The 144,179-nt window shown below is 40.7% G+C and overlaps 1 protein-coding gene and 1 non-coding gene across 3 annotated transcripts; one reads left to right on the top strand and one right to left on the bottom strand.

Annotated features, from left to right (window-relative positions):
* Nucleotides 1–38,891: 38,891 nt before the first annotated feature.
* On the bottom strand, nucleotides 38,892–126,842 carry LOC126282030 (nuclear factor NF-kappa-B p110 subunit). 2 transcript variants are annotated; one of them, XM_049981450.1, is made up of 20 exons: nucleotides 126,759–126,842; nucleotides 126,362–126,466; nucleotides 121,014–121,174; nucleotides 114,048–114,217; nucleotides 106,335–106,476; nucleotides 99,326–99,467; nucleotides 85,138–85,242; nucleotides 84,803–85,039; nucleotides 83,595–83,825; nucleotides 83,367–83,474; nucleotides 81,323–81,390; nucleotides 72,998–73,119; nucleotides 72,093–72,207; nucleotides 69,187–69,397; nucleotides 50,362–50,528; nucleotides 41,890–42,003; nucleotides 40,863–41,096; nucleotides 40,633–40,753; nucleotides 40,364–40,524; nucleotides 38,892–39,188 (listed from the first exon to the last, which is right to left on the bottom strand). In XM_049981450.1, the coding sequence occupies exons 2-20, from the start codon at nucleotides 126,450–126,452 to the stop codon at nucleotides 39,081–39,083; spliced, it is 2,808 nt and encodes a 935-aa protein (XP_049837407.1). In that variant the 5' UTR covers nucleotides 126,453–126,466; nucleotides 126,759–126,842; the 3' UTR covers nucleotides 38,892–39,080. The 2 variants fall into 2 exon arrangements, with proteins under 2 accessions (XP_049837407.1, XP_049837398.1); XM_049981441.1 differs by having other exon boundaries at nucleotides 126,571–126,766.
* Trnat-agu (transfer RNA threonine (anticodon AGU)) lies at nucleotides 65,860–65,932 on the top strand. The gene has a single exon. It is a non-coding gene; the product is annotated as a tRNA-Thr (tRNA).
* Nucleotides 126,843–144,179: the final 17,337 nt, after the last annotated feature.

Genomic DNA, 144,179 nt, shown 5'->3' with positions numbered 1-144,179 from the left:
AAACGAATCCGTCCTGAGCAGATACAACGAACGAAAGCGACGGAAAAAATATAAAAAAAAAAGTTGCGTTAGCGTAATGGTTAAAGTATATGGCTGTTAAGCGAAAGGTTCTGAGTTCTTACCTTGTTCGGTGCTTAATATTTTCTTTATTTAAAAACAATATCGAAGTGTCTTACTTCATGAATTTTATTCGTTTGAATGTAATTTTTTAAAATTTCTAGTGACAACTAAAATCGACCTTACGGACAATATACGCTATGGACTTTTACCTCTGCAAATTCTTCAAAATTTCGTGCAATGGTTTACTACGTCTAATGTTGCACAATAACTGCTTTGAACATCAAAACAAAATTACGTAATTTATGGGGGGAATGTATCAGTCAAGAAGGTGTGTAAAAATCAAATTTTTAGGCCAAATAGTTTTTGTGTAATCGAATCATAAAGTGTGTCAAAGCAGTCGAAACACCATGTGTCTGCACAGGCGAGCAGTGCAGTGATGACAAAATCGCGCACAGCGCGGAATGCGGGGAGCACGTCTCTGTAGCAGCGAAAGGCTTAATGCGGCCATGGTGGGTTTACTTCATAAACTGCGCGCTCGCCCCTAAACGTAAGTTTGCGAACTATACCACAGTCTAATATAAGACTGTGACTATACTATGGCGCTTCTTCTCTTGGCGCGTACAAGTGGCAACGCAGCAATCTACGACGTCTGGGCGGGCAAGCGCGAACCGCCAAGATAAAAGAATTGAACTATAGCAAATGATCAGTGCCTGCTACAAAGAATGGCAACAGACCCTGAACATAATAAAATGTGCTCCAACGTTGACACATTAGCCGATTTTATACCGAACATTATTCGTGACGTACGTCATTCAGATCCGCGAATAGAAGATTCTACCGCGAGAATTATGTTAGGAGAGCTTCCAGGTAGCTTTGTTGTAGATCTCGGTTTTACGTACGTGGACTCTGTTACTGTAAACTTAACAGGAATGACGGCAAAATACTGCTGGTACTAAACAAAATGGATGCATGTGTGATTGTGCGGAAAACCGGTAAAAAGGGATTGTGCGGAAAACCGAGAAAAAGGGCTTTCCAGGACTCATAATGCATTTACCCTCTCTAGGTCACTGCGCCCTGAAGTCAGTATACATAGTGTCAACCCTTTCTGCATGTTCCGTAATAGTGACGCAAGACAATAACAATAATAATAACAGTTAGACGAAAATAGTTAACCCCCTGCACTCCAGAGCGCATGTATGCGATCGGAAGCGTACGGTCATTCGCAGACCATTCGCCATTCGCTCATATAAGTAAACGAGCTGGATGGAACGGAAGAGATAGGAAGCATAGCCGAAGAATCCTGCGTTATTGTTTTTTGGCACTAATAGTCGGCGTACCAGAAATGTTTGGTAAGTCCTGTGGGGACGTAGAACTACTGGGTCTACCTCCAGTAATATATCGCTGCCCTCTGCAGCAAGAACAACTGTAACACTGCCAGATCAGTTCTCTGAAGTATGCGCTCTGTGCTACACATAGCGTATACGTTGAGAGAATAAAAAGTATTCATAGTAAGTGGTGGTGGTGCGACTGATTATTTATCGCGGTATTTACCACGCCCGCTCCTCACTACATAAAGTCTGTTTGAAATTGCCTGAGAGTTGACGTCTGTCACTTGCTACTACACTTCCCAAACGCTGTTATAGTGCGTTTAAAATTAGTTGGGTCTTTTGACGTTTGGAGGGGGACGTGACACCGTTGCCCGGGTACACCAATGGCGAGCCGGCTTTCCCTGCCACCCCCCCAGCGGTTCGGCTGGTAAAGCGCATCTATTGCCAAACCATGAGTAAACAGTACCACGTGGTGTCATGCTGTAGAGTGTAGATGTATCAACGTTTGTCAGCTCTCGTAGGAAAGTCGTATCTTCTGGCGTTTAAGTGTTCTGTAGTCGTTAGGTACAGTGAACAAGTGTTTTGTGTTGGCGTTGCATTAATGACAACATTCCAGTACATCTGTATACGTGATTTGCAGTAAAAGTGTCGTCCAAGACGGGTTCCCTGGTTCGATTCCCGGCGGGGTCAGAGATTTTCTCTGCCTCGTGATGACTGGGTGTTGTGTGGCGTCCTTAGGTTAGTTAGGTTTAAGTAGTTCTAAGTTCTAGGGGACTGATGACCATAGATGTTAAGTCCCATAGTGCTCAGAGCCATTTGAACCATTTGTCGTCCAAGAACACGTTCATCAGCTGGGAAGGTAACATTCTGCTGCAAAACATTCCTTGTGATTCGACCTTTTGTGATGCATAAAGCTCCAACATTGCAATGGACGAAAGCGGATATTTTGCTCTGGGTACAAAGAAATGTTCCATGAGATTGAAGTTTAACCTAGAATATATAAGGCGAAGTTAGTGGAACTTGTAGTGTTGTCCAAGCCGAAATTTCACGCCAACTGGCAAACGGTAAAGGACACCAGTCTTCATCCGTATCATGCTCGTCTAAATCCGACAGAGTATATGGGCCTAGGTGAAAAGTAATGTGGCAAGAAACAGCAATACGTTTACGATCAGTGGTATTGAAATGCTGATAAAATAACCTGCTCAAATGTTACATGGGCAGGGCTGGTCAAGAGTTGCCATCCATAATACCAAGAAGGTAGTTGAGGAGACATTGATTCATGAAGGGCTGCGCTGAGTTTTGAGAAATACGTAATTTCTCCTGCTGCCACATTAAAATCTTCTCTTGTTAAAACACAACAAAGTTTAGAAATATTAATCTCACTAGCATTGTAATGCAGTTGAAATTCGACATAATCCTGAAATAGTGTATTATTAAACTAACAACTGAGTGCTAGTCATTTCAGTAGTTTATGAAACAGCAAATTCTCAGTACAAAAGTAAATGCGTCAATTAGTCATTTATGTTATTACAAAACCCACAGCAGTTCTCGTTTCACCATGGCCCTCTATAATTACATTATTTCTTTGAAAAAATCTGTAGTCGCTTGAATATTGCTGTAGATAAGGAAACTGGCATATTTATCATATGGCAAAACAGTCTCGTAATCGTTATCATTTGCCAAAATCTTGTTTCGATATCTCAAAACATTTATGAGATACGAGGAATTTATGAATATTTCATTCTAGTTTTTTTTTTTTTACTGACGCACGAGTTCCTGCCAGAGCGGTCTATTTACATTCCATTTTCTCAAGATCAGAGACAGCGATATCCTGGCAAGTTTAAAGAGTAATTCAATATATTATCTACATTTAATACACAGCAAGATGTAACCCAGCCGCAGTGGTAGCGCTGGTTCCCGTCAGTTAAACGCTGTCAAAGTGGGCTAGCACTTGGATGGGTGACCTTGCGGTCTGCCGAGCGCTGTTGGCAAGCGGGGTGCACTCAGCCCTTGTGAGGCAAACTGAGGAGCTACTTGATTGAGAAGTAGCGGCTCCGGTCTCGTAAACTGACATACGGCCGGGAGAGCAGTGTGTTGACCTCATGCCACTCCGTATTCGCATTCAGTGACGCCTGTGGGCTGAGGATGACACGGCGGCCGGTCGGTGGCGTAGGACCTTCAAGGCCTGTTCGGCAGGTGTTTAGTTTAGTTTTCAGATGTAACCTAACACGCATCAAACACAAATTCGTAGCGACAACTATTTTTCACTGCATACTAAGAATTTCTTGTAGTCATTTACCTACTAGCGAAATATCACAATAACTATGACCATTAACGAAATGACAGGTGGTTCCTCATGAAGCTGACGACTTAAACTGTAGGATGTGGGAGAATGAGAGTTTATTACCGAATAGTTTATTTAAAATCGTTTCAGAAAGACCGCAGTTCGGCCAGCTTGCTGTTAGGCAGTCAAGCGTTTCGCGTGTGGTCATCTGCTGACGCGCCCTACACACACTGGCATCTACGCTTCCCTCCATCCGCTCCACGCTGAACTGTCAAAAGTCGCTACTTACGAGGGTTGGAACTTTAATAGTGGCAACTATTTATGTACAGCTGTATAACCCGTTGCTAGCGATGGGACGGTGCCAGTCCTGTTGACAGTTCGAGCGAATTTGTAGCAGCTCTGGAGCGAATGTTGTGAAGTGTTTCCTTCAGTTTAGAAATGTAGTTGAACTTACGAGGGCTTAAGTCACGGGAGTGCAGTAGGTATTATAGCACTTAGCAGCTCCATCAGTCAAACAAATCAATAACAACTTGCACTGCACGTGCTTGAGCATTGTCCTGCAAAATGATGGTCAGGTCCTGCAGAAAGTTCTCTATGCTGTCCATTTTGGGAGCACAATCTAAGACCAGCTTAGAGGCAGAAGTGATGACACTTTCTGCAGGACCTGACCATCATTTTGCAGGACAAAGCTCCACCGCAACAAATGATGGTATATAGTATGTAGCATATGATACTACGGGAAGAATTCGACAGGGCACTGAAAGACATAACTCGAAACAAGGTCCCGAGAGTAGACAACATTCCGTTAGAACTACTGACAGCCTTTGGGGAGCCAGCCATGACAAAACTCTTCCATTTGATGAGCAAGATGTATGAGACAGGCGAAATACAATCACACTTAAAGAAGAATATAATAATACCAATTCCAAAACACTTAAGTGCTGAGCGGTGTGAAACTTATCGAACTAACAGTTTAATAAGTCACGGTTGCAAAATACTAATAAAATTGAAACTTCCTGGCAGATTAAAACTGTGTGCCCGACCGAGACTCGAACTCGGGACCTTTGCCTTTCGCGGGCAAGTGCTCTACCAACTGAGCTACCGAAGCACGACTCACGCCCGGTACTCACAGCTGTACTTCTACCAGTATCCGTCTCCTACCTTCCAAACAGTTTTAATCTGCCAGGAAGTTTCATATCAGCGCACACTCCGCTGCAGAGTGAAAATCTCATTCTGGCCTAATAAAATTCTTTACAGACGAATGGAAAAACTGGCGAAACCTACATCGGGGAAGATCAATTTGAATTACGTAGAAATTTAGGGACACATAAAGCAATAATGTCCCTACGAATTCTCATAGATGATAGGTTAAACAAAGGCAAACCTACGTCTATAGCATTTGTAGACTTAAATAAAACTTTTGACAATGCTGATTGGAACACTCTCATTCAAATTCTGAAGGTGGCAGAGATAAAATACAGGGGTCGAAAGGCTGTTTACAATTTGTACAGAAACCAGACGGCAGTTCTAAGTCAGGGGGGAGGGAGGGGGGCACAAAAGGGTTGCAGTGGTTGAGAAGGGAGTGAGACAGGGCTGTAACCTATCCCCGATGTTATTCAATATGTATGTTTAGCAAGCAGTAAAGCAAACAAAACAAAAATTTGGAGTAGGAATTAAAATCTAGGGAGAAGAAATAAAAACCTTGAGGTTCGTCGATGGCATTGTAATTCTGTCAGAGACAGCAACGGGGTTGGAAGAACAGTTGAACGGAATGGACAGTGTCTTGAAATCAGCATATAAGATGAACATCAACAAAATCAAAACGAGGGTAATGGAATGTAATGGAATTAAATCAGGTGATGCTGAGGGGATTAGATTAGGAGATGAGACGCTTAAAGTAGTAGAGGAGATTTGCTATTTGCGCAGTAAAATAACAGATGATGGTCGAAGTAGAGAGGATATAAAATTTAGACTGGCTGTGGCAAGGAAAGCGCTTCTGAAGATGGCTCTGAGCACTATGGGACTAAACAGCTGAGGTCATCAGTCCCCTAGAACTTAGAACTACTTAAACCTAACTAACCTAAGGACATCACACACATCCATGCCCGAGGCAGGATTCGAACCTGCGACCGTTTGGGGTCATGAATTACAGCAAATGGTCTCCAAGTAGCCGAGCATAACCATTTCCAGTCAGTGATGGGTTCAGTTGGATCAGAGGACCCAGTCGATTCCATGTAAACACAGCCCACACCATTATGGAGCCGCTACCAGCTTGCACAGTGCTTTCTGACAGTTCCGGTCCGTGGCCTCGTCGCCACGCTTGAAGCCTACCATCAGCTCTTACCAACTGAAATCGGAATTCATCTGATCGGGCCAATTTTTCCAGTCGTATAGGGTCGAACCGACATGGTCACGAGCGCAACGAGAGGCGTTGCCAGCGATGACGTGCTTCAGCAAAGGTACCCGAGTCGGTCGTCTGCTGCCATTCCCCATTAACGCCAAATTTAGCCGCACTGTCCTAACGGATACTTTCATCGTACGTCTCACATTGAATTATGCGCTTATTTCACGCAATATTGCGTGTCTGTTAGCAGTGACAACTCTATGGAAACGCCACTGCTCTCTGTCGTTAAGTGAAGGTCGTCGGCCACTGCTTTGTCCGTGCTGAGAGGTAACGCCTGAAATTTGGTGTTTTGCACACGCTCGTGAATTATCTAAGCATTTCCGAAATGGAATGTCCCATGCGTGTAGCTCCAGCTACCATTCCGTGTTCAAAATTTCCAGGATGAGATTTTCACTCTGCAGCGGAGGATGCGCTGATATGAAACTTCATGGCAGATTAAAACTGTGTGCCGGAACGAGACTCGAACTCGGGTACTTTGCCTTTGGCTGGCAAGTGCTCTACCATCTGAGCTACCCAAGCACGACTCACGCCCCGTCCTCACAGCTTTACTTCCGCCAGTACCTCGTCTCCTACTTTCCAAACTTCACAGGAGCTTGGAAAGAAGGTTTGCAGTGACCTGTGAAATTTCGAAAGTAGGAGACGAGGTACTGGCGGAGGTAAAGCTGTGAGGACGGGGCGTGAGTCGTGCTTGGGTAGCTCAGATGGTAGAGCAGTTGCCCGCCAAAGGCAAAGGTCTCGAGTTCCAGTCTCGGTCTGGCACACAGTTTTAATCTGGCAGGAAGTTCAAAATTTGTTAATTTCCGTCAAGAGACCATAATCACGCCGGACACATTTTCTCATACATCACCTGAGAACAAATGAACGTACCGCTCTATTATTCGGTGTGGCCGGCCGCGGTGGTCTAGCGGTTCTAGGTGCTCAGTCCGGAACCGCGCAACTGCTACGGTCGCAGGTTCGAATCCTGCCTCGGACATGGATGTGTGTGATGTCCTTAGGTTAGTTAGGTTTAAGTAGATCTAAGTTCTAGGGGACTGATGACCACAGATGTTAAGTCGCGTAGTGCTCAGAGCCATTTGAACCATTTTATTATTCGGTGTGTACGTGATACTACCGCCATCTGTATATGTGCATATCGCTACCCCATTACTTTTGTCTCCCCAGTGTGCTACGGTAGGCTGTAATATTTACGACTTGGTGACACAGTCGCAGTAATGAATTGCAGCTTTCAAAAATCTGCCTTCACGTAATACCGTGCGAAGCTTACCGAATATAAGCCGCTGTCACTGATTATAATAACTGTATAAAAGACGCTAAATCTCGTCTTGCGCGGAAGGCTCTTCAGCATCGTATTGTGTGTGTTGTTTTTGGTGTGGTCATCATGTGTGATGAAATACGAATTAAAGGGGGCACACACTGGATTCGAGACCCGAACACATCAAGAAATGCCGACTGCGAACGGTTCGGGCGTGACGTTGAACGCTCGGATTGGACGCTGATGTGACCGCTGTGATTAGAGGAAACCAGGTCTAATGCATGAAGTGTAAACTATAAAGTAGTTTTAATTGGACTGTAAGCGATCCATCCGGAATCGAGTACCAATTGCGGGTTGACTATCTAACGGCATCCGGGGGCAACAATAATCTGAATTTCAATATTCGCGCAATTATCGACCGAATTAAAAATGCCATAGCATTAGGGCGCTGCTCTCCACAGACTGTGTTGTCTGTTCAAAAAAAAATGGCTCTGAGCGCTATGGGACTTAACATCTATGGTCATCAGTCCCCTAGAACTTAGAACTACTTAAACCTAACTAACCTAAGGACAGCACACAACACCCAGTCATCACGAGGCAGAGAAAATCCCTGACCCCGCCGGGAATCGAACCCGGGAACTCGGGCGTGGGAAGCGAGAACGCTACCGCACGACCACGAGCTGCGGACTGTTGTCTGTTAATCATCATAATCTACTCGTTGATGAGTATAGCTCTCCGTCTTCAGGCCACAAATGGCCCATCGGGACCATCCGACCGCCGTGTCATCCTCAATGAGGATGGGGGTAGGTGGTGCGCACAAATTCCCTTTGTCTACTCATCCAGTATTTCAGAATGAGAGTAGTTACCAGCTTCCAACAAACTTTACGCGGATTATCAGTCTCCTAGAAAGTTTCTCGCGCTGACACAACCCCACAAACTCATGAGAGGAAAAAAGTTTTTCGCTCACTATATTTCCTATGATTGTGCACTTGAGCTTGAGCATCGGGCATAACGTTTTAGTTTCTTACATCTTCACCACCGACTCAATTCGCTACACAGTTTGTAGGCAGTATCCACGCAGAACACAGAATGTAGTCGCAAAATTAAACTGCCGTATCACACATAGTTCAGTAGTTCAGCAGATATAACGTCATAAACGTTGACATAGTGGAGACAATGAAATCCACATTGTCGAATACATATTGACAGCATGTTACTCGGAATAACTGAGCTCAGTCAAATTATTTTGCCTACGCACAAACGATTCCAAGAGGAAGGTAATCACAGCTTTCTACAACTGCCTGCCTTGAGGAAATTTAGTTTCATTGTCAATTAACTTCTTACGGAGCAATCAGTTCTTGAGCACAGATCAATCTGGCGATTACCTGTTTGCTCCAGCGTCAATGAAGAGTCTGTGGTAGGAATCACACATCGCCAGCAACGGTATCAAGATAATGTTTTTGTTGTACGAGGGGCCTTTGAAAAGTCCCTGCAAAGTCCGAGAGTTGGCACCATCGGCGCGTATTGAGGTCATTTTTAGTTAATAGCATCTTTGGAAAGAACGCACACCAAGTTTCCGCCATATTGGTCTATTTCTTTGTGTTTGGCATTCGTGTGAATCAAGGAAGTCAAGTGATTGTCAAAAAATGTACGAAGAAGAATTTCGTATGGTGATTAAACATTACTTTAAGAAAGGCAAATCGCCTCAGGAGACTAAAGAGAAGCTTGATAAACAGTACTGTGACTCTGCACCTTCGATTAGAAAAGTTTATAAGTGGTTTCAAAATTTTCGGAGTGGGTTCCGCGATTGCTCACGCTTGACCAAAAACGGAATCGTGTGAAGTGTTGCAGCGATGGTTTGCAGCTGTTCAGGAAGAATCCGCAGGACTATAAGTGTCGTTTCGTCACCGTGGATGAAACATTGATACATTACTGTACTCTTAAGACCAAACAACAATCTAAACAAAGGGTTACCAAGGGAGAATTTGCACCAAAAAAGGCGAAGACCAGTCCTTCGGCCGGAAAGGTTGTGGCACCTGTCTTTTGAGATTCGCAAGGGATAATCCTCATCGACTATCTGGAAAAGGGTAAAACTATTTCAGGTGCATATCATTCATCGTTATTGGACCGTTTGAAATCAATATGCAAGAAAAACGCCGGCAATTGGACCGCAAAATGTCTTTTTCCATCACGACAGTGCACCAGCACACATCTCAACACTTGTGGTCGCAAAATTAATGGAAATAGGATTCCAACTCGTTTCGTATCGCCCCTCTTTCTCCAGACTTGGCTCCCTCAGACTACTATTTGTTCCTCAATTTGAAGAAATGGCTGGCAGGTCAAAGATTTTATTCAAACGAGGAGGTGATTTCAGCAACTAATAGCTATTTTGCAGACTTGAACAATTCCTTTTATTCGGAAGGGGTCAACAAATTAGAACAGCGTTGGACGGAGTTTATAAGCCTAAAATGAGACTATGTCGAAACAGAAAAAAGGTTTACCACAAACTCGTAAGTAGGGTTTTTTTTTTTTTTTTTTTTTTTTTTTTTTTTTTTTTTTTTTTTTTTGGGCGAGGACTTTTCAAACTCCTCTCTTTGTAAAGGGACCCACACTGTCAGCTACTGTGATAACACGTATAGTTTACCGTTTGTAACCAGCATACAATTGGATAAATTGGCTGCCCGTTTAGAAAACCTGTAACTGAGCATCCTTCGACAGTTAGTGGCACCCAAGATTTGCTTTGAAATTACTTCTGTTCGATTTTCTTCTTTGGTAAGAGTAGTGAAAGAGAGGCATTTGCTCATCACGCTCCATGACTAACCGAAACACGGCGGCGCGGCATATCAAAGGGACATCAAAGGAGCCGCTTGTATTTCCAGGAGCGACGCTGCGTGGGAAGGCTCCAGTGCTGTGCGGAGAAGCGCTTATCGGTGGTTAGTGTGAACCGGATCTTGGCGTTCTATGGCTCTAATAATGGGCCCACAGCATCTAAGCAACTATCGCAAGCCAACACCAACTGTTAGGTTGCCTACCTAACGCCACCCAAGAACAACAAAAAATTCTTTTTTCAGTATTTCGCGCAGTTATTGACCGATTGCAAAAATATAAAATGCCGTCGTAATCTACTCATTGAGAGGTACAATCTTAGCGTAAAAGTGTAACATTACAAAACAAGTATTACAGTTAGCGAGTACTCGGCTTACCTAGCTTGCATTTGTCGCGAATCTCTCTCCCTGCGCAAAGACCAAAGCTGCTGGAAAAAAGCGCAGGGGACTCCTGTATACAAGAAAGGCCAAAGAGCGGATCTGCAAAATTACAGACCAATATCCCTAACATGGATTTGCTGCTTGAATCCTTGAACCCATTCTCAGTTCGAATATAATAAATTTTCTTGAGACCGCGAATCTTATGTCCACGAATCACCATGGTTTTATACTGCAGCGCCAAAGAAAGTGGTATAGGCATGCGTATTCAAATACAGAGACATGTAAGGAGACAATACGGCGTTGCGGTCGGCAACGCCTGTATAAGACAAGTGTCTGTCGCAGTTGTTAGATCGGTTACTGCTGCTACAATGGTAGGTTATCAAGATGTGAGTGAGTTTGAACGTGGTGTTATAGTCGGCGCACGAGTGATGGGATACACCATTTCCGAGGTACCGACTAAGTGGGTATTTTCCCGTATGACCATTTCACGAGTGTACAGTCAATATCAGGAATCAGGTAAAACATAAAATCTCCGACATCGATGCGGCCGGAAAAAGATCCTGCAATAACGCGACAAACGACGGCTGAAGAGAATCGTTCAACCTGACACAAGTGCAAACTTGCCGCAAATTGCTGCAGATTTCAATTCTGGACCACCAACAAGTGTCAGCGTGTGAACCATTCAACGGAACGTCATCGATATGGATTTTCGGAGCCCACTCCTGCACCTGTGATGACTGCACGACGCAAAGCTTTACGTCTCGCCTGGGCCCGTCAACACCGACGTTGGGCTGTTGTTGCCTGGTCGGACGAGTCTCGTTTAAATTTGGATGAATCCATGGAGCTTGCATGTGAGCAGGGAACTGTTATAGCTGGTGGAGACCCTGTAATGGTGTGCGGCGTGAGCAATTGGAGTCGTATGGGACTCCTGATACGTCTAGATACGACTCTTGAGTGGTGACACATACGTAAGCATCCTGTCTGATCACCTACACCTATTCATGTCCATTGTGTATTCCGACAGACTTGGACAGTGTCAGCAGGACAATGCGACACACCACATGTCCAGAATTGCTACAGAATGTCTCCAGGAACACTCTTCTGGGTTTAAACACTTCCGCTGGCCACCAAACTCCCCAGACATAAACATTGTTGAGCATATCTGGAATGTCTTGTAACGCGCTATTCAAAAGAGATCTCCACTCTCTAGTACTCTTACGGATTTAGGGACAGCCGTGCAGGATTCACGGTGTCAGTTCGCTCCAGCACTACGTGAAACATTAGTCCGTGCAACGTCGTATTGCAGCACGCAGGAGTTCCTACACTGGTGTGCCAGTTTCTTTGGCTCTTCAGTGTAGAAAGCATCGCTCGTGCGAAACTCTGATTACTCTTTTTTATGTGATATACTGCGAGCTATAGATGAAGGGCAACAGACATATTCCATACTTCTAGATTTCCGGCAAGCATTTGACACGGTGCCCAATTACAGGCTGTTACAGAAAGTACGAGCATAAGGAATAGGTTCACAGGTATATGACTGACTCGAAGACTGCTTAAGTGCCAGAACCCAGTATGCTGTCCTCGACGGCGAGTACTCATCAGAGACAAGGGTATCGTCAGCAGTGCCCCAGGGCAGTGTGACAAGACCGCTATTATTCACTGTGTACATAAATGATTTGGCGGGGCAGCAATCGGCGGTTGTTTGCTGATGATGCTGTGGTCTACGGTAAGGTGTCGAAGACGATACAAAGTGATTATCTACTTGGTGTGACGAATGGCAGCTGTCTGTAAAAGTAGAAAAATGTAAGTTAACGCATATGAGTAGGAAAAAGAAACTCGTAATGTTGGGATACAGCATTATTAGTGTCCTGTTTGTCAGAGTCACGTCGTTTAAATATCTGGGCGTAACGTTGCAAAGCTACATGAAATGGAACGAGCATTTGAGTATTGTGGTAGGTAATCCGAATGGTCGATTTCGGATTATTGAGAGAATTTTAGGAAAGAATGGTTCACCTGTAAAGGAGATCGCATGTAGGACGCTAGTGCGACCTGTTCTTCAGTTCTGCTCGAGTGTTTGGATCCGTACCAGGTCAGATTAGAGAACATCGAAGCAATTCAGAGGAGGGCTGCTACATGTGTTACTGGTAGGTTCAGATGACACGCAAGTGTGGTGGGCTGCTAGATTTGTTACTAGTAGGTTCGAACAAAGTGCAAGTGTTATGGACATGTTTCAGGAATTCAGATGGGAATCCCTGGAGAGAAGGTGACAATCTTTTCGAGGATTACTGTTGAGAAAATTTAGATAAAGAGCATTTGAAGCTGACTGCAGAACAATTCTACTGCCTCCAACATACGAGGGTCACTCCAAAAGAAATGCACACAATTTTTGTAAAAATACAGTTTTCATTCAGCATGTGTGAAAGTTTTACAGTGTGTAGATACATCGTTCCCGCTTGTTTTCAAACAGTTCAACCTGTTCCCGTGAGTGGCGCCGTCACAGCATGTCTTCAAGATGGCTGCTACACTTGACGTTCGTCAGAAGCAACGTGCTGTCATAGAATTCTTGTGCTGCGAAACCGAGACAGTGGGAAACATCCACAAGAGGTGTATGGGGATGCTGCTGTCGATCGCAGTACAGTTAGTCGTCAGGCAAGCAGGTTACGTGATGAAAGCAGGCACGGTAATATTGTGGATTGTCCTCACAGCAGCAGGCCTCGTACTGCACACACTTCAGACAATGTGCAGAGAGTTAAAGAATTGATAACTGCTGACAGACGCATCACAGTGAACGAATTGTCACGCTACGTTGGGATAGGAGAAGGAAGTGTTTGCAGAATACTGAAAGTGTTGGCGTTAAAAAACGTTTGTGCCAGGTGGGTTCTCAGGATGTTGACAGTGCCTCACAAAGAAACAAGAAAAACGGCATGCAGTGAACTTTTTGAACAGTACGAGAAAGGTGGAGATGAATTTCTTGGAAGAATTGTGACAGGTGATGAAACATGGCTCCATCATTTTTCACCAGAGACGAAGAGGCAATCAATGAAGTGGCATCATGCATGTTCACCCAAGAAAAAAATTCAAAACCACACCTTCTGCTGGAAAAGTTATGTCTACGGTGTTTTCCGATTCCGAAGGACTCTTGCTTGTGGACTTCATGCCAAGTAGAGCCACCATAAATTCTGATGCATGTGTGACGACACTGAAGAAACTCCAAGCTCGATTGAGTCGTGTTCGACCACATAGGCAAAAGCAGGATGTTTTACTGTTGCACGGCCACATGTCAGTGAAAAAACCATGGAAGCGATCACAAAACTCGGATGGACAGCACTGAAACACCCGCCTTACAGTCCTGACCTGGCTCCATGTGACTATCATCTCTTTGGGAAATTGAAAGACTCTCTTCGTGGAACAAGGTTTGAAGATGATGACTCCCTTGTGCACCCTGCTAAACAGTGGCTCCAACAGGTTGGTCCAGAACTTTACCGTGCGTGTATACAGGCGCCGGTTCCAAGATGGCGTAAGGCAGTTGAGAGAGATGGACATTATGTAGAAATGAAAATACTGTTCCTAAAGGATGTATCTACACACTGTAAAACTTTCAAACATGTAGAATAAAAGACGGATTTTAAAAAAATAGTGTGCATTTCTTTTGGAGTGACCCTCGTACATTGCGTATGGGGACCGCGAAGATAAAAAAATTGAAACTAGGCCTCATACGGTAGACTGTTTGTTTTCCTGTTTTCCACGTTCTCATGGTATGGGATATTTGTGTAGATGTAGATATTTTGTCTTAAGGCAGTCTATCTGATGGTGCGCAGAGCACGTAGCGGCTTCACACATAATTTCAAACCTTTACGATACTCCTTCCCGCTGACAGCCCCCCCCCCCCCCCCAAAGTGATGAAACGAAAACAGTTTATTGCTGGCTATAGCTTCGCCTCTTCGTGCAAACTTTTTGACGTCACGAACATTGAGATGCGCTAAGGACTTGCATTTGCTTGAAATGGAACGGAAATCACCAAAGACTATATCCCTCCACGGTTTACAATGAGAGCACTTACCGACTTCCAGGTAACTTTAAGCATAATTTCAAAGCTTCTCTAACTTTTTCTCGTTTACGAGCTTAACGCCATATGTTTTAACACATTAGCTCATTTGTAAACAGACGTTCAGCACTCTATTGTTAGAGCTACAATGTAAAACTTCTATAAACAGATAGATTTATTTTATTTGGCAAGCGCACTGTTTTTGACGAAGTAAGCAAAATGGCGCAGGAAGGGAAGAATTAACGTGTCTCAGTTTGCTAAATGCCGGCTCCAGCTTTTATTAGTATCAGTCCATAATTCTGCACATATGTCGGTTTACACAATTCGCTAGCTTCTCATTACAAGTGAAGAGGAAATTTAAAAGCAGATCCCTAATTACCGACGACCAACAGAACTTGAAGACTTGTTCACATTGCAGTAGCTGTTATGTTTCAGTTAGTTCCTAATGTCACCAGTGACACGTACGAAGCCCTTCAATGATTTTACTAATGTGCGTATAAGGAAGATAATGTCAAAAAATGTGGTCAATGAAATGTGAAATACACGAACGACCTGTCACATTGGGCACTTGTTCTTATGTTCTACATAATAGCGTGATCTCAGGTAAACCATATTAATTTATAAAAATAAGTCTAACGTAACAATGATGCATCAGCCATGTAATTATAGATGTTGTTGTTGTTACGGTCTTCAGTCCTGAGACTCGTTTGATGCAGCTCTCCATGCTACCCTATCCCGTGCAAGCTTCTTCATCTCCCAGTACCTACTGCAACCTACATCCTTCTGAATCTGTTTAGTGTAGTCATCTCTTGGTCCTTAAACACTAACCTCCTCCTCCACCTCATCTCTTGGTCTCCCTCTACGATTTTATCCTCCACGCTGCCCTCCAATACTAAATTGGTGATCCCTTGATGCCTCAGAACATGTCCTACCAAACAACCCTTTCTTCTAGTCAAGCTGTGCCACAAATTTCTCTTCTCCCTAATTCTGTTCAATACTTCCTCATTAATTATATAATCTCCCCATCTAATCATCAACATTCTTCTGAAGCAACACATTTCGAAAGCTTCTATTCTCTTCTTGTCTAAACTATTTCTCGTCCACGTTTCACTTCCATATACGGCTACATTCCATACAAATACTTTCAGAAACGACATCCTGACACTTAAATCTATACTCAATGTCAACAAATTTCTCTTCTTCAGAAACGCTTTCCTTGTCATTGCTAGTCTACATCTTATATCATCTCTACTTCGACCAGAATCAGTTATTTTGCTCCCCAAATAGTAAAACTCATTTACTACTTTAAGCGACTCATCACCCGATTTAATCCGACTACATTCCATTCTCCTTGTTTTGATTTTGTTGATGTTCATCTTATATCCTCCTTTCAAGACACTGTCCATTCCGTTCAACTGCTTTTCCAGGTCCATTGCTGCCTCTGGCAGATTTAATGTCATCGATAAACCTCAAAGTTTTTATTTCTTCTCCATGGATTTTAATTCCTACTCCGAATTTTTCTTTTGTTTCCTTCACTGCTTGCTCAATATGCAGATTGAATAACATCGGGGAAAGGGTACAACCCTGTCTCACTCCCTTCCCAACCACTGCTTTCCTTTCATGCTCCTCGACTCTTATAACTGCCATCTGGTTTCTGTACAAATTGTAAATAGCCTTTCGCTCCCTGTATTTTACCCCTGCCACCTACAGAATTTGAAAGAGAGCATTGCATTCAACATTGTCAAAAGCTTTATCTAAGTCTACAATTGCTAGAGACGTTGGTTTGCCTTTCCTTAATGTATTATCTGAGATAAGTCGTAGGGTCAGTATTGCCTCACGTGTTCCAATATTTCTACGGAATCCAAACTGATCTTCCCTGAGGTCGGCTTCTACCAGTTTTTCCATTCGTCTGTAAAGAATTCGTGCTAGTATTTTGCAGCCGTGGCTTATTAAACTGATAGTTCGGTAATTTTCACATCTGTCAACCTGCTTTCTTTGGAGTTGGAGTTATTATATTCCTCTTGAAGTCTGAGGGTATTTCGCCTGTCTCATACATCTTGCTCACCAGATGGTAGAGTTTTGTCAGGGCTAGCTCTCAAAAGGCTATCAATAGTTCTAATGGAATGTTGTCTACTCCCAGGGCCTTGTTTCGACTTTATGTCTTTCAGTGCGCTGTCACTCTTCATGCAGTATCATATCTCCCATTTCATCTTCATCTACCTCCTCTTCTGTCGCCCTTGTATGGTCCCTCTATATACTCCTTCCACCTTTCTGCTTTCCCTTCTTTGCTTAGAACTGGGTTTCCATCTGAGCTCTTGATATTCATGCAAGTGGTTCTCTTTTCTCCAAAGGTCTCTTTAATTTTCCTGTAGGCAGTATGTAGCTATCCCTGCTTAGTCATTTTGCACTTCCTGTCGATCTCGTTTTTGAGACGTTTGTATTCCAGTTTGCCTGCTTCATTCACTGCATTTTTGTATTTTCTCGTTTCATCAATTAAATTCAATATCTCTTCTGTTACCCAAGGATTTCTACTAGCCCTCGACTTTTTACCTACTTGATCCTATGCTGCTTTCACTATTTCATCTCTCAAAGCAACCTATTTTTCTTCTTCTGTATTTCTTTCCCCCATTCTTGTCAGTCGTTCCCTAATGCTCTCCCTGAAACTCTCTACGGCCTCAGGTTCTTTCAGTTTATCCACGTCCCATCTCCTTAAATCCCACCTTTTGCATTTTCTTCAGTTTTAATCTACAGTTATAACCTATAGATTGTGGTCAGAGTCCACATGTGCCTCTGAAAATGTCTTACAATTTAAAACCTAGTTCCTAAATCTCTGTCTTACCATAACACACTGAGACCTTCCAGTATCTCCAGACTTCTTCCATGTATACAACCTTCTTTCATGATTCTTGAACCAAGTGTTAACTATGAGTAAGTTATGCTCTGTGCAAAATTCTACCAGGCGGCTTCCTCTTTCATTCCTTTCCCCAATTCCATATTCACCGACTACGTTTCCTCCTCTTCCTCGAATTCCAGTCACCCATTACTATTAAGTTTTCGTCTCCCTTCACTATATCAATAATTTCTTTTATCTCATCATATATTTCCATCAGTCTCTTCGCCATCTGTGGAGCTAGTTGGCTTATAAACTTGTACTACTGTGGTAGGCATGGGCTTCATATCTATCTTGGCTACAATAATGCGTTCACTATGCTGTTTGTAGTAGCTTACCCACATTCCTATTTTTTATTCATTATTAAGCCTACTCCTGTATTACCCCTATCTGATTTTGTATTTATAACCCTGTATTCACCTGACCAAAAGTCTTATTCCTCCTGCCACCGAACTTCACTGATTCCCACTATATCCAACTTTAACCTATCAATGTCCCTTTGTAAATTTTCTAACCTACGTGCTCGATTAAGGGATCTGACATTACACGCTCCGATCCGTAGAACGCCAGTTTTCATTCTCCTGATAACGACATCCTCCTGTGTAGTCCTCGCCCGGAGATCCGAATTGGGGACTATTTTACCTCCGGAATATTTTACCCAAGAGGACGCCTTCATCATTTAACCATACAGTAAAGCCGCATGCCCTCATCCAGACTGTTCCCCTGCAAATGCTCAAAAGGCTGCTGCCCCTCTTCAGGAACCACATGTTTGTCTGGCCTCCCAACAGATACCCCTCCGTTGTCGTTGCACCTACAGTACGGCTGTCTGTACCGCTGAAGCACGCAAGCCTCCCCACCAACGGCAAGGTCCATGCATGGTTCCTGGGGGGGAGGGGTAATTTAGATGCCATGAACATAAGCAACGAGAATTATCGGATCTTTTGCATATTTTTAATTTTCAGCAGTAACAGATAAAACGTCAACTAGGGCATATACTGTGTCAGAATTGTCTGTAACGAAGAATTATAGAGGGGAAATGGGAGGAATGAGAGGTAGAGGCAGAAAGAGAATTGGAATGATGGATGACTTTAGAGGAGGACTAGCGTACAAATAGATGAAAGAAGATGCTCAAAACAGAACACGATTGAGAACCTCCAGTTCAAACCTATCCTAAGACACATACACATTACGAAATTTATTATACTTTTCGTATTTAATTTCAATAATTACATAGCTTGTGCGCATTCACTCCGCTCTCGCCTGATGCAACCATCAAATGACTTGATGTCTTTGTCACGTCCTCGCTAGGATCTTTGAGTGCTTCAGAAACTTTCTGCCTACCATACTTATTTTTTTCAGTATTTGTGCTGTTGATCTCTTGGATCCCAGAAGCACATGTTGTTGTTGTTGGGGTCTTCAGTCCCGAGACTGGTTTGATGCAGCTCTCCATGCTACTCTATCCTGTGCAAGCTTCTTCATCTCCCAGTACCTACTGCAACCTACATACTTCTGAATCTGCTTAATGTATTCATCTCTTGGTCTCCCTCTACGATTTTTACCCTCCACGCTGCCCTTGATATCTAAATTCTATCACCAACAGTACACTCTCTTCGGACCACTCCGTCGCTGATGCAATTCATGATAACAACAACAGAAGTAGAGAAGATAGCAAACGAAATCTTTGTATAGTGATACCGCATGAGTGAAGTGGACGCGAACTTCCTTCGATGGTTTGCTACAAGAACGACAACAAGCGTACAAGAGCGAACACAAGCGAATGCGCACTGAACACGACCAAATGCCGTTTTTCTGATGCGCACCTGGAATTTACAGCAGAGAGTGGTTGCTGATACCGTCGCCGACATCCGCATCAGTGCAGACGCTTAGCGGATATCTGCATCCTCGCAGACCACCTACATCTGCACTCGGGGAGGATGGGTTTTAGTTAGACTCAGATGTACGGTGATGGCGCTAACGTCGTTCTCAAGCGAAACATGTTCCTCATCATTAAGCACAACAGACGCGGTCTCAAAACAAAGTTTCGTCATGGAAACTGTTCTAAGCATCTCGATAGATGTTGAGCTATCAGTCCTGTCGACTATGCGGCAAATGGTCAGGTCTGCTTTCATCTTGCAAGAAAAACTGGCAGCCTTTATCACTTCCGTTAGCCGCTCGAAACCAGAGAGAATCTCTTCTGATTCAAAGTGACACACATCATTGGTACCGACGTGAGCAACTACCTGTAGTTGGCTGCACCCTGTGCTCTTCATGGCATCCGGGAGGACCCTTTCCACATCTGGATGACTCCACCTGGTATGCACATGGAATGCCCATTGGTTTTCTTACCCATCTTGTCAGCCAAGTCCCTAAGGGGACTACCAATAATACCACCCTGTGTGTTTGCCCACATATTGCAGGCTGAGTGGTTTGCTCTGAAACAGGGCAGACGACAGTATCTGGCTCAGCGACAGTGTCAGCCCCAGACAGCACCTGGAACCTGTTTGTCAGACAAACAGGGGAGGCCTTGCGTGCGGCCGCCTGGGAAGTCTTTCGCCGCCCGCTTTGCTCGGGGGCGACCTCCCACTCGACCACAGGTGAGGAGTCAGCCTCAGTGCGAGCAGTAACTGTGTTGGCCACCAGTGAGGACCGATCGGAGGAATCGAACGTGCTGGACGTCCGTTGGATCTCCACGGCCGGCCCACAACAGTGGTGTCCGTCCAGTCCAGCCTCAAGCGGTGCAACCGAAGCCATCACAGCCTGAAGCTGAGAGCAAAGTGTCACCAACTCGGCTCAGGCGTGCACACAACAATCGCAGTCCCTGTCCATACTAAAGACCATAGAAAACTAAACTAGGCAGATAAATGGACTATTGGCATGTACTGCACAACTCTGCTGAAGACCCTGACGAAAGCACAGGAACTGTGTTCAAAAAGTGGTTCAAATGCCTCTGAGCACTATGGGACTCAACATCTGAGTTCATCAGTCCCCTAGAAGTTAGAACTACTTAAAACCTAACTAATACCATATATAACTCTCAACCTCTCGTTCTTCCTGGGTGAGTAATTCTGGTCATCTTTATTCACCTGTTCATTGCCATTTACGCCAGAACTCAGAATATGCACAATTGCCCAATGTCGTTTGTCATGGGATAGGATAAATTCCTTCTTGCAATGGGGAAATATTAATACTATGCTAGTTGTCGATGCCTCTGTCAACTTCTCAAATGCAGTCTGACACTCCAATGACCTGAAAACTGAACACCTCCTTTTAACAAATGAGTTAACAGTCTAGGAGTTTCAGCAAACCCTTTGATAAATATCCTATAATAACTACATACTCCTAAAAATGATTGAAGTTCTTTTGTTCTTTGTGGGCATAAGAAATCAAGACAGCACATATCAACCCTGGGTCAGTCTTCATACCATCATGGCTAATCCCATGACCTAAATAGTTCACCTCTGTCGATGCCAAGTCACACCTTTCAATACTTAATATTAAATGTGCAGACCGCAACCTCTTAGACAATTCCTCCAGTAATTCTGCATCCTCCTCTAGATCGTTAGGAACACGGTAATATTATCTAAATAGACCATACACAGCTATGATTTTAATCCCATTGACACTCCATCCAATAACCTCTGGAATGTGACTGGCATATCTTAAGCCCAAATGGCATCCGTTGATGTCGATAGTGATCCCACAGAATGATAAACTTGGACTTCATCCAGTTTTCTGGAACTATTGCCAATTTGTGGTATCCACTCTTCAAATCCATCGAGGAGAAATATTTACATTCACCTAGGTTGCCCAAACTCTCTTGTGTTTAAGTATCGGTAATTACAAACAAGACCTACATTTCTTTGTTCCATCTGAGGGTTTCTGTGGACCAATGATGATGGCTGCTCCCCATGGACTATGGCTTTCCTCTGTAATGCCACCAGCTAACTGCTGATAGATGAATTCTTCCATTTGCAAGTGCCTGGGTATTCTGTAGCTCTTTCTGTTTATTCCCTGTTGGGACTCTGTGGTGAGTCACAGGTGTCACTGGTAATAATCAGCTTGGATTGAACAAATCTGTTAATCAGATTAATGAAGTTTCCATACCTGACTTATTTTTCACTTCTGAATGCTTCACCTTCTAGCAAAATGCAGATGCAGTTGCAGTTTGCTTGTGGCACAGGTCTCCATTCAGCCTGTGCAGATGCTCTTTTCTAGGACATCCTAGTTGGCAATCGATAATCTTTTAATCATTTTGCAAATCTAGTACATCATAGTAAAAATAATCTACACTCACTGGAACTAAGTAACTTCCTTCTATTTTCTGCGCATGTGCCACTCTTCTATGCACAAAACAACACAAAGTATCCAGTTTGTCAGTGTGTTCCAACGGCACCATAACACTAAACATCATTCGGTAGGTCAGTACCCACACTTAGCCAGAGTAATTTTCCTGTGTCCTTTTTTATCATGCAAATTGAGCTTTAATGAATGTGCAAGCAGTTTATGCAGTTCCACTTTCACAATTGGGAATCTTCACAACAATGTATCACTTACAGCTGTCATGTCTGCCAGAAACAATGTCCCACTGAGTGGAATAGTGTGCTGCAAAACATCAATTTTTGCATGATGTTCATTCCGAAAATCCAGCTCTAGAATAGTGCAGCACCCTCGGCTGACATGGAGCAACACCTCCATATACTCCTGGAAATCCCATACTCCAGTAAAATAACTAGCAATGCTGACACCAATAATGCCATATCATTGCCCTTACTCTATGTAACCCATATTGTGGGACTTTTAATCTCCTCGTATCGAGGAGATCCAGACTAGGTAGTGGCACATAAGTGCATGTATCCCCTAAGAAGCTAAGTCCTGTTCCGTTTACCATGTCTGCCAAGCAGCACTCCGCTTTTTCGTGCACATTAGCAGCTTGCTGTTTTACTCGGAATGGCATTCAGCAGTTGAGGAATGAACTCTTGTCTTGGTGCTGCTCGCTTTGCTTTCTATCTCGATGGTCTCACTTCCAAAGCCCCACCACCTCGGATTCATAACACTGCAGTTGGCAGCACTGTTTCTGAATGTGGCTCGTAAGTCCACACCTTTAGCATTTTAGATCTGAAATAAAAATACTCTGCTTGTCCTGCATCCAAACTGCAACAATCTCCTCCTCAAACTGTGCAGCAACCTTGATGACATTTGCCAAATCCTTTGGATTTTTCCATCCATACACTCCTCTACATATTGAGTCCCCTCAAAAACACATCTAGCTCTCTGTGTTCTACCTCTTGCAGATAATTTTATTCGCCTCTTTATTCTGTGTCAACTCAGTAATCTGTTACGATAACAGTGATCCCTTCTTATGTTATTGAAATGTGTGCACCTTGGGAAAATATTGTACCATCTCTGCAAGTACATGATCTCATGTTGTAGTTAACTGCAACACATGTATGAAAATTGCTGCAACAATCAGTTTTTGTTTGTTGTGGGATTACTACTGTTGTCAGAACACATTGCTTTGGTTTCTGCAGTACTGTTTATTGTGCCCTTATCGTCTCAGGTTTTTCTTGTGTGATAAATGAAGATCCTACAATAATGTTTACACTGTGGTAAGTGAACTTCAATATCAGGAAGAGTATAATTTGAAAATTGATGTATGATCTTTGTTTGCCTCACAAATGCTCTTTACTTTTTGTAGCAAAAATTGAAGAAACAAGTCTATGCAAAGAAATACATGTTGAAAGAAGCATTGTAGTTGCCATTTTCACTACCTAACAATCCTGACAATTCTGAAATATAAAGTGATGAAGTTACAGACGATTAATTAATTTCAGACATTGTGCAGGACATTGATCCGTGTTTGGTTCCACAGCCTTTCAAGGGACGGAAATCAAGCCTTTGAAACCATTCAAACAAGGATACAAGGTGTGGTGTTTAGCAGACTCAAAGACAGACTATTTCACAAAATTTGATATTTTCATAGGGAAATCGAATGATAGACCTTCAGAAAATTCTCTGAGGGAGGGTGTAGTCATTAGTCTGACCTGAGACCTGAAACATAGTGACAGTGTAGTTGCATTTGACAACTACTTCATCACATTGAATCTAAAGTAAATGCTGTTGAACAATGGTATCTATTCTGGAGCCACTGCGAGAGCAAACCGGAAAGGACTGGCTTCAGTGGTGAAAGAGAAATATACCATGACAAGAGGAGACTTTCAGTTCCAATGCAGACAAGGTACTGCAGATTTGACAATTTCAAGCAACCATTGACACAAAATAAATTTCTTAATGAAGAATAAGGATGGTACTTTTAGCAGTATTACCTGTCTAACAGCTTTAGCAACAAGCAGTAATACAATGGTAGGAGGCTTAGATTACTTTGATAAACTTAGAGAATGTTATGCAGAAGGCTGATGTTCTCACAAGTGGTTGCATTGGATTATCTTACTTCCTATTAGGCATGGCAATTGTAAATGCATTTTTATTGTAAAAAATTAATAAAGGACAACAGTGATACCAAGATCAGTTGGAGTTTCAATTACAACTCATAAAACAACATCAAAAGGCTGTCCAGAACCATTTGAACCAAGAAGAACACTGTACAAGATCATTGTTAGTTGGCAAGAGTTGCAGATCGCATGCCTATTTTGGAAAAGAACTTACCGTCGATGCTGAAAGTATTGTAGGAGAACAAAATACATACGCCACTTCTGCAGACTGCCCTTGCGTATTGAACCAAACTTCCACCACTTTCATGGAAAATTGAAAAAACTGTGACAATCATTGGAACATTTGTTTGGGAAAAGAGTATTATTTGTTTATAGACACTAATTTGGTAATGTTGAATGTAAACCACTTGTAAAAGTGAAATGTAAATATTTTTGAAATAAAATAAAATCAAAATGCAAAACAATGGTTTTTATTTTTTTTTAGATGCCAGGGCAACATATAATGGCTCACAAGAAGGAAGTATGATTCCATTTACCTGCATAGTTTAAAAGTTGACAAACGTGGCATGGTGGTATATTTACCACTATAGTTTTTAGTTCTAATCACAAAAATAAAATAACACAATAATAAAAAAATCACAGTTCTAATAAGACGTCAAAGAAATTAGCTTCGTTGAAACGTGCCTGCGAAAGTGTTAAATTGTGACAAGTCCGAAGCTTTCTCTGGTTTCATTAGTTGCACCTTCATATTTCTGAGTACATCCTGTCTATTAATCATGGCCTTTAACAAAAGAAAACGAAAAGGCCACTGTTTAACTGCACTCTGTGGCTGTAGGCATCCTGGATGCTGTTACAGACTTCAGTTATTACTACTGTCACCACTTACAGAGGCTGTGGCGGTGCGCCTCTATGGTGGGTGGTGGAAGGGGTAGTTGGAGGTCAGAATGTTGACAGTCCACCACCCTCAGTGGGGTAGCAGTTAGGTGGATACTTGGTAGTCATCTGATGTGTTGTCATACCAACTACAACTTTCCTTGCGATGATAGAGAAGTCAAACCCCCTCCTAGGATTTAAGCTGTGTACAGCGTGCAAGGAGTCAGCCTCCGAGGAGGTGTCTGGCAGCACAGATGGCTACTGTTGAAGATAGTAACAGTTCTGGGAAGCCACTTACCGCAGACTGCAGACTGCCCGGCAGCCTATGGGCGACAGTGGTTAGAGGCATGCAGAATCACACTGTGGCCCTGAGGCGTACGAGATGGCTCCCAGCAGCAGTGGTGGCTGTCCACAGGAGAAGAGGCAGGCATCAGGAAGTTTGTCTGCACAGGCAGTGGCAGTCAAACGAGGCCCAAACTGTAGTCCCCCAGGGTAGAAGATCATCAGCAGCTGAAGTAGGCCAGCTTTTGGAGGGCCTTAAATCCACAGCATCTGACTTGGCACTAGCAGCAGGAAGGCTGACTAGTCGAGCTATGCACATGCGTAGACCGACCTAGGTCCCTCCTTGGGTCCACCTGCTGACTGAGCACAATACCTTTGACTAAAAATGATGAGTATTTACAGTCCTAGCCTGTTCTTGTATTGCTACAGCATCGATTCCGATCATGTACCCACAACTCCATGGCTCGGATCTACAGTACCCGGGCCACTAATCCTGCCATCTTGCTGAGTTCGTGACATTTCAAGTGCGGATCTACGCGAGCAAGCAACCCCTGATGTAATAACACTCAATCAACTTGTGCTGGCTGTTGCATAAGCTGTGGCAGATGTCTTAATTTTACTCAGCACTCTGTTATTTGTAATGCAACACCTTGGAAATGTTGAGATGCATATGCATTCACTGACAGCAGCAATTCCTGTCCTTGTTGAAATAGATTGTTGTTGACATGGCGTGACACCTATCTGCAGTCATCGTTGGGCACCAACGAGGCCATTGTGTAAGTGAGGGAATCTCGCCAGAGAATCTTGAAAATGTCCAGTGTCGGTGTGCACTTTACATTTCAGGCATTGAATATGCATGCAAGACCATGTGAGAGTGTCTTTCTCAACGGAAGGCCACATGAAGTAATCAATTAGTAATAACGTAATACCACCACTTACTAAACTGATAGCTCAGTAATTTTCACACCTGTCAGCAAATGCTTTCTTTGGAATTATTACAGTCTTCTTGAAGTCTCAGTATGTTTCACCGGCCTCATACATCTTGCACACCAGATAAAGAGATTTAGTGCTCTGTCAAATTATTCCTGCAGTATCGTCTCTCTTCTGTTATCATCACCTTCCACATTTCAACTTTCCCTTCTCTGCTTAAGATTGGTTTTCCATCTGAGCTCTTTATTTTCATACAGGTGCTTCTCTTTCTCCAATGGTCCCTTTAATTTTCCTGTAGGCAGTATCTCTCTGTCCCCTAGTGAAATATGCTCCTAATACTTATGCTTCTCCTTTATCCTTCCTTAGGTATTCTGCACTTGCTGTCAATCTCATTTTTCAGACATTTGTATTCCCTTTCATCGGCTTTATTTTTATATTTTCTCCTTGCATAAATTAAATTCCATTATCCTGTGTTATCCAAGGATTTCTATTAGGCCTTCTCTTTTTATCTATTTGATCCTCTACTGCCTTCACTATTTCATGTCTTAAAGCTATCCATTCGTCTTCTACTATATTCCTTTCCCCCGTTCTAGTTAACTGTTGCCTAATGCTCCCTCTGAATCTCTTGACAACCTTTGGTTCTTTCAACTTTTCCAGGACCCATCTCCTTCAATTTCTACCTTTTTGCAATTTCTTCAGTTTTACTCTACAGTTCGTAACCCATAAATAGCAGTCTGAGTCAACATCTGCACCTGGAAATGTCTTACAATGTAAAATCTTGTTCCGACATCTTTGTCTTACCATCATAAAGTCAATCTATAACTGTCTGGTATTTCCATGTCTCTTCCAGGTACACAACCTTCTTTCATGATTCCTAAACCAAATGTTTGCATGTCCTGTGCAAAATTCTACCAAGCAGCTTCCTCTTTCATTTCTTTCCCCAGTCACAATTGAATTTTCATTTCCCTTAACTTTCTGCATAATTTCCTTTAACTCATCATACATTTCTTCAACCTCATCATCATTTGCAGAGCTCATTGGCATGTAAACTTGTACTATTGTGGTAGGTATGGAGTTCATGTCTATCGCGGCTACAATAAAATGCTTGTTATGCTGTTCATATTAGTTTACCTGCATTCCTATTTTCTTATACATGATTAAACCCACTCTTGCATTACCCACATTACTCCTGTTTGACTTTGTATTTGTAACCCTCTGTTCACATGACCAGAAGTCCTGTTCCTCCTGCCACTAAACTTCACTAATTCCTATTATACATAACTTCAACATACCCATTTACCTTTTCAAATTTTCTAATCTACCAGCCAGATTAATGAATCTAACGTTTCGAGTTCCGATATGTAGTATGCCAGTTTTGTTTCTCCTGATGAAGCGTCCTCCTGAGTAGTCCCCGCCTGAAGATCCAAATGGGGGATTATTTTATCATTGGAATATTTTACACAAGAGGGCACCATCATCATTTAACCACACAGTAGAGCTGCATATCTTCAGGAAAAGTTACAGCTGTAGTTTTGCCCTTGCTTTCATCAGTTCACAGTACCAGCACAGCAAGTCATCCAGATTGTTGCCGTTGCTACTACTGAAAAGGCTGCTGCCCCTCTTCAAGAATCAAAAATCGTCTGGCCTATCAACAGATACCCCTCTGTTGTGGTTGCACCTACAGTACGGCTATTGTATCGTTGAGGCATGCAGTCCAGTCCACCAATGGGTAGGTTCTTTTCATGGGGAGGGGGCAGATGTTTCATATACGTAAGAAATGAGGATTGCTGAGCTATCGGCAACCTAGTTTCAACTACTTTACGAAGTCATGCAGCTACCCGCTTTTTGCTACTTTTTCAAGGTCACCATTCAAAAGACACGCATAAGAAAATTCTTTTAGGATTTCTGATAAGAGTTAATTAATCAAAAACAAATATTCTGGTACAGAATCTTTATTAGGGTATGCATATACATTTATGCACAAAAAACTCTTTCTTTAGTTTGGTGTAGTTTCAATAACTTAGCCCCTATAATTTAAAACTGCACCCAAATCATGTAGTTCTTTTTCAGACCTGCCAAAATCAGTCAATTTTGGGTTGAAATCGGCAAATTTTGTGTCAAAACCATTGATGTTTGCATCAAACTTGATTCGTATAAAAGATTTTTCAGAATTTTAGAAGTGGTATCAATTAGCTGTTTGAAATTCCAAGAACAATAAGCCCTAGGCTGTAGGGAAAGATGGTTAGTAAAGACATATAGAAGAACCTCCAGGGAACCACAAGTATGTAAGTCCAAGAGAGGGAAGTGCTCTGATTGAAAAGGGGGCTGGTTTTAAACTCTGCAAATGACTCCTGACAGCAACAACAATAACAACAACAAAAACATCACATAACGTTTGCAGCTAATGGTTGTTGCATCACCGAGTGTTTTGCATTATACACGTCACTGGTTCTTGCAGGAATGTTTGTGATTGGGGTTGCCAAATCGAATATTGCATAATCAATCTGTAACCTGCCACAAGATGTCAAAGACCAAGGCTTGACTACACAAAGCAGGTTTAATTTGTTGTAGGTTGTGGTATTTATGCAGAGATGAAGAGAAACTTATGCAGAATAGTCTAGTGGGAAGAACTGCACTAGTTAAGTTTTAGTGCATTGTCACAATGAGGGTGGCTACTCAGACTTGGAAAAAAAAATTCCCTAAGAACTCCAGATGCAAAAAGCTCCTGATAATGGTGAGAAGAGGGGAGGGGCATACCACAATAATGACTTTTGTTTCCTCTAAGGTGAGCTATATTACAGCCAAAGCAGTAGTTTAACCACAGTTTTTAAACATTGGTACTTTATATGGAATGATATTCATGTAAGTAACACACTTTTAATACGAAGTATTTTAAAATTTGTGATTTATGAAACTCAATAAAATTCAACTTCAAAGCCTGATTAAAAACACAGAATTCCCTGAGATTTGCTGAAATTCCTAAAATTCCCTTATTTTTTCCAGGTAACATATAATCCTCTGAGAATTCAAAGTTTTCCAATAGAATCGCCACCCTGACACTTAGCTATGTATAATGTATACGTTATAGCCTGTGTTATCGATTTTCATATAGTTTACCAAGTGAGGTTTACCACTTTAACAAACCAAAGATCATTAAATGTCATTACTCAGTCAGTTTTGAACTCTGCAATGTCTTTAAAATTTCTGGATGCACAATGTTGTATTCATATGGTCGCAACAGACAAATTGTAGAACACTGTTAAACACAGCACCACAACTGTTCTGTTGTTTGCAGCATATGAAAGTGATTGGCACATTGTAAGTACTGTCTGTCAGCAATTTACACATCTCAATTTTGTGAAAAATACCAGTAAAAAGCTTGCATTATATCCAGTCCATAAGGTAAGTTTTCTACATGGAGCTGCTACAATATTCCAGGTAGTTGGTCTGTCAGATACGATATAGCTTCCCAGGTAGGAGAAATGATATTTTTATTGTGACATTGTCTTGCAGAGATGAATTGGAGAATTTACCACAAAGATAACTGTTAAATGCACTTATTTCTTTAACATTGCAGACAGTCCACTTGAAATGGTTCTGTGATGGACATAAGCACATTCTTGCATGAGTGTAGCATTTTCAAGGTAACTTATGTCACCAATGTCAGTAACAAGACTGTCTTAAGTTCACCAATAGTAACCACAAATGAAAGCTTTTGTCAGGTTGCCTCATCTTCCTCTCTAGAACTTAAGGGATGCTATGCACTTTTGGGCAGCACGTGTTGATACTTGCAACGTCCACAAAGTTGTTGTTCAAATGCATTGGCTCCTGTGATGATCTGACTTACTCTTTTGAAGGAAATTATTCACTTGTATCTCAGTAACTACAATTTTCATTCTCATATTTTTCTATTAGCTTTTATTAAAGATGCAGGCCAGTGCAGGTGTGTTGTCTTCTGGTGGGATTCAGTGTAAAAGTATCAAAGCATTATCAATTTGTCTGTGTTTCCTTCTGATTATTTCATTCTTTTTTTAGTTCAAATTCATTTTTTTAAGGAGTTATGCTAGACAAATACATCCAAAGAGCAGTGTAACAAAACTTTTCCCAATACTCGTGTTCCTATAAGATCAGTAAGAACTTTGTCTTAATGTGCAAGGTATTTCAAATGTAATGAAATTACTTAAATCTAATAAGTTATTTTTAGTTATTTAGTGTTTATTAACTGCTCCACAGTAGCATGTTCAATAATCCTTTCATTTGTGTTTTGTCTGTTGTAGAAATGGAATTTGCATTATATATATATTGTAAGTTAAACATTTGCTTAAGAATCGTAATTGTTAAGTAACTAAGTTTCAGGTCAAGGTGATTATTTTGGGAGAAAACAAGAAACACAAAGGCATAATCATATACCGGAACCACACGTTTTTACTGCACAACAAACAGTGGTATGAATACAATCAATTTTCTTAAGTTTCTCCTCTCAGAAATAGCTATATAAACAGATTCAGGACAAATTGATTACATTTCCACCATGCTAACCCTTTCACTTTTGCAACTTATGTGATAACAGATTTCACTTGTGAAAACTATTAATGAGTCTGCCTTACTGATATTCTCTCATTTCATTCCTGTTTAGCGAACTGCAAAATCTGATAATTTTTGTTGGTAGTAGAACAAATTCATTTTGTGATAAATACCTGACATTATCAAGAAATGGGGTAATCTTAAGTATTTTCAGAACATTAAAAAAAATATTCAAAAGCATTAAGTAGCTAGATTGCAAACAATGTACAACAGTAAATTTTGACAACTAATTTCAGTTGTTCACACAACCATCCTCAGATCCGATATAACAAAACAAAAACAGGACATTGCTTTAGATAAAATTGTTGATTTTCAGCAATATACATATTTCAAGGTAAAGTAATGTACAAAAGTAATGACATATCAGTCACGGTAAAAACATTTTGACAATGTATACTGTGAGGCTAGGCAGCTTCATCAGTGTATTATCTTGGTAGTATGTAAGAAAGAAAAAGCAGCTGTCAGGTGAACGTAAAACAGATTCAATTTTATGCTGTTACAAAAATAGGGACACAATAAACATATACCATATACCAGTCTGACATACGAGGCAACTTCAACAAATGTTTATCTGATTGGTATATAGCCAGCACTTTATTGAAGCTGTTACTTAATGATGTTGTGACTGTAGAAAGGACAGTATTCCCATGCTGCATGCTGTACGACATGTGAAGCCTTTACTGAGTTCTTCTTTCTTCTTGGATGATGGCCGAGGACCAAAACCTCAGCTGTGAGGGGCATTCTTTTAGATCCTACACTTATACTTCCAATTCTCCTACAGCTGTCGCCATCTGTACTGGATGGAGAGTCACCTTACATAATAAACCCTTGTGTGGACCCTACAGTTAGTCTTTTTACCTGAATGGCAGCTACTGATGTGTAGCACATACCTGAGCTGTTTATGTGGCCCTACAGTTCTCAACCCTACGGCACATGTCTAGGAAGTTATAGCCTAGCTCATCAAAAAATCAAGTCTCTGGCAAGCCTTCCTCTTGACTCAGGACCAGGTGGTCACGATCTGTTCTGGGGACAATGCTGCAGATTGTGAGCTTTGTTGAAACTGTGAGCAAGGCTGGTATTCTCAACCTTTTCTAACAGTTGCTGGAACGATCCAAGCATGACCTCAGAGTCCATATGACAGGCATCACTTGTTCCAACATGCGCCACAATCTGTAGTTGTTTGCATTGTGTTCCATTAGTGGCTGCTCTTCAACACACTGTATGGGAGCCTCCAGGCATACATGCACATGGTGAACATCCACAGGAGAAATTATAGCTTAAGTATAAAAGAATAGTTGACCATGCACTGGATAGGTATCTACTCTGTATAACAATCCATAATTGGAGATACCTTCCATGATACACTGTCACTGTCAAGAAACTTCTAATGAAACAGACAATACCCTTTAACAGATATAATAACAAAAACAATCAATTTTTGACAAAATAATTTAATTGGACAGAAAAAAACGTACTCACCAAGTGGCAGCAAAAGACACATAAATTATTACCTTCTATAACAGATATGAAACAAAATATAAGACTAAGATGGAGAGATGTTAAATGAAACCCATTAGGCTGTCTGTCAAGAGGACAATGTGTGATGCCTTCAATGACCATTGTAGCAGAATATTGTTAAGTGATCATTTACCAAACCCATGGCAGTACGTGAAGGCTGTTAGTTGTACCAAAGTTAGTCAACAGTCAGTCACCAATGAGACAAGAAGAGTAGCAAAACAAAAGCTGAAATGCGCAATTCCATTCTGAAAAGTTCCTCTACAAAGGGAAACCCAGGAGAAATGTCCAGATAACTCCTTATACCAACGAAAAGATGAGTGAAGTAAGTGATACTGTAGGTGATGTTTGGAAACTGCTGAAATTATTAAAACTGAACAAACCTCCAGGACATGATGGAATCCCCTCAGAGACTGTATTGAATTTGCAGTTGAGTTAGCCTTTCTTCTAACTATAGTCTATCACAAACCCCTTAAACAAAAAGCTGTGCCCAGTAGTTGGAAGAAAGCACAGGTCACATCCTTTTATAAGAAGGTTAGTAGAACTAATCCATAAAACTACCGCCCAGTGTTCTTGATGTCAGTTTGTTGTAGGATCTGTTCACATATTCTGAGCTCAAACACAATCAGGCATCTCAAACACAGTGACCTTCTCCATACTTACCAGCAAAGATTCCAAAAACATCAATTGAAACCCAACTCACATGAAGTACTGAAAGCTTTGGATCAACGCAGCCAGGTAGATGCAGTATTTCCAGATTTCCGAAAAGCATTCAACTTGTTACAACATCTAGGATTACTGTCAAAAGTACAATCATATGGAACTTCAGGTGTGCTCCAGGGAAATGTGTTGGAACCCTTGCTGGTCACATTGTATGTTAATAGTAACAACAGACTTTTTGCAGATGATGAAGTTCTCAGTCTGAAAGAAGCTACGCACAAATTCAGACAGGTATTGTTAAGGTTTTGAAGTGGTGGAAAGACTGGCACTTTGCTTTAAATGTTCAGAAATGTAAAACTGTGCACATCACAAAAGGGATAAAAAGTAGTGTCTTATGACTATGATATCAGTGAGCCACAGTTGGAAACAGCCAACTCCTACAAACACCTGTGTGCAACAGTTTGTACAGATACGAAATGGAATAATCATATGCTGTCAGTCTACAAAGGAGAGTCAAGTGGGTGGGACACATACCAAATAGGACAAACAGGGGATATTGAGTGCGTACAGAGAAGGGCAGCACAAATGGTCACAGGTTGTTTTGACCCTTGAAAGAGTGTCACAGAGATGCTGTAGAAACTGATTGGGCAGACTCTTGAATATAGATGTAAAGTATCCTGAGAAAGCTTGCTTACAAAGTTTCTGGAACCAGCTCATCATTTATGACGACTCTAGGAATATATAAAAAAAACCCTACGTATTACTCACCTAGAGACTGTAAGGATCATTCTTCCCATGCTCCATACATGAATCAAATGGAAAGAAACCCTAACTGGTGCAATGGCACGTACCCTCTGCTGTGCGCATCACAGTGTAAATGTAGATGTGATATCACTTGAGACACCTTGGTATCTCTGGTACATGATACTCAGCAGTCCTCCCTAGCCATTTCACAGCAGTTTGCAGTTCTTGATGAACAGCAACTAAGAGCAGTTTATCCCATGCCTGATAACAGCACACACAGTAGGGCTACTTTGCAGCCGATGCAGCATTTTCCAGAACAATAAAGAGATAATTTTAAATTAAGTTTGCTGTCTCTCTTTTAATTTATGGGTCTGATATTTCGCAGATACTACCAGTAGTCGTTTAGAACGGAAGGCTTTTTTCACATTATGGACACTTCACTAATTTGACAATAGTGTTAATTTACAGTGAATGCACAAAATGTACACTGTTGTTAAAAGGTAAGACTAATGTGACACTATAAGTTAATTATTTACAGTAACTGTAAATTACAAATGCCAATTCACTATGGAATAGGTTTGTACAACAGCTGTAACTTACGAATTTTCTCCAAAATATACATGTGCAAGTGTCCAAAAACAACACTCTTAACTCCTGAAAATTTTCAAAAATGTACTTTTTTTAAAATTGATATATGGTGAAATTTTGTGTGAACAATTTTTTGAATGAGGATAGCACTACTGGAATTGTATAAAGCACTAACGTTGATTACAAAATAAGTTTTTCCATGGAACACAGTGTAAAAAAAATACACAATATATCACAACACATACACAAGTTTTAAGACAGTCACCTTAGTGGTGACATTTCATGCCATGTTTTTGGAACTGCATTTCTGAGGCTTTTTCATCTGCTGCATTTGATTTTACTTGGGGACGAAAGGAAATACTGGAACTTTCAAACATAGTTCCTCACGTCTTAGGCTGATTCGCGTTGTGTAACATAAGCATTACTGCCAAGTGCAGAAATATTGAGTCTGCAAAGAGAATTATTGTTGTTGTTTTCATGGTCGCCAGCAAATTCCAGTCGCTAATATACAGTATCAACACATACTATACTTGCCTCCATAGCTCAGGTCAAAAACACGGGTTCGTGCAGTGCTGGTCGACTCTGAGGTAAGCCGGTTTGAATTGTGTTAGTGGGTGAAATTTTCACTGCCAGTATTTGGCTGGGAAGAGGAACAGAGGTGATGATACGAAGTACCTGACCACCAGTCTTTGCGCTAATGTCTTAGGTTAAATTCCATACCTCTCTGCAGTGCCTCATCCCCCTTTACAAGCACTCATCACAAGCATCTACATGAGCTACATACTTCATAATAGGTCGGAGTAGCCAACAGCAAACCACCGCCACTAGTACATTGCCAAAGTGGTGGTGCAAGATACCTACCTCTGCTCCCCACACTTTCCCCGAGTACAGGACTGTTCAGTATACATATTATAAATTAATGTCCCATTGTGTTTTTTGTGTCTGTGTTTTATGGCTAATATCAGGGATAATTGTAGAGATTTTGATACGGGTTTCACGAACAGATTCTCAAGCAGAATTGTGTATATAATTTATTATTTACAACATATGTATTGTTATTTATTCCACATGTAATTAGCATCTGGATTGACATCTTGTGGCAGTGATGAGAGACACGAACTGCTCAACTGGAGAGGTGGTATCTGGTGCGAAAAGCATTAACAGCAGCCGCAGCGAGCAGCAAAGCTCGGCCAGAACGTGCCACTTTTTGTGGTCGGAATGTGAAGCCTACCGTCAGGAACTTCTGACGAAATTTTGATACTGTCTTCATTAAAAGACTGATCAGTGAGAAAGGTTTGTGTATCACCACATACTATGAACAGGTTGCTAGTACTTATGTATAATGGACATTTGGTTGTCCAGCAATATTGTCACTATTTTTAAACTTAAAATATAATTGTACTGCTACCAAATGTCGCCAGACATCATTGCTATCCAACCCAAAGTTGCCAGGTATTTAACTAACAACATCCGTGACTTCCTTCTGCGGCTATTGTGCTGTTTAGTTTTTGGGTGACGTTTTTGACTACAAGTATACAAGATGAATGGTTGATACTGACAGTTCACACGGATAGATGGCAATGTTGTCAGAATTGACTTATGGCACCTCATTCGCCATCACTGCTACACCCATTTTCATGTGGCACAAACAGAAACCACGAGAACATGCAAGTGGCATTTGTATGCGTAATATATGTTGGAAATTGTAGTTTCTTTTGTGCCACAATTCTGAGCAATTCAGTCTTCTTCGAATCTAATCTGAGATCCACATCTTACCTTTTCTGACACAGAAGCCATTAGGCTTCGATCACTCCATCTTTTATATAACTAATGACTGACTTCACCCCTTTCACTGCTACAGACATGCTCTTTGCATTGCGTGCTGAGGGCAGCTTAAGTCTGTGCTGAGAGATGGAGTTCTGGTCAAAATGAAATACTTATCATCCAATTTTTCAAAAACTATTAGATGAAAATATTAAACTAAACAATGGAAAATCCAGAATGGAATCTAACACTATTATGAAAAGGAAAATTGCTACTCTTTACCACTATCCCCTTCCCCCATCTCCCCCTGCCCATTGTCTAACTTCCCAACTTCACATAGCTGCTCCACCCTCTTTCCACCTCGCCCCTTCGCACTCCACAGCACCACAACTGTCCCCCACACCTACCCTATTATCCATCCTCCTTACCCCCACTCAGTTGCCTCTCCCATCATGCACTGGTGCTGCTGCTCACAGTTTGGCTTCAGTTGCTTGAGAGTGCAGTCATGTGTGTGAGTTGCATTTGCGTTTGTGTAATATTTTCACTCAATAGAGAACAGAGTTTCTTCTTGTTGTACATCATTATTGAACAGCAGCAAATTAAGTAAAACACTGTACAAAATTTGAAAGAGTCTGCAGAGATGATAATGCATTACATAAATTTTAATAAAATGTGGGTATCGAAATTTTATTTAAATTGAGAACAGAATGATATTTTCTTCTCAAATTACTGGGTTTTAGAACCAATAAATGGTTGAACGCAATGCGCCAAGTTCCACCCATGCAGACTGCCGCTTACGATATGGTCGTCTGTTATGCAGCTGGATTCGTGATTTCCTGTCAGTGTAGAGGACAAGGGGCAATTTTTAGGAAATATGGTGCGAAATTGTGATTTAGTGTGTTTCAGTGTTCTATGTGCCAGCCTCACGGCAGACAGCGGACGAAGGCTGTCCAGCGCATTATGCAGGTGACACAGTTTTGCAACGAGCGTGCACGGCAGCCATCAGAACGCAGCATTAGCAGAATAATGCAGGCGCAGGCCGCGTGTGGCACAGTTGCATTAGCAAACTCATCGAGAACATTCTAATAAACACAGCGCAGCATAACCAGCGGATTCAGCAGTAGTCTGCACTATTTAAGGGCATTAGAGGTGGGCGTCGGCATTCGGTTCGACCGATTGGATGTTTGGTCGCTGTCACGTCGTCGCCATAAGTGACACTGTCCCTGAGGACCGGCTGGCGGAGGGCGTTCCCCGCTGGCGGAGGGCGTTCCCCGCTGCTGCACCAGCGACTCCTGCTGTCGTCACGAGCCACCGCATCTGCAGGAGGCCCGCTGGCTCGGGCCTCGTGCCGCTAACCTCCTACCGCCTGCGGAGCCGCTGACCGAGCGCGGCATCGCGTTCCCTGGGCTGCTACATCAGCATGTCTCTACCATGACACGAGCAGTGGGGCTGAGCTACCAGAAAATGTATTGGAAGAACCAATAATAAAGAGGAAGATGGCTGAAAACAGCCACCTACTTCTACCCAGTCATCCTACAACCCTGACCACATCGCACACTCCGGTCATCCTATTACATCAGAGATGTCACAGTTTGTAGTTAACCGAGGGAAGGTCATCGAGAAAAACTTAAGTGGTTTCAGACATTCCCCAACGTAGTGTAGTGCAGGCAGCCTCTTTAGTAGATCTTTTGCATCTTCTGCTCTCTTTTCAAGTACTGCTGGATGTGGGATCCTTACCAGATAGGATTAACAGAATACATTGAAAAAGTTCAAAGAACAGCAGCACGTTTTGTATTATCAAGAAATAAGGGGGAGTGTGTCGCGAAAACAATACAAGATTTGGGAGGGCATAATTCAAACAAAGGCATTTTTCATTGTGGCGAGATCTACTCACAGAACTTTGACTCTCAGACTTTTTTCTCTGAATGCAAAAATATTTTGATGACTCCAAACTGCATAGGGAGAAACAATCATCATAATAAAATAAATGGAAATCACCGGTTCAAGAGTGGAATAATAGAGAATTGGTGTGAAGGAGATTCAACAAACCCTCTGCCAGGCACTTAAAAGTGTGATTTGCAGAGTACACATGTGATCACTCCCTAGCACACTGGAATCAACATTGCTTTCACAATGCTTATTACAATGGCCTGTTGCTATGGCACAATGTATTGTTTCCTGGCTATGGTTGGCTACAGACTGGTTCCCGTTATCAGTATATTCTGGGCAGCAGCATAAGCATGAAAAATGAGTTCTGTTCAACCCTGACATCATTATGTCGCTAAGTTGTCTCACTGCCTCAGGACTCTATGGAATAATTGACAAGGAAATCTTAAAAACACAAGGAAGTCTTAAAAACTAATTTGAGCCATATCACAGTGTGTTTGGGAATAGTGATCTTAGCTGTACTCTTACTAGAACCATTGCATACACTCGTTAATACATCAGATGCATAGTCTGATGTAACATAACTTGGTATCTGGGGAGTTTGATGCATATAGACATTTGAAATTGGGGAGTACATTTCGTACAGTAATCTTCACTAACACCAGCACTATGAATTCTGCAAGTAGGAAGCCTCAGTATCTGTTGGTGGTTCCTGTCCCACACAGAAAAATGGAGGGGGGGGGGGGGGGGGGGGGAGCATGAGCAATGCTTATCGCTCTTTTCCTCTTCACCTCTTTTCATGTTTACTCCATTTCATCAAAAATAACAGCTGGCCCCCCTTGGCTAAATTTTTCTGATGCTAGTTGTGTGGTCAAGTTCTTGTTTATATGCTTATCCACAAGTTTCCTTTACCAGAAAGCTCTACATGAAACCATAATGATACACATATGGCAACAAATTAAAGCTGGAATAATTCGATGTTTTAAAGTTACAACTGCACATTAATACTGAAGAACTTGCCTCCAAGCTCATTAGATAAATTTCACCCATTAAGAGATAATGTTTAGTACATTTTTTGAATTCACTGAACTTGATATGCAGGAAAAAGGAATGGTCAAACGACATCTTGTGAAATAAAAACATAACTTACATAAATTCATCAGTTCTATTTTACATATAAAACTGTCATAAAATCAACCACAAACAAAATATATTTACACATGGTAGGTATTGTATTAAAACATACAATAACATTTTTTTTTGTAAAACTAAGACTAAAAACAATGGCACACTTATGGTGGAATAACAGCTTATACAAAAAAAAAAACAGTGATCTCAAGATTCCTGGCCGGCAAGCATGAGATCAACCAGCTCCACTGCCTTGTGTTCATCCAAGACATCCAAAAAATTTCGAATCTCCCTCACTGTCGCATTCCCGTCAACCTAGAAAAATAGTTAAACTGGTAAGAATTATTTATAAAAAATTACTATTGTACATTGAAGAATAAGTTCTCTCTATCTTGGTAGTTTGCATGTGATCCGAGATTAAGAAGTGAAGCATTTAGGAGGACTGATGTTAACTAATGGAAATTCTTGTTTTTATTCACATGGAATAAGCAAGCCTAAAATGCACTAGAACTTCTATCCTAATATACCTTGTGTACTTGAACATGTATCCAATTTGAAAAATATTTCAGTGTACGTCTCCTGATCTCAAATCTTTCTTACACTGTCAACAGCCATGAAATGTAAGATAAGTGTATCAAATGAAGTATTTCAATTCACAGGATACCCATTATGACATAGTAGGGACATTGTTATGTGTCAGACTTCTACAAATACACCCAACGAGCTGCATCATACAAGCGAGTTTCATCCTATATTTGAAATCATTTTGGGAACATAGAACTACCAAAAAACTGGCAAACTGATTTAGTCCCATGGTGATTCCTTATATGAGCATACTACAAAATCATTGTAACAACAGAAATATTACACTGTACAATACAAGTGAATAAACAGAAGAGCAAGAAGAAAGTGCTGGAGGTCCGTAGCGAGAGACTGTCTCTTCAGGGCATCTGGAGTATAAATTCATGGTAACATGATACCTATTTCTGAACAGCTGGTCAATATTTTTAATCCAAAACAGAACCAGAAAATGAAAGCACAGAACAAATACTCCAAAGACAATTATTTCAGTTGGAATAATTGACCAAAGCCACTTTAACGGATGGTCAAAAGATAAACTAAAATAATTCTATAGTACAGAAGCAATTTGTAGTTGGTTATTAGTACTTCAATTGTTATTCTTGAGAGTGCAATTACAAAAACAATGTGAAGGTAAAGGCATAATATTCGCATCACACATGTAATGCCATTGTAAGAATACTTGATCAGTTAGACATACCATAGAACACTTCTATTCCAATCTGTACTGCCAAAGACAAACTTTACCAAGCTCCATCTCCAAACAACATATTATGCTGTATTCATTTCCCTCTTTGTGTCCCCTTTTGCTTGCCAATTTTCTCCCCCAACTTTCCAAAGACTAAGATGATAAAGGAGATGACAATATAGCTACTGAAACTATATATAATAAGTGTAGTTGACTTCCTTACATCAGCGTAGTTGAATAGTAGTCTTGATGGGCTTGTGTTGTCCTTTATACTGGCAATCAGGAATGTATAACCCAAGAGCTCGGCCAGATCTTGCCAGCTTCCTGATGAATCCAGGATATCACATAGCTGAGATAAAGTTTCAGCATTGAAGAGCCCATTTTCTGTAGCAAGAAAAGATTTTTTTATCTTAAAGTGAACAATTTGAACCAAGCCAGAAATGAATTTCTTTAACAGGAAACTGTAGGCAGGAGTCTTAACACCATACATACCATCTGGAATTGTACATTCAGATACTGGGCTGGGAAACATCTCCTCCTTAACTTCAGTAATTTCAGGAGACTTTGTATGTCTTTCTGGCGACTTAGCCACTCCTTGCAGGAGAGACATAATCTGAAAAAAAAATAAGAAGGAGTGTAGATGGAAAACTGGCATTTTATTTGATAGCATATTCATCCATAAATCACACACTTAATGTAAACATTTATGACATCATACTAACATGTTTATTTTCAACTTCGTCTGGCACAGGGCTTTTCATTTCAGTACTGTTGCTTTCCTTATCTGTGTTGTCGTCATCGTCGTCCTCTTCCTCCTCATCGTCATCTTCATCATCATCCTCATCAATGTGAAGCTCGTCATCACTATCCTCTGGCTCTTCCTTTACTCTTGATAAATCTAACCCAATGTTACAGACACCTTCCATCTGTCCTTCCACACTTTCCAAATCTGCCCACTGTAACATACAATTAAGGCCAGATACATGGTCAATTTCATTTTCACTTTTACACGTGTGTGAGCACATGCGTTCTCTCTCTCTCTCTCTCTCTCCCTCCCTCTCTCTCTCTCACACACACACACACACACACACGTTTAAATTGTTAATATTGATACAATTAACTAAGGCAGGCAAGGTAGTGTACGGCCCTCTGTATGTACCAAAAACTCTGCTACCCAAAATTAGGTAGGTATAAGCTTCACAGCTTTATATACATAGGGATTTATTATCAAATTACTTGTCATTATAACTAACAGAAATTTTATTAAAGATTCAGAATGAGGTATCAGTGATGGTATATCTTACAATTTACTTTAATGCAAAAACTACTGGCTATTTTGCCAACTGAGACACTTAACAGTGAGATAGTGATAATTTGTAGATGTGTGAAAAATACTAACATGTGGAAGTTGTACATCTCAACTATGCTAACTTATGGATTTTCATTTGTTTGCAAGCACCTATGTAACATTTCAAACTGTAAAACAGTTCCACCAAAAGGAACTTTCTCTTTATGGAGGGAAACTGCAATTGAAGATGCACCTTTTCTTATTTGTCAGTACAAAAATATGGCTGCAACGAAATTGTATGAATCTCTGACATCTGTACAAGTAAACGAAATTATCATTAATCTTCCACATTTACTTTAAAAAGGGATAAATGTAAGGAAGAATCACACACAGAAAACTATTTCATACCTTAATATCTGTCAAAACTATTTTTAAGGTGGAGAACAATGACATAACTGTACCTTCTTATGATCCAAAATCTGACACAGTACTTTAGCAGCGCGTCCTCCTCTTGCACGTGCTCGGTCAAACGCTGTGTATCCCACCATATCCTTTTTATTTACATCAATGTTTGTCTGAAATGAGTTAAAAGAACATTTTGTAAGAAACCTTGAGCATATTAAACAAACTACAGCAGTAAATGTAAATGAAAGATTGCAAAGCAAAGATAATAGCAACTGGAATTAGAATTAAGGTTTTGACGGTATACAGGCAGCTGGTAAATATCAATACATTCATCTGAGCACTCAAGAGTCAGACAAAGGAAATGAAACACATGAATTCTGATTTACTGATAGCACGAGACCAACCCAATGGCAGATATAAGACTGGTTATAACAAATGTAACATGGATTCATGTGTGACAGCAGTTAACTATATAAACAGGTAAGTAATGGTTCCCTAGACACAAATTCTCTACAAGAGCTGTCCTACAAATGCAGGAGCATATGGCATTAACAGAACTTATGTACATAAGGTAAGAGAAACATATGTATTGGATCTGCCTCTGCGGAACTATAAAAGAAATACTGTTTATGTTACTGGCATATTTCATAATAAAAGTTTCTTACAGTCAATAGCTCTGAAGAAAGTATTTTTAGCCAGATCACCTTCTATCAATAACCTAAATAGACCATTAAATTTTTGGCCTAAGGCTGAGTCAAATTAAGTGCATGTGCTTGGCTCCTCCAAGTTTGGCTAGTAAAATATTTTATGATACTATCTTCAATAAACTCTGTCATTAGAAGTAATACATACTACTAGTGGGAGAGACTGATCAAGGAAGTAGAATGGACATCAAGCTGTGATTCTTGGTGTTTCAAGTTCACTGAGAATAGACAATTTTATACAGAAAGGTGTGTCACTTCAGTGTATCCAGTGAAACTTTTGCATTGAGCACAAAGAAATGTATCAGGTAACAAGCCCTGAAAACTTTATAATTTCAAGTGTCTGACTACAAGCAACCATGAAGTTCCTTGACTTCCATTTACTCCCACTCTCACCTTCCCAATTTGAGTATTACTATGTTCTATAAGGAATTTGCTATTAGATCCCAAACCTCTGAGCATCTTGGTTTCACTTCTTGTATTTCCTTGAATAACCCTATATCAAAAAATGTAACATCTTCACAATGAAGAATGGTGCGAGAATTTGTAGACAAAGGCACATCACTATTTGGCTAGCAGTGTTCTATGTATCTTAATGCATCCCGATTTATAATCATGTTCAGGTGCCATAAAAGGTTGGGGAAGGTTGTTTTTATTCCCGTTAACTTCATGTAATCTGTTCCTTGTGTGTATAAGCCAAACACAGTGTGTTACCTACAACTAGGGATAATGAACTGAAAATCTTCAGCACCATTTTGAATTATTCTGTCAGCTGACCACAGACCTGCAAATAAGGATGCAGTCCTAAAAATAAAACAGCTATCACTGAAATCTGTCATTACCAAACTGTTAGAATTCAAATTTTCACACAAATTTATGTTTCCTTAGTGTAAGTGAGGGACGAAAGATTTTTTCATAGCAAAATGTTATAACATTTCTACTGTGCAGTTTGCTGTCCAAAAGTATTTCAAGCTTGCAAAGTATGAGGAATAAAATGTCTGTGTTTCTTTAGAAGTCTACACTAATTATGATAAATGAAGACCACAATGGTTTACCTATCATTTGAACCATGACCTTGGTTGACATGCAAAACATTTGGCACACTCCTCTAGTAAATGATTGTCGTAAGATCAAAGATTAACAATGCCACAAAAACAACAAATGTCTCCCAAACCGAAATCACCATTGTCTTTTCCTACACAAAGGCATATGGGCAACAATCGCGTCTTTAGCACTGAGGATGCCTCAGATACCTTCCCACCCTACACACGCACACACAAACTTTGTAAGCTGAATGAAGACAAAGACGATAACCTAAGGGAAGCTGTGTACACTTACAGCCACAATACAGCAAAAGCAGTAGGGAATAATTTGTTTATATATTGGAATAACAACAACAAAACTCTTAATGCAATGTTCTCCCAGTAAAATAGAACAGGATGATAATAGTTGAAAGTTGAGTATATGCCTTAACCTTAGTAATAATTAAGAAATGAAAGGATGAACTTTTACAAGTGCAGGATGTAAAGTAGGATAACCACTGTTTTTCAACTTTAAATGAAATTCGACTTGTGCACCAAAGAAACAACAAAAGAAGTGAAAGAAAATGATGGGAGGTGCACAACAAAGTAATGGGAGAATGACCAATCCTATCTAAGTAGTAAGGTTAATTCAATTAACATGCACAACTGGTATCAAATCTTGATATTGAACAGAGCAAGAAGTACCTATGAGTGTACTTATGTAGCACAGCAATGTATGGAACTGAAATGTGGACAACTGGAAACATGGAAAAGAAAAAGGTGGAAGCATTTGAAATGTGGGTCTATAATGGGAAGTCACTTGATGGATTTATGCACACATCACCATTTAATCATAGCAAAACTACTTGTTTAATGATGATGAAGGAAGGTTGTATGCATGGATGAAGAATCCTAGAGACAGCACAAGTTTTTTTTTTTTTTTAAATTGTATAATGGTAAAGCAGAGATACAGAAGCCAGATTTAGAACTGTGAAACACTTTCACAAGAGGAGATTTGGATTGTTAACCATGACCTGTTCATTATAGTTAACCAGTTAAAGCTGAGAAATTGCAGAAAGGTAGGAACTTTGGCGATGTGACCTAGTTACGCTGTCAAAAGGGACCATTAGTTAAAAACTGACTGAAACAGTCAAATAGATACCTTTACAATATGTAATACTGAAATCAACAGAGGATAAAATATGAAATAGACAAATGTACAAGTAAAAAACCTTGGATAACACATTTACATCTCCATTCTGCAAGGCACTGTGAAGTGCATGCCAGAGGATACATTCCATAGTCCCAGTTATAAGTGTTTCTTGACATTTCATTCACATATCGAGTGCGGGAAGAATGTGTGTGTGACTATGTGAACAATACATATGGGGTTTTAGTATTTCCTTGAGTAACCATTTAAAGTTGGTTCTTTAAACTTTGTTAACAGACTTTCTCTGGATAGTTTACAACCTTCAAGGGTCTGCAAGTTCAGTTCTTTCAGCATCTCAGTGACATGTTTTCACAGGTCAAACAAAACCTGTGACCATTTGTGCTGCCCTTTTGTGTATACGTTCCAATATCCCCCGTTAGTCCTATTTGGTATGGGTCCCACAGGCTTGAGCAATATTTTAGAACTGGTTGAATGAGTGACTTGTAAAGCAATCTCCTTTGTAGACTGATTGCACTTCCCTAGTATTCTACCAATAAACTGAAGTCTACCACCAGCTTTACCCACAACAGAGGCTAAGTGATCATTCTATTTCACAAAAAGATAAAAGGAAAGCTGCTGCTCATCATATAGCAGATGTGCTGAGTTGAAGATAGGAAAAACAAAACGACAGTCACAAATAAGTTTTCAGCCAGGGCGGCCTAAAGACACCACACACCACTACAGTGTCTGGCAACTGAAGCCACACTGCACACAGCAGCACCAGTGCATGATGGGAGTGGTGACTGGATGAGGATAAGGAGCTGGGGCGGGGAGGGATAGTAGGGTAGGGGTGGCGGAGAGTGAAATGCTGCTGGGGAGCACACAGGGAAGAGGTGGAAAAAGGAGAGGGCAGTTATGTGCAATCGAGAAGTTAAGACGGAGGGCGGCAGGGGAGAGTAGGGGGTTGGGGGGATGGTTTGTGGAAAAAGAAGAATGGGTATGATGGTGGAATGAGAGCTGTTTAGTGCAGCAATTGGATCAGAGAAGGAGCTGGATAGGTGAGTACAGCGACTAATGAAGGTTGAGGCCAAGAGGTTTACAGGAAGATTCGATATAATGCAGGGAAAGTTCCTACCTGCACAATTCCGGAAAGCTGGTGTCTGTGGGAAGGCTCCATATAGCACAGGCTATAGTAGGTAGTCATTGAAAAGAAGGATGTCAAGTTCGGCAGCGTGCTCAGCAACAGGGTGATCACTTGTTCCTTGCTCACAGTTTTGTCAGTGGCCATTCATACAAACAGGCAGTTTGTTGGTTGTCATGCCCACTGGATCACAGTGGTTGCCGATGTTTGTGACTGGACTGGAATAGGTGGTGGTGGTGGTGGATGTATGGGACAGGTCTTGATATATTACAGTTTATTACCAGGATTTGAGTCATGAGGTAAAGGGTTGGAAGCAAGGGCTGTGTAGGGATATAAATTATTTAGATTTGGTTGACAGCGAAATACCACTGTGGGAGGGGTGGGAAGGTTAGTGAGCAGGACACTTCTCATTTCAGCTTTCCGCTCCCGGGATTGGAATGACTCCTTACCCTCTCCCTTAAAACCCACATCCTTTCGTCTCTCCCTCTTTCCTGACGAAGCAACCGTTGGTAGCGAAAGCTTGAATTTTGTGTGTCTATCGATCTGCCAGCGCTTTCGTTGGGTAAGTCACATCATCTTTGTTTTTAGATATATTTTTCCCACATGGAATGTTTCCCCTCTATTATATTCATATCATCAATTAAATATTTTTATCAATAATTGATTGATTTTGTGTTATAGGTCTATCTTTTTCATAATATTGTCATTCCATCCTGGATTTTCCATTGTTTGAAAGCATTGAGGATATAAAATGCAGACTTGTACTAGTAAGAAATATGTTCCTGAATACAACAAAGTTGTTAACATCAAATATAAAGTGCTAGGAAAATCTTTTCAGAAGGTATTTGGAACACAGCTCTAAATGGAAGCAAAACAAGGATGATTGGCCACTCAGGCAGGAGCATAATATACGCTTTTGAAATACGGTGCTACAAGGGAACGTTTAAGTGCTGATGATAAGACCGAATAACTAATGACGTGGTGCTGACTGGGCTGGGGGAAAAGGTATTTCTGGCATGATTTGGCTAAAGGAGGGACTGGTCAGGAGAACAAGGCATCAAGGAATACACACCACTTGTTTGATAATGGAGGGTAGTTGTGTGAGGAGTGCAATAGCTCTAGAAGGCATGGTTACAGTAAGCAGGATCAAATGGATGTAGGTTTCTGCAGAGATGAAGAGGCTAACACAGTATAGATCAGCATAGAGAGAGCGGTATCAAATTACTCTTTGGATTTTAGGTGATCCCAACATCACCTGAACGAAGGGGATAAAAGTGACTGGATGCACTTAAAAACTTCTTGGTCTAAATCAGCTATGGTGAGGATGTGCCTTAAATCCCCCCATATTTAGAAATTATGATTCTTTTTTATACATGTGTATCGACACTGCAAAGCTCTCGCTACACTTAACCCGTTAAATATTATACAAAGATTTGGGCATGGCAAAGCTTTGCACCCAAGATGTCACGATTCTTGATCACTAACCAAAAACCCACTCAAACTAACATTGCTTGGGAGACCTTCCAGCAAGTTTCCCTAAAATTTGATAACTGATGATGGCTACAGTTTCTAGAATTCACGTTGGGTGCCACTCAAAGGTATGCCTGCCAGAACAGATCCATCAGCAGGTAACAGAATCCAGTACACAGTCTTCGACAGCAAGTATGTATCTGAGATCAAAGTATTACGAGGACTGCCAAAGGGATGTGTGAGAGGACCACCTTTGTTCTCTATACACATAAATGATTTGATGGACAGGCTGACGTGCAATCTGCAGCTTTCTCCTGATGATGCTATGGCGTACAGGAAGATCTCTTTAAATGACTGTAAGATAAAGATAGAATATCTAGTTGGTGTGAAACATGGTAGCTTGCCCTAAAAACAGAAAAACGTACGTTAATGCACAATAGGAAAAGCAATCCTGTAATATTCAAATATGGCATTAGTAGTAGGCTATAATATATAGGCATAAAGTTCCAAAGAGACAAGCAGAGAGGGACAGTAGTAGAGAAGGTTTATTGGGATAATTTTAAGAAAGTGTAGGTCATTCCAGCTGCTTATGGAGACTATTGCAATCCATTCTCGAGTATTGAGTTTTTGGGATCCTCACCGGGTTATATTGAAGGCAGCCATTAAGCAGTTCAGAGGTGTGCTGCTCAATTTGTTAACAGTAGGTTCAATCAATATATGAGTATTAGAGATGTTTTCTGAACTCAAATTTGAATCCTTGGAGAGAAGATGACATTCTATTCAAACTACTGAGAAAATTTAGAGAGAACGCACTCGAAGCTCTGATCGCAGAACAATTCTACTGGTGTCAAAGTATGTTTTGTGTAACGACCATGAAGATCAGAGATACTTGGCTTGCACAGACAGAGATGCACAGTTGTTTTGGCCTTGCTCCATTTGCCAGTGGAGCAAGAAAGAAAATTACTGGTAGGGGTACAAGGCACCATATGTATCATACAATGGCCTTGTGTAGTATGCATGTAGATGTTAAAGAATATGATGCATGACTCCTGCAGAAATTAAAAGATACTATATTATATAAAAACCTACATAGATAAAAGTTTTTTTTCTTATCAGGGTAATATTTGCCTTCCTGTACTCTTCACACTGTAGGTGCAAAATTGTAAGAGATTCCCTTCAAAAAACAGAGAATCACATCAAAAAGCTTTCACCTCTGCAATTAGCTCTAGTGATTAAGTTTGTCCTCAAATATAAAATATTATCTAGGTGGACAAGTTGAAGCTTAAACAATTTATTTTTCACCGGTGCCCAGTCTCTCAATATGAAGCTCAGTAAAATATTGGACAATGCTTGGACTAAATGTATTGATTAGGTGACTGGACAATCACACCAGATCCTTAGCGTTTGTCAGAATGGAAACTATTTAACCTCCCACGCAGAAAATGATACACTAAAAAATTGAGTTCTCATCTTCATATAACACTATCCTTGACGTGCTATGTAGAAAATGTTTATTCTGCCTAATGTATTGCATTTATTAATAAATAATGCTGTTTGTTCAACACATTTATTATTAAAGAAAATAAGTTGTCTGTCATTAAAATTGACAATTTAAATATGAATGAAGGCTGTGTCAAAACTGTTCAAGATGTTTAATTTATGCTCAAGTTGTAAGCTTCTTAGGTGAACAAACTGGCTGATTACCACAATACTGACCCTTGAAAACTAAAGCGTATTAGCTCACAAGAGGTGTACAAAACTGATGATGGCTGACCACTATGGAAGTTATCCTTTATGCTGTTTTGGTAAATGAGACTTTACTAAAGCATCAACCTGATCCCTCCTATGATCATCAGTACAATATGACGTCTTTAATTTTTTTTCACAAATTCTACACTAATTTCACAATGTTACAATTAGAAATACATATTACAACACTTTTTGTGCTCACTTATCCTCAAATGGGTGTTGGAGTGACCAAACTGTGGAATTTACTTTGCAAGAAAATTGAAAAAATCTTACCAATTTGTAGTGGGACAAAGGAGGGTGTGGTCACAGTTATCGAGAACAATCAATGGGAAAGTTTTTCAAGGCAGTATCTCCTATGCACGTAGAAACTTACCCACTTTGCTGTATCACTTGCAAATTGTGACCTGAAGTTGTTCTTAAGTAATATTGACATCCTTTGTTGATTGTGAAAGAAAATGTTGCTGCAATATGGACCCAACATATGGAGAAAGCTTAGTTTTGTTCTGTCAGACAGGTAAGCTTATGTTTCTCTGCACTCGTAATTCTTGCAACTAAACAAGATGACATGAAAGCAAAGATTTGTATCTTATGGGCACTACACTCTATGAAAGAGGAATAGATGAGGATTGATATATGTGATGAAATGTCATTATCATCCAAATAATAATATTAAAAAAATGGGAGGGGGGAGTTGATGTGCACTTGTTGCTGCCTGGAAAAAATATAATTATGATGTGTCAAAAGAAGATAATGATGGCAGTAGTCTTCTTCATTGTAAAAGGAGTTGTAAAACAACTCTCAAGTTTCATCCCCCCTTAACACATTTATCAAGGAGGGATAAAGCCACAACTCAAAGGATAAAAAATTACAATGAGTAACTTTCACCAGCAAACACTTAATGAGAAGTTTGCAATTTTCTACAGACAAAGAGTACCTACAGGTGTTGGCTGATTCAAGAGTCCCAAATGCTGTAAAATATTTAGTGAAAAGTTGATGGCTGGTTTCTAAGGATGGATAAATGCTCCAAATGCTGTTTTCCCAAAAAGTAAAAGAAATGAGGTATTTATTCCATAGCTTTCGTAGTGCTGTATTTGAACTCTTGTTCATCTACTACCATCTCATTCTCAGAATTAATTGAGTATTGAGCGGATCCTTGTAACTCTGTCACTTGATGACGACAAGACTGCCAAAATACAGTGGCAATCTATTGATTAGGTATGTTGCTAATCTGAAAATAGTTCAAGAATTCAGCTTAAAAAAAAAAAAAAAAAAAAACTTCAAGTTCCACAACATACATGTTGAACTAAATATTCTGCAATTTTTTCATCGTCTCCATCTGCAGCAAAGTGCAGCACTGTTCGACCATTTGTATCTTCTTCATTTACATCCGCTCCAGCAGCGATGAGACTCTTTATCGCACCAAGATTTTTGTGGAGGACTCCAACATGAAGTGGTGTCCAACCTACAAAGAAAAGTAACACAAGTGGTTAATTGTCACATTAGTGTTCAAGTGAGAAGCACAGAACGAACATACAATACTATAAGTTACCATTAAAGCCCCAATTTTTTAAAGAATCAACTCCCATGTATGCTTTATACATGCTTCAAACTTCTGATTACTTTACAAAAGATTTAATGTTTTAACTATTTGATGTTAAACATGTAAGTGAAAGAAAGTTTGGATTAATTAAATTTGAAGTTTTTGTTGGGTCACTAAGCGATCATTATCAAACAATAAGTGAATGCTAGTTTTTTCAAGCATCTCAATGTTTATGACACCGTATCTCCTGAACTACTTATCATACAATGGTACAATTTCGTAGGTATGTTCAGTGATCTATGTGGATACTGTCTGTAAAATATGTTGCAAATAATGCAGTAAGTGATAATTTTTTTTCCTTTCTGTTTGCAATGAGTTTCAGAGAAAAACTGTGAGCATGCACTCCCACAAACATATATCCAGTCTTGTTTTGCTGCTATCCGAGGGGGGAACAAAAAATTTGCACATGGTCCAGAAATATTTTTTTTTTTTTGGACTTGCAGTTACTTATGACACACTTGAGCATTAAATTGATGAGTAATATGAAATCCGTTTGTTTATGTGGTTACTCAAAGATTGCCTGACTCAAAATAAAGGAATAGCGATGAGTAAAAGACATTAAACATATGACATAAAAACATACCCGCAGAAGAACCTAGACAGTTTCACAATAAAGTACACTCAAGTAATATTAGATGGAAAATATCCTGCAAGAAAGGCCATTTTACATTTGGTGGTGAGAACCTGTGTGTTGGCCACCATATTTACATGATCAATCATTACGTTAGCTTTGTGATACCTGTGTAACCCTATCAAATTTAACAACACATTGCGCTGGAGCACAAATGTGTATAAGGAGGGACATCCATAAAGCTGTATCTGCAGAACTGGGGAAAAAATACAATTTCTCAGTATTAACATGGCGTGATGACCGAAAAATGGGACAAATGAGAAATTAGTTACATCTCCACAAAGTTTCATCATATAGCAGTAGAATTTCACGCCATCAAGTAATTTCAAAAGCATTGCCAATTCTCCAATACAGTATCACACATGCTTTCTTATTACTGTAAAAAAAAGGCTGACCACTGGCATCAAAAACTATTCTTCCACATAATGGGAAGTCCATGGTTTCTATTTCCAAAAATGGAATTTGCCTGAGAGCTTCATTGTTTTGGCAATATTTTTCATTGTGCCTGTCTGTGATTTGATGCCTCCTTCATGTGGTGAGTAGCTATCTACCCTCTCCATATTGTTATATTCCAGATAATTTACATGCTGCTTTTCAATGTACTGTATCTCCAATGGAAATTCCAAGAAATATAAAAAAGAAAGCTTTTAAGAAAACTTGCTTTGTGTGCAAGTAGGAACCAACTGAAGGGAAAAAGCAAGTCATGAGGGAGAGAGATAAAAATTGAGTTGAACAAGGGAAAGCATACTGATACAAGGTATGAGTACAGACACTGTCCAAACCATCCTGCATTCTGTACAATTACACACGATTACTAAGCGAATTTGTTTTGTAACGGATATTCTTAGTATTCCCAGGGAGACCTTTTTTTATAGTATAAAGTCTGAATTTAAGCAATTCATGTTTCGTAACTAATTTGTTGTTTTCCAAACCTTTTCTTTGTCAAAAATGATGATTTGTTCATCATCTGAATAGTGGCTTCTTTGCTTTGGGAATAGATCAGATGTATTAATGAGATTACTTATAGTAAGAAGGCCTGACCTCACTCATAACTGAACTATGTTGATTTTCAAAAGCTGTGATTACCCTCTCCAACATTAAACAGAAAATATATGAGAAGTTAATGAATATGGGAAATTTCTGCCTGTTAATACATTATCGAGTAACCATATGCCCCAATACAAACTGCCCCAATACAAACTATTAGTTCTTTTCTGTTATCCTCTGATACATCCAGTACTTTTGTATTTTAAGTATTTCCACACTACGATCAGTTCGAAAATCTTCATGGGCAACCCCGACAGTTCTCCATCATAATGACGCTGGTGGAACATGATGTTTGAATGAATTACTCAGCAACAGATAGTCGACCAAATGCATCTCATGTCATTTCACTAAAAAATGAACACGTCATCACAAATTTGAATGACGAGCACTTCAACAGTGAACATATTGGAAACGAGCAGAAAGGAAAAACTGAAGAGACCTGGCAAAAGCTACAGTAGGGCAATAGCAAAACACATTGAAATTTCGCAAGTGTATACTGTGCATTTTATTCATCGGACCTGCCCAGAAAAATAAAGACCTTTCTCAATGCGGAACACTGTGGCTGCAGAGATATACTTGGCCTAAAACGGAATACGTCTACAGCCCAAATGTTTCAGAATACAAGCAGCAACATAATACTGATTATTTTTAATGCAGACAGACTGGCAGTTTGCAGGTAGGAGTTGTGACAATATAAAATTATAGGCAATAGTTACAGTTTGTTTTCCATAGTAATGCAAGTTGGTTTTGGCCAGCATTCTAGGTCCTGTACCAGCAGTACAAAGTCGAGCAAATTTTGTTTCTAGACAGTGTCTATGAGGCAAGCAAGCGATTTTGTACATATGCAATCGAGAGAAATTTCTTGCCTATAGACATGCTTATACTTCTGCAACAAAACTGCAGAACTTTTGATTTTTATTTGAAATCAGTGACGCGAGACAATTCTTACGACAATGTTGCGTAACATGTGGATGTATTTGTTGGTCTTTATTATTTTTGTATTTCTTATTGTTGAACAACACTTAACACAATGTGGCCAATGCAGAAAGTATCACTGCAGATTGAAGATTTTTCATGTAGTATCATGTTTGTTGGAAGACAGTAATTCTGAATATTAAAATCATAACAAGAAGTCGCATACTGAAGAGCTCTTGATTTCTTTCACTATCCATTGTCATCACTGCACAAGCTGTGGTGGTAACAATGTCTGCCATATTTATCGAACAATGGAAAATACAGGATGGAATGTAACACAATTATGAAAAGTATAGTTGTTACTCACCATATAGTGAAGATGCCAAGTTGCAGATAACCACAACAAAGATACTGTCACAAAATAAGCTTTCAGTCAACAAGGCCTTTGTCAAAAGGCTGCGAGAGGCTAAGGTCATGTGTGTGTCAGGTGCACTTCTGTTTGTGTGTGTGTGGGGGGTGTGTTAATTTCGACAAAGGCCTTGTTGGCCAAAAGCTTATTTTGTCACAGTCTTTTTGCCGTGCCTTTCTGTGACTAACACCTCCACTATATGATGGATAGCAACTATCCTTTTCATAATATCAGCCACATTTATCAAATACCGAGGAACAAGTCATTCAAATATGTACACATGACAAAGTCTACATTCTCTTTGTATGCACTGTCTAGCTACACGTCTATAGACAATCTGCAATCGCTTGATTTTGTAGACAAGTGTGTACTTCCCTTTACACTGTCTTGACGATCACTAAAATTACAATTCGAGTGAGTATGTATGACGACACACTAAATCAGTAAGAGCACTGTCTTTAAAAGACCAGACCTGTGTGTAAAGTTCAAATCTGCCAGGAATTTATAAAACAGTGCAAACTACACTAGAAAGTGAACGATTTGTTCTGGGAACTCTCTTTGCTGCATGTTAACTCCCATATAGTGGTCCAGGGGGATTTTATACTATTTCCTATTTGATATGTTGATTACACATTACTTTAGCCTTATAAGTAATTTATTTTTCGACTAACGCTAAGGATGTGAATACTTCCTCTCAGAGGCTTCCACGAGTAATTTCTGTGATGTGGAACCTCATCAACTGATTCCCTTTTCAATCCTGAACTGCCCACTGTCCTAAAAATTCTGAGTGAACTAATAATATTGTACAGTAGCATATGTTGAATGAATGCATTGATTCTTAAGACTTGTAACTACTGGCACCCATCTTCACACCTCAAATGGATTCAGTTACCACACCTGGCATTACTTATGGATTGTTGTTACCATTATTAACTATTTGTTTATAATCATTATTAACTTTATTATTATTTATACAATTCTGTACAGTAAATGGCATTACATAATCGATAAATATAGACTATGAACAGAAGTCTGTTGCTAAGGCAGAATATTCCAAATTTCTGAGTGTGTGCGTCGATGATAAATTGAACTGAAGCAACACATTGATGATCTGCTGAAAATGTTAGGTTCAGCTACTTATGCTATTAGGGTTACTGCAAATTTTGGTGATAATGTCAGTGACTAGTATGCCCATTTTCATTCACTGCTTTCATAAGGCATATTTTGGGATAATTCATCATTAAGAGAGGAAGTATTCATTGCAGTGTGTAATCAGAATAACAGCTGGAGCTGACCCAAGATAACGCTGCAGACATTTATTTAAGGAACTCTGGATACTGACAGTACCTTTGCAATACATATATTCATTTATGAAATTTGTTATTAATAACCCACTCCAATTCAAAAATAACACCAAAGTGCATTGCTACAACTCTAGAGGAAAGGATGATCTTTACTATTCTGGATTAAATCTGACTTTGGCACAGAAAGGGGTCATTTACCAAATAGCATTAAAAGGCTGGCAGAACTTATCTTAAAGTGATACATTCCACATCATTACAAAATGTCGTATTCATAATCCATGGAACAAGTATTAATATAAGTATGAATTTATGCTACTATGCCAACTGCCTTTTTCAACAGATGAAACATAATACGTAAACAACTTTAATTTCTGTTTTGGGTTCTTCCTGCCCATTTACAAAATGTGTTTGAAAACACACTTCTTCAGATCAGCAACCCCCTTTTGCTAAACTATCTTTCTTTTAGTCTGTTCTGCATAATCTTATTTATTTAAGGTGCTAAACTTGTTGGTTAGCTTAATCATTCCAACTTTTAAATAAATACTCATATACTATCAGGTGGTTACAATTAAACTGATGGTATTCCAAGTGCTGCAGTAAGGACTGTATACATCACAGGGTGGTGAATCATCATGGTTTTGTTCACTAATCGGTGGTCTCGCAGAGCATGCTGAAAAAAGTTGTAGTTCCACTTTTTGCCACCAGATGAAAATATGGCACTGTAAGCAGCAAGAATGTGACGTGTTTACAGTTTTGATGTCGGTATGCTGTTTGTCACTTGGAGACTTCTTTTAGGAAGTGATTGTTGGTGTAAAAGGTTAATGTGATCAGTTTTTCATACAAAACTCAATAGCTGTTGAGAAGAAAGACTGTGCACTGATGCAGCAATAGCAACACTGCATTGTGGGAATATCGCCAATAGAAACAGCTGCAAGGAGGCTCCATGTCAATAAATGAGCCAATGATTATGATCAAGAAATACAAAGAAACAAATGAATTAGGTGGTGCAGGTGAGAGAGGGGGTCAGCCCAATCCCCTTGGCAGCTGTCTCAGTTGCTGTAGCTGTAGCCGACCGTGCAGCACATGCCTCAATTTCTGCAGGCAGTGCTCAAGTTGTCTCACAGGACTTGCTCTCTCCTCTGGTCAACAGTTCAAAATACATTGTGGTGCATTTCACACTGGGTTCAAGAATGTGCACCAAATGAACCCCAAGATAGGCTACAAAGCCATAACTTTGTGCTTCGTTTTTTGGCATGCACAGAGATGGATGATGTGGCTGGAGAATATTCTTTGGACAGATGAGGCACATTTTACTCTGCTTGGTGCTGTGAATGCACCATATGTTGTGAAGGAACATCCACTACACTCAGCTTACATGACTCTGGTAGTGTGGTTTCACAAGCTGCTCCATTCTCTGTCAGGTTTTCTTCGAGGAGGCAATACCTCGAAGGCCTGTCAGGTGTCAGTAACATCTGCTTGTTCGAAGAACCTCTTTGTGTAACATGTAATTCCAGCTTTCCAAGATTGCAACTGTGTGCACACCACTATTTTCATGCAAGATAGGGCGACACCACATGTCATCCCTTGCCGTGTGGAAAATTTGCTTCAAGAAACCTTCGGTAACAATTACATCATTTCTATGAAATTTCACATCCACACTCTAACTCCATGTGACTTTTGGTTGGGGGGAAATTTGAAAGGTACATGTCTGTAAGGGATTTATGTGGACTCTTCCAGATCTAGAGGATAGGGTACAGCATATCGCTCTGATTACACCAGATATACTGTGAGCAACCATATTACACATTTTGTAACTTGTGAGCATACCCTAATAACTGTGCCAGAATCACCATTGTGTTTCATTATTCCTCAGTTTTCCTGCACCCACACCATAATGTGACTGCTTACAGTGCCATATTTTCACCCGGTGGCCGAAAGTTGAACCATCATTCTTTTCAGCATACTCTGCAAGCGCACCAATTAATGAACATACCTACGATGTTTCAGTGTCTTGTGATTTATACATCCCACACTGCAGCAGTCGGAGTGCCATCAGTTTAATTATAACCACCTGGTACACTCTGGTTTCATTTTCCAATGATTTTTATGCTTTTTAGCTTATTTTTAACTGCTTCCAACATATTTGCATTTTTATTCTGCTTCTTACGTGTTTACAATCACCTGAAACTCATTTAGAGCTGTCACATCACAATTTATTTATTGTGTGATATCATAAAAATTAATTTCTGGTTCCATCTGCTTTAGACCAATGCATTCGGAACAAATCTGCTCTTCTTGGCAAAGTCTACTACTTATTCCCTCTGTCTTTCCTGGTATTACCTCTGAAAAAACTTTTTTTTTAGCTTACTTTTACATTAACACCTTCCAAACCATTTTGCAGTGGCATTTGCTGCCACTAATCAGCTTCTTTAATTCCTCTTACAAGTCTTTTACATTCTTATCAGAGAGAGAGAGAGAGAGAGAGAGAGAGAGAGAGAGGGGGGGGGGGGGTGGCAATGGTGCATAGACTTGAGCAATTCCTGTGGAATATCTTTCTTTCCGTATAATTTTAATGAAAAGAGATAAGAGACTTCCTGCTGTTCTCTCTGAAATTGCTCTGATGCAGGGATTTTATTTAAAATTTGCTTGTGTTTGGAAGTTAAACTGCATTCCCTGCACTAAATTATAACTGGTCTCATTTTTTCCACAGTACTTATGATTCACAACATCAAATGAGTTATCTCCCCTTTCAACTCCACCGATCTCCAGCTCCTTAAGATTCAAGAGACTTTTTCCTCTAAAAATACAGTAGCAGCTATTGGGATTTTAAAGACCAAGTCATTGTTTGTTTAGTGAGAAACTGTGGTAGCACGAAGCAGACTTGGTGAGACCTAAGGCTTGAGGCCACTGCCTGAATTCCTACAGTTTAATACACTGAATACTCTTTCATTCAAACTGGAATTCTGACATCCAAGAAACTGTGTGTGGCAGTAGAGCCTCCAATAAGTCCTCAGTGGAACACTAGCCTGCCATGATACGAAGAGCTGTGGGGAACACATGAACACTGCTAAAACTACAGCAGAGTTTTGCTCTCTTCCCAAACCAGAAAGCTTCTTAAATCATCACAAAGCCTGGTAACAACATGCGTAAAACCTGTTAACAACATGACAGTTTGTATGCTGATCATGTTAGGCAAAGCCCTCACATTTCTAATTAATATTCTTATTTCATCAGAGGATAGCATGTAGCACTCACAATGCTGTCTGCAGCACTAGTGGACGAACAGTTCATCCGTATTTGTTCCTCATGAAGTGAGACAGTAAGGTGATTACCTTAAGGGTACTAAAAGCTGGACAGAGTGAACATCTGGATTGGAACTGGGATATACACTGGTTTGTTCCCTTACTCCTCACTAAAATAAAATTAATGACTATACTCTCAGTTCTTAGTAGGATCATATTCTGCAGGGTATTCGTAACAACCTGGAGGCGGGGACAAAGGGAGGGAGGGGGATATGACGACACTATCCTATGAAGCTGCAGTGGACATTCTCTTTGCATTTTTTTGCTGAAGCACCTTTTGTTATGGCTGTACTTTTTACCAAACGCTGGTGCATGCCGAGAGACAGCATTCCGACTGATATGAAATATGTATTATCCTATTTCTCAAAAACTATCAGGTGAAAAAAATTCATCGTACAGGCTGATATAGTCACTCTAGGAAGAACTGAATTTCTTTTCATTATCCATCATACTTACTGCATAAGTAAAGTACAACATTGTATGTAATTTTAAAGTGTTCGCAGAAGTAAAAACCCCATGTTTGAACTTTGCACATTTTCCATTTTAGGCCATAAACCGCAGTTAATTACATTTAGATAAGATACCAAAATTTTATTTAAAATTGAAAAGAGAATGAAACCTCATTTCATTCAGTTATTGAGTTTTACATCAGATGGATGACAATAACATTTCAGTTCTGTCTGAGATGGCTTGCAAGAACTGTTGAATAGCATGTATCGAAAAGATATAGTAAGATGAAAGAAAAACAAGGGTAATAGACTACAGTTGACTTAAATCAGACAATTCTGAATCAGTTAAATTAGGAAATGAAATATGGAAAGTAGTTTCGCTATATGGGGAGCAAAACAACTGCCGATGGCCAAAATTAAGAGGATTTACAATGCAGTTTGACAATAGCAAGAAAACACTTCTGAAAGTAAGTATTTGTCAGGAACGCATTCTTGTCTGGAAGTGAAACATGGGCGACAAATAGTTCATACATGAACACAATATGTGCTTTTAAAATGTGATGCTACAGAAGAATGCTGAAGATTAGATGGGTAAATTGGAAAAGTAATGAGGAGCATCTGAATAAAATTGTGGAGACATGTAATGAAGTTTTTAATTGCGTAGGCTTCCACGGATAGTGTCAGTCGACATAAAAGTTTCCTGGGTATGGTACCGCGTCATAATGTAAAAAACTACTGCTGCTGGAGGGAGGGACCAACGTTTTGGCCACGATTGCAGAGGCCTTCTTCTGGGCCTAATGGTACACTATAGCTATGCAGTGTCCTTTATATTTTGTTGTTACTGTTCACTGTGCATGCCATCATGTTAATTTTAAAAAGGTAGTTATATATAAAAAACAAAGATGCTGTAACTTGCCAAACAAGAAAGCGCTAGTAGATAGACACAATAAACAACACACAAACAAATTTCAAGCTTTTGCAACCCAAGGTTGCTTAATCAGGAAAGAGGGAAGGAGAGGGAGGGCGAAATTATGTGGGTTTTAAGGGAGAGGGTAAGGAGTCATTCCTGGACATGCGGGGGTGATAACACTTCCTTTTACACAAATATCCAGCGTGTCCAGGGCCTCACTGCGATGGAGCACTTCCTTCACACCGATCACCTGCTACCCTACCTAAAACCTCTTTCCTCATTACCTTAGGCAGCTTCATCCTAACCCACAACTTCTTCACTTTTGAAGGCCAGACGTACCAACAATTAAAGGGAATAGCCATGGATACAAGGATGCCCCCCCCTCATACACCAACCTATTTATGAGTCGCTTAGAGGAAGCCTTCTTGGTTATCCAAGCCTGCCAACCCAAAGTTTGGTACAGATTTATTGATGACTCTTCATGATCTGAACCCACAGTGAAGAACAACTCCAGAATTTCCTCTCCAACCTCAACTCCTTTGGTTCCATCAGATTCACCTGGTCCTATTCCAAATCCCGTGCCACTTCCCTCGACATTGACCTCCATCTGTCCAATGGCCAGCTTTACACATCCATCCAAATCAAACCCACCAACAGTACCTCCATTGTGACAGCTGCCACCCATTCCATATCAAACGGTCCCTTCCCTACGGCTTATATCTTCCTGGCAAACGAAGCTGCTCTGGTCCTGAATCCCTGAACCATTACACCAATAACCTGAAAACAGCTTTCGCCTCCGTAACTACCCTCCCGACCTGGTACAGAAGCAAATAATCAGAGCCACTTCCTCATCTCCTCAAACCCAGAACCTCCCATAGAAGAACCCCAAAAGTTCCCCACTTGTGACAGGTTACTTTCCGGGACTGGATCAGACTCTGAATGTGGCTCTCCAGCAGGGATACGACTTATTCAAATCCTGCCTTGAAATGAGATCCGTCCTTCGTGAAATACTTCCCACTCCACAGAGTGTCTTTCCGCCGTCCATCTAACCTTCGTAACCTCTTAGTTCATCCCTATGAAATCTCGAAACCACCTTCCCTATCCTCTGGCTCCTACCCTTGTAACCATCCCCGGTGTAAAACTTGTCCCACGCACCCTCCCACCCCCACCTACTCCAGTCCTGTAACCCGGATGGTGTACACGATCAAAGGCAGAGCCACGTGTGAAGCACCCACGTGATATACCAACTGACATGCCTACACTGTGAAGCATTGTAGGTGGGAATGACCAGCAACAAACTGTCCATTCGCATGAACGAACACAGGCAGACAGTGTTTGGTGGCAATGAGGATCACCCTGTGGCTAAACATGCCTTGGTGCACGGCCAGCACATCTTGGCACAGTGTTACACCGTCAGGGTTATCTGGATACTTCCCACTGACACCAAGCTATCAGAACTCCGGGGATGGGAACTTGCTCTTCAATATATTCTCTCTTCCCGTTACCCACCAGGCCTCAACCTCCACTAATTTCAAGTTGACGCCCCTCGTATATCACCTGTCATTCAACAACATCTTTGCCTCTGTATTTCCGCCTTGACTGACATCTCTGCCTAAACTCTTTGCCTTTACAATGTCTGCTTGTGTCTGTATATATATATATATATATGTGTGTGTGTGTGTGTGTGTGTGTGGGCGCGCGCGCGCGCACATGCGTGCGTGAGAGAGAGAGTGTATACCTGTCCCTTTTTCCCCTAAGGTAAGTCTTTCCGCTCCCGGGATTGGAATGGCTCCTTACCCTCTCCCTTAAAACCCACATCCTTTCGTCTTTCCCTCTCCTTCCCTCTTTCCTGCTGAAACAACCTTGGGTTGCGAAAGCTTGAAATGTGTGTGTATGTGTGTAGGTTTTTTATTGTGTTTATCTACTAGGGCTTTCTTGTTTGGCGAGTTACAGCATCTTTGTTTTTTATATATAACTACCTTTTTAAAATTATGACATGATGGCTTGCACAGTGAACAGTAACAACAAAATATGAAGGACACTGCATAGCTAGAATGCACCATTAGACCCAGAAGAAGGCCGCTGCAACTGTGGTCGAAACGTTGGGTCACAACAACTGATATCAAAGAGTGGCAAAAGTAACACTGATCAATTGCCTGGAGACAGCTCATTACATCATTAATATTCAAATGCGGTCAAGGGAGGTCTGTTTAACAAACCATAGTTACGGCTTTCAGTTCTTCCATGAAACACTGAGTGTCTGTGGCGGTGAATGGTGTTCCTGAATGGCAAAGAACTGGGAGGAACAGACACTTAAAGGTCTTGTAGGTGACTGAACTTCAGGATCTTTAAATAGATTGGTCATAAGTCATGATACGGGTATTAAACAAGGAGGGGTTTTCACACAAACACAGGGATCTCAATCTAAGGAGGTTAATTGGTGGTCCCGACAGAGGGTCTGAAGATGCATTCCATTAGGTGACCCACTGAGGGCAGGTATCAGGGAGTTGGCACTCCTCGTATGCAAAAACAATTTGTTAAGTCATACGATTAGGAAATCATTGTCAGATGGTGATAATGTAAGAGAGTTCGAGTTGGTACAGTTGGTACTGAAGAGGAAAAACTACCAAATTTGACAAGAAATTTTGGGAACTGCCAGTGGTCTGCCACAGAGCCATAAACCCACCTGGCATATTGTAGTCCAGCTGGCACAATACCAGAGCTCTGTACATATCGACGAGAGAAGTTCGATCTGCCTCCGGAGGTGAGTGCAAAGTAGCAGAAAAGAGTATTAAGCTTCCACCTAGTGTTTGGTTGTTTTATATGTGGCAATCACGTCATGCTTTTATCAAAGCACCATGTTGTCTCGTTAAGAATGTAAGCATCTTCATCCCAGATGTGAGTCAAACTCTGTAATCTCTTTGTCCAGCAAAGATAAACAAGTGTTTGATGTATTTGTATCAGTGCACCGGTACTTGCTGCGAACACCTTGTGACAATTTTAGCTCCCTGTTCTAAAGTCGGGACTGTGCAACAAAGTCCAAGAGCTGGGCATCCGATTAGAGTTCTTCGTCAGGAGGGTCGAAGTGGGGGTGGGGCTTTGAATGTAACCTCAAAGCTAGTATTCAGCCATTGGGAAGCTATACCAAATGCAAAATTTTATTTTATTATTACCTTTGCTTAAGTACTTCATCGTATTGACCATGAAAACGGAGTTTGGCTCCTCAGTTTGGTCCTAAGGAAACATAAATATAAATAAAAAAATTATGAACATGCACAGGGGTGGCCAATGGGTGGATGTAGAACTGATCACGACGAAGAAGATAGTAACACAGCACTGCGCTCCGAGGGATGCTGGTCTTTTGGATCTACTGGGAGAGGAAACAACCGGTGGAACAAAAACTGACACAAACACAAGGAAGTCCGTAGGGAGACTCGAAAGACCCAGGCAAGTGATGGTGCAAAGCTGCGTTGTATGTCTGATGTAGGGCAAGAAATGCTGTACTGAAGTTTTAATAATTAGAAAAAGTCTATCAAATTGCTTCTGCAACCTATCCAGAGCAGAAAGAGAGCATGTTAGCGATGCTAAATGGTCAGCAGCTATCAATGGATGTAGCGAGTTTTTCCTTAGTTTACAGATGGGGCAATGATACTATCTGGTCACTGGAGCTAACGCACACAGCTTTTTCATGTCACTGCCGAACACTGGCAGGATATAGAACAGCTAGTCATAACAGAAGAAGAGGGAATGCTGCGCCTGGTTGGCTTTGTGGATTCTGTTGTTGACAGGCCATTTAACAACATAGCAAAAGTTACACTTTCAGAACTGAAATGTATTCCTTTGTTTTGCATACAAAAGGAGCTAAAAGTTATTACCAGATGACTGACTGTAAGTAATATCTTCAGTGGCTTCAATATTTAACTATACGGTGAAATCCTTCAATATTCTCTTACGTTACCCACCGTTAATGCAGAAAAATTACCCTGTGTTTAAGTCAGGAATTTTCATCATTCTTGTTTTAATGACAACATTATGTTAGCTAAAAACGATAACGTGTTGCAGTTTTTGTCTAGTCGTCTAAGGAGCATATTGTAGACGATTTGCAGTGTATTATTTCATTCTGCTTAAAAATCGAATGACATTCAAAGCTGTATTGCTCCTCTGCTCATCTCTTTTTACGTGTGAACTGCAGGTGACCATGTCACTGCAAAATAGCTGTACCAGCTGAACAGCCAGTGCTGTCCAAGTTATATGTGCTGGTAAAGCTGTTGTCTCATATTATCACTAAGTCAATGTGCGAGTAAAGCAGAGCACAAAACATACCCTTATTATCGTACTTGACAGTACTCGAGACAGCTTGGCTGCAGTCTCACGTGAAATGAAATCCAATGAGGTTCCAGCAAACACGCAAGAATACATAATGCAATGTTTACATCAGGTTTATTCTTATGGTGAATGACCGAGTAAGAGAAAATAGCTACGAGAGGGAGAGTTGTTTGATTAAGGCAGTCAATCCAAGATAAGTAAGTGTCCTGGCTAGAGGTAAACCAACCTCACACGTGGTGACCACTGGGGTCATTTTGCGCTCTCACTGTTACCACTTCCAACATGGTACAAAGCCGAAGCAACTTGACAACATTTGTTCAAACCTCTCAAGCTCCCTCTTGGGGCCAGTACAGTTTTGACAGACTACACAACTACAAAAAGTTGAGGGAATGGTGATCAGTCAAGCTTACTTCTTCTACAGCAAAAACAGATCGCAGAACAAGCGGAAATCGGTTGTAGTTCAGGGGGGGACTATAATAACCATTCCAGTCCCATCATGCTGAGGGTGTACTGCTTAAGCACCAAGGCCGCAGGAGGACAGGTTATGTTTCAGCATCGGTATCACCAGCGCGGATGGACTAACATCAACGAACATTGTTTCAGAGTCCAACAGCATCGGCAGATCTGGCAGGGGTTAGTGGAGTAGCCTTCTCTCAAGATTTCTTCTTCTCTTTTGCAACTTTTGGTACACGACATTCTTGTGAGGGGTTAACTGCTTGGTTAGTGAGTGTAGAAACTGAAAAGAGCAGGCAGCCTGGGATCCTCAGTCTGTCGTCCCTTCAGCCACTGGCTAATGTTCGGCATCTGATGTGTAGATTTTTGGGGAGAGGGTTTCCGAGATGGTGACCTGTCTGCCAGTGAGGGGGTTGGTTCCCGAAGATAATGCTGTAGGAACAATGAGGCGGGGAGGAGGGGCTATCACTCCCCATGGTCAAGTTTAATTGCACTGACTACTGGAAGTAAACATCCAGACCATAAACACATCATATACTGCTGACAACCTTGCCAAAGTAGAGGCAAAGTATCAACTGGGACTCGGTACAAATCATCTTTTTTTTCTGAGTTTCAAAGAGTTCCTGATTTTGCATTCCTTCAGTAGGTTGACACACTTCTGAGATCAAAGAGGGTAGTCGCTCACACAATTGACTCCAGACCAGTGGTAGCACAAGCGGTGAATTTTCATGAAGTGGCCAGCAACAGTCGCCACATATGGGATCATGTATGCACTGGGAAGACATATCCCAAAGCAGTGGCATTTAAACAACCACATTGGGAAAAAAAAGGGTTCACATTGTAGTGTTCAACACAATTTTGACCTTTCCTGGAAGTAAATCTGCCGGAAAAGTGAGGCCAGTGTCTACTTTGTTGTCTGGCGCGCCTCTCAACGTACACAATGTACAAAGATGATTCCTCACCTCTCCACATGTTCACACAGTTCTTCATTCATTTACAGCATAAGTGAAAATTTAATTGCTGTACCTTGCTGAGGTACTTATGGAATGTGAAGGTACACCATCAATGTGTTTAAAAGATCAAGGCATTTAAAAGAGAGTAATGTCTGTGACTAGAAAGGATTTGCCACCTTAATTAAGACGGAATCGTTTTTGCAATATGCTAAGGGAAGAGAAATTGTTGAAAACATAAAAAAATTGGTTTTAAGTCACAAACGTATTAATGACATCAGCTGATAGTGGGCAATTGATAAAATAAATGGGGAAAGCTGAGCTTATGCTGGACCAGGATTCAAACTCGGTCTCCTGCTTATAGGCAGATGCTCTGACCAATGATCCATCAGGATAATGTGCATGGGGGCCTATACTTGTAATGTCTGGATATTTTGGGAATTTGGGTCCTTTGGGAGGCTTGTTAGGGAAGTCCATGCAATGGTGATGAGCACTTTGTCCAGATGGCACAGTGGACAGTGCATCTGCCTAGTAAGCAGAAGGCCCATGTTCAAATCCTGGTCTGGCACAAATTTTCAACTTTTCCCATTGATTTAATCAGTGTCTATTGGAAGATAACATCATTATTCCCTTTTTGTCTTGATTCACAGTTGCTGCAGGCTAAAAATATTACCTGTTTTTTCAGACATGTTCGAATGAGCATACACCATATATATGGGGGGGGGGGGGGGGGGGGGGGGAGATATGGAATTTTTGTTCCTGAACATCAACAGTTGGTAGAACTGGCCCCACACTTCTGCTCTGCTTAGGCAGGACCATTAGAAGTGAGAACAGCATGCTGCTAGATATTTCCCGCCGTTTCGTAATTAACATCACGATGCCTGAGCAATAGGTGCACCCCTACATTGCGAAAACCATAATTGTCAAATTTCTTGATCGTAAAGGAGTTACTGCGGCGGAAATTTAATTATTATCAAGGACGCGTATGTTTGCCTGGCATATGAAGTTCAAGGAAGGACAAGAACATGTGGAAAATCAGAAACACGACCGACTTCCTTGGACATGCATTACAGACAAAAACATTCATGCAGTTAAAGAGATTATTGACAATGATCAACTGGCAATAGTATCAGATATTGTACAATAAGTTTGAATCAGTTATGGGAGCTATCACGCAATCATGTGTTCCAGATGGGTCACTAAACTTTTGACTGAAAAATCTGAAGCTGAGTCATTTGGAGGCCTGAAAGAGGCTTACAGCAAGGTTTGAGGAAGAAGGTAACGCATTTTTGAGTCAGATTGTCACCTGGGATGAAACATGGGTTCACAAACACACTCCAGAATCCAAACAAGCAAGCAAGGAGTGGCAGAGGAAAGATTACTGAGGCATTTCGCTTTCCGATTTTTTGAATGAGCGATGCACGATCAATTCTGTTTACAACTGCGAACTGTTGAACAAGGCCAGAGTTACATATCACCGCAAAAAATGAGACCAATCGTTTCGACAGGTCATACAACTCCACGACAATGTATGACCCCATACTGCAGTTAGTCTCCAGGCTACAGGAAATGCACTGGACTACACTTGATAATCCTCCTGATAGTCCGGACTTATCGCCCTGCCCTGCGATTTCCATTTATTCGGACCGCTTAAAGAAGCTCTAGGAGGGCGACGATTAGAAGATAACTATAGTGTGGAAGACTTCATGTGTAACTGGCTGCTGATATGACCAAGTTCTTTTTATGATGAGGGCATCAAAAGCTGCCTATACACTGGGACAAATGCATTTCCAAAGCAGGAGACTACGTGGAAAAACAAATTGTAATTGCCGTGAGTTTTTCAGTAAATGAATTCAAATAAAAAATAAATTCCCGTTTGTATTTGATCCACATTCGTATACCATCAGTTTCATTTCGAGAAAGGATTTCCATCATTTTGGATGCAAACAAGGAACTCTCAGTAACTGTCGAGAAGTTTGTTGGTTTCTTTTCCTTCCATGGCATAGCAAAAGAGGGAAAGTTTCTACAGTCACAAAGATTCGCACTGAACTGTGGCCTGTCTGACTGAAGACCGATGGGTCCTCCATGCCACTAGATGATAACTTTGGACATTCCATAATGCCACCTACTCTGAACGAGGGCTCTCACCATGGGTGTAACCCAGCTGGAACAAAGGCTACCTGGTGAGATGGCCAGTGCCTGGAGACTCCAGACAGACAGCCACCTACTCCACAGCATGCATGACAGCTTGAGAACCAATAATGAGACTCTTGTGTGGTCAGGGAGTTACCACCATACGGGTACCAAAGATGCCTCTCGACGGACTCGTTACTGTGCTGGGTAGAGGGCGAGCTTGCCTACACAATCTAAAACATTTTTAATATTAGAGGCTGAGTGGGGGCTGAAAGTAGTAGACCAAAATACATAGTGCAAAATACAGGAACAAAGTAGGAGTATCCAGAATCGACATTCTATGAGTGAACTAGGTTGTCAGCAGGCAGTCTGTTCTAGAAAGATTAAGTTACAGACTAGATACAGTTGGAATGTAAAACTGCAGCAGGAAAAGAGAAATTTGAGCTCCAGGGAGAGGGGATCAGAGCCACCTAGGTTTGATGCTTTGTGGAGATAGTATCATTTTACACCAACAGATGGTGCTGGATGTATGAACTTTATACTAGTCTGTATTACTTGACAAATCATAGTGAACACATTCCATTATGTTGTTATCTGCTGCTGCTAAATAGTTGTGTTCTGGTGCAATATTTCTAAGCAGACAAATTTCATAAATTTAACACACCTGCACTTGATAAGTTAATGAAAAATTATCATTCAATAGTTTTTTGTTGCATAATGTGTCTTCACCTAATGAAAGAAAACAATGTTATCTCTAAATTACATTTAAGGAGACAAAAAAGGACCATATTGTAAAAGCTTAATTTACTTCAATTGAATATATTTACACATTCCTCACTTAAATTAACTTAAAACTTTTTCTGTAAACTGCCCTGTGGTTATTTGTGTTTTTCGTTAATTTGGGAGCTGAATGTGAAATGTTCACTGGCAGGTTCAATGCCTCCATGGTGTGAAATGTCACAACACCAAAATTGCTCAAATTGACTGGCCTGGAAACAGTTTAACCTAAATGCTTTACAGCACTTGTGGATAGGATTACAAGATGCAGTTTTTGAAGAACCTCATCCATGCAACACACACCAGCTTATTGCACAAGTTCAGGATGATGATGATGATGATTGGTTTGGTTTGTGGGGCACTCAACTGTGCGGTTATCAGCACCTGTACAAATTCCCAACCTTCTGCTCAGTCGAATCTCGCCACTTACAAGAATGGTGATGAAATGATGAGGACAACACAAACACACAGTCATCTCGAGGCCACATGTTCAGGAGGCATCAAACTCAAGTCACCCCTGAAGAGACAGCAGTGCTTGCACAAACTTTCTGCGCAGGGTTGAAGAAAGTCTTCCCAATCATGGACATCATGCAAAATACTTAAAAGAGTACAGATAATTGTCCAATCATTCTATCAAAGGCAGGGTTTTTTTTCTGCATGGGAGGGGGAGCTAATAAAAATATTAAACACTTCTAACCCTGTGTTTTCTTTCTTGTTGTGTGAGAAGGGAATCCAAGAAGTCAATGTATTTCTGATACACACTGTAAATAAATTTTCTCTTGCATTGGAAAGCACAATGGAGTTATATGTAAACTTATTATGACGCGTTTTGACGGCAAAATATTGTAGCTCTCAAGACTAAACACTCCCTTATGTCTTACTGAATGAAGATAACAACAGAACCAATAACATACCTGTTGAGTTTTTCTTGTTTACATCAGGTTTCATTTCCGATTTATAATTTGACGGTGTCAGCAGCTCCTCAACACACAAATTGGCATGATGTTTCACTGCGACATGAAGTGGCGTATCGCCATTTTCATCTTGCCTGTCAGGATCCGCACCTGAGTTTAGCAGCCATTTCACTGATACAGGATTCCCAGCTGCAGCCGTGTGCAGAGGTGTCTAGAGAAAAGACAACATTGGCATTACTCTGTTGAAGCACTATAAGAAAAAAGGCATACTTACATATGGAAACAAATAACTTCTTCTCATGGGTATTACATAGCTTCACAATACTTTTATCAATGACCAGTGTTTGTCCTAAATTTTTCACATTCTAGTTAACATGTATTCTGACACCAGTCTTCGAAGTTCTCATCAAATAACACAAAAACTTAAGAAATTGCAGATACCTTTTCATATGTAAAGTCTAGTACTGAACGCCGCGGAATTTGAATCAGCGCCAGACGATATGGACGTCAAAGACCACTAGAGGTCTCTGCTGTGGCGGCACGCGCTTCCTGGCATGCATTTAGTGTAAGGGTCCACAGTGGGACACGTGATCCCTGCAGCCAATAGCGGCGTCCCTGATCATGGATTTAAGTGCCTGCCTCTCACTCAGCCAGTCAGACTAATCTTGCGTACATCTCTGGACGTATCGTCTCGCCTTAAAAGACAGTGCATTTACTTTCGTGTTCTGGTTACGAGTGGACGTAGATGCCAGAGATGCATTACCAAAACAGCTCCCGAGTCCTCGGGGTGTCAGATGAGTTCCCACGTCCACCGTCGTTCCCACCATTTAATGATGCTAAAGAAGACTGGAAGACGTACTTACATCGACTGAAACAACATTTCACGGCTTTTCAAGTCACAGACGACTCCTTGCAGCGGTCATTGTTTTTGTCTTGGGCCTCCCCAGTCACGTTATTTCTTCTCCGTTAGTTGGCACCTTTGTCCGATCCTGTGGCTCTCTCTTTCCAGGAAATATGCCTTTTGCTAACAAACTATTATTCCCAATGCTACAATGTGGTTGCCTCTCGGCTGGAGTTCCACCAGTAGCATAAACAGCCTGGTCAGTCCTATCTTTCCTGGGTCATGGGCTTGCAGGGTCTCAGCCATCAATGGTGATATTGACCGCCTGGTTTGTGGGTGCACCGTGTGTGTGCGTCACCAGGCAAGCCACCCTCCCTCAGTCGTTTGCACCCTGGCCTGTGCCTCGCCAGCCCTGGGATCGCATCCATATCGATTTTGCGGGCCCGTTTTTGGGGTCCATGTGGTTACTTATCATTGATGCCCACTCAAAACACACATATGTTGTCCGCATGGCGTCCACCAGCACGGAGCTTACACTCACAGCCCTGGCCCAGGTTCCTGCCATTGAGGACCCGCCACACACTTGGTCTCCGATAATGGCCCCAAACTCACGGTGTCCTCCTCCCACGACTTCTGTCAGGCCAACGGTATCAAACATATCCGTAGCCCACCTTTCCACCCTTCATCCAATGCCGTGGCGGAGAGGCTTGTCAGTACTTTTAAACAAGTTGACAAAAGCGGTCGACATATCTCCAACCACGGTGGGCCTCACCCTGTTTTTGAGCATCAATCGCACGATGCCAATTGACGGACGCTGTCTGGTGGAGCTCCTTCATGGGCAACAGCTGCGGACCCTGCTCCATTTGCTGATGCCATCCCCCTCCTGCTCCCACTCCCGGCCCTCGCATCGTTTATGCCCCCGTCATGGCAGTGTGGGCCCACGAGTATGGGCACAAGGTGGGTTGGACGCCTGCCACAGTCGCCCCAGCCAATGAGCGGCATGTGACGTCGGTGCAGATGTCAAAAGGCTTGGCTCGCCACCATCATAATCAGCTCCCCCCTGCATGCCCCTGCGGAACTCGAGCCACCGCCTCATCCCCTACCTCCATTGGGTACGGACATGGTCCTCGAGTCGCCGCCCCTGGCCCCGGTTGCAATCTCCCCGCGCAACTGCTGTTGGCCCTCCCCGCCCCGGGTGGATCGGCAGCCCTGGACTCTGGGTCGGCCATCATTGATACATCGGGCATCCTTTCCTCATCATCAACAGTGGCTGGTGAGCCTGGCTCGTCTTCCCACTGCCACCCACCTCGGCATCATCCGGGGTGTTCTGCCCTTATGCGCAAGTTTAAGGGGGAAGGAATCTGGTACCACAGGTCACGAAATTTGAATCCGCGCCAGACGATACGGACATCGAAGACCTCTAGAGGTCTCTGCACCATCGCGCCATAAGCCGTGGCGACACGCGTCTCCTGGCACACATTTAGTGGCAGGGCGCCACAGTGCAACGCGTGGTCCCAGTGAGCAATAGCCCCCGATCATGGATTTAAGCGTTTACCTTTCGCTCAGCCAGTCAGTCTAATCTTGCGTATGTCTCTGTACATATCACATCGCCTTAGATAGTGTATCTACTTTCCTGTTCTGTTTACGAGTGGATGTGGTTGTCTAGTTAGGTTTTCTTGTGACTTGGTTGTTTCCCGTAAGGTCCTTCGTCGGTCGTGTTCATCTTCTCCCGTTTGTGTTGTTGTTCATGGGTCGCTCTGTGGGTACCACCACGATTTCTGTCACATGATCCCCACGACCTTTCTGTCACGTCATCCCCACGACCATTCCGGTCACAGTTACAAGATACAGCAAAACGATTTTTTGGTTATGTCAGACTTTGAAGGTAATTGCAATGGCATCTTATATGGATGAATATTATAAATGCTGGTATGTAACTAAACCTTGGCACATCCTAGATCTAGTGCTAGTAAATTGCTGTAGGGACCTGTGTAACACATATCCAATAATAAAAATTAAATAGAATACTTGATAACTGAAGTTACAATAAATAAAAATGGCTTACCTGCTGGCTATCATTTGGGCAATTTAGCAAATAATGCTGTGGTTCCCTGGCCAATACATCCAACATGTGTCTTAGTAAGACTTCTTGTTTATGGAGTATTGCAGCATGAAGTGCACTGAAAATACAATATTGAAAGATTATTTTTCCAAAAAATTTCGTAGCACAAATAAAAAAAAATTGTAATAATGTCTTCTCAATCATATCATGCACTGTGCATACATTATTTACAAGGAGATGATAAACCAAATATGTAGTAGCTCTCAAAATTGGAATATCTGGGTAACAATCAACGATAAGAAAATATATAAAAAAATGATTAGTCCAATCCTTAATGGGTTTTACATGGTTCATGAGACCTAAAGCTCTGACCAACTCTGAAGGTTTTCCTCTTTTTGTTCTCTGAGTTAAGTGGGGCAGTTAGCACACTGGACTCCCCTACGGGAGAACACAGTTCATGTCCTTCCCCAGCTATTACTATTTCTTCCCTAAATATCTGAAGGCAATGCATGGGATGATTTCTAGTCTTCCAGCTATCCTAGCTTGTGTTCACAATGTGTGTGACCCAACACTAACAATTAGTCAGAAGACAAATTATACGGGATATTTCTTACATAATGTATTGGAAATGTTGTCACACAGCACAATAAAACTGTTTCTTAAGATACAGACTATGTAATAAATATAAATGCAGCCATCCCAAGAGGGGCATAGCTGGCCGTAAAGCAACAGTTTCTCAAATAATTTGTGGCTGGTTGTGGTCTCTGTTTATTTTGTTTCTATTGGCATTACTTTTCTGCTGATGACTTTAGATTTTATTTCAGTTCATCAACAGCAATCAAATTAAGAGTCAATGTTTCAATTTACAGATTTAAAAAAACTATGGAACAAAAACCTACTGTACTTACGTATTGCCACCATGTGATTTCTGACTGAACATTTTAAGAACTCTTTCTGTAAATACAGGCTTTCTCAATGAAGCATTTCGCTTCATTTCATCCACTATTTGTCGAGCAAGCAGTGGTTCGTCCTAAAAATTTAAATTCATTTGTTAGGTAGTGCTGAACACTTAATGCATGTAAGTAATATTATTCAGAACAACAAAAAACAGAAACAAAAGAAATTATATTATTCTGAAGGAGATTTTTGCTTTCCCCTTGTCCTTACAAGAGTCTACTCCCCCTCGATGTAGGGTCAAAAAAACCCTCTTCTTTCACAAAGCTGACCTCTTTCCTCCTCAAGGAAGAATGAACAATTCAGAATGCTAAGTAATAGTTTTCTCTACTTTTAAATACATCTAATAGCAGTACTTGAAATTTCAACTCCTGAAGGTAAGCAAGCATTATCTTTATGTAAATTTACAAACTGCAAAGTTATTATGTCACAAGGAATTTGTGATGGAACCACCACCAGATTGTTTCATTATCAGCTCAGAAACAGTCTGGAAAGCTTGTAAGGGTGTTGCATATTAGGATGGCTGAGAAATAATTGTTAAGAAAAAAATTGGATACATTGCACCATTTCTAATTTAATTTACACTGAAGTTAGCCAATCAGGTCATTGCACACATGAATTCAAGCAGCCTACCAGAGATGATGTTGCCAAACATGTTCCTCGTTTAGTTTCCACAAACTGAAAAAGACAGTGACACAAAAATTGCACTCAGTTTCAGCTAGCTGATTGCCATCGGTCCGCTGCAGACTTGCTTTCGTGACGGCACACTTTGTTGTATACCCAACACCATCACAAGCATTCTACCCATGGCATAAAGCGAAAAAGTGCCATTCTACATCAAACCCAAAATCTTCTTCATGAAAGGGGATATTAATAATTTTTTGTTTTTGTTTTTATACTAACTTGCTGCCCCATCCAAAAAGTAAATCAGCTTTAAAAGGAAGGGTGGTGCTGTTTAACTAGTTTGTTAATTTTAGTTGAAAAATGTGCCCTACTGTAGTGTTGTGTTCAAGGCAGTCACTAATGACACAAAAGCTGTGGCTCATTAGTTTATCTTCTTCTTTATTATAGAATACAAATGGATGAACTGTGGCCTGTTTGTTTACCCAGTGGTGCCCTTGTACTTCATCTTTAACAACAAAGAAATAATTTTCCGAAAAATCAGCAAGAACTAAGCATTCATCAGCTGCCAAGGTTTGCTTTTTGTCTTTCAAAAACTTACTTTGAGCTTTTCCAGTAAAATGATGCATTTTCAGATCTTCAAGGTTAGCCACCAACTCTTCAAGAAACTCTTCTCGTGATTTTAAGACTGTCACCATTTCAGTTCTGTCTTGTGTCACCCTTTGTTTGTATTTTATATTATATTATCAGGCATCAAATTGTCTTCTTCAGACATGTCAAGTAAGCCTTATTTGCCTGGACAATCTTCACATTTTCCCCTGATCATACAATTGTAACTGTCAATATTGCATACCATAACTTCCAAAAGGTCAACTCTAAGATTGGCCCCATCTATCATCAACTTTACGTTCTGATGAAACAAACATTATGGGTGCCAGACGTCCCTGCAGCAATACACTATCTTGGTCTCAACTCGCAAAACTTTGATCTTCCAATTTTAATGCAGAGATTTTCTTTTTTAAATTCAGTGAATAATTCATTTAAATTACTCAGTATTAGACTTTTTTGTCTTTGAATCTGGGAACCATTTTCTTTCACAGAAACAAGTCTTTTTGGCGGATATCAAATGGCTGTTATTGTCGTCATCATCATAATACTTAATAACTTGAGTGTGTTTTCACTACCAAATTAGATGCACTTTCCTTTTGTAATGCTGGTAAAATTCCCTGTTCTTTTACTAATTGCCATGATAACTTAAGAAGACGTTCTGACACATTAAATTCATCACTAACTTTTGCTCAACTCCAAGAATTTGGCAGTAAATAGATAATCTTAATTTTAACCTCTCTTTTTGAAGTAATGCATTTAGTTTTTAGTTTTTGTATCAAACCATCATATTCAGTTGGTGAAGTTTTAGAGCTTCCATCTGTTTTAGTACAAATTGTATTTTGAAATGAATCTTCCAAATTCTTTTTGACTGTAGCTGCTACTTCCTCACTTTTTGTATTCAAGGTACTTGGTCTTGTATCTTGACTTAGTTTTCTAATTTTACTAGCACAGGCAATATACCCAGTATTTCACAAGTTGCTCGTAAGTCACACAATTCTGTATCTGAGGTTTCACTAGTCTCTCTCTTGTGAATCACAAACATCTTAGAATAACATGTTGGACACAATAATTTTCCTGATATGATATTGGCAAAAGGGCTTTTATTTTTAGAATAATGATCAGATGTTATTTCTCGCAGATCTTTTGTAATAGGTTTCTTAAGTTTCTCAAAAGGATCCATGCAAGACTGACCAAAAAGGTGACAAAATTTTTTTTAAGTATTTCATTTCACGGCACTTGCATGTTGATTTGACCTCTGGGCCGATTCTGAAGTAAAACAACACTTTTTCTTCTTCACTGTAACATTCAATTAAAGTAATGTCTTTCGGATACACTCCATACACATTTTTATGACAAGCTTCATTAATAATAACACCAACAGAACCCTGAGACACCAGTTTTCAACTGTACACTTCAAGAACTTCTAGCTAAATAAGTGTGAGTAGACAATTGTTGGTGTAAGGAGAAAGACAACAATCAGACTTGTATAGGCTTGCAGATGCTATTGTTAGCCTGCTGAAACAATTGCCACAGCTCTGTTTCAACAAATAATTATTAGCTGGTGTAATGTGGTGTGTTACATTATGCAATTGGTGTACATTATTTGATTAGCCTATCAGATATCACAGGTATTTTTGACTTGTGTTTGTAATATCTTTTCCAATTGAATCTCAAAGTTGAAATTTATACTGAAGTTTGATATCATAAAGGTCTATCAACTGTGAAATTAAAAATTAAAAAACTCCATTTTTTAAAATAGTGTATTATATAAGTGTACGCTGCTCACCATTGATACTCTATAAAAAAGTAACTACACCATATAGCGTAACAGCAGAAAAGAAAGCTGAGAAATTAATCTTTCTTTGGAAAACTACTGTTCAAAAAATGAGTTTTAATTTGTGGCTGATAACTTTGAACTACGAAAAATACATTCAGCTAAGTAATAATTATGCTAATTTATAGCCCAGTGTGTGCTGAACTAAATACATTTTATCTGAAAGGCTTAGGACAATCCACTACTGAATAATTGTAAAAAATGTAGATGCTTGCAAATACGAAAAAACACATGCAGCCTGGAACAAATATGGATGCCATTTCAAAATAATAAACAATAAAACTAAAAAAAAAAATTGTGACTACTAAACACTGGGGAGTTCACCCAGGAAGCATAATTTTTTTCTGAGATGGTCATGGTTGGATTTACCCAACATTAAAATGTCGTATCACTAAAGTAGACCCTCAAAAGCATTGAAAAACCCCATTCTAACTTAACTCGCACTTTTATGTTTGTTGTGCAATGCTTATATTCAGGAATGTGTGTACCAAAGGCTTTTTATTCTCGGAATATGGATGCTCTTTGAAATGTGTTTCAAATTAAAATATTGTCTAACCTATGTAATACTCATCACATCCACTGCAATTCATCAAATACACACAAGTTCAGGATGTCTCGTTTAGCACATGCTTCCTCCCAAAGAGTGAACAGTATTCGGGCTGAAGCATACGCAACGCGCAGAATGAGTGCCGACTGGGCATTTAGTTGGAGGCACAGGCTGTAGTGATGGAAGATTAGCTGTGTCTTGTGTCCCCATACAATAATGCTAAGATGAAGGTGTAGCTCCGGTCGTCTGTAGTTGCGGAGTTCTTCAGTGCAGAGCAAACGATCAAATTGTTCGACTTCAGACTGCGACAAGTATGTACTTGATAGGTGTGTATTTTTCGGTGGCGTGGGGTGAAGATAGGATGTCTTCTACTTCTGTACCCATTGCTCCTCGTGTGCAGTCGCTACGTAACTACATTTAGTTTTGTCCAAGGTGGTGTGACTCAAGACAAATTGGTTCTCAAGTTGATGAACTACATTGCTGAAATATCTCACTAGAATGATGTGGGTTTCATAACAAGCAGACTGAGGGTCACGTCTGCAGCCGGGAAGTCAATGCTTTCAGGATTTCGTATGTTTGTCACAGTAGGCACTGATTTTGCAACGTAGTTGTTTATGAGTAGATCTACACAGCATGGTTGATGCAAAACTTACGTAAGATGCATTTTATCATTTAAGAATTTCCAATTTTCCTGGCTTGCAATGCATTTATCTCAGTGCATATTTCGGAAACATAGTGTTATCAACCCCCCCATGAACCATGGACCTTGCCGTTGGTGGGGAGGCTTGCGTGCCTCAGCGATACAGATGGCCGTACCGTAGGTGCAACCACAACGGAGGGGTATCTGTTGAGAGGCCAGACAAACGTGTGGTTCCTGAAGAGGGGCAGCAGCCTTTTCAGTAGTTGCAGGGGCAACAGTCTGGATGATTGACTGATCTGGCCTTGCAACATTAACCAAAACGGCCTTGCTGTGCTGGTACTGCGAACGGCTGAAAGCAAGGGGAAACTACAGCCGTAATTTTTCCCGAGGACATGCAGCTTTACTGTATGATTAAATGATGATGGCATCCTCTTGGGTAAAATATTCCGGAGGTAAAATAGTCCCCCATTCGGATCTCCGGGCGGGGACTACTCAGGAGGATGTCGTTATCAGGAGAAAGAAAACTGGCGTTCTACGGATCGGAGCGTGGAATGTCAGATCCCTTAATCGGGCAGGTAGGTTAGAAAATTTAAAAAGGGAAATGGATAGGTTAAAGTTAGATATAGTGGGAATTAGTGAATTTCGGTGGCAGGAGGAACAAGACTTCTGGTCAGGTGACTACAGGGTTATAAACACAAAATCAAATAGGGGTAATGCAGGAGTAGGTTTAATAATGAATAGGAAAATAGGAATGCGGGTAAGCTACTACAAACAGCATAGTGAACGCATTATTGTGGCCAAGATAGATACGAAGCCCACACCTACTACAGTAGTACAAGTTTATATGCCAACTAGCTCTGCAGATGATGAAGAAATTGAAGAAATGTACGATGAAATAAAAGAAATTATTCAGATAGTGAAGGGAGACGAAAATTTAATGGTAATGGGTGACTGGAATTCGAGTGTAGGAAAAGGGAGAGAAGGAAACATAGTAGGTGAATATGGATTGGGGCTAAGAAATGAAAGAGGAAGCCGCCTAGTAGAATTTTGCACAGAGCACAACTTAATCATAGCTAATACTTGGTTTAAGAATCATGAAAGAAGGTTGTATACGTGGAAGAACCCTGGAGATACTAAAAGGTATCAGATAGATTATATAATGGTAAGACAGAGATTTAGGAACCAGGTTTTAAGTTGTAAGACATTTCCAGGGGCAGATGTGGACTCTGACCACAATCTATTGGTTATGACCTGTAGATTAAAACTGAAGAAACTGCAAAAATGTAGGAAATTAAGGAGATGGGACCTGGATAAACTGAAAGAACCAGAGGTTGTACAGAGTTTCAGGGAGAGCATAAGGGAACAATTGACAGGAATAGGGGAAAGAAATACAGTAGAAGAAGAATGGGTAGCTCTGAGGGATGAAGTAGTGAAGGCAGCAGAGGATAAAGTAGGTACAAAGACGAGGGCTGCTAGAAATCCTTGGGTAACAGAAGAAATATTGAATTTAATTGATGAAAGGAGAAAATATAAAAACGCAGTAAATGAAGCAGGCAAAAAGGAATACAAACGTCTCAAAAATGAGATCGACAGGAAGTGCAAAATGGCTAAACAGGGATGGCTAGAGGACAAATGTAAGGATGTAGAAGCTTATCTCACTAGGGGTAAGATAGATACTGCCTACAGGAAAATTAAAGAGACCTTTGGAGAGAAGAGAACCATGTGTATGAATATCAAGAGCTCAGATGGCAACCCAGTTCTAAGCAAAGAAGGGAAGGCAGAAAGGTGGAAGGAGTATATAGAAGGTTTATACAAGGGCGATGTACTTGAGGACAATATTATGGAAATGGAAGAGGATGTAGATGAAGACGAAATGGGAGATACGATACTGCGTGAAGAGTTTGACAGAGCACTGAAAGACCTGCGTCGAAACAAGGCCCCCGGAGTAGACAACATTCCATTAGAACTACTGACGGCCTTGGGAGAACCAGTCCTGACAAAACTCTACCAGCTGGTGAGCAAGATGTATGAGACAGGCGAAATACCCTCAGACTTCAAGAAGAATATAATAATTCCAATCCCAAAGAAAGCAGGTGCTGACAGATGTGAAAATTACCGAACTATCAGTTTAATAAGCCACGGCTGCAAAATACTAACGCGAATTCTTTACAGACGAATGGAAAAACTGGTAGATGCAGACCTCGGGGAGGATCAGTTTGGATTCCGTCGAAATGTTGGAACACGTGAGGCAATACTGACCTTACGACTTAACTTAGAAGAAAGATTAAGAAAAGGCAAACCTACGTTTCTAGCATTTGTAGACTTAGAGAAAGCTTTTGACAATGTTGACTGGAATACTCTTTTTCAAATTCTAAAGGTGGCAGGGGTAAAATACAGGGAGCGAAAGGCTATTTATAATTTGTACAGAAACCATATGGCAGTAATAAGAGTCGAGGGGCATGAAAGGGAAGCAGTGGTTGGGAAAGGAGTGAGACAGGGTTGTAGCCTCTCCCCGATGTTATTCAATCTGTATATTGAGCAAGCAGTAAAGGAAACAAAAGAAAAATTTGGAGTAGGTATTAAAATTCATGGACACGAAGTAAAAACTTTGAGGTTCGCCGATGACATTGTAATTCTGTCAGAGACGGCAAAGGACTTGGAAGAGCAGTTGAACGGAATGGACAGTGTCTTGAAAGGAGGATATAAGATGAACATTAACAAAAGCAAAACGAGGATAATGGAATGTAGTCAAATTAAATCGGGTGATGCTGAGGGAATTAGATTAGGAAATGAGACACTTAAAGTAGTAAAGGAGTTTTGCTATTTAGGAAGTAAAATAACTGATGATGGTCGAAGTAGAGAGGATATAAAATGTAGACTGGCAATGGCAAGGAAAGCGTTTCTGAAGAAGAGAAATTTGTTAACATCGAATATAGATTTATGTATCAGGAAGTCGTTTCTGAAAGTATTTGTTTGGAGTGTAGCCATGTATGGAAGTGAAACATGGACGATAACTAGTTTGGACAAGAAGAGAATAGAAGCTTTCGAAATGTGGTGCTACAGAAGAATACTGAAGATAAGGTGGATAGATCACGTAACTAATGAGGAGGTATTGAATAGGATTGGGGAGAAGAGAAGTTTGTGGCACAACTTGACTAGAAGAAGGGATCGGTTGGTAGGACATGTTTTGAGGCATCAAGGGATCACAAATTTAGCATTGGAGGGCAGCGTGGAGGGTAAAAATTGTAGAGGGAGACCGAGAGATGAGTACACTAAGCAGATTCAGAAGGATGTAGGTTGCAGTAGGTACTGGGAGATGAAGCAGCTTGCACAGGATAGAGTAGCATGGAGAGCTGCATCAAACCAGTCTCAGGACTGAAGACAACAACAACAACAGTGTTATCAAATGCCATGGGAAAATATAATTTTTTCAACACAATGTAAATCATTAGTTGAGTCATGTATTCTTAAAATGCAAGGAACGTATATGTATATTAATCTTTTGCTTTAAGTAACGGGACAACAGGATAAGCAATATGTTTACACTGCATGTAATATCCAGTGGAACACTTACTGTCCACAAAATAAATTTGCCCATTACATAAATGTTTTTTAAACACAACTGTGTTTTACTAGGTACGGCACTTTGGAGTTACCATGCACTTGGGCTTCGTCTTGCTTTTGGACCGAGTTATACAGCCAATTGTAAGGAGACTTACGTTTAATGTGTTCTCGAAACCATGGCATAACTTTGTGTATTCCACATAAAAAATCATTCACAGTGGTGGAAAAAGGTGTCAATGGGTACACACAGTTGAAAAGATACAGTGTATGTAGAGATCATGCGACATTTATGAAAAAATTCTGAGGTACTACGAAACTGGGCACTGGTTGGAAAATGGGTCACTAGCCACTTGTATTTATGCTACTCTAGGAAGTAAAGGCATGATTTATAGGACTTTCAGTTTATTTTATATGCACCTGTCTACGAGTATATCTTTATATGTGTGATAACTTTTAGTACTTACTGGACAGTCCTTTACATTTACCGAGTCTGTTGTACGGTAAAATTTTGAAGGACTAACAGGTGTTTTGCCTGAAAAAAAAAAAAATAAAAAAAAAAAATCAACATCTAGTCACTGCACAATCACCCAAACCCAACAATGCCTTAAAACAACTATATCAACAGCACAATAATCACATAAATTAAAGAAAATTCATTCCTGGAAATATAGAGGTAGATGCACTAAGGACAATCATTGCACAGTAATGCAGCATAAGTGATCAAAACACGTAGCACAAGAAACAAAGCAAATGCAAGAAGATAGAAACTAAAAATATGTATAAAACGGGATTCTCAGTGAATTTCCACTGTGTTACATTCACCATAACTGAGCAGTGTTCAGATACAGTATTAGTAGCTTCCTGCTTGACACAGTCATGTTATTTAAATATCTGGGCATAACGCTGCTGTGATTTGAAGTGGAACGAGCATGTAAGGACTGTGGTAGGGAAGGAAAATTATCAACTTCCGTTTACTGGGAGAATTTTAGGTAAATGTGGTTCATCTGTAAACAAGACTGCATGTAGGATGCTAGTGTGACCTATTCTTGAATACTGCTCGAGTGTTTAGTATCTGTACCAGGTTGCATAAAAGAAAGACACTGGAGTAATTCAGAAGCGGGCTGCGGGCTGCTACATTTGGTACTGGTAAGTTTGAACTACACACTAGTGTTATCTGTGCTTCAGAATATGAAATGGGAATCCCTGGAGGTAAGGCGACATTCTTTTCAAGGAACACTACTGAGAAAATTTAAGAGAACCGGCATCTGAAGCTGACTGCAGAATGATTCTACTGCCTCCAACATCCAATGTGCATATGGACCACGAAGATAAGATATGAAAATTAGGGGTCACACGGAGGCATATAGAAAGTCACTCTATTTGCTAGTGGAACAGAAGAGGAAAGTGGATTGTCGAGTATTGATGTTAATGCAGATACAGATATAGGTAACATGCACACAACACTGACATCAAATAACTAATACAATCTCAGAGAACACAATTCATACTAGAAAACACTACACCATCAATATACAGTCTATGTATTGACACACAATCAGTCCTTAGATATTTTGGAAACATACACATTTCCCTTCCTGGGCAGTCATCCTTGATTTAATACACAAACTGCCCTTTAGCTTTTCAGAAAGCAATGCCACCTCTTTCCCCAACTCCTCATACACAGTGTGTTTCAAAATGAATATACGTGTTTTAAGGCTTTGCAGCACATACTACATTCACCTACAATTATAAATAATACACCAAATGAAAGAGAAACACAAACAGTTTTTCTTACAATTATTCAGTGTGAACACCGATCACACATCGAGTCGATAGGCAAGTTGCTCCAAAACCTTAATCAATGTGTCAGGAGCAACTGTTGCAATAACACTGTCTCTAAAGTCCGATAGATCAGCTAGTATCAGAGGAGCACACACACATGATCGCATAAGATTGTATGTGAACGTGGAGGTCGTACATAAAATGCAGTGTCAACCAGCCCGTTGCGCCGAATCCACTGCTCGGATACAATGTCGCTTAACCAGTCGCAAGGCGGCGCACCATCTTGCTCCCAAATAAAGATGTGTGGTTCAGCTTCTTCCCATTGAGGCACGGGCCATAGCTGTAGCACATCAAGATAATAAACGTGAGTTACGATTGATTCACTGAAATAGAAAGGCCCATGAACTTTCCGTGGGTATATTTCTTGGGGCTAACGGACGAAGCGTGAAAGACTCGCACTCGTTCAACACGTTTTTCAGTCACTCTTCGTCATTCCATACTCTTCCCATTGCACACAGATATATAAAAAAAAACTGAGTTGCTCTTTCATTTGGTGTATTATTTACAATTGTAAGTTGAATGTAATAAATGCTACAACGCCTTAAAACCGGTATGTTCATTTTGAAACATTCTGGATTATGGTATTCTGATTTCTCTTCATAAAATTAATAATGTACCAAAGCCAAGAACTTTACACAAGAAATATATGAATACAGAATTTCTTACCAGTGGACTGCTGGGTCCTGTTACTTGCAGAATCCGTAACAAGGTCTCCCCCGTAGGCCTGCCTGACTGTCGGATTCTGCTGTCCTTGGGGCAACGCACCGAGATAATCTGTAAACATTGCAAATATTTCAGTAATAAACAGATTACTAAATATACCTCCCTCACAAAAAAATGAATAAATGATTTTTTTCTATTACAACACGCGATATACCAATAAATGTAACTCACCTTCCCAAATATCACTTCCTGACAGTCTACCGAAGAACTCTTGAAATTCGGCTGAATTGGTGCGAGGGTCACACAAATACGCATCCAGGCTAGTTGACGTGGTTGCTATACCACTAAAAGATGGATTGTTGCCTGATACGTCCATGTTCAACAAATTCCGAGTCAGTTCATTCTCCTGTGAAATATGTCTGTTGTAGGAGTCATTTACTGACATCCTCTGTCGTTTCCTGCCTAAAGAAAATAAAAAAAGTTATGAGAGATATCACAGATCTTCATTTAGAAATAGGCAATTTTGGAGTGCGGTAAAAGCACAGAGAAAGAATATACGAAGACTTGTCACTGGTCAGTAAAAATCAATTAAGAGACTCAAATTTTGATTGGCAATTAAGTTCAATTCCATGTAAATCCATCACTATTGATGACTTACATCCACCTGACATAAAGAAATGCTTACCAACATGTTAGTTACTTATTAGCTCACTGTTTATTTAAGTAAAGCGAAACAAACGTAAAACCCCACTTTCTCTTCTATGAGCACCTACAACTGCATATGTGCACATGCACAGCTTTTATCTGCCTTGAAGCAGAAAAGAAACAGTAAAACTTTTCTAAATATTATGTAGGATGGAATAAAGTAACAATAAAGCACTGCCACCACCACCGAAAGGGGAGTGCTACAGTGCTGTAACAGTGTAACTGTGTTGGGTCTGTGTGTTTTGAAAACCACACACACACACACACACACACACACACACACACACACACACACACACACGTGTTGGGTCTGTGTGCTTTGGACACACACACACACACACACACACACACACACACACACACACACACAGAGAGAGAGAGAGAGAGAGAGAGAGAGAGAGAGAGAGAGAGAGAGAGAGAGAGCAGGATGGGTGGGCAGAAGAAATTAAAAACAGTTGATTTGCCCCATAAAAGCAACTTTTCTTTTATGAGAGCTGCAATAATTTATGGTAACTTTTCCATGCAACTGGATCATAAATAATGTACTAGTGCCCACATAACAAATCATTCACTCATTATCTGTGTGTAAGTATTTTGTTCTAAACATAATAATAATAATAATAATAATAATAATAATAATAGGATACACTTGAGAGCTTCAGCTGAAACTTTATTACAAGAGTTCTCTCACGAAGGTGGCCAATTAATTTTTTCCCCTATGCTACAAAACTCACCTACTCTGTCTGATGGCTTGTACGAGAACTGTATTGGTTCACTACAGTCTCCATCTGTCGGACGATACAATTGCAAATACACATTAACATTATCCGTAATTTCTGTATCCCTATATGGTGGGGTACGAAACACTATTGCATACTGGTGATGCACATCCAATTCTGAGAACTTTCCAAAGTCACACCAAATTTCATTATCTTCTTCATCAAGTTCAAAGAACTTTATTTTAATGTTTTCTGTGGAAACAAATGGATAATGCCAATCAAATTTATGTCTACATTCAAAGTATAACATTAAATATTTGTAAATCATTAAAATGGTTAGCATGACTCACTTTTTCCAACTTTTTCAACAAGAATAAACACTTCGTCTCCTCCTAAACAACTGCTGGAGTGCTTATCAATGCGACATATTTTTAGCTCTCCAGTTAGGGCACTCTCTGGAACACAGAATATCAGTTTATCAGTAATCCCAAAGTACAAATGTGAATTCACGTAACAGCAAAGGAAGTTGTTTGCTTACTAGTGAAACTGCAACATGGCTGAACATATGTAACACTATAAACAAGATTCTTACATAAAGGGGATTGCAACATAAAATAAGCTAACAGTCCTTCGTATAAAAAGTTCAACTTTTATTTAAAACAATGGAAAGTTACTACTCAACATATAGCGAAGATGCCAAGTTGCGACAGGCACAACAAGAAGTGTGGCAGTGTGGTTTCAGCTCTCTGAGACTGCAGACGTGTGTGCAAGTTGCATTCGCGTTTGCGTTTGCATTTGCGTTTGTGCGTGCGTGTGTGTGTGTCTACTGCTGACAAAGGCCTTAATGGCCAAAAGCTACAATTGTGTGAATCTTTTTGTTGTGCGTATTGCGACTCAGCATCTCCGCTATATGGTGAGTAGCAACTTTCCTTCTCTGGCATTGTGCAGTTTTAACTGATTGTAATACAGGATTTATAAGTGGACAAGGAAAAAAAATCCTGTTAAGTGACAGTATACTCTTCCTCGGAACTGTAAAACTCATCAGTTCTTTGAATGTTTATGGTTTTATATACCGACGTAGAATTTCCCGGCACTTTAGAAAACGAAACTCAAGGGGGAAAAAACGTTTTCTTGTAAGGCTTTTTATGTGCAGCAACATGTACACTGCATATTTCCTTATTACGAAGGTATAAATTTGAATTCCACCCTACACCGCATGCCACTTTCCGAAGCACTGAAATCTAATTCGCAATGCGCTTTATAAAAGGCAGTCTTAACTCATGTCACGTGACCTCGCCACCTGATAACAGGACACGTGATGTAATCACCCAATAGCAAAATCACTCTTCAGTCGCACGAACACACAAATAAGAAAAGTTAATGGTTTAAATTAATATACATAGCATTCACATATAATATTGGTGGCGACGATTAATAAGCTGGAAGAGAAGCTAAGCTTCCACATATAATGTTGATCTTCTTCGGGCGTGTTACACTTCAAGATACATCACACAAAAGTGCCAGTAAAATTTTTAATAATGACGTAAATGTCTGATCTTCTGGGCTCGAAATTCTTCTAAATGGTTGTCCTCAAAGAGTTTATTTTTAAATGAGAGCCAAACACTTTGTGATTTAAGAAATTCATCTTACATTCTTGCACATAGTTCATCTTCCGTAAAAGGAAATTTGTTTTGAAATGTAGTGCTTTTCAAACCACAATTCGCAATATTTTCCTGTGACCTGTTAGAAATACGTTCGTTTCAGCAGTTGGAAGAGAGCGCCAGATAATAGGTGTTACCGCGCTTGCGCAGCTACAATAATGCAGGAAGCCCATATGTTCGTACGTATAAATCATTAAAAGATCTTACATTGCGTCATAAAAGAAACAAGACAAAACTTCAAGAGCATCGGAATTTCGTGAACCATACTAAAATGTATAATTCAGCTTAAAATGCACTTCGTATGTCCAGATTCGTGTGTAAATTTTCTTGGACTACCAGTACTGTATTATATCATGTTTGGTTCTTTATTATGGTATGACATAAGTGCACTTCAAATGCAGCGAACAGTTGAAACTAGGCAATAGTGTGAAATTTAACACACTTCGTTTCAAATAAAGCAGAAAAGATTAATGAAAGCGAAATCTCTTTAGCAAGTGGACAAAAATAACTTCATTGTTCTGCAAGGCGATTAATACTTGACTGTCATGAAGGTGGAAATAAAATCTAAAACTAATTACATATTTTAGCCTTCCGTAATTATGCGAACGTATTTTAATTCTTTTGATAACTCTCGGCCGCAAAAATCAGTTTGTCACCATTTAACGTGAGAACAATAGGCGAAGAGGAAACAACAAAATCACTGAACGTAAACACTGGTCACGTGGAGGCGACCCATCTCCCCACCACAACTCAGACTGCTCTGGGCATCAGTGCCAGATTTACTATATTTCCGAACCAGTGCAAAATTAAGTAGTGGCGCCCATCCATACTTCCGTAACCAGAAGTGAAAGAAGGTACTACTCATATGAGACTCAACTGCGCAAGTGCCCGCCCGCAACTGCTCAAACGAATCTAATTTAAACAGTTGCCACGTCACACTCATCGGCGGCAATTTGTTGTTATGAAGCATTGCATAGTCTTCCTAAAGCCATTGACACACTTTGCTGTTGGCAGACGCTTGTATGAGCACTGTGTTTTGTTGTTTTATTTGTTGTATATGGCGCATTTCCTTTGCAACTTAACTTGCATTTTTGTGCCCCCCCCCCCCCCCCAATTCATGTTTTGTTGCAGAATAATACTGCAGCAATAGCGGGATACAGTAGTATCCTTTTTAGAGTATTGGTTCTTACCAGTCAAAATCACAAGAATTTAAATGAAAACTGAAACAATGAAAAAAAAAAAAAAAATCCCATAATTCTAAACAATTCCCGGGTTTCTCCTGGATGAAAAAATTCCAGGGTTTTTCCCAAATCTCCCGGGTCGTGTACACCCTCTAATAGTGAAGTCACTTGGTGCTTATGCTTTAAGGCACATTCTACTTTACAAATGGTGTATAGTAAAACTTTTATGTGGAACCAACCCTATTTCCTTATTCATCCTTCCAAGTGAAACGCGAAGGTTCAATCCTACCATATACTGCCTACTTATAACAGCTGAACTTTTATCATTATGCTCAGGCGTGACATGTGTAAAAAGGACACACTTCCACTCAATCGTATAAACTGCTTCACTAAGCAGTTTCAATGTCTATTATTTTATTTTCATGTCAGTTAATGAGAGTGATACAATTAGTTTTCTTCTGGCAGGACATACACAGACACACAACTGCTTGTGACACGTTAGAATGAGGTGGACAGGGATGCAAAACCACACAGGTGCTTTTTGTACAAAGATCCCTACCAATTATGCCATCTGGGTACACAGATCAACACATTGTTTCAACTTTTACTTGCCTCAAATTCCCTAACTGCCATCCCGTGATGCAGCGGCACTAGCACCTCTCAGAATGGATTCAGTGGCGAATGTGACTTACCCATGACCTGAAGATGTTTTAAATCACTGAACATCCTATGACATCACAATAAGTTTTCTCACACAGCAAAATAATTGAATGATTCCAATAACAGTACAAAATAACATACACTAACACATGATAAGAACTTGGAAATGTACAATGATATGATATTTTGTAATTATACATAACTACAAAAAGAGGAATTGATTTAGAACATCAAATATTGTAAGAGAAAACTACAAATTCCACTGATGATAATACAGCAGTTAACAACTCAAAGACACCACCAGTCTTTTACAGCAGTATCAAATACATTATCATGTTTAAACACAGCAGTCTCTTCTATTTTGACAGTGGTTCATTTCTCTCTCATTACCTAGTTTCACAGTTCATTCAACTAGCATTGTGAACCTGTAGCAGGACAGGTGGCAAACTGTGTGTTAGCTTATCACACTTCTGAGATATCAGAACTGTAATCAAAGCTGAATTGAAGAAATTATCTTCTAGACTATGCTGACACCTATAAACATGAAATATTCAACTGTTCGACCAAACAATAACTTATTTTCAATTATGCACAAATGAAATAAATTAAGAATTAAATCACCCTAAAGAAGCCAAACTAATGATCATTTTATCACAGCATGACATCCTCACGTACACAGAAGAATTGACACTGTCTCCGGCTATCAAAGCCTATGTTCATAAATTAAGAATGTCTCATAATAACTGCCAAAAATACCTGCATTGAGCTGTTTATGAATCATTTTTTTAATTCGAAGAGTGGAAAATGAAAGTTACACCTCCAATAATAGTGTCAACAATGATTTTTATCACAGCATACTTATTTCATTGCTAGCTACGGTTACTGAGGCAGCTTTGTGCATTTCATTGCAGAGAACTTTACAAGGTTTATGTACAAGATACACTGCATGTCTATTAATGGGTACTTCAACACAAATCATCACCTGCACACATACAAAATCAATCCACATGGATCTGCAAAGTACAGAATAACCCACAGCATATCTTCAGTCAAATTAAGATGTAAAAGTGAACATAAACACAGGGATGACACCAACAAGCAAAGAAAGAATGATGACTGAATTTCAGTCTTTAACAGCAAAGACAGAAGGTGTACAAAAGAAAAGGCGAAACTTTGGGAATTTGAGGCATACAGTACTTAGTACAAAGCTTTGTTTCTATCACGTTGATACATGTTAAACAACATTGTGTTTCATCCAAACTGCGTACTTTGCAGTCATGAATAGAATTATGTTTTGGGTTGTTGATATTGGTTGGTTCAGCAGGTGGAGGCAGTGAGGTCATCAGTCTTCATTAATGGGGCAGTCCACCTGGAGTTAAGTGACTTAGCCAGAAATTTGATGAAATTGTGGTAGTATGTAGGACACAAAATATTGATGCTTACCACATGAAAGAATTTGAAGAGAAAGTATAGGGGTAGGGCCAATCTGAAGGTTACAGCGCAACCCCCCCCCCCCCCCCCAAGGTGCCTATCTGCAGCAAGAGAAACTTCATCGCATCTGCCATCCCCCCCCCCCCCCCCCAACCCAATGCGAAGCTGAGACAGTAATGGCATAAATAATTTATTCTAACCAGGAGGTCTGTAACAGTAAAAGTGAAAAGGTTAAAAATGTAATGAACGCTAGTAGCACTAGTAGATTCGATAATACAGGTGGGAATAGCACCGATTCTCAGAGGAAGCATAAAAATATGTTCACATAATCTCTGTCATCACTTTGTGTGAAGGATTAAAGATCTTGAATATCTTGTCCCCTTCAAAGTACTGTGTGAAGGGGCACTTCTAAAAAAGAAAACCAGGACATAGCAGGAACACAACAGTTGATGGCACCTATCGGAAAAAAAAAAAAGAGGAAGAGTACAGGAGTGGTGGACAGGCCTGACACCATAAATCCAACCGCAACCCCACCATTCTGCCCCTGCCCAGATTTCACAATAAAAATAACTTTCTTGGAGGAAACAATGAACCAGTGAACTGACTGTGCATTGTCCCCCAACAGCATAAGCAAAAAATCTGGAAGACAACACTTGCCGTGGAAGAGAAGGCAAGCAACCGGCCAAAATTTCAGCCAGTCTTCAAGGCTTCGCAGCCACAATATGGTAGGTGACTCATTACATAAGATTATGAGTTGACATGGTATGATCAATGAGGCCATGACAAGGGGCAGTGGGATTCTTGCGAGAGAGGAATGGTATGAGGACCACCACGCAGCCATTATAGCTCATTTAAAATTAGTTGCGACTTTTGACATTTGACTCACCGGATGGGACATGACGCTGTTGCCAAGTAACACCAACAGTGAGCAGCGCTTTCCCTTACAATGCTGCCAGCAGTTTGGTTGGTAAACCGACCCTGTTGCCGTGCCAGCTCTCTTTGTGAAGTGTTATTTTTTGTCGCTGAAGTGTTCTGCAGTGCTCAGGTGTTGTGAATGAGTGTTTTTGTGTCGGTGTTGCGTTGATAATAGCAGTGCAACATGTCTGAACATAAGATTAGCAATAAAAGAGGTCATCCGACAACACGTTCGCCAGCTGTGAAGATAATGAGCTGTGGAAAGGGAATTCCAATCCGTGGCCGAGGTCGCAAATTTGTGTGCTCTACGCACAGTTATTCTGGAGTGCAATACAGCAGCACATTTCAGATGTTATGAGAGGGATGGACAGAACAGCTTCTGCATCGAACATCCAGCGATCTACAGTGCTGAGAATTGGATAGGAGGAGGAAAGAAAGCAAGGTGTGATTGAAGAAGCAACACCAGCTCATTCTTTATTATAAACTCCAGGCACGAAAATATGGTATGACATATTTGTAACTAAGATTGACGCATTCCAGCAGGATGTAATTCGAGACATGTACGCCTCCAAAGAAGCAGAGACGTTCAAGGGGAGTAGGTCCTTCACTTTGAAACTGTTTACACGAGCTTGGTTTCCAGCACGAAAAGTTTTCATCTCTGATATTTATCATTGAGAGAAGTGGCGTAGTTGCATGGTGAGGCCAATACCTGCATGCAGTAAGGAGCATTTCGTTCGAAGATATTGTGTAGTTGAACGAGATGTGGGTTCCAGAACGACGTGGGTTAATGCACATCACAAGCTGACATAGGGGTGGACAGATTGCACAGCACAATGAAAGACGAAAGCACCGATAGGCAAGGGTGGCAGGGCAATTGTCCTCCACGCTGGCTCTGTGCTCGTGGTTTCATTTCAAACTGTTTATTGCTGTTACGTTCTGCGAAGCAAGGCGACTATCGTTTTCACAAAGTGGTTTTCTGATGTTCTGCTACAGAATATTCCTCCAAATACGACAATAGTAATTGACAATGCGTCATAACACTCTCTTGTGATAGATAAAGCTCTGACAATACAGTAGAGGAATGCAGATATTTTGCTCTGAGTGCAAAGGTATGTTCCATTGGGTAAAGTTGAACCTGGCATGAATAAGGCATATTCAATCAAACTTTTAGCACTTTACAAGCCAGAAACTCCACACTACCAGATTGACGAACTGGTTACCGATAAAGAACATAATGTAATCAGACTTCCTCCACACCTTACTCATTTAAATCCTATTGAGAACCCATGGGTGAAGATGAAAGGCAGTGTGTGTGTGTGTGTGTGTGTGTGTGTGTGTGTGTGTGTGTGTGTGTGTGTGTGTGTGTGTGTGGTGGGGGGGGGGGGGGCAAAAAAAGCTTATGTTCAGTGAGGCTGAAATGCTGGCAAAAGAAGCCGTTGCAAGTGTTGTCCCACAGGATTGGTCTTGAGTTAGGAGGCCTGGTTCATGAAGGACTGCTGGAAAAAAGAGATTGAAGAGACAGTAATTTCAGTTGGCACCAGTACCAGTTCTGAGGAAGAGGACAGTGACAGTGCTTCCTTTGGGGTCACTCCACTACACTAGACTCTTGAGAATGTATAAAAGATTCATTGATTTAACTTCTCTGTTCATTACTGTTGTTTCTTTATCACCAAAGAAGGTTTGCCTCGTGGCCGCTAACATTTGCAATGTTTGGTAACATTTGCAATGTACGGTAACATTTGAAATGTACGGAAGGCATGGCTTTATTGTCAGCTGGTGATGCATTTGGCACACACTGGCAATTATGCTTCTCCTACTCGCCCTTTGCAGTACTCTCAAAAGTCGCAACTAATTTTAAACACACTCTAGTCTCCTCAATTGTGAGGAGTTAATTACAGAGGACACTAGCTCAGCAGACAGTGTACCACCTCAGTGTGAGAAGAAGTCGCACAAACAAATCCCAAGTATAGATCTTATATGAACCATGCACCACCAAATCCACACCTACAGTCATCGAAGTGAATGCTGAGCAAGTAATTGCTTCTCTAGTCAACAAGTCTGCCACTTCATTCCCTGGGGCACCCACAACTTGTCACCCACAGAAATAGTGCAGAGGTAGTATGACCAAGGTGAGGGAGGCCAGGTAGTATGACCAAGGTGAGGGAGGCCGTCATGTGCAGCAGATATCAATCAGTAGCCAGGAGAATACTCACTAAGTCACTAAAAAATAAAAAGGGGCTGAGGCAAGTCTATCACATGGCTCTGGTAATGGCTAACAGCTCTCCTGTGGAAAAACTACATGTTTGTGGCCCTGAATGTTGTTCCTGACCCACAGGGGGCATAAAATAATGTCCTGTCCTAGCCATAGTTCTAGAGCTGGCAGTGTAGTGGATAGAAGCACTCTAATACTTCTGAAGATATAATAGAAGTTGCTGAAATGTCATGGAATGACAAACTTTAGGTCCTGGAAATAGATCGGTCCTAACTTGTGGCCTGTGTACAAGCCAAGGAGTAATTCGTGCAAATATACAGGGAGCATGTTCTACAAAGAGTAGGCAGAAGTTCCAGCAAGGGTCTTGAGGCACAGTCCAACTGGCAAACCTGCTCGAGGGTGTCAGGAACAAGTAGCATGAAAACAGAATTTGGTGAGTCTGACGATTAGGAAATTGTTGTATAGTGATTGTGTAGATGAGCAAGAGTTGGAACCATCAGGATTGAATAGGCAGTACTTCTGGTACCCCTATCTGATCCCTCCTTCCCCATTCCATTCACGAATGGCCTGTGTGAAGAATGATTGTTGGTAAACCTCTGTACTGGACTAGCTATAAATTCTTGAATTTTCTCCTTTTGTGAGACATATGTGTTGTCTTATTCTTCCCGGACTATATTCTCTAAGAATTTCGATATTAAACCACTCTGTGATGTTCAACACCTCTTTGTATAGTCTGGCACTGGAGTTTGTTGGGCATATCTTTAACACTCTCACACCAGCTGAGTGACCATGTCACGAAACGCACTACTCTTTGTTAGGTCCTCTATTGCTTTCTAACTGCTCTGTAAGCTACTTCTTTTGTGGATCACTATCATTTCCTACAGATTCTTTCTACAAATCTCAGGCCAGCATCTGCTTTTCCTGAAACTTGGTTTATGTAATCATTCCACTTAAGTTTGCTCCGGATGGTTGCTAATAGATATTTTACAGATGGTGTACTGGGTCCAATAGTTTCAAAGCCAAAGGTGTAGCTGAGCTGTATGCCTGGCAACCTCAGAAAGATGGAGGCTCATATGGTGAGTATTCATAAAGAGACTAACCAGTCTCCACAAATTTGATTGTTCAAACAGCGGGAAGACATGGTATTTAAACCACTGCATTGGCAGTAGGTAGCTGTCAACGTCATGGTCTACTGGGACTTTGATCAAGTGTCCGGTGGGTCTTGTACAAAGCGGACACTTTGCTTCACCAACTTTACATCAAATTCCTCATCCATCCACTCTGTTGAGTCCCACCAGACAAAATGTAAACCCAGCGTGGCTACTCAAACTCGGACAAAAATTAATAATAATAATATATATATATATATAAAAAATTAAAAAAATTCCAGAGAATTACAGGTGTGTAGAGTGGAAGATGGTGTCAAGAAGTTTCTGATAAATTAATGGTGAATAGGGAGTGAACAATAGATCACAATAATTTTTCTCTCCTCTTCACTGACCTATATTCCAGCCAATACGTAGTAGCTTAACCACAGCTTTTAAAACATCAATAATTTATGTAGACTGATTTTCATGTAATTAACACACTTCAAGATGCTAAGGATTTTAAAATTTGTGATTTATAAACTCAATAAAATACATTTTCAACACTGGGTAAAAACGAACAATTCCCTTGGTTAATTTGTGAAAGTTTCTAGACTGCTTCTCGTAAAATGTAATTCCCTAAGAATCCCACATTTTCCAGAAGAACTGTCACTCTTAAACCCATTACTGTGTTCAGCCTTTACTGGAGTAACCAGTACATCACAAAGGTTTTAACACCTGAGCGTAAACTTGAAACTTTTCCATGGTATTGCACACACACACACACACACACACACACACACACACACACGTCTCAGTGACTACATCGTTGAGCCCTTACAAAGGAAATGTACCTAATTATTAAATTCATAATTATGACGATGATGGCGATAAGGGTTAAGATCTCTTCGGAACAGCATGTTGCAAGGCATCCCAGATATGCTCAATAATGTTCGTGTCTGGGGAATTTGGTGGCCAGTGGCAGTGTTCCTGTAGCCACTCTGTAGCAATTCTGGGTGTGTGGGGTGTTACATCATCCTGCTGGAACTGCCCAAGTCCGCCGGAATGCAAAATGGACATTAATGGAAGCAGGTCATCACAAGGTATTCTTATATATGCGTCACCTGTGAGAGTCATATCTAAACCTATCAGGGGTTCCATATCACTCCAACTGCACACACCCCACACTATTACAGAGCCTCCGCCAGCTTGAACAGTCCCCTGCTGACACGGAGGGTTCATGGATTCATGAGCTTCTCTCCATACCCATACATGTCCATCTGTTTGAAACTAGGCTCATCTAACCAGGCAACATGTTTCAAGTCATCAACGCAGGCGTAAAGCTTTGTGCAGTCATCATGGGTACACGAGTGGGCTTTCAGCTCCGAAAGCCCATAAGGATGATGTTTCGATGAATGGTTCACAAGCTCACACTTGTTGATGGCCCATCTTTGGAATCTGCAGAAATTTGCAGAAGGGCTGCACTTCTGTAACATTGGAACGATTCTCTTCAGTCGTTGTCAGTCCTGTTCTTGCAGGATCTTTTTCCAGCTGTAACGACGTTGGAGATTTGATGTTTTACCAGATTCCTGATATTCGTGAATTTGTCAAACAGTAAATTCCCACTACAACTCAGAGACACTGCATCCCATCGCTCGTAAACCGACTATCACAACACGTTCAAACTCACTTAAATCTTAATAACCTGCCATTACAGAAGCAGTAAATGATCTAACAACTGCACCAGACAACTCTTGTAGTATATAGGTGTTGGCAACCACAGCTCTGTATTCTGACCATTTACGTATCTCTGCCTTTGAATACACGCGCCTATACCAGTTTCTTTGGCACTTCAGTTTTAATAATAATAAATAATAATAATAATAATTCTAATCACACACTCTTGGAGAAGGGAAAATTATAGATCTGATGGCCACTATCATAGGTAGATTGCATGAATATTTAATAAGTTGGTTACTTTATACACAAAATTTCTAATAAAATATTAATTTCTGTCAGTATTCAAGACTTGTCAATGTGTTGCCGAGATACAGGACCACTGGATGGTGATGTCAAAATAAATTCAACAGGCAGCAATCATACCGATTAAGGAAGTCACACAATGGTGTATATCGTTAGAAAATGGGTCCCCCCCTCCTCTCCTACACTATCAGCCACCCCAAGTGGTACCCGACTGGTAGCACAGCGGAGTAGCTAACCTAGGTGCCGGAGAGCTTCCTATGCCGCTCTGCCTAAATATCCACACGACAGGTCAGCACAGGCACAACCTCCGCTCTTACAATAGCTTCAGGAACTTTTTTTTTACTTGTGAGGACATCCCACTGTGTATCTACCAAGGCAATAAAACCATGGAGACTCGCTCTCTGGACCTAATTTTCCTCCCAGTTCTCTGTGAACTGACTGCATGCCACTCACTGATGCTGCGCATAGGAGTCGCTGTGCTCACTGCTCTCTTATCTCTCACTATCAACTATACTCTCACCTTCCTCTCAAGATGGTTTCCCACATTTTACTAGTTAGGATTGTCTGAAGGCACATGTTCACTAGCAAGTAACTTTCATAAGGAACTTCTGCAAGCACTTGCTGAAGTGTTTACATTAGGAAAAAAAAAAGGTTGGGCAAGGTAACTTCTACTAGTCGCTTGGGCAATTTAATTTCTGGAACTTTCTGCAAGCTTCCTCAGAAGTGTTTGCGCTAGTCTCTTGAGGTGAGATAGGCAAGTGGTTGTTACACTGTTGTAGTAAAAAACCAGAGTAGGCCCCATCATTGTTGCATTATTATTTGTAATAAGAAAAAAACCTGAGCAACAAAAAAATGTGAGTGAAGAAATGGGAAAACAGGCATATCTATTTAAGTTATTACGAAACACTTTTGAAAATATTCTAAAACAGGAGGAAAAAGAGCTGCAAGCTGTGTCACCATGAGATAGCCTTTTAATAACTCTTAATTTTTGCAAATGTTTATTACTTTTATTAAATTCCTGTCCAACCATCTTTATGCCATTCTAATTTTTGACACTGACATTTTCATATCGGCATTCAACACACACAACTCCCAGAAGATGGCAAGCGCCTGCAGCAAGATGCTAGGAAATGTTTCCACTAGCTTGCGGAAGCTGCTTCTGCAAGCTGACAAACCTTATGGTCGTCAACTTGCTGGGGGCATTTCCACTTCAAAGAACTTGCAGTAGCAGCTTCTCCAAGTGACTTGCAGAAGTTTACTTGTTAGTGGACACACACCTATAGGGCTGCACCAACATTTATTTCTTGTTTCATAATTTTTCCCTTATCTCCTGACTGCGGTGGAGGACTGGATAAACGACAATTAATTTTACACAGTAGACAGTTGTCATCCTGTGCTGCGAAGACAATCTTGTATTTTCCTTTGTTTAGCTGGTAAATACATTAATATTAAATTGCCTTTCTGTCACATGTTTGTGGCTTCGTCCCTTAGTCTACAAGCTGATATGACAAACACCTGGTGTGCATTCGATCTTCAATGCGCCACAGTCTAGTACTGCATGCTGTAAAACAAAATCACAAAAATTAGCGGATGGCAATATGTGCAATCTCTGCTTGCTCATCGTCAATTGGCTCATGAACACCACCGACCACCATTATTCTGTATCTTTACTGGTGATGAAAAATGGTGTCTTTATGCGAACATAAGCAAAAGAAAGGAACAGTTGAGTCGCAACAAAGCAGCAGCTCCCTGTACAAACACTTGCGCACATCCACAAAAGATAATGTTACGCATCCGGTGAAACAGCGAGTTTTTTGTACCACAAATTGCTTCTCAAAGATATAACGGTCACTTCTGACATTTACTGTCAACAACTGAGACATCTCACAGACGCAGTCCAAGAACTACGACCAGAAAGACTGTGTGAAGCAATGCTACTCCACAATAATGCTCGAGCACATTCTGCTACACTGATAAGAAACACTATACAGGAGTTGTGTTGGGAAGTCATTCCGCAGCCACCTTATTCACCTTACGTTGCACCCTCAGATTTTCACCTCACCTGCTCTCTATCGAACAACATTTAAGGAACTTCCTTTTCAAATGAAAATGTGCTCTGAACATGGGTCAATGAATTCTTCACCTTAAATAAAAGTATTTCTACAGTCATGGAATCGAAAAGTTACCCCAGCATGGGCAGACTGTGAAAACAGTGAAGGAGAATATATTATTGATGACTTAAGTCTCTGTCATATGTGTCTGTTGTGTTTTTTTTTTTTTTTAAAAAAAAAAGAAAGAACAGAAAAGTGCTACAAACTTATGCACCTACTCAACAGACAGAAAGGACCTTTCATCAGTCGAGTACAAACCAGTACTGGAGGGGATAAGTTTCCACAGTTGGCCCTATTTTGCTTTCCTCCCACAGCATGGCCAGAGAGAGAAAGCTACTAGGGACATGACAATCTGCATTTAAGAATTTCAACGAACCTGAAGAGACTGCCAGGTCTTTTCGCTGCACCAAAAATATCTGCCACCATGTTGCCTACTCTGAATGAGGGCTCTCACCAGGGGTGCCACCTAGCCACACAGCAGTGGCCACCTGGCTTCACAGTCACTGCCCGATGTCCCAGTGGCCCCAAACAGGTAGTCACCCATTTCCTGGCATAAGCAAACAGGTAACAGCATTTGTCATTGACAGCACCTTCCTTTCTCAGTCACAGGGGCTATCACTGTATGGTTATCCGTCAACCTTCCACAGGGACTGGCTTCAACACTGGCACCGATATGGCCTACACTTTGAAAACAATTTGAAAAGGGAGGGGTCAATCCTGGAAGTGGAGCGTTACATGAGTCAACTGAAATAAATGGTGTAATTGGGCAGATAAAAAATCTACTCACTAAGCAGAGGCAGAACACAAACACGTATGTGTGTTATGCCGCTGCTTGATGAGTAGATTTTTTATCTATCCAATTAAATAATTTGTTGTTTTCACTGAAGTAACTGGTGTGCAATAAATAAAATTTGGAAAGTCGTAATTGACATCCTACAAACAAGCTAAGATAGGTTGTCAATAGGGAATTTGTCCTAGAAACCAAGTCAGAAAAAAGATACAGCTGGAGAGTGGTTTATTCCCAAAGAAAATGAGGCACTGTTTCCATAAATATCAAACAGACATGTCCCTGCATACAGTTTAAATTGTTACAATTGCTCCATTCATTTACCTATTTCCATTTCCTCACTCTCTTCAACCCAGTTTCTTAGAGAAATAATTCTGCCTGTGGCTTTATTAGTGTGTTTGCTTTTGATGCAACTGCTTTGTATCTTTTGATATCATACAAATGTTTAACGAATACCTGTTGTAAACAGAAAATAATACAAAAAAATCATAGGAGTACTGAATGATACTCACTCATGTTATTTATAGGTGTTGAGAAAACTGGTTGGCATATAGGTTTTATGACCCCACCAGGACCTTCTATAAACGCTTCAAAGCATAATGTCACACTGTTCAGATTCATTCTTTTGGCTTCGGACTCTGCCTCAGCTCTTATCTGAAAGCAAATAATCAAAATGTTTATAGAAAAAAAAATTATGTTCAAGAGGAGTGAATTATTCACATATTAGGGGGTTAGCATAAAAATAGTGTCACTATCTGTTTCAACATAAAAATGACTACTTAGGAAAGGTCAATGGTATCTGTTATAAGATAACTGTGTCATATTTTACACACCCTTTGTTGCAGCTCCTTACTTAAGAAATGTAAAGAATTCTTTTACTGACTCACATGCTTGCAAATTAAATTCTCAGTAAAAAATAGTAACTTCACGAACTTGTTTAAAATTTACAAACGTACAGGGAACATTCACACAGGATGCAAAAACAGAAGGATGTCATTCTTCAGACATTTGGCTAGAGTTCATGATGACAGCCTGACAAAACAAGTAACTATGAAGATGAAAGAACGACCAGCATGGTTTACACAGACACTAAATGACTTCAAAGAAGCAATATCAACATATTGGAAACAACATAAGGATAATTAACAATCATTTATTTAGAAACAAAATCCAGAAACTGACCTTCCGGGATGGGGGACAACCTCACAATGTTAAACAGTTTCAAAATCAGAGATCAGAATGTATTAAATGAATGTGGGCGAAGAGGGAGCAGAATGTATGCAGCAAGAATTTAAATATTCACTTAAGAAAGGGTGTATACGCTTTATGACAATTGTGAAATCCAGGGAAAAAACCCTGAGTTTTTTTCATCTCGGAGAAAACTGGGAAAAATCTGAGAATTTTTTATTGTTTTAGTTCTCAGTTAAAGTTTTGTAGTTTTGACTAATAGAAACTGATACTATAACAAAGAATAGCTTTAGCCTGCTACTGCAGACTAAAACTGCAGAAATAGAACATAAATGAGAGAAAAACACCAAAATGAAATTTAAATTACAAAGAAACTGCACTATTTACAACAGAACACAGTGCACAAACAAGCGTCTACTAACAACTAATGGCTTTAGGATGAAAACTATGCAATACTTTGTACCAAAAGATTGCTTTTGATGAGCATGACATCACAACAGTTTACATGTGTTTCATTTGAGCAGCTGCCAAAGGCACGTACACATGTGCAGAGCTTAAGTCGCATGATACTGGCAAGAAAATTTTTTCTATTGTGCCGCAGTTGCTGGACACACGCAGCGTAGTTCAAGTTAGAGGGGAGGAGGTGGTGGAGCAGCCTCTAAGTGACCTGTGTTTTTGTTTTGTGCTTTTTTTGCTGGTTTTTCTTCATTTACAGCACTTGTATCAAACGAAAACAAAACAAAACAAATTTCTCTGGCTGGGAGCTGTTAAGTGAAGTGAAACATAAAACAAAGTAGGCTAATGTATGTTATTAGTTTCAGTTTTCTGATTTTATTTCTACAATACTGACAACCAAGGATTAATTGTCTTGCTGGTTGATGCACTTATTTTTGTTGGCTTGCCAAAGGAATTTGGTTTTTGTAAATGTTTTCCACAGAGGCAACCAGTTTATTTGAAAGAAGTGTTTCATTCCACACTATTGGCTAGATTCAATGGGGAACTGAATTTCAAGCACACATTATCATCTTCTGGCACCTACGACGTAATGCCAAATAACAAAACAAACACGAGATAATACATACTTGTACTCCAAGAAAATTCGCATCCCAGAAACCATGCTAAAAAGCTTGATACCAGGTAGGGGACTACTTTAGTATGAACCTGGACATACAAATGTGCACTTTAAGCTAAATTATGCATTTTAGTAAGGTTTACAAAATTCTTCATCTACATGGACACTCTGCAAATCACATTTAAGTGCCTCACAGAGTGTTCATCGAACCACCTTCACAATTCTCTATTATTCTAATCTCTCATAGTGTGCGGAAAGAACGACTACCTGTATCTTTCTGTAAGAGCTCTAATTTCCCTTCCTTTATCATGGTGATCATTTCTCCCTATGTAGGTTGGTGTCAACAAAATATTTTCGCATTTGGGGGAGAAAGTTGGTGATTGGAATTTCATGAGAAGATTCTGTCGCAACGAAAAACACCTTTTAATGATGTTCAACCCAAATTCTATATCATTCCAGTGACACTCACTCTCATATTTCCAAATAATACAAAACGTGCTGCCCTTTGTTGGACTTTTTCAATGTACTCAGTCAACCCTATCTGGTAAGGATCCCACACCACACAGCAGCATTCTAAAAGAGGATGGACAAGCATACTGTAGGCAGTCTCCTTAGTACATCTCTTACATTTTCTATGTGTCCTGCCAATAAAACGCAGTCTGATACCCTTAAGAGTATTCTGATCTCGTTTCTTTTACGACATAATCTTGAGATCTGTTACTGCTACAGATGTACGAATATATGTAAATGTTCACTTGACAATGACTAACCAGCTAAAATTTGATTAGTAGAAATAAATGTTTTGTTTCAAATATGTTGACAGCTTTAGCAGAATTTTACAAATATGCATTCTGTGAAACACAATGTTTTTTGATCACAAGACATGTTTCAATTATTTCTTAATTTGAGCTGTTTATACTTTAATTTACAGAATGCCATTCTTTGGTAAATTATACACTGGCAGCATAGCATGTTTTATCACTGTAACTTCGCACAAGGCTTTATATTTACACCTAGAGCACAACTGCCAGTTATACAGTTCCTTGACTTCACAGATAACCTTGATTTTTTATACCATTTGAAAAAGTCATGAAAAATTTACTGGTTATAGTTTAAGCACATACAAACAGCATTCCTTTTATTTTTACAAAATTTTTTTATTACTTCTTATTACTAGCTTTTTGCAGTGCCCTGTGGACGTAATCCTAATTGGAAATGCTAATAACAGTGCTGCAGAGTACGGATTTAAAATATAATCTATGTAAAAGTCACCACATAGCAAAATATTACGGTAGTTCGGGTGGTAGAGTCCAGATCTGAAATGAACATTACGCCAAAGACTGCTTTCTCATTTTGCATTCCTTTTCTGGATTGGATATGATAAAACAACTTCCTTACATAATATGATAAAACAACTTCCTTACATACAGTAACTCCATATGTCCTATCCAAACAACATGCCGCAGTGTTGCAAATGGTCACGTGATGCCCCAGTACGCACTAAGTTCCATAAAGAAATGCACCAAAAAGCATACAACCAAGCCAAACACCGTGCACGGCCTTCCTAAGGCATCACAGCTGCGATGCACTGTAATACACATTTCTGGCGCTTTCTGACAACTGTTGAAACAAACCTATTCCTAATAGGTAGCTGGAAAATACTGCGAATGATGGTTGGCCACGTGTTAGTATCAATGTAAATTTCCTTTTACGCAAGATGAGTTACGTTACATGTGAGAATATGCGATGAAGTTCTTAAACCACAGAGCGTTTGATTCACATTCAAAACATAACACTTTTAGGATCAACTGCCGAGTGAAGTTTAGGAATCAGAAAACTAGCCATTTATGTCATTATTTAAAATTTTACTGGCACATCTGCATTTGATGTATCTAAAAGGATGACACAGGTATAAAAGAACAAATATTACATTTGAAAACTTAGCTTTGCTTGTAACTATAGGATATGTACATTAATATCATTTACTTTGCCTATTTGTGTGTTCGCATTACATAAAGTGGTGTTGCTGTTGGCTGATTACACCACTTGTCCTATGCTCCGAGTATCTGCTGTCACTGGTTGGCGAGACCACATGAGAACGGCTAAGACTGGCCATAAAAGCACTTCACTATCTCAATTTCAGTGCTTCAGAACTGGCATGCTATGTTTGGTGGAATTCATATTTATACTTATGTAACAAGAAAATACGCTGTGTACATTCTGCTGTGCATGGAAGATCTTTGCAAAATACATTGCCTTTTCAGCGTGTTTCCTTTCCTAAATTGCTGTGAAATTCTATGCTGGTGTATAAAACCTTTGCCATTCAATGAACTAATAAGTTTTACAGCTCTGAAAGAAAGTATATTGTCAATTAACACTAAAGACATGTATTTTCTCCCTGGAAAAAGTGTTATTTTCACTGGGAAATCCAGGAAAAACCTGGGAATTTCTTTTCCTTATCGCATATACACCCCGTAAGTTGCTCTGTAAATCAAATATATAAATAATAAAATGCAAGAAAATACCCACACTGAACTAAGGAACTGCTATGCACAACTTTAAACATTCTTTAAATGTATAAATTCACTGATAGCACTAAAAACGAGAGGAAAATCCCAATTACAGAATGATATTTTAACCATCATAATAAAATGAACAATTTATCAAGAATGACAAATGTGCAAGAATGACAATGCTGACTTACATGCAGAATGAGTTTCACTTTTTGTGTTCTTTGTCATGGCAAAACCTTGTATCAGCTGCCCCTTCAGTGTAGGGAAAAAGTGCAAGGTCCACTGCCATGAACAGGTAATGGCACAATGGCCAAGGCACCTCATTTGTGATTTTGGTGTTCCATTAAGAACTTTTAATGCATGAATGTGCTACATCCATTGATTAAATTCTTATGTGTGATTACAATCACATACATTTCATTATTTACTTTGCCTTGTTCTTACCAATGTGACTGATAACACTTCAGCTGTTAGTTCTAGAAGTGCAGTTCATGATACACACCATTACTGCTGGACAAAAATGTATTTTAACACTGTAGCCGGGAAAACAATCCAAATACTGATCCAGAAGCCATGCTGAACACTCCAAAGGGACGTGTGACCAAATAGTCTGAGAAAACCAGCTGTGTATAATTTGACACCGCAGTCCCAGAAATCAAGACAGCACTTGGGAATGAAGACATGGTAAAAGAGGATTAACTGAAATTGCAACACGTGCCTATAGGTACATCACTGCACAATCTAAAATTACACAAAGGAGAATGATGTGAGATGGATGAGCGAGTCAATACAAGGATTCTGTTTTCATGTCTGTTTGTGTCTATGTGTACTGGTCCACCATGCAAGAGCCATCTAAACTTGCAGTCAACTGATCATATATTGTTTGACAGTTTAATAACAAAATTAGGAAATGCTTAGGACACAGACTGTTCCGCTCTCAGATCGGAAAGCAATGCAGAAATACCAACAGGAAAAGGTGGAAATTTATGTATCTACAAACAGATCAATGCATGATACATACAACTTCCACTGCCAAACCTCAGCAGAAGATCTTGCTGAGAAACGAGAAAATTCTGGTATACTTAAAATCGCTAAGTGGGTCAAAGGCTTCTGTAGATTCACTTGCCAACTAGTCTGGGAGGTGGCAATAGAAGACAGCAAAAGTAAAGCTGCAGTTTAAAATTTCACATTGAAGAAATCATTAACACAGGAGAATCGTACAAACATGCCGCCATCTGACTGTCGCACAGACTCATGCATGGAGGACAGAGAAATAGGCATCCCTGGCAAAGAGAAGCCAGTGGAAAAATTGAACACAAGTAAGCTGCCAGGTTGAGATGGAGCCTCTGTTTCATTTTTAGAAGGAGTACTCTGCAATGCTGGTCCCTTACTTAGCTAGCATTTATCACAAAGCTATCGTCCAACGAGTCCCAAGCAACTGGAAAAAAATTGCAGCTGACTATTGCATACAAGAGGGGTAAAAGAACGGATCTGCGAAGTTGCAGACCAATAACCTTAACACTGATTTGCTGCAAAATTCTAGCACTTATTGCGAGTTCAAATACAATAAATTTCTACATGACAGGACAGCAATTTTGCACAAATTAGCAATGTTTTAGATAGTGTTACATGTGCAAAACTTAGCTTGCCCTTTCCTCAGATGAGGAATGAACAAAGGACAACATGCAGATTCAGCATTCCCAGATTTTTATTAAAAAAATAAGTGCCCCACTGCAGACTGTAAACAAAGGTCTGAGGATACAGAAAAGTTTACCAACTAAGTAATAGAATCCACTATGCTGCTCTCAATGGGATGTGTTAATCAAAGACAAGGGTATCGCCAGGAGTGCTCCACGGAAGTGTGACAGGAAAATAAATGATCTGGCAGACATGGTGAGCAGCTACCTGTGACTGTTTCCTGATGATGGTGTAAGTACCTTCATCAAGTGATGCTAGAAGGATACAGGATATCTTGGACACAATTGTTATTTGGCTTGATGAATGTCCACTTGCCATAAATACTGAATAATGTTAGTTGACACAGATGAATAGGAAAAAACAATCCTGTAATGTTCGAATACAGTGTTTGTGGCGTGCTGCTTGACAAGTATCTATGCACAATGTTGCAAAATGATATGAAATAGGATGAGCACATAAGGTAGTAGACTAGGTAAAGTGAATGGTAGACTTAGGCTTAGAGGGAAAGTTTTAGGAATATGTAGCTCATCTATAAAGGAGACCATATATGGAACACCAGTGTGACCCATTCTTAAGTACTGCAATTCAGAGGTTTGCAACTAAATTTGTCACTGTTGGGTTCAATCAACACATGGGTATTACAGAGATGCTTCGTGATCTCAAATGGCAATCCCTGAAGGGAAAACAAATAGTCTTTTTGCGGAACACTTCTGAGAAAATGTAGAGAATTTGCATTTGCTTTTGATTGCGGAACGATTCTACTGGCACTAATTTTACATTTGCATAAGTAGACAACGGATTATTATTATTATTTTACTTTAAGTTGTACAATTACAATTTAAAAAAATAAGAACAGTATGCAACATTATCATTCTAATACTCCTTTACTCTGTGATCGGAGACAGATTTTAATTATCTTTCTTTAGGTTAAATCATTACATTTAATGAACGGTGTACCACCCACAAGCTTTCTAAGACTCCGTTACTCTGTCATCAATGATTAAAAGTGTACAAAAGAACACCCATTTAGCTATTAATAATAATACTTACTTCTGTTTCATCCTTTGTTGGCAAGGATGAAATATTTATGTTATGCTGCCGTAACTGCTCCAATTTTAATGCTCGTTTCTTTTTAAGCAGTTCTTCCGCAATGTGCTTTTTAGCTGTGTGTATGATGCCCATACCTTGGAATCTGAAAAGAATTTTTTTTCACTATTAATTATCAGTTATTATACTTGTCCTCCTTTATACACGTTGAGGCATCAAGAGGACGACAAAAGATTGTGTGTGTGTGTGTGTGTGTGTGTGTGTGTGTGTGTGAGAGAGAGAGAGAGAGAGAGAGAGAGAGAGAGAGAGAGAGAGAGAGAGAGAGGGAGGGAGGGAGGGAGGGAAGGGGGGGAGGGGGGGAGGGAGGGAGGGAGAGGCAGGGGGATGGAGGGCAGTACCAAGAAGCAAAAAAACTGTAGCACTGTCAACACACACATGTAGAATCTAAAAGTGACACTCTTCCCAGCTTTCCAAACAAAGGTCTTTGTCCACTCCCAACAGTTCTGCTTCACAACTTTGACAGCCATATTTCTCTACACAAACATCTCCTACAATCATTGTCTTGGCATCACTGTACATCACCTTTCCAGGCAACTAAACCCATGACCTCATACCTGGTAGTAACAACCGACTTACTGACTATATTCTAACACACAATTACTTCTCCTTACCATCCACAAACAATACTGTGCACTGTCCTGGAACACTAATGGCATGATGTTCAAGGAGTTTTCTACCTATTCAGGATAACGAACCTCTAGCCTGGTACAAGCTCACATGTCCATCTGTTTCTTATCAGTTTACATAATGAGCTATTTACCTGCATGTGGACCACCATTCCACTGGTGGCTCTACACAAAATGCTGTTCACATCAAATCTACCAGTAACAACTCTATATGACATCTGCCACACTTTCCATCCTTAAAGTCTCTCCTAGAGGGGACAGCTACCCACAGTGATTAACAGTCCCTCCATCAGTAAGCTTAGGATCCTTTTAAACATCTTATTTCATTCTTCGTCTTCAGTGTTTGGCAACCAAGCAGCTATTAAAAGAACAACTGTCAACATGGATAACTTAGAGAATCAAATATCCTCAGTGTAGTGACACAGCTTCCCACTTAAGAAATGCATGGCTTCCCCCCAGATTGTACACCAGTCAGATTCCTTTCACAATATGCTGATACAATGGCTCCATACTTAGCAATCCCATACAATCCCTTGCTCATATAAAGGTAAGTACGCAAAGACTCGAAAATTGCACAAGTCTCACAAATACTCTAGAACGGAAATAGGAGTCATCTGCTGAATTACAGACCCATATGTTAACATCTATTTGCAGTAGTATTTTGGAACACACAGTCTGCTCTAATATTATGAATCATCTCGAAGAGAACGATTTATTGACAAATAAGACAACACACAGTCATAAAATATCATTCTTGTGGAAATACAACTAGCTCTTTATTCCCACAAGATAATGAGTGCTACTGACCGTAATTCATGGAAGGTCATCGAATAAAACCTCTGTCGTTCTTGATCTACATAAATGATTTGGGAGACAATCTGAGCACCCCTCTTTGATTGTCTGCAGATGATGCTGTCATTTAATGTCACGATGTGTCATCGGGTGACCAAACCGAGTTGAAAATGATTTACACAAGATTTCTGTACGGTGCAAAAAGTGGCTACTGACTCTAAATAATGAAAACTGTGAACTCATCGACATAAGCACTAAAAATAATCTGCTAATTTCAGTTACATTATAAATCAAACAAACCTAAAGCATGGAAACTCAACTAAATACTTATGGATTACTATTACACACAACTCAAATGGAACTATCACATACACAACGTTGTGGGTAAAGCAAAACAAAGACTGATTTATTAGCAGAACACACAGAAAATGTAAAAGGCCTTCTAAACAGACTGCTTAAACCACACTTATTCTCCCTCCTTCTGGAGTATTGCTTTGCGGTATGGGACCCACTTTCGATAAGATTCACGATGTACATCAAAGAAGTTAAAAAAAAAAAGGTCAGTTGATTTTGTATTATTGTAAAATAAGGGAGAGAATACCATAAAAAAAAAGTTGTTTTTCGCTGCAGCAAGGCCTTTTCGTGAAATTTCAGTCACAAACTTTCTCCTCACAGAGTCAAAATATTTTGTTGGTGCATCCTACATAAGGGGAACTGATCATTGTAATACAATAAGAAGAATCAGAGCTTGCATGGAAAGATTTTTAGGTGTTCGTTTTCCCTGCACACTGTTCAAGAATGGAAGTGTGGAGAAGTAGCTTGAAAGTGGTTCGATGTACCGTCTGCCATGCACTTAATTGTGAGCTGGATAAGAAACATGTAGATTCATATTATAGATGAGTCTCACTATTGGAAAGCAACTGCTGATTGGGTTTTTGCTTGGATTATAGATTTTTGCATCTTGTAGACCACTCTTATAGCTGTCTTCTTCTTTGCATCTTGTTGATTCTTCCCATTATTGATGCCCGTATTGTATCACATTCCTTAACAGGTCACGTCTGTAGTATGTACTTGGGCTTTCACACCAAATTATGCTCACACTGACATACTGCATCTCTGGTAAGCTTGTTTTGTTTTGCTTTGCTTCAGGGTGCAAACAAACAGCTGGGGTCATATGAGCCTAAGTCAAAACTAGAGAACACAAACACAGAATGGAGTTAAAATGACTATGCATCAGTCCCAATTGACAGAATAGAAGACAGCTAAAAATAACCAGGTGAAAAAAAGGGCTAAGAAAAACATCATACAATAATGGAGGTATAAAAATAAAAATGGCCTTCGCTATATTGCTGCAGCAGATAAAAACTAAAACGCAGTCGACAGCCCGGGCATCCTATGCTAGAAGGCTGATAAATCAGGTGGCAAACCCAAGCTGAACGTTAATGGTAGGGGGGAAAAAAAGGGGGGGGGGGCATTCCAGCAGGAAGTGGTGGACAATTAAATTGTGTGTGCAATGAGGAGAAAGTGGTGGGGCAGTGCCACTCAGCAAATGACGAGGGCTAAAAAGGCAGTGTCCAATATGCAGCAGAGTTAAAATATCTCCTCCCGGTGGGAGGGCCAAGAGGACGTCGTCCGAGGCGGCGGGAGAGGCTTAATAAGCCAAAGCTTACTCCCGCGAAGGGAGGACCATTGGCGATGCCAAAGGGACACCACCTGCCGACAAGACAGCATCGCAGAGACCATTGGAAGGAATATAGGTACTCGTGGGCTGATATACAAGGACTGCATCCTTGGCAGCAGCATCAGTAGCCTCACTTCCTGGCAGACCGCCGTGACCAGGGACCCACAGATACACGACACTGGCTCCATCAACAGGGAGCAAGTGACAATTCTCCTGGACCCGCTGCACTAAGGGAGGGGCGGTGTACAGCACACAGACTTTAAAGAGAGTGTGCCGGAAGCAGATATCGACAGACACGCGTGATAATGATGAAGGCACACCCGACCCCATGGTCAGTCCAAGAGCCATCCGTGTATACCAAGGTACTATCGCAAAGTTCCATGCGAAGATTGTGAAACTGGAGGAGGTAGACCGAGGCTGGAGTAGTGTTCTTAGAAAGCGAATGAAGGCCAAGTTTAACATGGGCCACTTCACGAAGCTAAGGTGGTGAGGATTCACACCCAGTGGGAAAGTTGCAGGTAGTGTGAAGTTAAGCCACCGCAGTAAGAGGAAAAAGTGGACTCCAGGAGGTAACAGAAAAGAGAGAGGAGCACCGTACTGATGATCAAAGAAGGCGGCATGGCAGATAAATGGCACACATACCTGCTGAGGAGAAAGTCACGGCAGTAGGACAGTGGTGGTTCAGCAGCTTCAGCATGCAGACTCTCAACCCGGCTGGTGTAAAAGGCGCCTGGGGCCAAATGGATGCCACGACGGCGGATAGTGTTGAGATGGTGTAAAAGGGATGGGCATGCAGACGCATAAGCAAAGCACCCATAGTCAAATTTCGAACATACAAGGGACCGGTACAAATGAAGGAGGGTGGTTTGATCGGCACCCCAGGAGGGACCGTGTATAACGGGCTGCCAGGTAAGACACACGGGAGGACCAAAAAGAGTTTCCTATCCAGCATGAGCCCCAGAAAAGTCACAGTTTCAACAAATGGAAGGGCGACAGGTTCAAGATGTAGAGATGGTGGGAGTAACCATTTGCACCGCAGATATTCATACAGACGGTTTTGTCAGTGGAAAAGCGAAAGCCATTGTCAATGCTTCAGGAGTAAAGATGATCGAGACAGCACTGAAGACACTGGTCAGTGAGACAGGTCTGTGGAGAACTGCAATAGATGGTAAAATCATCAACAAAAAGAGAGCCGGAGATGCCTGGCGGGAGACAGGTCATTATATGGTTAAGGGCGGTAGGAAATAGAACGACCCTCATGCCAGGAGCACTGGGACATTTCCTGGATAAAGGTGTCCGACAAGGCAGAACCCATACACACCCCGGAAACTCGGTCTTGTAAAACAGCCCGAAGAAAATGAGGCAGGCACCCATGGAGGCCCCACGTGTAAAGAGTACAGAAGATACCATTTCTCCAGCAGTTAACGTAGGCCTTCTCCAAATCAAAAAACATGGCCACAGTCTGGGATTTCCGCAGAAAACCATTCATCAAATGGGTGGACAAAGTAACAAGATGGTAAACTGCTGAACGCCACGCGTGAAAGCCACACTGTGATTCATTAGTAAATGGTGAGACTAGAGCCACTACACCAGCTGTGCATGAATTATACGATCCTTCACCTTGCAAACACAGCTGATCAAGAGAGATGGGCCGGTAGCTAGAAGGGAAGTTTTTGTCCTTACCGGGTTTAGGTATGGGTATGATGGTGGCTTCACGCCAGCGTCGAGGAAATGTGCCCTCCATCCAGATGCGGTTGTACGTGTTAAGCAGAAAGTGCTTACCAGCATGAGAAAGAAGTGCAACATGAGTACGTAGATGGTGTCTGGGCCTGGAGAGGAGGATGAGGACGAACTGAGAGCATGATCTACCTCCTTCATAGTAAAGGCGGCATTGTCACACTCGTGATGCGGAGAAGAGAAGGGTATCGCCCGAGCCTCCTCCACTTGTTTCAAATACAGGAACGCTGGGTGATAGCGGGGAAGACCTCGAAACTTTGACACAATGGCGGCCCAAGGTGTTGGAGATAGCAAGCAATGACATTGTCAGCAACTGTCAGACTGGAAATTGGAAAATGAATCTTGGTGACAGAAATCCGTCAGAGGTTGGCCCACAACACAGAGGAAGGTGTGGAACTGTTAAAATAACTAGCGAATGAAAGCCAGCTGTTTTGCGATTCCGAAAAATGCGACACTTTCTCTTTATAATTAATGCAGTTGGCCAGTGTAGCGTGGCGGTTAGAATTGTGGAGAGCTCGTCGACGTAAGCGAATTGCGTTGCAGCACGGCTCAGTCCGTCAAGGGACTGGGACACGATGTGGTAAAGAGGAAGTGTGAGGAATGGAACGTTATGCAGCTGTAAGGATAACGTTGGTGAGATAGTCCACTTGGTCATCACAACTGGGGAAATCTTGCTCTTCGAAGGTCGTCAGGGAGGAGTAAAGCTGCCAGTCAGCCTTAGTAAGCTGCTATTTGGGTGTGCACGCATGTGTGTTAGAAGTTAACAAATGGATAGCACATAGGAAATGGTTGCTTGAGTAGGTGTCAAAGGACGGACCACTCAAGACGATGGGAAAGCTGGGCAGTGCAAAAGCATACATCCAAATGGGAATACGTGTGCATACATCCAAATGGGAATACGTGTGCGAGGAGTCTGAAAGGCAGTTGTTGCGGCAGAAGAGATTAAGTTGGTTAAGATGTCAGCCAAGAGGGCACCTCTCTAACAGGTCCTGGGAGAACCCTAAAGGGGATTATGTGCATTAAAGTCTCCGAGTAGCAAAAATGCGGGAGGTAGCTGCCAATAAGTTGAAGGAAGCCTGCTCTGATGACATCAAATGACAGAGGTACATAAATGGTACAGAGGGGAAAAGTCGGGTGGGGTAGGTAAAAGCGAACTGCAACAGCTTGAAGAGGGGTAGTCAGGGAAATGTGTTGACTATGAAGGTCTTCCCGTACGAGCAGCACGCCGCACGAGATGGAATGCCGACCTCAGGGAGAAGGTCAAAACGAATCGGTAAGTAATGCGAAAGCCCAAAGTGGTCAAGAGGGCGCAATTTCGTTTCCTGAAGGCAGCGTACAAAGGGATGCAGCAATGCTAAAAGCAGCCGTAAATCGTCTTAGTGGCACCAAAGACCGAGAATGTTCCATTGGAGGACACTTATGAGGATGAGATGTAGAGGTGTTAACTCGGCGGCCACTGAGTGACAGCCGGTGTGGAGTCGCTACTACAAGGGCACAAAGGCAGGAGGATCCTGCTCCATGTTGTCCACAGAAGCATCGGCTTACTCGTGCGGTCAGTCCGTGGAGTCGTACACTGAAAAACACTTGGTGGTGAACACTGGCGAGGCAAGAGGCTGGCCGGGCTAAGGTACCATGCAGCGACGCCGTCGAACAGGATCTTTAAGTTGCCTTTAGCGGACTTCTTCGAGCCCCTGTCTTAGGTGATTGGTCACATCTCCCGAACATCTGACAGAGCGACCAATCGGCAATTTGGGAAGGTTGTAACCAGTCACATGTTACGCGTCAGATTACGGGCCAGGCTTCAGGAGCGCACAGGGTAGAAGAAGAGGAAACTCAAACACCGAAACGAAGGAACGAGAGGAGAAGGGAAACAAAGAAAGGAAAAGGGAGCCAAAAACAAAGGTGAGACTGTTTGTAAGTCAGCAACAGAATGCAGAACATTCCGAAGAATTCTTCAGACATGTTCCCCAAGGGACGAGAAAAAGAATAGCAAGGAGATAGACACGCAGCACGGAAGGGAAAAATGCTGCAAAGGCTTGAGGCTCCATGGTAGCCAAGCACGAATCGGACAAAGAGTGGTGAGGCCCCTGGGGGGATCTCTCGTAAGTGATCAACAACCTCATTACTGGTGATCACATCATTTGATTTCATTGCAGCAAACATTAGAGATATCTTTTTCACACTGATACCCGAAGTTGAATGGTGCTGTACATGACGGGGTATTTGGTCTTGCAGGCATCAAAGTTCTTCAGACCTGTTACACCAGTTAATGACACACTTGAGTGTCCCGCATAAAGATGTTCAGCAGCAAATATTTTATCAAAGCTGAGAACTCCCTCTTCAGTTCAATGGTTGAGTTGGCTGACAATTGTCAGGGCCTGGATCCTCTGTGTGTGGAGAATGTTTGACTGTGGGTGGTGTCTGCTTTTCCAGCACATGCTACGTAACATAAACCATAATTAAAGTGTAATATTAACAAAATCTAAGTGTCTCGTATAATCTCCACTTTCTCGTCTACACATGGCATTGTAGTAGCTCTAGTTAAGGAATTAGAGAATTTCTCCAATTCAAACTCTGGGTAATTGGCATTACAAATAGTTCATAAATACAGCGCAATAGTTTGGAATAATGGCATCATTAGATCAGCCAATTTCTCTAATGGAGAGAGAGGCACACTTTTAAACTGTCAGTAGAAGTCTCCCAGTCTGCTTTCTGTTGACCATCCATTTATGTACTGATCAGATTCAGAATGAATCAGGTAAAGTGTAAGAAATTCCTACACCACTGAAATCCATTAACATACAATTTTTGTATACTTACACTGCTGTATATTTATTTGCAGCATTAACTTTCAATTCATGAGGATCATCCTTGTCATCATTTCCAACACGCACAACAAGCCTGTGCGTGTGTGGAGTGCGCATATATTCAGTAGGGTGCGCAGTGTACAATGAGCATCGTACAATTGCCTCCCCACTGTAGTTCTGCAACTGAAAATAATGATGTATATATTTACTACTAACAGTATTAATTGATAGAGCTTTTTTGTAAGTAATTTTCTACAGCTGTTAAATAATATGAAGAAAGCACATTTGAGCCATCGGTTGTAATTTTATGTTTATCCTCTACAGGCATCCAGAAGCAAACTGCAGTAAATCCACTTTTTCTAAAAAACTATATGTTGCCACCACTTTATTCTCCATGCTACTGACCATTAATAACATTTTTTTTTAAATACAAGTAAAACAACTTGTGAGACTGCAAAAACTGGTGTTTCCACTTCTGGTTGGGAACCGTGCTGCTGCTAGGGTCGCAGGTTCGAATCCTGCCTCAGGTATTAATGTATGTGATGCCCTTAGGTTAGTTAGGTTCAAGTAGTTCTAAGTCTAGGGGACTGATGACCTCAGATGTTAAGTCCCATAGTGCTTAGAGCCATTATGAACTTCTGGTTGCAAAGCGAAACTGAGTGAATCCACTGCATGAAGAAGTAGCAGAACTTTGTGTAAGCTTAGAAAATGTCATTGTCCAAGCAAAAAGATTGCTCTGAATTAATTCTGTATTTTGCCTAATTAATGCTGCTTTTTTAGCTTACAACTTCACTACCATTAGTTTTGAGTTTGTGTGCCAGTTTTGCCAAGATGTCCCTACAGCACACTACAGTGAAACAAAAGACAGTACCACACTGTTATCTAGTCATATTGGTGTGTCTACCTTGGCTGGATTATCTCATGAAAGCAAGGAGAATGTTTGTGGTGTTTCTGTTAGACAGAATATCGAGAATGCTTTATAATTTCCTCCATAATCAAGGATGTTGATGACGGAATATGTGTACAATGAATTTCAAAAGATAAAGGCCATAAAAGATCAGCCTAACCTTCTGACTGGAAGATGAACAAAGTAATGTGCATGAAGTAAGATTCAATCATCATGTCTTTTTATGCTGTTTTTCTGGATGGAAATAACAAGAACTTCAATATCAGTAAAACTGTAAACAGTAATCAATGCTATATGTGACTGTAGGATTTCCCGGCGTTAACTATTGATGAAGGTTTCTCGGGTCATCAATAATTAATGCTGTTAACATGTAAGGTTCTTCACAAGGCAGTTGGCCTGGGCAGTGTCTGTGCACATGGGAATGTCAGCATTCTTTCTGAGTGGGACGAGGCGCTGCAGGGGTACCGTGACCTTAAATACTTCATGGTCACGGTAGCTCACAATGCGCAGGTTACTGGAATTTTTGCACTTGGGAGGACGCTTCATAGGTTACAAGCCCGTTGTGCATGCGTGTACACCCGCACTTTTCACGCACGTCTCGGGGGGTACAGTGGCGTGGCATACGTCCCACCCCACAGCAGCAGAAGCACGATAGGGCTGAACCTTTCGTGTTCTGTAGACGTTCGACAGTGACCTGAGTGTCGGCTACCCTCTTCACCGAAAAGAGCTTCTTGTTCCCCTGGTTTCTGTTGGGTCACCACAAATGAAGGTGACTCTCTCTCTGGTTGGATTTGATATGCGTCACTGTGTGCACACCACACCCTATGGCCTCCAGGGCTTCTTTTAGGAGGTCAGTGTCTGTAATATCTGAGATTTGGACTTTCACATTGTCATCGCCTGCAGCCCTTACAGTCAAGATTGCTGTCATCAATCGTTTAGGGTGCTGCAAGAATCCTTTGCAGTCCTCCTCTACCTCCACGATGAAGGGTGGAAGCCAATGTTCCGACTGCCTGGGCAGGAGTGCTGGACAGGAGCTGGCTTCATTTGCATTGTGCTGGTTCTCGTCATCTGCACAGCCGACTATATTTGTAGGTCCTGCTCCCACTGCCCAGCAGTGTGCCAGACTTGAGCTGGTCACACCTTCTGTGGGTTAATTTTTGGCCATTCGTAAGGCCTGCCTCTGTTTCGTCGGCAGTGGCTGATGCCAGCTGGCGACTGGCATGTGAGCTGCTGCTTCTGTGGCCAGAATTTTTGGTCAAATAGAAAAGGTTCTCATGTCTACGGCCACAATTACCTCATCAAGTGAGTACAATTAAGTGTTCAAGGATCATAGAACAGTTTTCCAATTAGGAATAGCTGTCTACAATCGATGTTGCAGGGATACAGTTGCCGATATCATTAAGCCTCCAAATCAGTGGCACTTCAGATTTGCCCCATGTGATCACCAGACGTTAACAGGGAAACGCACTGGAACATGTGAAGTGGCCTACAGAATGAATGCTGGTGAAGAAGAGGGATGTGCAGACAAGGCAGAGCCTACTTGATCTGGATGCCAAGTGTTACCAGAATTGAAATGGCCTTAAAGGAATCAGAAGTGAGGGACACTGATTTCCTGCTTGAAACGCATTTCGGGCAGACTTGGATACAAAACTAAACTCCAGCTTTCTACTATAATTATTGCTGTGAACAACGCACGAGAGGACACAGGCTCTAAAATTCACCTGGAGGATAAAAAGTTGCCAGTGTACTTTAGAAGGGATAGGACAGGAAAGGACTCTTAAGCCTGGGACACTTTAACAGCTTTCAAACTTTTGTTTAATGTTACATACTTTGTTATTACAGTCTACTGTAGTCATCAAAATGTTTTCTTTTCTCCTTTGTACCAGTACTAACGTGTCTTTTTATTGTAGTAAATAGTCTTCACGGGTTAACGGAAGTACCTAGCCACCAGCGAGGTTGAACCATCTGAAGATGTCAGACAGCTGCTACGAAGAACTATCACAGAATTTGCACAACGTCATCCGGCACCAAACCTGTGAAGATTAATTAAAAATCCTCTGTCGGGTAAGCTTGAAGTGCCTTTTTATTGTTACATCATGATAACCAGATGTATATCCACCTCTAAAGAAGCGAAACTCTGCAGATCCATGGAAATGGAGGAAAACTTGGCAAATCCAAATTATCGTAAGTTACAACTAGTAAAAGAAAAGCCAAATATTTCAGGGAAGACAAGGAATTTCTAGAATCTGTCATACGGAGGAGGCAAGACGTTTTTGGAATTCCCTGGGGAAAAAAATGTTCTAATTCACTCGCTGCATTTTTCTTCTGGACACCTCAAATATGCTTTTTCCGACATATTAACTGACAATGTAAGAAAATAAAAAATAAAATAACCTGGAATTAAACTAGCTCTCCATATTTTAACAAAGTTATATCATATTGGACATAAATTGTTCATTCATTTTAAAAACTATTCAGCAAAAAACAGCATTAAAGTCATTAATTGGTTATTAAGCTGATTTTGTAATTTACTAATGTACATAATATCATACACAAGCCTTGTCCGAAAATGAACTCTCACAGGGCAAGCATGCCTATCTCTACTTATTAATTTATGAAAGTAACTACTACGAAAAAACAAATAACAAACCACTCCTGTAGCAGAGGACACTGATGCAAGTTCCATCTGACCAAATTTAAGAGCAAATCTACGACGTCATGGAACATGTCTGTACATGATATTGCAACATAAAAGTATTAACAGATAAAATAAAATGTTTACAAACCAAAAAAAGACAAGCCACAACTTGATGTAACTACAATCAACAATATAACATAAGGATACTCTTCAGCTTCGATTTGGAAACACTTTGATTACCGCCAAGATTTTTTAATTCTTGTGGTAGGGGGTGAAATGGTAAGAAGCCAGAAATGGGAGAATCGCATTATCAGCAGCAGAAGAAGAAGTCAGGAGTTTTCTCATCTGAGCCTTAAATGTGCAGACCAGTCATTCAGCCTCACCGTTTGACTGTGGATGGAACAGAGGGGCACTGACATGTATGACGCCGTGACAGGCACAAAAATCCGCAAAATCGGAAGAGGCAAATTGCGGACCATTATCAGAAACAAGAGTAGAGGGAAGGCATTCCAAAGCGAAACTGCGAGCTAGAGCATTAGTGGTTGCCGCGGTGGTAGGCGATGTGCAATGGACAATGAAAGGAAAGTTAGAGTAGGCGTCAGTAACAAAAAGCTAATAAGTAGCTAAAAAAGGTCCCAAGAAGTCAGCATGAATACGCTCCCAGGGCTTCTCAGGCAAAGGCCACGGTAACAAAGATGACTTTGGGGCGGCAGCCTGTGATGCAAAAACTCTCAATTGCTGTTGATACTTTCTCTTTGAAGACATTCCACAACTTTTCTACACTTACATCATCAGATTGGAAGGAGTGAAGACTGTCTCTTAAAAAGGCATTAAGAGCACTTTTATCAGCTTTTTCAATAGATATTCTTTGCGTTTCTTTCTGATGGTTGTAGGTGTTGCGGTATTCAGCCTAGCAGCAACTGCTTTGTGGTCGCTAATCCCTGTATTCGCCACAACACTCACTATTTGTTGCTTAAAGGTCAAGTACGCTTTCGACATCATTGAGCTCACGAACTAATTGTTCAATATAATTTTCTGAGAAAGCATTCAGTACAATTTCGGCTGACGTTTTATGCCTACCACCGGCTTTCAACGTATAATTTTTCCAGCATATCGAGGGTAGATTGAAGTCACTACCAACTATAATTGTATGAGCGGGGTACTTATTTGAAATGAGACTCAAGTTTTCTTTGAACTCTTCAGCGACTATGTCTTCTGGGTCAGGGGGTCAGTGAAACGATCTAATTAATAGTTGAGTCCAATTGTCAGGTATAACCTCTACCCATACTATTTCATATGAACTATCTACTTCAATTTCGCTACAAGGCAACTACCTCTGACAGCAATAAATACTCCACCACCAACTGTATTTAATCTATCCTTTCTGAACACTGTTAGATCGTTTGAAAAAATTTCAGCTGAACTTATTTCCGGCTTTAGTCAGCTCTCTGTGCCTACAAATATTTCATCTTCAGTGCTTTCTATTAGGACTTGCAGCTCTGGTTCTTTTCCAACACAGCTACGACAACTTACAACTACAATACCAATCGTTTCTAGAACTACCTTAATGTGTTTTACCTGCCCACTTTCTGATGGACACCCCTTCTGTGGTTCCCTGAGACCCTCTAACCTCTCTCTCTCTCTCTCTCTCTCTCTCTCTCTCTCTCTCTCTATATATATATATATATATATATATATATATATATATATATATATATAAAACCGCCCAGTCCCTTCCACACAGACCCCGCTACCCGTGTAGCCACCTCCTGTGTGTAGTGGACTCCTGACCTATTAAGCAGAACCCAGAAACCCACCACCCCCAGGGCGCAAGTAAAGGATTCTGCAGCCTACACCGTCACAGAACCGCTTGAACCTATGATTCGGACCCTACATGAATGGGTGCAGCTCATTAGACAGGGTGCTTACTTACTGCACACACCCCACACCATTACAGAGCCCCCACCAGCTTGAACAGTCCCATGCTGACATGCAGGGTCCATGGATTCTGAGGTTGTCTCCACATCCACTCAATGTCCATCTGCTCAAAAGAATTTGAAATTAGACTTGTCTGAACAGGCAACATGTTTCCAGTCGTCAACAGTACAATGTCAGTTTCAACAGGCCAGGCAATGTGTGAAGCTTCGTGTTGTGCAGCCATCATGGTCACACAAGTGGGCCTTTGGTTTAGGAAGCCCATGTCAATAATGTTTTGTTGAATGGTTCACACGCTGACACTTGTTGATGGCCCAGCATTGAAATCTGCAGCAATTTGCAGAAGGGTTGCACTTACGTCTTCTCTTCAGTCATCGTTGGTCCGCTCTTGCAGGATTTCTTTTTTGTCCGCAGTGATATTGGAGATTTCATGCTTTACTGGATTCCTGATATTCACGGTATACTCGTGAAATGGTCATTCGGAAAAATCCCCACTTCATCTCTTGTGCGTGCACAAACTATACCACCACATTCAAACTCACTTAAATCTGCCATTGTAGCAGCAGTAACTGGTCTAAGAACTGCAACAGACATTTGTTGTCATATACAGGAGTTGCCAACCGCAGTGCCACACACTGCCTGTTTACATATCTCTGTATTTGAATATTCATGCCTATACCAGTTTATTTGGTGCTTCAATGTATATTCAAAGTACTAATATAAAATTAAATGTTTTATATATACCAATGAAATATGCTTAGCAATAAGTAGCAAAATAATTTACCTTAATACCTCTGGATTTTGTTGATTATGATAAAAATTCTGTGTACTCATTATCAAAATTAGTTATTAGGGCATGACACATTTGCAAAATAACAACCTGTTGTATAAAAAAAATCTTGATCCCTCCTGTGCTACTGCACTTTTTCATGTCACACAACACACAAACTCTTTGAAAATCACGAGTTGATGTAGCTTGCTGTGCTGATCCATCGACTTTCTTCACTGACACTTGATGTATGTACATTCATCATGCGTTCAGGAATGGTTAAAGTTTGGTACTGGAGCTGCCCCCCCCCCCCCCCCCATCTTTGTTGTGGTGATACACTCATCTGTATCACAGCCTGAGATCTTAGTCAGGCCTAAATTTGACAATCTGGTTGCGAGCTGGCAAAGCCAATACATATGAAGGCCAAATAAAGGTTGTGGTTACAAACTGATCGGTAGTGAAGCCTACTGTCTACATCCACATTATACTGAAAAGTGCCGGTGGGGTCCAATATATACCGTTTACCCTAAACTGGATATACATTCACGGATTTGGACTGATGTTGTTGTATCAGAATACCAAAGATATACAAACTGTCAGGGGAACAAACAGAAATACGAACTTCAGTTTCTGATGAAGATAAGACACCAGACTGAAAAAAAAATATTTCAATCATGAGATTTCCAAAAGCACAATTTCACTGATGTTAAATTAAATACTACTCACTTACCCGAACAGTGGGATAAACTCTTTTCCTTGATTTGTCGGAGCTTTTCGCTAAGATGCTCCCATGAGTCCCCATCATTTCAGACTTATATCGAAATCTGAATTTATCAACCGGTTGTTCCACTATTTCCAAATGAGGTTGGCCCAGACATGGTAAAGTAAAACCTGCAAATAGATAAAACATCAGTATGTGAGGCACGCTTCAACATAGCAACAGACGGAGCAAAAGTATTACCAAAATTTGCCGTACAATTAAAAATCTCGCAAAACCGATACAATCACTGATGTTCATCACAGGTAGAAGACACTTTCAGGTAGTATGTTGCTCTTTAGTGAGTGAAAGGAAAAGGGAGCAAGTAAATACACCACTTAGAACAATTCATTTCATTTTTGCACCACTGGACATCAGTGATCAGCAAAGGAAAACCAAGATAATCACACAATGCAGGTTTACACCATCAGTATTTATATTCTTGGTAATTTATTTATTTTATGGAATTAGACTGTGGTCCAAGGCATATTTCTTGTCTAACAGCTCATACAGGCTTGGCATTCAAACTGTTTACAAACATTAAAAACTATTTATCAACAGTTGCAAGTAGATTCTTTATCTATCCAATTTTATTTTTAAAAAAATATTATTTTTGTTGCTATATCTGTTGTTTAAGATGCTGGACAAATACACGGACACACAATTTGAAGTGAGCTGATACACAATTCTGAATGCAACAGCAAACTAGCCTGAAAGCCCCCGATTACTCACTTCACTAAACATTTCTTTAGAAAGTTATTTATAATGAAAGTTCTTGTCTTCTATATTCTTCCGCCTGTAGCAAAATTTCCATAATCAGTTAGGCCTACATAGGCTAATTCTTCTTATCACAAAAATACCCACTTGCACTACACAAAAATGCTAGTCTGCTGATCATTCTGTCTACCAAATTACATATATTAGCAATTTTGGCAGGAACTGGGTATCATTGTGGTGGTATAGAAAATATTTACAATACAGTGCCTACACATGAGAATCTCCATATTAAAAGTCCGTCAGAGATTAATTTTCTGTCCTTCACCATGTAGTGACAGTTCTACAATTTTTTTTTTTAATGTTGTGCAGGCATTAGAAATGTGCAGAAAAAAATTTGATCACTATCAAGTACAGTGTAGTTTTGAACTAACATTTGATGAATTACCTGTATAAATTATCCTTGACAAACGGATCATTGTAATACTATCTGCCCAATAAATGTGGGAAAGTGTCAAGCTGATACAGCACTGCGTCGATCATTTCCAACTTGCCATCAATTCAAATTATAACAAGATATCAGACATCAATAGCACAGCTTCTGTGAAACGTCAATCACAGGGGAGCCACGCGACACATTTCCAGCACTGGATGATGAGACACTAAGTGAAGATATATGCCTCGGACAAAGGCCTAATGATATAAAGCAAAAGTCATCAAAAGCATACCCAAGGTAGTTTATAAGCAGCTTCTAAGAGGGAAAATAACTAGAAGAAATGATGAGAATGCGTTAGGCAGCTTGGCTGGGACACATGCTTCAAAGAAACTGTCTAAAACAAAGAGTTGCAAAACATTGCATGTAATAGAGGGAAAGGAAGAGGGTGACTTCGAATGCTGGATAACATCAAAAGAACAAAGTTAACAGCTGATTACGCATCATATGCGACAGTAAATTTAGGAGATCCCCAATAAAGTGAAATACATCCAGTCCTATTATCTATATTCTGACAGATAATTACAAAAACTGAGTGACAATGTTTGTGCAAGATAATACATTATAGTGGATAATTGCAACACAAGAAAATATAGCAAATTGCATAGAGATCTTCAGAGGATACAAACTTGGTGAAGAGATTACCAGTAAACCCTTGACAGAAACAAGCATTAACACTGTGCATAAATGTGAATAAAAACTCATTAATGTTCAATGAAACTACGGCCAACAAAACACTGTAAACAATCACAGCTCTGGAATAGGCCTACCTGAAAGAGAAGTACTGTTCCTGCCCAAAGATGGAATGACTGTTGTACATCAGCCACACAAGTCAAAACATACGGCTGTTTGATGGTTTTCCTTGGTAAACCGACTACTGTCCCTTATCCACAATGGATCAACAGAGTTATCCCAAGTTAAGTCTGGCTTTAAATGGTGAACCTAGGAATATACTACACCTTCCAATGTATCACTCACATAGGGGTCATGAGGGATCCCACAGCCGCCAGCAATTTAAAATGACATTCCTTCCGTAGAAATTTTCGAATGAAAGTGAAGATGGGAGCGACTTTACTAGAATTGCTTGGAAGTCGCTCACCTCAGTCACCGCGTAAGTGTTAGTTTACACTATGCATCCATGTTTTTTCCAGGCGTGGAACTACAGTAAGTGGTATAGTTATATAACATTGTTAAACATTTTACAATGTGTAAGAATCAGTTAACGAGGAATCCCTTACGGGACACCAAGTGTTCTTAATAAGCGCAACAGCCTCAGTGCACGTTGTTCACTCCAGGAAGTTGCTGTAAGATTTACAGTAGTGTTTATTTCATTACAGGGCATATTTGATGAAAGTACAATTGAAATGACCTGTGTTTTGGAGGGAGCACACTGTAAAGGAAGAGGACCTTTGTCTTTAGACTGGCTGAGCAATCAGACATCCAATCTGTCACAGGTTCATCTGCTAGGATGCAACAAAAACACAAATGCACTCACAAACCTGATGGTGGATGGCTAACAGTAGCCACATTAGAACAGATTTGTCTCCCCCATGCCCCAACAATATCTAAAAAGTGGGAAAACTTATATTTGAAACCCACAACGCTACTCCTGATGCTGGTGTCTAAATTAATTACTAATTTTTGACTGAATGGTATATATGTTTGTACAAGTTGAACAGAGCAGGTAAATATGACATACACTTATACACTAATGTATTCAAGAGTAGCTTAACATACACTATTTGTAAAAATGTACTAACAAACTGTCAATTTGGTTTTCAGAAAGGCTCTTCAACAACAACAAAAAATGCTATGTATGCTTTCACTGATCAAATATTAAATGCCCTAAGTAACCGAATGTCATCCGTTGGGATATTTTGAGCTCTCAATGGCTTTTGACTGTGTGTGTCACAAAATTCTTCTAGACAAGTATTGTGGTATGAGTGGGACAATGCACAAATGGTTTAGTTCATGTTAATTGGAAGAATGTAGTAGGTCGAAATTAACGGTACACAGACTGCAAAATTCAGCAGTCCTCTAACTGGGGAGGTATCATGAATGGTGTCCCACATTGTCCTCAATATATATGTTAAAGACCCGCCATTCTAAATTCATGAAGATGCAAAGCTAGTTCTTTTTGCTGACAACATAAGTAAAGTAATCACACTCCACAAACAAGAATTAACTGAGTAATTTGTAAACAATCTCTTTCAGAAAATTAACATGTGGTTCTATGCAAATGGACTCTCACTAAATTTTGAGAAAACACAGTATATACAACTCTGTACAGTGAATGGTGGAACACCATTAAGGCAGAGTATTCAAAATCTCTGGGGATGTACATCGATGAGAAATTGAATTGGAAGAGACACATTGAGGATTTGCTAAAATGGTTAGATTCAGTTAGTTATGCTATCAGGATTGTTGCAAATTTCAGTGATAAAACTTACCAGTAAATTAGCCTACTATTCCTGTTTTCATTTACTGATTTAATATGGCATCATATTGCAGGATGACTCATCATTAAGAGAGAAACTGTTTGTTGCACAAAAATAAGTAATCAGAATAATAGCTGCAGCCAACCCAAAATCACCTTGCAGACATTCATTTAAGGAACTCGGGATCCTCATAGTATCTTCGCAATACGTATATTCGCTTATGAAATTCGTCATTAATAACCCACCCCAACTCAAAAATAAAATTGAAGTGCATAGCTACTGCACTACAAGAAAGGATAATCTTCACTATTCAGGGTTAAATCTGACACAGAGAGAGGTGGATTATGCTACCACAAAAATCTTTGATCATTTGCCAAACTGCATTAAAAGTCCGACAGATAACCAACCAACATTTAATAACAAAGTAACAGGATTTTTGAATGACAACTACTTCTACTCAATAATTTTTAGATGTAAAGTTGTGTAATGATAACTTATGTTAAACTGACACTTTCCACAATCATTATGGAATGACGTATTATTAATGTAACAAGTATTAATGTAATGTAACAGATCCTGCAGAATCCACCAGCCCAAGTTCAAAAACTTTACTTGAGACGGAAGATACTGCAGTCCATAATGTGTCGTGGTAATAAAAAGATATGTCGAAAAACCAAACTTGAATAACCTGACTGCTCATTACATGCACTGATAATTGCTACTAATCAAATATTACTGATGTTACACAGGTTAAGTACATCAAGGTATGCACCTGCCTACAGTAGCCTGGCTGTATTTTGGGGTGGGGCTGCTCGTCATGTTATGGTATGAAATACTGTCTCATTTGTAAACACTAAAATTCATTCATTCAAACAAACAAAGACATCTACTCAAATACCTGACAAACTTAGGTTACATTTATACTTTGTCTCATATATGTTTGGAGTTTTCTGCAACTTATACATTACAAAATATCTTAATCAAATCTGGGTAGGCTATACGCGGGCAACGTGAAAAGTGCTTCCTATATTATGGTGTTATAGTGAATTTCGGTTTTCCTCCAACTGTACACCTTTTGCGTGATTAACACTTTCTATGCGAGATCATGAAAATAAAACAGCCTTTAGCAGGTGTCTGCATGATTCAAACAAGTTATATAGGTGGGGTAAGCATATAGAAATTTAGGAAAAAAAATTAATTTCGAGTAACAATCACAAAATGTTAGGAAGTACCACAACAAAGCCACGGAGAGAGGCGTTACATCGAGTCTTCTTCAAGATGTCTCACCTATTCCTTCGTATTCTAGTCATCTCAAATGGAGAGGGCACATAAGACTTCCACGTACTTTTAAGATACTTCATAAAAGAAATACCACCACTTCTACACACGACATTTCTATCTGAATATGACAGACGTTTCGCAACTAGATGCAGTAGTTGTTCTGAAATGTGTATGGTAGAAGAGATCTGCTGCTATTTACTGTCTATCTCGAATATAGCTGTTTTCGACAGCAGAATATCAAACAGAGGATACTAAATAAGTCCGCTAACCTAAGACACAGATCAGCTGTGACACATAACCTGTTCACAATTTTATAAAATAGTAGGCTACATACTTAATACGTAAGTGTCAGTCAAATATAATTAGTTCTAATATTTAATAGCATAGTTACTCACCAAGGTCTTCCTGATTTATAGTGAAAATGGGTGACAAAAATGATTCAGGAGTATCTGGTGAACTGGCGGAAAACATGTTTGGGCTCGACATTGAGCTCGTTGTGGCTACAAAAAAAAAAAAATAAATAAATAAATACAACATCACTAAACACATCAAGCATCAATATGCTTCAACTAGCGCACACGATAACAAATCCTAAGATGCGTACCCGAAGACTCGTAATCACTAACATTTAAAGTTGTTGAAATGTTCACAAAGTTATCAATCATTGGTAGTGCTGTATAAGCCACCTGCGACATTATAGTAACAATTATTTAATCGCAACAAACCCTGCACCACTGTCAAAGCTCGCTGCTCAACTAAGCTACGAATGCAACATACACACTGACTACTTACCAGCTCTCCGTCAGCCTTCCCACTCCTGCAGTTGCACAACGAATGGTTCTTCCCCGGCTGCGCTGTTGCCATACATTAGCAGTCCGCCGGTACTCGAAGGGGAAAAATGCGGCGACAGCCGCAATTGTTGTAGCTTTGAACACACAACAACTCAGCAGCAGGTCACTGGATTAGTGAATGTTAAAATATACATCTTGCACTTAAACAGACCACACCAAATAATTGGATGAAAAATAAAGTGAAACCTGTTATCTTCGGCAATAAATCTCGCAACGCAACTGATAACTCTCATCTGACATTACTTGTTTGCCAATTATAATGTTTCTGTTATTATTTCCCGACGCGTTTGTAATTCTTTTGGTGATCTACAATAATGTCTTCTACTTAAATACGACGCAGTGAACTACAGGATCCTATTCCGGCCGCTTAAGTTTGCAGAACTAATTATCTTACAATGTGAAACGCCCCAGATAAAACAAAAACCAACCTACTGCTGAAGTGGAAAGGGATCAGCAGTACTAGAAAAAAGTGGAGCTCTAGCGGCACGAAGCGTCAATTACTTCATGATACGACGTGCCAGCTTTAATGGGGCATCGGTGCTTGCAATGTCAGCTAGAATCCATGCCTCCTGGTTAAGAAGAAGAGACGACTGGAAAACACGAGCTCCTCTGTTGGTCATTCTAATGTTCGAGGTTTCACATACCTTGTCGGCAGTTGATTTATTTTCTGTGTTCCTATGGCTTCGGACTCTCGTTATACATCTACCTCTATACTCTGTAAGCTACCGTGAGGTGCAAGGCAGAGGGTACATCTTATTGTACTAGTTACTAGGGTTTCTTCGTGTTCCATTCACATATGGGGTGCGGGAAGCATGATTTTTAATAACTTTTCTTATGCCTTGACCACACTTTTATTTTTCCAACAACACCTTAGGCGTTTCGATTTTCCGTCATTTTCAAAGGCTACAAAATATAACACAAAACTGGTATCAGAAGGTATGAAAATATGATAGATTTCACCACTGATATCAGACATAATACAACGACTAGAATATGGTTTCTTAGTTTACCAGTGTCACCTGAGTCATATAAAATTGTTTATTATTATGTCTCCAAATTTGCTTCCGCCATTTTTCTCGAAGTTCGGAGCTTTATTGTGAAAAACTCACAAAAAATTATGATTCATACTGTTGCCATCGTTGGCCACTATATTCTCCCATCTTTCGCACAGCATACGAATCCCGTGGTGGAAGGACTGGGCGTCTTTTGTGGGGATCCATGAATAGATTCAATTTTGCAGTTTTTCATATGATCGGAAGTGCTGGTCAGCCAGGCTGTATGCCACTGATCGAAAAAGGTGGTAGTCAGAGAGAGCAATATATGAAGAATACGGCGGAAGGGATATGACTTCTCATTTCAACGTTTCCATGTATATTTTGACGGGTTTGCTACATCGGATCGAGCACTGACCTGCTACAAAATTTCCTTTACGTGTCTATCACTGTATTGTGGCCGTTTGTGTTTCAGTGGTGGGCTCGAACGCATCAGTTGCTTTCGATAATAATGTCCTGTGAATGTCTTCATCTGTTTCAGTAGCTACGAAAACGTTCCGTCTTCCGCCGCCATGCCGGTCTTCAAGATCAAAATCACCGTTCTTAAGGCGTTGAAAACATTCTCTATCACCTGCTTTACACACGACTGAACCTATGTGATCACTCCATATCTCTACGACGTGTTACATCCAGGTATCTGTATGAGTTGGCCGATTCCAACAGTGACTCACTGACTTTACAGTCATAGTTTACTAGGTTTTTTTCGTTTTGTGAAACGCAAAATTTTACATTTCTGAACATTTAGAGCTAGTTGGCATTCTTTGTACCACGCTGAAGTCTTATTAAGATCTGACTGAATATTTATGCAGCTTCCTTCAGATAGTACTTCATTACAGATAACTACATTATCTTCAAACAGCGTGCTTTTACTATTTCTCTTGTCTGCATGGTCATTAATATACAACGTGGGTCCCAAAACACATCCCTGGGGCACACCCGAATCCCCAATCTACTTCTACATCTGAAGACGATGCTCCATCCAAGATAACATGTCGAGCCCTTCCTACCAAAAAGTCCTCATTCTAGTCACAGATTTCACTTGATACCCCATATGATCGTACTTTTGACAATAAGCGTAGGTGCAGTATAGCGTCAACTGCTTTTCGGAAATCAAGAAACACTGCATCTACCTGGTCGCCTTGATCCAAAACTTTCAGTACATCATGTGAGAAAAGTGTGAACTGGGTTTCACATAATCGATGTTTTCGATATCCATGCTAGTTGGCACTGACGAGGTCATTCTGTTCAAGATACCTCATTATGTTTGAGCTCAGAATACAATCTAAGATTCTACAACAAATCGATGTCAAGGATATCCGAAGGTAGTTTCGTGGATCACTTTTACTACCCCTCTTGTAGACGGGTATAACCTTTTCCTTTTTTTAAAACTGGGCACGGTTTTTTGTTGGACGGATATACGATAGATTATAGTCAGAAGAGGGGCTAACTCAGCCTCAAATTCAGTACAGAATCTGACAGATTCCATCGGGCACTGGAGCTTTATTCAATTTTAACAATTTCATCTGTTTCTCAACACCACTGACACTAGTATTTGCTTCATTCATCTTTTCAGCGGCAGAGGGATTAAACTGGGGCAATTCGTCCGGGTTTTCTTTGTAAAGAAACATGTGAAAACGGAATTAAGCATTTCAGCTTTTGCTTTGCTACCCTCAATCTCAGTTACTGCCTCATTCGCTAGAGATTGAACACTAACTTTGGTGCCACTAACAGCCTTTACATACGATGAGAATTTCTTTGGATTCTGTGAAAGATCTCTCGACAATATTCTGCCACGGTAGTCACTGAAGCATAACGCAATATTCCCTTGACAGCCAAACGCGTTGCATCCAACGTCTCTCTATCTTTGTTTTACTCCTAATATGTAGTAATCTCTGTTTCTTTAGAAGTTTCTTTACAGTGACTATATACCAAAGAGGTTCCCTCCCTTTATGAACTGTTCTTCTGGGTACGTATCTATCCAGAGCGTGGTCAACTATTCTTTTAAACTTCAGCCACAGTTCCTCTACATGTTCTTGACCTGTGCTGAAAGTTTCAGGTTCCTCACTGAGAAATGACACTACCGATTTTGTATCTATTTAACTGAACATATATATCTTTCCGCTTGTTTTAGTTGTCCTTTGTACTATGGTAATTACTGTTGCCACAACTGCTTCATGGTCACTGATTGCAGTTTCTGGCCGGCCGCTGTGGCCGAGCGGTTCTCGGCGCTTCAGTCCGGAACCGCGCTGCTGCTACGGTCGCAGGTTCGAATCCTGCCTCGAGCATGGATGCGTGGGATGTCCTTAGGTTAGTTAGGTTTAAGTAGCTCTAGGGGACTGATGAGCTCAGATGTTAAGTGCCATAGTGCTTAGAGCCATTTGAACCATTTTTGAGCAGTTTCTGTGTGGGCATTCTCAAAGACGTCGGGTCTATTTGTTGCTATTGGATCCAACATATTTATATCATGTGTGGGGTTCCTAACTATCTCTTCTAGACAGTTTTCAGAGAAGGCATTTAGTAAAGTTTCACAGGATATCTTATCACGCCCATCAAAAACAAAACTGTAATTTCCCAATTAACTGTTGGATAATTCAAGTATCCACCGACGATTATAGTATGATTTGGAAACTTACGTACAAGTGAACTGAGATTTTCTCTGAAGTTTTCATGGGCAATAGAAGCATCCAGTTATCATTTTATGCCCTCTCCTGATACTGTGTCTTGTCCAAACAATCTCACATGCAGCTCAAATTGCTGTTTTGGTTGATTTGAGATTCTTGTCTACTACGATAAATACACCACCTCCATTTCCCATTTGCCTATCCTTTCGATATCCACTTAAATTTTCCCCATAAATCTCACTGCTGACAGTTTCAGGTTTCTACCAGCTTTCTGCACCTAGTGTTGTGTGAGCTTCACTGCATTTCATGAGCGCTTCAAACTCTGGCATTTTGTTGCGAATGCTTCAGCAGTTTACCATTACGATTGTGATACTCTCACCTGTGGCAGGCTTTTCTTTCGATCTTACACTGATGCTTCTGTGTTTCCTACAGCTATGGTTATCTAGATTGGATGGAGAGTCACCTAATCTAAGAAAAACCTTGTGTGTACCCCACACACAGTCAGCTATTTGAGTAGTCTCTGATGTGTAGTGTGCACTTGACCTGTTCAGGGGGACCCTACAATTCCTCTGGCGCAAGTTCAGTAAGTCGCAGCCTAGTGTGTCACAGAAACTTCGAAGTCTCTGGTTCAGTCCTTCCACTCGACTCGGAACGAAAGTGCCACGATCAGTTCTGAGGACAGTGCTGTAAATTGTAAGCTTCGTTGGACCTCCACTAGCAAGGCTCGCCTTCTCAACCTTCTCTGACAGTCGCCGGAATGACCCAAGAATGATCTCGGGAGTCCAGAGGACAGGCGTCATTTGTTGCAACGTGCGCCACAATCTGCTGTTCGTTGGCCCTGTTCCCTCAATGGCTGCATAGCCTCTTGAACATGTTGAATGAGGCCCTGCACACACTGAGTGCACTTGGTGTCCTTTCCAGTCCCTTGCTGACGTTTCCCAAAGGGGTACAATCATTCGCCGTACCTCTGAACTGCCGACCGCTACCCGTCACGCCTGTCAGTGCTTGATGCAAATTTTCTGGACTTTATGAGGTAAACGTAAAAAGAAGATGAAGATAGCGATGGAAAATATGATCTCGAAGATGAAAATTACCCTTCTTACAGTAGTGAACATGAAACTGCTTCAGAGCAAAGCTGTGACTCAGACAATGAAGAGCGAAATGAATAGAGAGAAGAGGATCAGTGATGTATAAAGAGTGTGGAGAGGAGAACTTGATACTGAACATTTGTGAAAATTTTTATATCAGTTCATACGTGTAGTTCATTATACAGGGTGGTCCATTGATAGTGACCGGGCCAAATATCTCACGAAATAAGCATCAAACGAAAAAACTGCAAACAACGAAACTCGTCTAGTTTGAAGGGGGAAACCAAATGGCACTATGGTTGGCCCGAAAGATGGCGCTGCCATAGGTCAAACTGATATAAACTGCGTTTTCTTAAATAGGAACTCCCATTTTTTATTACATATTCCTGTAGTATGAAAAGAAATATGAATGTTTTAGTTGGACCACTTTTTTCGCTTTGTGATAGATGGCGCTGTAATAGTCACAAACGTATAAGTACGTGGTAACACGTTACATTCCGCCAGTGCGGACGGTATTTGCTTCGTGATACATTACCCGCGACAAAATGGACCGTTTATCAATTGCGGAAAAGGTCGATATCGTGTTGATGTATGGCTATTGTGATCAAAATGCCCAACGGGCGTGCGCTATGTATGCTGCTCGGCATCCTGGACGACATCATCCAAGTGACCGTACCGTTCGCCGGATAGTTACGCTATTTAAGAAAACAGGAAGTGTTCAGACACATGTGAAACGTCAACCACGACCTGCAACAAATGATGATGCCCAAGTAGGTGTTTTAGCTGCTGTCGCGGCTAATCCGCATATCAGTAGCAAACAAATTGCGCGAGAATCGGGAATCTCAAAAACATCGCTTTTGAGAATGCCACATCAACATCGATTGCACCCGTACCATATTTCTATGCACCAGGAACTGCATGGCGACGACTTTGAACGTCGTGTACAGTTTTGCCACTGGGCACAAGAGAAATTACGGGACGATGACAGATTTTTTGCACGTGTTCTATTTAGCGACGAAGCGTCATTCACCAACAGCGGTAACGTAAACCGGCATAATATGCACTACTGGGCAACAGAAAATCCACGATGGCTGCGATAAGTGGAACATTAGCGACTTGGCGGGTTAATGTATGGTGCGGCATTATGGGAGAAAAGATAATTGGCCCCCATTTTATCGATGTCAATCTAAATGGTGCAATGTATGCTGATTTCCTACGTAATGTTCTACCGATGTTACTACAAAATGTTTCACTGCATGACAGAATGGCGATGTACTTCCAACATGATGGATGTCCGGTACATAGCTGGCGTGCGGTTGAAGTGGTACTGAATAGCATATTTCATGACAGATGGATTGGTCGTCGTCGAACCCCACCATACCATGGTGATCCACCGACAACGCCTGACAACATGCGTCAGCGCATTGTCAATGCATGTGCGAACTTTACGGAAGGTGAACTACTCGCTGTTGAGAGGAATATCGTTACACGTATTGCCAAATGCATTGAGGTTGACAGACATCATTTTGAGCATTTATTGCATTAATGTGGTATTTACAGGTAATCATGCTGTAACAGCATTCGTTCTCACAAATTATAAGTTCACAAAGGTACATGTATCACATTGGAACAACCGAAATGAAATGTTCAAACGTACCTACATTCTGTATTTTAATTTAAAAGACCAACCTGTTACCAACTGTTCGTCTAAAATTGTGAGCCATATGCCTGTGACTATTACAGCGCCATCTATCGCAAAGCGAATATGTAATAAAAATGGGGGTTCCTATTTTAAAAAACGCAGTTGATATCCATTTGACCTATGGCAGCGCCATCTAGCGGTCCAACCATGGCGCCATCTGGTTTCCCCCTTCAAGCTAGACAAGTTTCTTTCTTTGTAGTTTTTTCATTTGACGCTTATTTCGTGAGATATTTGGCCCGGTCACGCACTATCAATGAACCACCCTGTATACCGCTAATTTTTCACACCATGAATGTTCGTCTTACAGCCATGTATTACTGTTTCACGTTACTCCTAAAACGTAAACTAGTTAGAATTTTTATGTTTCATTTCACTTCGCTGTTAGGCACAGTTACATAAATTTGTTTTCCTTTTGTGATTTATTTTGAGTTTTTTTGTTAAACTGACGCTTTGTATTATAATATACGCAAATATGAAATTAATGAATAAATGTTTATGATAAAAACAAAATAAATTGTTTCTCATGGCAAAAAAAACAGTATCCCTTTCGATCCCACAACACCACTTATGATACAAAGGAGTCACAACTCCGTTTGTGGATTAACATAAAAACTTATAAGTATCAGAATGAAAGACATACCGTCTACGAGTCCAGTGATTCAAGCGGAACTAACATAATGAAATTATGTATTAGGAGCAAACAATGAAAGTGACCAATTTGTATCAGTTCATATGTGAAGTCTGTTTTATATCGCTAATTTTTCACGTCGTATATGTGGGCCTTATAGCCATTTATTACTATTTCGTGTTACTCTTAACACAATTAACTAGTTTGAATTTTTAAGTGCGATGAAGCCTTAAACGTTGGCATTACAAATTTTACAGGACAGAAAAAATGTTGAAACGAATATGGAAGAAAATTATTTTAATGGGACATAAATTATTGGCACTGGCGTACAGAACAAGTGGTGGAGAAAGATAATAAATTTGAGGAAAAAGTATCGATGCAAAGAAACAAAATTGTTTCTTAGTTGCACGCATTAAACGGAGATTTGGAAAAAAAGTGGCTTAGTAGCATCGCCACAAAACCTTCAGAAATCTCGAGTGAAGTTCTGAACAGTTAGCTGCAAGTTGCAGGAAACAGATTGTTGACAAGATTAAATAACTAAGCTAGCCGAGGTGGCCGAGCGGTTCTAGGCGCTTCAGTCCGGAACCACGAGTCTGCTACGGTCGCAGGTTCGAATCCTGCCTCGGGCGTGGATGTGTGTGAGGTCCTTAAGTTAGTTAGGTTTAAGTAGTTCTAAGTTTAGGGGACTGAGGACCTCAGATGTTAAGTCCCATGATGTTTAGAACCAGAAAACTGTTGATGTCGCTAGATATCGCTACCTGCCATTACCATTCTGCTTTGATTTACGTGAAACTCTCAAGATCTCATTTATGCAGAAGTTCGGTCACTGTCACGCCACACCCATCCCTGGTCACGCACGAGAAATTAAGTAAGAACTCGGTACTGGGGTGTCTTCTAAGACGGATTCTGTGCAGTAACATCCTGTGCCTATTATTAGTTTTTGCCCGTATAGGTTGGTTTGATTTGGTCGGTTTGGGGGAAGGGGCCAAACAGCAAGGTCATCTGTCACATCGTATTAGGTAAGGATGGGGAGGGAAATCGGCCCTGCCCTTTCAAAGGAAACATCCCGGCATTTTCCTGAAGCGATCTGGAGAAATCGCGGAAAACCTAAATCAGGATGGCCGCACGCGGTTTTGAACAGTCGTCCTCCCGAATGTGATCCCACTCCGCCACCTCGCTCGGTTTTGCCCGCGTAGAAATGCTTGCAAAAATAGTGTTTATTTTTTGACCATAAGTAAGTATTTGAAGAAACGTGGTAATGTGAAGCCCGTTGAACTGCACCATGCATGAACTAAAGCTTACAAGTATGCTAATAACGTCCTACTACTCAAAACTAACGTTTTGTTATTTTATTTCATTAGATTAAATTAGTTCTTGCCCAGCATGTAAATCTGAGTACCTCTCCACCCCTACCACTCCCAAATAAAATGTGAAATTTATGTGTCTGGAATTCACGTTGTTATTAAATGTTATTATCATAAACAGGAAAATGAGACGCAAAATTGGCTGCTTGTTGAGTTGTGGTCAAAATTTTATTCTTTGAAGGTTGTGTTACGTGTTGCAGGTATGACAATGACCAATCCGCTGTAAAAATATCTTAGTTATCACTCCTCCTACAGTACCTACATGAGAAACAATGTAATGTATTATCCAGTTTGTGTACGTTTGTTCATCATAACAACAGATAAATACATCACAACAAATATTCTCGCTGTTTGGTCCCTCCCCAAAACCAACCAAATCAAACCAACCTGTTGTTGTTGTTGCTGTGGTCTTCAGTCCTGAGACTGGTTTGATGCAGCTCTCCATGCTACTCTATCCTGTGCAAGCTGCTTCATCTCCCAGTACGTACTGCAGCCTACATCCTTCCGAATCTGCTTAGTGTATTCATGCCTTGGTCTCCCTCTACGATTTTTACCCTCCACGCTGCCCTCCAATACTAAATTGGTGATCCCTCGATGCCTCAGAACATGTCCTACCAACCGATCACTTCTTCTGGTCAAGTTGTGCCACAAACTCCTCTTCTCCCCAATTCTACCTCCTCCTTAGTTATGTGACCTACCCATCTAATCTTCAGCATTCTTCTGTAGCATCACATTTCAATAGCTTCTATTTTCTTCTTGTCCAAACTATTTATCGTCCATGTTTCACTGTACAAATACTTTCAGAAACGACTTCCTCACACTTAAATCTATACTCGATGTTAACAAATTTCTCTTCTTCAGAAACGCTTTACGTGCCATTGCCAGTCTATATTTTATATTCTCTCTACTTCGACCATCATCAGTTATTTTGCTCCCCAAATAGCAAAACTCCTTTATTACTTTAAGCGTCTCATTTCCTAATCTAATTCCCTCAGCATCACTCCATTTAATTCGACTACATTCTATTATCCTCGATTTGCTTTTGTTGATGTTCATCTTATATCCTCATTTCAAGACACTGTCCACTCCATTCAAGTGCTCTTCCAAGTCCTTTGTTGTCTCAGACAGAATTACAATGTCATTGGCGAACCTCAAAGTTTTTATTTCTCCTCCATGGTCTTTAATACCTACTCCGAATTTTTCTATTGTTTCCTTTACTACTTGCTCAAAATACAAATTGAATAACATCGGGGAGGGGCTACAACCCTGTCTTGCTCCCTTCCCAAGCACTGCTTCCCTTTCATGCCTCTTGATTCTTATAACTGCCATCTAGTTTCTGTACAAATTGTAAATAGCCTTTCGCTCCCTGTATTTTACCCCAACCTATAAGGGCAAAAACTAATAACAGGTACAGGTTGTTACTGCACAGGATCTGTCTTTGAAGACACCCCCATACCGAGTTCTCACCTAATTAAATTTAATGTTCACAAATTACCATCAAAGTTCTGAGCCCACACTTCCATATCCGTGTAATATTAGATTTTAATTTTTCTGTTATATGAAAAGGGCATACTAAACATCTCTATGCACGTTAATTACTATCCGATACACTTCATACATGCAAAGTCAAATATTTTATAAGAAATTCTGGAAAAAGTTGCTTGAGTAGGTTAACCACCCGCAAAGTAAACATTGCCGAATCCTCAGAGAAAAAATGGCTGACGATTCGAACTCTAACATTCACTTCACGATAGCGCGACGTACGATTTGGTCGGAAGCGCCATGCAACTTTCGAATGTCATTACATTACAATTACAGACAGATCCCGTTCAAAAGTACCGTGCATTTTGTGTCTGCCTCTTCTTAGCGTCTCAAAAATTTGCATTCGACATCTGTAGCGAACTAGGCTTAAAGCTTTGAAGAGTTAACCCAAGAGCGATTCGCTGGTTTTGTGTGTCTACTCAGATGTTGTTAGTTCTTTCTTTTCTGTTACAGGAAAAAAAGAGTGGCCATCTCTATTTTTTCTAGGTTCTGTATTGGACTTCATCGTATTGCAAAACTATGTTCCAATAAATTATTGTGCAACGGCATTCCTAATTTGTTATCTTTACCGTCAAAGTGGTATTGCTGTTGCCTGCAGTTTGAAGCTCTCCGCGCTATTCTATCCTGTGTCGTTGATAGCATTGCACTACACTAAATAAATGTGTAGAGTGCAGTACAACTAACGTCACTCATTATGTTTTCCAGAATACAGTGTACACCAACACCCAACCGACGGATAATAAATACGCTACACGACCCCATGGTGCTGCAGACAATTAATAAATATAGAAGGGGAAGCAGAAAGGTGGAAGGAGTCCATAGAGGGTCTATACAAGGGCGATGTACTTGAGGGCAATGTTATAGTAATTGAAGAGGATGTATATGAAGATGAAATGGGAGATATGATACTGCGTGAAGAGTTTGATAGAGCACTTAAAAACCTAAGTCGAAACAAGGTCCCGGGAGTAGATAACATTCCATTAGAACTACTGACAGCCTTGGGAGAGCCAGTCCTGACAAAACTCTACCATCTGGCGAACAAAATGTATGAGACAGGCGAAATACCCTCAGACTTCAAGAAGAATACAGTAATTGCAATCCCAAAGAAATCAGGCGTTGACAGATGCGAAAATTACGGCTGCAAAATACTAACGCGAATTCTTTACAGACGAAGGCAATGTTATAGTAACAATGCCGACCTCGGGGAAGATCAGTTTGGATTCCGTAGAGATATGGGAATACATGAGGCAATACTGACCCTACGACTTATTTTAGAAGTTAGATTAAGAAAATGCAAACCTACGTTTCTAACGGCAGCCACTTGCATACTTAGAGAACGCTTTTGACAATGTTGACTGGAATACTCTCTTTCAAATTCTGAAAGTGGCAGGGGTAAAATACAGGGACCGAAAGGCTATTTACAATTTGTATAGAAACCAGATGGCAGCTATAAGAGATGAGGGACACGAAAGGGAAGCAGTGGTTCGGAAGGGAGTGAGACAGGGTTGTAGCCTGTCCCCGATGTTATTCAATCTGTATATTGAGCAAGCAGTAAAGGAAACAAAAGAAAAATTCGGAGTAGGTATTAAAGTCCATGGAGAAGAAATAAAAACTTTGAGGTTCGCCGATGGCATTGTAATTCTGTCAGAGACAGCAAAGGACTTGGACGAACAGTTGAATGGAATAGACAGCGTCTTGAAAGGAGGATATAAGATGAACATCAACAACAGCAAAACGAGGATAATGGAATGTAGTCGAATTAAGTTGGGTGATGCTGAGGGAATAAGATTTGGAAATGAGACACTTAAAGTAGTAAAGGAGTTTTGCTATTTGGGGAGCAAAATAACTGATGATGGTCGAAGTAGAGAGGATATAAAAGTAGACTGGGAATGACAAGGAAAGCGTTTCTGAAGAAGAAAAACTTGTTAACATCGAGTATAGATTTAAGTGTCAGGAAGTCGTTTCTGAAAGCATTTATATGGAGTGTAGCCATGTATGGTAGTGAAACATGGACGACAAATAGTTTGGACAAGAAGCAAATAGAAGCTTTCGAAATGTGGTGCTACAGAAGAATACTGAAGTTTAGATGGGTAGATCACATAATTAATGAGGAGGTACTGAACAGGATTGTGGGGGAGTTTGTGGCACAACTTGACTAGAAGAAGGGATCGTTTGGTAGGACATGTTCTTAGGCATCAAGGGATCAACAATTTAGTACTGGAGGGCAGCTTGGAGGGTAAAAATTGTAGAGGGAGACCATGAGATGAATACACTAAACAGATTCAGAAGGATGTAGGCTGCAGTACGTACTGGGAGATGAAGAAGCTTGCACAGGATAGAGTAGCATGGAGAGCTGCATCAAACCAGTCTCAGGACTGGACACAACAACAACCATCTGATGATGAATCGCTGGGCGGCTCAAAACCGGTAATGGAATAATAAAAAAAACTGAAGAACAAAACAAAAAGCGAGTGGTTGCAGTAATTTCAGTCATTTTAGGCGCAGTGCTCCTCATCCATGATGGATAAAAGTTTTATGTGAAAACCTTTTCTGCAATGGTTAGTGCAGTTCACAGCCACCCAACCACCCATACTTAAACGACGAATTCTTCGATACATTTCATTAGAGTTCTCCACTCGCATCTTGCCTCGTATGTAAGCAAACATGAATCTTCCATACTTTTGGGAAAACATGACGGACAGTGCAGCTAACGTTACAGGAGTCGTCGCCAAAAATTTCGCTCTACGATCAGAACGCTCAATGTACGGGGTGATGAGTTGTTCGTCTTATTCTCCTCTGTCGCTATCACTGCGGCAGCCATTATACCTCGCAGCGCAAATTTACTGTAAACAACGGAGCTAGGGCGTACCGCCCTCTAACGCGCGGGGTTGCCACAAAGGCTCGAGAAGAGCGTAGACGACTATAGAAATGCACAGAATGTAGCTGAATATTCGTAGGTTCCAGTGTACGCACGGGTGTGCGGACATTTGCCACGCCGGGCATTTGCCACGATTTTATTTGCTCCGAAGGGTTGGGTCCCTTGTCTCCCATTCCTCCTCCTCCTCCTCCTCATCGCTTACTGAGCCTTCCCACCGGTTTACTTAACATAGAATCAGAATCTCTTTGGATTTCCCCCCACATTTCTAGAGAGAGTTTCGTCAAAGTCGGCTGTACAACTGGGGCGAGTACTAGGAAGTCTCTCTAGACCTGCCGTTGCTTTTATAAATAGATATATTTCGCGTTTTGTTTTGTTGAATTTCTTTGTTACGAGATTGAGCCTCGTTACGACCGTGTGTTCACTAATCCCTGTATCCGCCGTGTTGCTCAGAATTATTTGTGGCTAAGAGGTCAAGTGTGTTTTCGTAACCATTTACAATTTGAATGGCCTCGTGAACTAATTGTTCAAAATAATTTTAAAAGCATTTAGCACAATTACGGAAGTTGTGTTCTATCTATAATAGGGTCTGAAAATGTATTTTTGTCAACATACGGAGGGTAGATTGAAGTCACTTGTAATTATAATTGTATGAGTAGGGTATCTATTTGTGATGCGACCCAAGTTTTGTTCAGCAACTGTTTGATCTGGAACCGGGGGTCGGTAAAAGGAGCCAGTTATTAATTTATTCCGGTTGTCAGTTGTGCAATGGCAAGGAAAGCGTTTCTGAAGAAGAGAAATTTGTTAATATCGAGTATAGATTTGTCAGGAAGTCGTTTCTGAAAGTATTTGTACGGAGTGTAGCCATGTATGGAAGTGAAACATGGACGATAAATAGTTCAGACAAGAAGAGAATAGAAGCTATCGAAATGTGGTGCTACAGAAGAATGCTGAAGATTAGATGGGTAGATCACATAACTTATGAGGTGGTACTGAATAGAATTGGGGAGAAGAGAAATTTGTGGTACAACGTGACTACAAGAAGGGATCGGTTGGTAAGACATGCTCTGAGGCATCAAGGGATCACCAATTTAGTACTGGAGGGCAGCGTGGAGGGTAAAAATCGTAGAGGGAGACCAAGAGATGAATACACTAAGCAGATTCAGAAGTATGTAGGCTGCAGTAGGTGTTGGAAATGAAGAAGCTTGCACAGGATAGAGTAGTATGGAGAGCTGCAACAAACCACTCTCTAGATTGAAGACCACAACAACAACAAGTTATGCTTGTAGTTTCTGTTGTGCACTTCATTACAATTACGGATTTTCCCTCCCAAACCAAGGACGCTTTCTCTGTGGTCCTGAAAATAACCACAGCTAAACAATGTAGAACAACAACGTAAGTTACAAGCATAGCATTCCGTATTACTTCATTTCCTTATTTCTAACATATCTAAATTGTACGTCGACGTTAGATGACATGTCAATCATAGGTGTTCTTATCTCTATTTAGTGAACGTATTTTCAGTCATGTTTTGAACATTGTCCCGCTACACTTTATTAGCTAATATTTCGCCGCAAGGGATATCGCATTTTAGAGAGTAAACTAATATGGAGATGTCGTTCTTCATTTCAAACATTCATAAACCCATTACTTCGTTCATTTGTCTTTTGGGCCTGCAGGTGTAGTAATTTAAAAAAATGGTTCAAATGGCTCTGAGCACTATGGGACTCAACTGCTGTGGTCATCAGTCCCCTAGAACTTAGAACTACTTAAGCCTAACTAACCTAAGGACATCACACACATCCATGCCCAAGGCAGGATTCGAACGTGCCTGCCGGAGCAGTCGCGCGGTTCCGAACTGCGCGCCTAGAACCGCGAGACCACCGCGGCCGGCCTAGTAATTAAAGTAGGCACAAATGCAGTGATAGAAAATAAATAATTAGCGTACATTCGCATTATTTTTACATCGTTCCTTTCTTGTTGCTCCCTTGGCGATGCACTGTTTCTAACGCGCGAAAGGAAGCTACCGTACAGACAGAGGGATCTACATTTATACTTGGCAGAACTAATTACATACTGACATAATCGTCAGGATTACTTTCGTTTCCCAAAAGTTATAAATATTTCGATTTCGGAAAAGAAGCTCTGCATTGGCCAAGATGTCGAAGAAGAAGGTCCCTTACGTACTGGTTGTATCGAGTAAAATGTGGAGACGGCGGTTTGAAAGCGGACAGACGAAGCACGAGGAAAGGCGTCACTTACCTGAGGGATCGCTACCTGGCGAAGGGGCAAGTGTGGCAAATGTCCGGCGTGGCAAATGTCCGGCATTCGTGCGCACGCACGTCTCAATAAAATGGGAAACGAGAAACACCGCCTAAACAAAGCGCATGCGAACAAACCATTTCCTTCGATGTACCGACACAGCGCGGAACTTCTTCGTTGTTGCTCAGAGCTGCTGGCGCGGTTTGTCGTCCACACCGGGCGCTGACCCCTTTCGTTGGGTTTGCGCACCGCCGCGCGACGGGTGTGGGCGTGGTAAAGCCCAGGCAGTCGGTATTGTTGAGCAGTATTGTTGTGTTAAATCAGTAAGTGGATCGAAACAGCATATCCAGACACTCTGGGATGATAATGGCATTGAAACAGAGGATGACACGCGTAAAGCTGAAATACTAAACACCTTTTTCAAAAGTTGTTTCACAGAGGAAGGCCGCACTGCAGTTCCTTCTCTAAATTCTCGCACGAACGAATCAATGGCTGATATCGAAATAAGTGTCCAAGGAATAGAAAACAACTGAAATCACTTAACAGAGGAAAGTCCACTGGGCCTGATGGGATACCAAATCGATTCTACACAGGGTACGCGAAAGAACTTGGCCCCCTTCTAACAGCCGTGTACAGCAAGTCTCTAGAGGAACGGATGGTTCCAAATGATTGGAAAAGAGCACAGGTAGTTCCAGGTTTCAAGAAGGGTAGTCGGGCAGATGAGCAAAACTATAGGCCTATATCTGTGACATCGATCTGTTGTAGAATTTTAGAACATGTTTATTGCTCGCGTATCATGTCATTTCTGAAAACTCAGAATCTACTCTGTAGGAATTAACATGGATTCCGGAAACAGCGATCGTGTGAGACCCAACTCGCTTTATTTGTCCATGAGACCCAGAAAATATTAAATACAGGCTCCCAGGTAGATGTCATTTTCCTTGACTTCCGGAAGGTCGATACAGTTCCGCACTGTCGCCTGATAAACAAAGTTAGAGCCTAAAGAATATCAGACCAGCTGTGTGGCAGGATTGAAGAGTTTTTAGCAAACAGAACAAAGCATGTTGTTCTCAATGGAGAGACGTCTACAGACGTTAAAATAACCTCTGGCGTGCCACAGGGGAGTGTTTGGGATATTCACAATATATATAAATGACCTAGTAGCTAGTGTCGGAAGTTCCGTACGGCTTTTCGCGGATGATGCTGTAGTATACAGAGAAGTCGCAGCATTAGAAACTGCAGCGAAATGCAGGAAGATCTGCAGCGAATAGCCAATTGGTGCAGAGAGTGGCAACTGACCCTTAACATAGACAAATGTAATGTATTGCGAATACATAGAAAGAAGGATCCTTTATTGTATGATTATATGATAGCGGAACAAACACTGGTAGCAGTTACTTCTGTAAAATATCTGGGAGTATGCGTGCGGAACGATTTGAAGTGGAATGATCATATAAAATTAGTTGTTGGTAAGACGGGTGCCAGGTTGAGATTCATTGGGAGAGTCCTTAGAAAATGTACTCCATCAACAAAGGAGGTGGCTCAAAAAACACTCGTTCGACCTATACTTGAGTATTGCTCATCAGTGTGGGATCCGTACCAGGTCGGGTTGACAGAGGAGATAAAGAAGACCCAAAGAAGAGCGGCACGTTTCGTCACAGGGTTATTTGGTAAGCGCGACAGCGTTACGTAGATGTTTAGCAAACTGAAGTGGCAGACTCTGCAAGAGAGGCGCTCTGTATCCCGGTGTGGCTTGCTGTCCAGGTTTCGAGAGGGTGCGTTTCTGGATGAGGTATTGAATATATTGCTTCCCCTTATTTATATCTCCGGAGGAGATCACGAATGTAAAATTAGAGAGATTCGAGCGCGCACGGAGGCTTTCCGGCAGTCGTTCTTCCCGCGAACCATACGCGACTGGAACAGGAAAGGGAGGTAATGACAGTGGCACGTAAAGTGCCCTCCGCCACACAAAGTTGGGTGGCTTGCTGAGTATAAGTGTAGATGTAGATGTAGAAGTTCTCGCTAGACACAGCTCAATAAAAACGAACAATAACATGTGCAATATTTACTCTGGTTTGGAATCTTGAATTATCAAGACGCTCCTGCTGCACCTAGTCGTAAACAAAAAAAGAACGTGAACAAAAAAGTGGTATAATGACTGACATAGATTAGGTTGTTGAGAGAATTGTGGTTGGAGGAAAAAAGAGATTATCATAACTTTGTATGCG

The sequence above is a fragment of the Schistocerca gregaria genome, chromosome 1, assembly GCF_023897955.1.
Source record: "Schistocerca gregaria isolate iqSchGreg1 chromosome 1, iqSchGreg1.2, whole genome shotgun sequence".
Taxonomy (NCBI): domain Eukaryota; kingdom Metazoa; phylum Arthropoda; class Insecta; order Orthoptera; family Acrididae; genus Schistocerca; species Schistocerca gregaria.
The sequence above is the reverse complement of the archived record's forward strand: the minus strand, read 5'-3'. Positions and strand labels throughout refer to the sequence as shown.

What these genes read in the sequence shown, in the direction of transcription:
- LOC126282030 (XM_049981441.1), bottom strand. Translation starts at nt 126,661, where the DNA reads ATGTCGCAGGTGGCTTATACAGCACTACCAATGATTGATAACTTTGTG. An exon ending in GCAAATAAATATACAGCAGT is followed by an intron (nt 106,477 to 114,047) that starts GTAAGTATACAA and finishes AATTCTTTTCAG; the next exon opens with ATTCCAAGGTATGGGCATCA. An exon ending in AGGAAGTGATATTTGGGAAG is followed by an intron (nt 83,475 to 83,594) that starts GTGAGTTACATT and finishes CAATGTTTACAG; the next exon opens with ATTATCTCGGTGCGTTGCCC.